The sequence below is a fragment of the Pleurodeles waltl genome, chromosome 2_1 (assembly GCF_031143425.1).
Source record: "Pleurodeles waltl isolate 20211129_DDA chromosome 2_1, aPleWal1.hap1.20221129, whole genome shotgun sequence".
Classification (NCBI taxonomy): domain Eukaryota; kingdom Metazoa; phylum Chordata; class Amphibia; order Caudata; family Salamandridae; genus Pleurodeles; species Pleurodeles waltl.
The window spans coordinates 96,717,584-96,861,762 of record NC_090438.1 but is presented as its reverse complement, the minus strand read 5'-3'; the positions used below and the strand labels follow the sequence as shown (position 1 = coordinate 96,861,762).

The 144,179-nt window shown below is 46.2% G+C and overlaps 1 long non-coding RNA gene across 1 annotated transcript; it reads right to left on the bottom strand.

Moving 5' to 3' along the window:
* Positions 1-38,540: 38,540 nt before the first annotated feature.
* On the bottom strand, positions 38,541-119,423 carry LOC138258414 (uncharacterized). Its single transcript, XR_011198414.1, has 4 exons — positions 119,199-119,423; positions 68,816-68,896; positions 68,428-68,532; positions 38,541-38,637 (listed from the first exon to the last, which is right to left on the bottom strand). It is a non-coding gene; the product is annotated as an uncharacterized lncRNA (long non-coding RNA).
* Between the last annotated feature and the right edge of the window lie 24,756 nt (positions 119,424-144,179).

Below are 144,179 nucleotides of genomic sequence, written 5' to 3'. Positions count from 1 at the left end.
TGTGCCTTCCCTGCTGTCTTCAATGAGAGAGGGTGATTACGCTCTATGCGACCTTCAGTCTGGAATACCTGGGATGAAACTCCTCAGCATCTGGCAATGTTCTGTTCTATCTTATGTGTTTTGTCTAAACATTGTTGAACATTTGCAAAATCAATACTCACTAATAAAGCCCTTCTAACATTTTGCTTACTCACAGTCTGTGGAACAGTGTCTATTGTTTATAAACAATATACAAGAAGTTGTGTTATCTATTTCTATGAAACCCTATTCAATGTTAAAAAACACTTATAGGAACAACCATTCAAAATCACATTGAATGATAATTCAGCTTGCTTGAATATGTATTCAAGCAAGCTGAATTTTCACAATGCAATGAATAACACCTTTTTTTTCAATAACCTTTTTGTTGAAGAATTACTCGTTTGTAACAGCAAGCGGCTTATTGTACAAAACATTGCTTATCATACGGCATGGATAACAGTTGTGGTTCAACACTATAGACAATAAGACAGAATACAATCTGTTCCCCTTCACAAAGGGTATTTTCCATGGAACTTATACGCACTTGTAGACCAGTTTCGAACACCCGCTGTTCCCCCAATGTCTACAAGTCTCGGTAGCTGTTCCGTTCCCCCCAGACCTTTTCCATTTGTTCGGGCGGCCCCTGCTGAGGTACACCACATGTTCAGCCCTTTGGCACCAATCGAGGTCCGTTTCCCAATCAACCTCCAGCGGTGGAAGGGAGCATCCCCAAGCCCTCCCCACATTGCGCTTTGCCACAGCCAACACTAGTGTAAGCCAAACCCTCTGGTACTTGGACCATGGTACCTCACCAGTGACGTTAGGGAGGATCCATTTAGCACCCAAAGGGACTTCCAGGCCTGTGACCCTGTTCATGATACATACCACTTGTTCCCAATAGTCTTGGTTTTTACGAGACCCCCATAATATGTGGAGAAAATCCCTTCCTGCTCGCACTCTGTGAGACACAGTGGGTTAGGCGTTCTCCCTGCGTGATGTAGCAGTGTCAAGGAGAAGTATACTCTGTGTAGGATTTTTAACTGAACTAGTCTGACAACCTCTCTAATCTCTAGGACTCTGCATAGTTTCTCTCCAGTCCTCATCTTCGAGCAATCCTATATCATGATCCCATGCTGCCCTCAGGTTCCCTAGTGGATCTGGAGAGTTGCACGTTAATTTCCTACACAGAAGGGACATGTCTTTTTCGGTCGAGGGTCCGACAGCAAGCAATCCTTCAGCGGAGCTGATGGAGTCTACTGCTCCCGCCTCCACTATGTGGCACCTCAGTACGTGTCCCAATTACATATATCTGTACCTTTCAGTGTAATTCATTTCAAATTCTGTTTGTAGGGACTCAAATGTGATATATGTCTTGTCTCTTCATACATCACCCAGGTTCTCAATTTTAATCAGGGCCCACCTGGTGAAGCCTGGAAGGCCTCCACCTCCCTCAGCATGTCACTGTCCCATAACAGGGTGAGTTCCGTGAGTTTGCCCTCCCAGCCCAAATATCTGGTGGCTTCTCTCCACGCCCTCACTACCGATTGAGTGTGAGGGGGCAATGTCCATTCCTGCATCTTCCGGTGTAGGACAGGCAGTCAGCCACCAAGACCCATTGCCATTCTATCGACTCGGTAGGCAGGTTCCGCACTAACAACAAAGACCCAGTCATTAACTGTGACAAGCGGGGTGGCCCAGTAGTACTGTAGCATATTTGGGACCACCAGACCTCCCTCATATGCTCCCCTCTGCAATTTACGGAGTGCTATAGGCAAGGTACCGCCGCCCCAGAGTAGTTGATGTAGTGCCTGGTCAAGTTTGTGGAACAAATCTGAGGGCATCTGTAAGGAAATGCCTCCTTGGCATGGTTACCTCCTGACTTTTTGCCTTTTGTTGATTCCAGTTATGATTGAAAGTGTGCTGGGACCCTGCTAACCAGGCCCCAGCACCAGTGTTCTTTCCCTAAAATGTACCTTTGTTCCCACAATTGGCACAGCCCTGGCACCCGGATAAGTCCCTTGTAAACGGGACCCCTGATACCAAGGGCCCTGATGCCAGGTCTCTAAGGGCTGCAGCATGTCTTATGCCACCCTGGGGACCCCTCACTCAGCACACACACACTGCCTCACAGCTTGTGTGTGCTGGTGGGGAGAAAATGACTAAGTCGACATGGCACTCCCCTCGGAGTGCCATGCCCACCTCACACTGCCTGTGGCATAGGTAAGTCACCCCTCTAGCAGGCCTTACAGCCCTAAGGCAGGGTGCACTATACCACAGGTGAGGGCATATGTGCATGAGCACTATGTACGTACAGTGCCTAAGCAAAACCTTAGACATTGTAAGTGCAGGGTAGCCATAAAGAGTATATGGTCTGGGAGCTTGTCAAACACGAAGCCCACAGTTCCATAATGGCTACACTGAAATCTGGGAAGTCCTTCTCACCTCCTCCTGCAGGAACTGTAACACCTGGCGGTGAGCCTCAAAGGCTCATGCCTTTTGTTACAGCACCCCAGGGCATCCCAGCTAGGGGATATGCCCGCCCTTCCGGCCACTGCCCCCACTTTTGGCAGCAAGGCTAGAGGAGATAATTAGAAAAACAAGGAGGAGTCACCCACCAGTCAGGACATCCCCTAAGGTGCCCGGAGCTGAGGTGACCCCTGCCTTTAGAAATCCTCCATCTTGAGATTGGAGGATTCCCCCAATAGGATTAGGAATGTGCCCCCCCTCCCCTCAGGAAGGAGGCACAAAGAAGGTGTAGCCACCCTCCAGGACAGTAGCCATTGGCTACTGCCCTCCTGACCTAAACACACCCCTAAATCTAGTATTTAGGGGAACCCCAGAACCCAGGAGATCAGATTCCTGCAACCTGAAACAAGAAGAAGGACTGCTGACCTGAAAGCCCTGCAGAGACGATGGAGACGACAACTGACTTGGGCCCAGCTCTACCGGCCTGTCTCCAGACTCAAAGAACCTGCACAGCGACGCATCCAACGGGGACCAGTGACCTCTGAAGCCTCAGAGGACTGCCCTGAACCAAACGACCATGAAACTCCTGTGAACAGCTGTTCAAAAACAGCAACAACTTTGCAACTTTCTTGCAACTTTTAAAGACCTCACTCTTCCCGCCGGAAGCGTGAGACTTCACCCTCTGCACCCGACGCCCCCAGCTCGAGCTTCAGAGAACCAACACTACAGGGAGGACTCCCAGGCGGCTGTGACCTCGTGAGTAACCCGAGACGACCCCCCTGGACCTCCACAGCAACGCATGAAGAGAGAATCCAGAGGCTCCACCTGACCGCGACTGAAACAAGGAACCTGACGCCTGGACCAAGCACTGCACCCGCAGCCCCCAGGACCAGAAGGAACCAAACTCCAGTGCAGGAGTGACCCTCAGGTGACCCTCTGGCTAGCCCAGTCGGTGGCTGGCCCGAGAAGCCCCCCTGTGCCCTGCCTGCACCGCTAGAGTGACACCCGGGTCCCTCCATTGATTCCTATTCAAAACGTGACGCCTGCTTTGCACACTGCACCCGGCCGCCCCTGTGCCGCTGAGGGTGTGTTTTGTGTGCCTACTTGTGTCCTCCCCAGTGCTCTACAAAACCCCCTGGTCTGCCCTCCGAAGATGCAGGTACTTGCCTGTTGGAAGACTGGAACCGGAGAACCCCTGTTCTCCATAGGCACCTATGTGTTTTGGGCCCTCCTTTGACCTCTGCACCTGACCGGCTCTGTGTTGCTGGTGCGGTAACTTTGGGGTTGCCTTGAACCCCAACGGAGGGCTGCCTATGCCCAGGAACTTGAACTTGTAAGTGCTTTACTTACGTGAGAAACGAACCAATACTTACCTCCCCCAGGAACTGTTGATTTTTGCAGTGTCCACTTTTAAAATAGCTTATTGCCATTTTAACTAAAACTGTGTATGCTACTGCTATAATTCAAAGTTCCTTACTTACCTGTGTGGAGTACCTTGCTTTTTATGTATTTACTTCCAATCTTGAATCTTGTGGTTCTAAAATAAATTAAGAAAATATATTTTTCTATATAAAAACTATTGGCCTGGAGTTAAGTCTTTGAGTGTGTGTTCCTCATTTGTTGCCTGTGTGTGTACAACAAATGCTTAACACTACCCTCTGATAAGCCTACTGCTCGACAACACTACCACAAAACAGAGCATTAGAATTATCTAATTTTGCCACTATCTTACCTTTAAGGGGAACCCTTGGACTCTTTGCACACTATCTCTTACTTTGAGATAGTATATACAGAGCCAACTTCCTACAGGATCCTGTACCGCGTGTTTTGGAGCACGGAGAGCAGACGCAGGAGGGTCCTTATTTTAAAAAGGGCTGCACACCCCATTAGGGTGAGTGAGAGCGCACGCCAGTGTGGTGTGTCTCGGCGTAATTGCTGTAATTGCGGAAGCACATTCCTGTCCAAGAAGTCGTCTGGTTCTCTAGTAATATAGATGCCCTGGTATTTAAAGTTGTGGGTCACCATTGCTGCGTAAATCATGTCTGCAGACAAAGGCCCCCATCAGTGGAATGATTAAAGATTTTGCCCAATTGATCCAGAGTGTGGCATGGTCTCCAAAAATTCTAAAAAAATGTTTAATCCGGTCAATGGAGAGCTCCGGTTTTGTCACATACAACAGTACATCAACTGCATAGAGATATAGTCTCTCATTCCATTCATGCCCCACCGGAATGCCCCACTCAAAGCGACCAAGGGTTCAAGAGCCAGAGCAAAAATCATGGGGGATAGTGGGCACCCATGTCTCATCCCCTTGTGAAGGTCAAATGCCCATGACACTATTATGAACTCGTACCTGAACCAGAGGATCTTTGTATAGGACTTAGACTTAACTGAGAAATTGGGGGCTGAAGCCCATCCTCTCCAGCATAGCAAATAGGTAGGGTCATTCAAGGCTGTTGAACGCCATCTTGGCATCTAGCGACAAAAAGGTGGCTTGTCCATGGTAGGAATCTTTAGTGACATGGAAGATACCATAGAGACAACGGAGATTCAACGGTGTCCCTCTGTGCAGCATGAATCCAGACTGGTCTTGGTTAATTAACCTGGAGATAACCACTCGCAGTGTAGTCCCCAAGGCCTTTGCCAGGACCTTTGCTTCGAAACTAAGCAGAGAGATAGGTGTGTAAGATCTGCACTCAGCAGGTGTTTTGCCCTGTTTGGGGACAACAACTACCGTGGCCATTCTTTGGTCTTCCGAGAGGGCCCCTTCCTTTCTAGCTGATTGGAACATCAGCAAAAGGTGCTCTCCAATGTTGTCCACCAGGCATTTACATAATTCTACTGGCAGTCCATTCAGCCCTGCTGCCTTTCCGTCCTGGACTGTATGGCTCGAGTTGCCCTGGTTAGTTCTTCCACCATGAGAGCGTGTTCTAATGCCAAGCGATCCTCTGCTGAAAGTGTCTGAAGAGTGATATCTCTCAGAAAGTCACCACAGTCATCACTCTTCATGGCAGAGGAGGAGGTATATAGTCTGTCATTGTATGTCGCAAGGGTGTCAACTATAGCGGCACCTGTGGTCTGCGGTGTCCCCCATGATCCCGGATCTGAAAGAACCAGTTGCGGGCTTAATCCCACCTTTCCAGCCACGCAAGTAATCTAGTGGCTGTGTCTCCAATGTTGTACGGATGGAGCTGGGCACCCAGTCCATGAGTGCGCGCCTTATCTTCTGCTCATTTCCTAAGTTCATGCTGCTTCAGGAACATTCTGTGTTGCAGCAGGGCTGAGTCCAACCCTCAGGTCACGGGCAGGGCTTTCAAATAGGATAGCTCTCACTCCAAGGCCTCACATTTCAGCCTCTTCTTCTTCTGTAAGCCCCCAAATAAAGATTGGACTTGACCCCGTAGAACCGCCTTAAATGCCTCCCATAATACACAGACTGAATAATTCCCAACTGTTGTTGAAGCCTACACCTGAATAATTCAGAAAGAGGGGAACCTAAAAGAGAAAACATACAACGATTATAACAAGAACTTCCAAAAAGCAGTTTTGGCACATAAAATGACTATAAATAAACTGTCTGCAGACTTGAAAAGCAATTTGGTAGTGACCTGAATTTAGTACATGAACATTCAATTTCTTCTCACACAAACAAGGAAGTCAGAAAACTTGAAAAATACTTGGCCAACTTATGGATTTTAAAAGCTGCATGCAACTTTCAAGGTACTGTGGACTCCTATTTGTGGGATCAGTTAGTTTTAGGATGGTTTTCAAGGAAAATACAGGAAACGGCCAAAGGGTAGGAGAGGTCAGTGCTGTTCTCTATAGCCTCGATTAGTGGTGAGTATGGGTACAACACATGTTGTAGTGGTTCATGACACAGAGAGCAAAGGTGATAAAGATAAGTGGCTGATGAGACCAACGACTGTGTCTTGTTACTCCTCAAACGCACACCTGACAGCCTCACAGCCCACAAGGACGCCACCCGCAGACACCACCAACTCATCAGACAAGCCAAACGATCCCACTTCAAAGACCTCCTGGACAGCAACGCACATGACAGCAAAGAGCTCTTCAGCATCGTAAAAGAACTCTCCAACCCCAGAGCCAACATCAACGACATCCCCCCATCCCAAGAACTCTGCAACGCACTGTCCACCTTCTTCCACCGAAAGATCACCGACATCCACGACAGCTTCAACGCCACTCCCATGCCAGACCCCACCCCCGAAAGCTCCACCTGTGCAAACCACCTGACCTCCTGGACCAACGTCAACGACACAGAGACACACAAGATCATGAACTCCATCCACTCAGGATCTCTGTCAGACCCCTCCCCCACCACGTATACAACAAGGCATACTCTACCATCTCCCCCCAACTACGGAAGGTCATCAACATCTCCTTCTAAACATCGACTTTCCCGGAAAGTTGGAAGCACGCCGAAATCTGTGCCCTCCTCAAGAAGCCCAAAGCAGACCCCAACGACCTCAAGAATTTCCGACCGATCTCCCTACTCCCCTTCCCAGCAAAGGTGATTGAAAAAATAGTCAACACACAACTAACCAGCCACCACGAAGACAACAACATCCTGGATCCCTCCCAATCTGGCTTCAGACGAAACCACAGCACTGAGACCGCCCTTCTCGCCACCACAGACGACATCAGACGTCAAATGGACGACGGCGAAACATCAGCCCTCATCCTCCTAGACCTATCTGCCGCCTTTGACACGGTCTGCAACCGCACCCTGAAAACTCTCCTCCACAAAATCGGAATCCAAGGAAAAGCCCTCGACTGGATCATCTCATTTCTCTCCGGCAGAACCCAGAGAATCCGCCTCCCCCTTCCGCTCCGAAGCCATCGACATCATCTGCGGCATCCCCCAAGGCTCAGCCCGATGCTGTTCAACATCTACATGGCCCCCCTCGCACAAGTAGCCCAACAACACAACCTCAACATTCTCACCTACGCCGACGACACCCAGCTCATCCTCTCGCTCACCAAAGACCTGCGCACAGCCAAAAACCAACCTCCACGAGGGAATGGAATCCATTGCCGAATGGATAAAAAACAGCTGTCTGAAACTCAACTCGGACAAGACGGAGGTCCTCATCCTAGGACCCACCCCCTCCGCCTGGGACGACTCCTGGTGGCCTACCGCACTAGGAACCCCACCGACACCAACCAACCACGCACGCAACCTGGGCTTCGTCCTCAACTCCTCCCTCACCATGTGTAAACAGGTCAACGCAGCCTCCTCTTCCTGCTACAACACATTCCGCATGCTCCGTAGGATCTTCAAGTGGATCCCGATAAAAACAAGAAGAACGGTGACACAGGCCCTCGTCAGCAGCAGGCTAGACTACGGCAATGCACTCTACACAGGCATCCAAGCAAAAGACCTACTACGCCTCCAACGCATCCAAAAGGCCTCCGCCCGGCTGATCCTCAACGTACCCCGCCGCAGCCACATCTCCCACCACCTGAGAAACCTTCCTTGGCTCCCCGTGGACAAGAGGATCACTTTCAAGCTTCTTACCCACACTCACAAAGCACTCCACGACACCGGACCAACCTACCTGAACAACAGACTCACCTTCTACACCCCCACTCCGCAAACCTCGCCCTCGCCGTCGTCCCCCGCATCCAACGAAAAACCTCTGGCGGCAGATCCTTCTCTTACCTCGCCGCCAAAACCTGGAACACGCTCCCGACCAACCTGCAACAGACCCAAGACCTACTCACCTTCAGAAAACTCCTCAAGACCTGGCTCTTCGATCAGTAACTTCAACTCACGCCACCCCCAGCGCCTTGAAACCCTCACGGGTACGTAGAGCGAACTACAAATTCAATGATTGATTGATTGATTGATTACTGGTGTGGCTCAAAGATACTTGTGGATATAAATTCCAACTGTTCAGCTCAGGTCAGGAAGTGTGATAAATGCAAGAAACACAGACATTTTGCACAATGATTTAAGGCAGATGAGCAGTTTTTCTAACATTATTTTAGAGGAAAATGTTAATTATGATGATGGCAGATCTAGACTATCTAATATGGTAATGGCCTTAGCAACTGGTAACTACACACAGTCATGCAAACAACTGTTATGCATTTTAAAGAAACAAAGATGGACATCAAGGTAGATTCTAAGCCATGTATTACCCTTTTGGCAGATGGTACCTTTGAAAAGTATTGGAAACATAACAAAATATATATATATCCCATTGATGTGAACCCTTAAGGTATTTCACAATGTTGATAGGTGAGAACAAAAAATGTATTCAAGAATAGGGTAATTTCCCCTAAAATATAACAGTGTAAATCGATGGGAACATGTTGTAGGAAGGAAAGAAAGTAAACTTGAACTGCTATTGAAACCTGGACCTCCAACTGCAATTGGTTTAAATGAACATTGGCAACAGCAATTCTGCTTAGTAAAATGGAATAACACCAAAGAATTGTGAGGGTGGGAGACATTTTATCATAGCATAAAGAGGTTTTTGAGGGAAAGGTGGGATGTGTAAAAGATTTTTCTCACACACTTTTTCTGCAGAATTGTTCTGCAGTATGATTGATCTCAAAGCGGCATATCACCAAGTAGAGCTTACAGAAGATTCCCAGGCATATACACTTTTATCACTCCGTTTGCAGCCTTTAAATATCTGAGACGATTTGGACTTGCATTGGCTGCAAGTACCTTCCAGAGACTGATTGAGACTGACTTTGGTTTTCAGGGAGGTGTGTGGTGTGCAGGCTTTTCAATATTACATTTTAATCTTTGTGGAGTCACAGAAGGAGCACGATGAAACTCTGAGTAAGGTCTTTTGATTTTAAGGGATAATGGGATGATCATCAGAAAATTCAAACCTAAATTTAGTGTTGACAAATCTACCTTTGCCATAGCATCACTGCAGGAGGCATCAAACCTTGTAGGTCCTCCTCTCCCTAGAATCACTTTCAGGTTCCACCTGGACAATCCATGAGAAGAACAAAACTCCATACAATGGAAATTGTGGTTAGCCTAGAGAGCTACTGAACTGTTACTGTGATATCACGCACACTACCTACCCTAAGCAAACATTGGTAGCCTAGCACTTAGCTTCCCTCCCTTCCCACTTAATTGCTATGAAGCTGTGCCTATCTGAGATTCACACTTTGCTCAAACTAGAGCTACATTAATAAACAGCCCATCAAGGAGCATAAGGGCTTGGGGCGGACAGGTTACTCCGTCACAACATTGATGGATATCCTGTCTATCGAAATCCCATAGGAAATAATGGGATTTAGATTTTGGCGGATGGGATATCCACCACATTTGCGGCGGAGTAATATCTAAATCAGGCCCTAAGTGGAAGAGTTGCTTGAAAGGGTGCATTTTCCTCTGTGAACTCAATGAAGCTAGCTTCAAAACTTTTCAGGAAACAGCTACCGTAAAATCCCACTTCTATCAGGAAAGGTTTATTTCTGAAAATGATTTCGAAACGACTTTGAACCTTCTTGATTTTGATAAGTTGATCATCTTCTAAAACAAATACTGGCAAAAAGTAGAATTGTACACATACCTACCTGCAGAATTTCCCTTCTCTCTAGGACATTCTAAGAAAACTGAGCTTCCCACTCACCCTCACTGGCATTCTGGAGAGGCACTACATAGGCACACTAGTGCATACCCAGTCCAGTACCAGGAGCAAAAATAAGATATGGGTTCTTGGTTAGATGGGTTTTGAGCACAGGGGTTGTTCTGTGTCCTGCATCCAGTGACCAGAGCCCCCTTACCTGCAAATCCCCATAAAATGTAAGTTGCAGACAGCCTCGGCTATGTGGTACTAATACTGACAGGTTTGACTTTAAAGTGTTTTACCCTCATAGTTGTGATAATCATCAAAGATGTCCTGTCCAGATAGCCATGTGAGATACAGCTAGGGAATGTAAGGAGGCTGGGAACACTGAATTAAATGCGTGTTCACTCCTATGGTTCTGATGCATGAATGGTAGCAAGCTTATGTGAAGACTAAGGGAGGAAGAGTTTCTTTGCACTGATGAGATGATAGAGGACATAGTAGCAGGGACTGCAATTTGAGAAGCTTCAGGACAACTGGAGTGGCCTCTCCTTGTCTGTTAACTTAGAAGGGCATGGCAGAAGGTCACTGAGGGTGTGTGGATTACTTCATTGGAGCAGCTGATGTCTTTCAAGAGTTTCCTGATGATCTTATTTGAAAAATAGTAGTCTGATAGCTGCAAGAATGTTAAAGAATTAAGAGTTGAAAACGTGTATGCAACTACTCAATAAAGTTCTGTGACTACTGCACAAATAGCAGAAGAAGACAAAAGCAAATGTATTTTAGTCTCCAAGGCATATGTGCTAACTGATACTATGTTCAGCCATTTGGTCATAAAGATTAGCTCTACTCTTGATACTTGGACACCAGAAGCGGTGGTTTTATTAAGAGTGGAGTAGAGTGAAGGAAAACCCTACATCAGTCCATCCAATGGGCAATCTAAAAACACTGCATTAGTAAGAAACATGTATCTTGGAGGAAAGCTTAATCTCACATTTGAGTCAGATGGAAAGGTAAGTAAAAAAGTATTTTGATAATTGAGGTGACGGAAGAGCTTCACATAACCAGAGATGTTTTTCTTTCTTCAGGAGGATTAAATGACAAAATAAGTGGGTATTAAGTCTCTCTGAAAGACTGGTGATCCTGATACACCTGCCAGCTCAGTGGTTTACACTTCTAAATGTTGACCTCACACAATCTCGCTTGTCACTCTATTCAGTTCCTGATTCACAGGACCATGTGATGCCTTTAAAAAACCTCTTCCAAAGGAGTAGTCACTCTGTATCATGATTCCTCTTACTTTGAGCATGAGCTACACCTGTGGAGACCCAAACCAACTAAGCTGACAAATGATTGTGATTTTTGTCACTTTCATTAGAGGGGGAGGGAGGGCTTGGCTTAACCTGTTTGCAGATGGTTCTCACAGTTATGTATGTGTTATATTTCTGAAGGGATAGAATGTACAAGTCTCCGTTGCACCATTATTACGAGGAATTGCACTAAGCACATAACTTTGCTAGTAAGCCCAGCCCCTCCCTCCACCCTCCCATGCCTAATTTACAACACCATTTCTTTGTGTAGATCTAATTTAAAGCATAGGGCGTACATTTACAAAGTGCAAAGTATTAACGAAAGGTGACCCTAGACTCCTAAATTATTTAACTCCAGCATAACATTACCCCATGATGGTATAATATTACATGTGAGTAAATTCCACTGAATGAGTACAGGTGAGTTTTTGGGTATTCCCAAACTCCTCTACAGCCACTTCCAGCTCCTGACACTGGCAGAAATAAATTCCTTCCTAATGTGGAAAGACAATGGTATTGCCCCCAAATTGTTTGGGGCGCAGCGAGAGGGTTTTCTGCACAGGAAAAAGTAGTTTCTCTATGGAGAAAGAAACAAAAGAAATGACTTTTCAGCAGTTGTACCTGTACAGCTACGCCAGCAGAATTACCAGAAATCTTACTTAGGCGCACATTACAGATGCTGACCACTTGTAGTGTGAAAAAGGCTGCTTTAATGAAGCAGGTGAGCAACACAAGATTAACCTTTCCTAAGCAATTTTCTTTACAAAACTAACAACTTCACTATACATAAATAAATGTCGAGCTAACATTACCTACCCACATGCCTAATTGTCCCTCTTATCAACAATTCATCCACAACTTGACTACCTGTTACTATATCTGTAGTCTACAACCTGCTCCATCCTTATTTGGGACAACTATAAACCTTAACTTCTTGCCTTCTGCAAGTATACACTTACCTCCCCCGTCCCCCACAAATGGCTTCACACACCCCAGCAGCAATACAACCAATTCAACCCCAAAGACCTATGCCAAACCACCAACAAGAAAAATTCCTCCAGAGTTTTTTTGCTCCACCGCCCCCTGCTTCTTCCCACAAACAGTGTCCTTTATGCCTTTTTCATAACTCATCTCCATGCACGTCTGCCAAAGCCTCACACAACTGCAACAAATTAAGGTCCATTTCCATCATTGATAAATACACTCTACCACTTCTGAAAATTTGCTCCACATCACACTGCAAATTTAGATACACAATGCTCCCTACTTCTTTTCCCCTGCAACACCCTCTCAGCTGCTTGTTCAATTTCCTCCTCGCTTTGTCAATGGCTCCTAGGGGAACCGTGCCCCTTCACACTCTCTTACTCTGGCCACATGACAAATGTACCAGCCCAAAAAGACTTGATTTTCTGAAGGTCTGCTTCATTCTTTTCAACAATGTCAAGCCTTTTTCATGCTCCAAATCATTTTTACCTAAGTGAATGGCTAACGCATCCGGACACCATGCGCTCCCTCAAATACCAATGCTTTGCCGTGCCATGCAGCCTGCACCCCATGCTCCCCAACACCCAAGTGTTCCCCGAAACTTCTCCTCACCTCTTGTATCTTTGCCCATTTCACAAACGATTGTCCAACTTTCCATCTGGTCAAACCAGGGTGTTAAGGACTGGGAACAGACCCTTCAAAGGAAGATAAAAACAGGTATGGTCCACCTCATCAATCTGTCTCCTCTACCCGCACAGACCTTCTCTAAGAAATCAATGGCCACCATCTCAACTGCATTATGTTCTCCCTAGGTCATCCCCTTCTGCCAGCCTCAGGTGCTGCCCCTATTTGAAATTAATGTGTCCCGCGCTCTGCGGCCAGAAGCCCCAGTGTCCCCAACTCCTTCCACAGTACTGCCAGTACCTGGTACTCTTATCACCGCTTCCTTGTCCATGTGCACAAACACCTGACCTGACCCACTTCCCGTCTGCTGTCTCAGGCTGTGACACCAAAAAAATGGACAAAAACATTGCTCTGAAAAAATCACTAAAGTGACCTTTGACCCTTTGTCCTTTGATCTGTCTTAGACTTCTTTAATGAAATTACTAATGACCCGCCAGTCGTTTCCACATCACTCCATTCAATCCCAGCACCCCTCTGCCCCCCCCCCCCCCAACAATTCCGACATCTAAAAGGCCCCAACAATATGACGGATATCAAAGTTGAAAAAGCACCTCTTCATGTTCTGAATGACAAACCACCTTCAGCCTCAACCAACACTCCCTGTATTGCAGCCCACACAGGTGGCCTCCTTCTCTATCCCTCATGCCTTGTTACCGTGCCCAGCCTTCCAAGATCCTCATACCCAGTTCTCCTGCTGATGGGGGGTAACCCTACAACAACTTACTCATGAAGGAAATACCTGTCAGCTTTCCTGTAATTGTCACCTGCGACCAAACTCTCACAATCACGTCCACCATAAAGTTAACCACATCCTCACATCGCATCTAGGCCACTGTCTCTGCTGCGCTCCTCTTTGCCTCGGATTGCAAAAACTGCTTGTATGCCTGCTTTGTCAACTGTGCTAAGGAGGTCACTACCAACTGCAGCATCCTCTGTCTCCTATCCACCACAGCTCTGGTGGCATTAGTGATCTGCAGTGTCCAAAGCTAAACCACAGAATCTCTGCCAGTGAAAATGAGACAAAGCATCTGCAATGCTGTTATCCACTCCTGGGACAAGTTGCACCTTAAAGACAATATTTATTTTCAAGCATCCAAGTACAAATGCTGGCAACAATTTCAACATGTATGTATTCTTGCGGACTGACTGTTCACTATGTATGACCACTGACATTTTATCCACATTAAAGAGCACTTTTTGTAGTCAAATGGTCCCCCTATAATGCCAGTGCCACCACTAATGTAAAGAATTCCAAAAAGGCTATCCTGCGTTTTCAGTTCAGTCTTTCTTCCTGCCACCGCTCTGCACATCAATGCCCCCGCCAATAAGGACCAAATCCAAGGCCTCCCACGGCATCTAAAAACATTTTTACATCTTCCATTCAGCCTCATACCCCTGCCCTGCCAGAAAACTTCTCTTGAACTGCTGCAAAAATGCCAGCCACATTCTTAAATCCTTCTTCACCCCTGCGTTCAGTCTCAGTCTGTGATGCTAGGGACAATGCCAGCTTTCTACAAAACGCCCTGCCTGCTCGCACCACTCTGCACGCAAAATTAAAAAGTCCCAACAGCACTTGCACCTAGCTCACTTGCACTTTCTTCTTCTGCAACATTCCCTTAATCAGTGACATCATCGTCTTTCGCTTGTCATCTGTCAGTCTCCCCTCCATCCTCACCATATCATTCTCAATCCCCAGAAATGTCAATGCCATCTGTGGGCCTACCGTCTTGTCCTCTGCTAAGGGAACCCCAATATCATCCATTAGCTCATCAAAACTGTCCAACATCTGTTAATAGTCCCTGGTCACACAATAAAAAAATCATCCAGATAATGAGTCACTACAGTGTGTCCTGGAGCAAGTGTGAACAGCCATGTAAGAAAGATTTTAGGTCATATTTACAAGTCCCTTGTGCCTTCTTGCGTCACACTAGCAAAAACAATTGTATGCTAATGTGGTGTTCCGAAGTAATTTCCCCGTGTCATATTTACAAAGTGGCGCAATGCATGCATTGCACCACTTTGTAAACCCTTGTGCCACATTATTCCGGCGCCAGGCATAATGTATGCAAGGGGAAGTTCCCATGCAGGAAGGCCCAAAACAAATGGGGCAGTTAAATCTACTAGATTTCACTGTGCCATGTTTGGCATCATTTTTAACGCCTGCTCAGTGCAGGTGTTAAAATGATGCACCCATAATCTTCTATGGGCCTCCCTGTGCTTTGCTGGACTAGCGTTAACATTTTTGGTGCTAGTGCAGCAAAGCGCCACCATAGCGCTGAAAATGTTAACGTATTCTGCGCAATGGTGCAACGAACTGTAAATACGGTGCCCCCATGGTGCCGTTAAGGGGGTGCAGGGGTGGGGGGGTGCAAGAAAGTGGCCCATCAATGCTTGGCAGTCCTTGCACCACATTCTTGGCAGTCCTTGCATTCCTCTGGCATAACCTGTGAAATGAATGAATGGGTGCCATGCCATGCAATTATAGCATGCATGTCAAAATGTACTCTCTGTTACATATTCAACATCCTTGTTGAATGCCCAACACCCTCTCCCTTGCCCTGTCTGCCATTGTACTGCTATCCTCACCCCTCCTTGAAAGGGCTGGTACACCACTGGCAAACCACTGGTCGTAATGACCATCGGTGTTGGCCTCACTGATCCCATTGTGTGCAACCACAGGTCATTGTTCAACTTTTCCCAGTTCCCTTCTGTGACCTCCACCAGCCTGGCCTGAAGCTCCTCATCATAATTGGCCCAGGCATACCCTCAAAACGTTATGTGCACCTTTCATATGACTTCCATGTATTTAAACAAGGCAACACATCTCTCTGGACAGTTTTCGCAATATATGCTGGCATAACTTAAAAATGCTGGCTTCCAATTTTCAGTAGTTACCGGGACTCTCGGTCTCTTTATCAACACATACTCTTCTTCCTTGGACCCCTCCTTTACCCTCACATCTCTATACAGAAGTTTAAAAGCTCCCATGTACTCACCTTTCTAAATTCTCTCTTTGGTAGATCCTATCAAATGGGCCCCGAAAGGCTTTGTTATGCCCATGTACAGCAACCTCTTGACCTCCTTTTGACTGTCACATATGTCCCTTTCTGTAACCCCACCTGCTCCTCTACACCCAGAACGTCACCTTCAGGAAGCCCTGCTGTCGCCTTCTCTTACGTGGTTTTAATGCTGGCACTTGCACTGAAGCTTGTTGCCCAGCCAGTCCTCTGTCGTCTGCAGCCTTCCTTCTCGCCTTCTCCACAGATGGGTCTTGTACCAGCTCCTGCAACACACTAGTAACAGCCTGTTCTTTTTCACATGCCTCTCCTCCAGCATCTCAGCCAGCTACCTTTTCTCCAACTCATCCTCATCATAATCAAACACCAATTCATTGTTCCCGTCCACACAACCCATCTGCACACCACTTATGCCAGGCAACTCATCATCAAAGATGCATGTCTCCCACCAATTCTGCTGCCTCTGCTGCTCTCTGCTTCCTTGGGAAGCCAATCTAGACCTTCCCAGTGCCAATGTCAAAGATGCCCCACCAGACCTCCCTTGCGTTGCCACACCACGGACCACCAGTGGCATCTGATTGGCTGCCCGGGACCATACCTTCTCTTTGGCCCAGAGTACGTGAGCCAAACCATACTCTCCCATGTCCATGTGGCGGATACGCTCTGAAACCGAATCACCATCTTTTAGGCCCATTTTACTGGAGCTCCCGGCTACTCATTGTCACTTTGCACCCATCTCCTCCACACACACGCTGCCTGCCGTCCCCGGCCCCTGAGTGTCCTGTATCTTCTACACTGTGAGTCATGGCCCCACCCTCTCTCCCCCCTTCTGCCTCAGCCCCACCCCCAATCACCTCTTTTACCACCATTGTGACTCCTCTCTCCCTCGACTTCCTCGCATATATATCTTAATGGCCCTCACCAGGCTCTTCTTGAACTCAAAGGGATCCCCCAAATCAACTGCCTCATCCCCTTCCCCAGCATCACCTACACTGTCATCCTCCTCTTCACTCCAGACCAACCTTGCCTGCTCCAACGCAGAAACCTGCTATCCCCCAGGGGCCTTCCTATACCCCTTCCCACCACTCCTACCTCCCTATCCCACTCCCATGCAAAGCTTCTTCCTCCTGCCCCCCTGCCTCCGCTACCGCCCCCACACGCTGTGCCCTCTCCTCCCTCAAAGCTGTGAACTGCAAAATGCCAGGACTAACCCTTCTCTGCTCGCCCCGACAGCCTCACCGCAAAGTCCTCCCACGGACCACTTCCCCACACCCATTCCCTCTCCTGCTCCCTCCCCCCATTTCACCTGTCAATGCTAAGCTCCTGGAGCAGGCAGTGCCTGCATCCTGAGGCTGTAACCCCCCCAACCCCTGCTCCTCCTCACCAGGGCCCTTGCTCCCCACCACCCCCAGTCACCCCCACTCACCCAATTTGCACGTTTTAGCCGTGGTGGCGAGCACCATTGCCGCCACGCCATCGTGCCAGCTGCCAGGAGGTCTGACAGGCTGTTTCACACAGATGCTGCATCACCTCTGCGACTCTTGGGTCCATTGCCAATCTAAAGACTCAATCCTTGTCCTTAGAGGGGGCCTAAGACCCAAATGTGCCACCTGCCAAATCAAATTCGTAATACCCTCGTTTTAGGGCTGCTAGTCACTGTGTCACCTAATGACAAAATAGTGGCCAGCAGCCTCAAAAATGCCTTTTACCTTACCCAGAACGGCCCCTCCCCACCAAAAGCCAGCCCAAGGTGAGTACATTCCTCTTTGGACTGTACCACCTCGCCCAAACCGCCGGCGGTGGGATACCTCCCTCGTCGGATGCCCCCAAGCTCCAATCTGCACCCTCTGCAAGGTGTATGTGTACTCTCAGCTGCCTGCATGTCCCATTCTTTCATTCTTGAGTGGAGTATGTAAAAACGTCCTCCCTTCCTCATTTTCCTAATGCACACAGTGGGAAAGACCTGCAGCTTGTGAGCTTGTAAACTTGAATTTTGCTAATGTCTGTAGTTTTTTGCACGCCAATGAGCAACATATAGAATTATAGATGAGTAACAATGAATTACAGGGATATTTTTCACTGAGGGTTTCTGAGTGACATTGAGAACGAAGCTAACGTTGTTTATGAAGCCACTCAGAACGTCATTATCCACTTTTTACCCATCTATTATTTTTTGTTATGTATGGCCCCAAAATCATCTGCCCCTGCTTCTAACTGCTAGGCAGTGACACAATACATCACAACAGTGTTTTGTAATCAACTGTTACTATGGCATAGCACCGGGTTATGAGATTCAAAAACTGAAATAAATGATAGAGGCTTTCTATGGGAAGTGGAGTTTGAAAAACTGAGAGACACGTTTTACTGCCACATCAGCCTTGATAGTTCAAGGTATCCTGGATTTCGTCACACCTCGGGCCAACGAGCTCTGACTGCTGCAAACGGCCTGTTTCATTACACAGCGATGGATGCACAGATACTTCGATGTGCAATGAAGCTCTGTGCAGTGGGGTGCACCAGGCCTGTCTCACTGATGTTTGGGGTGAGGGATTCGAACTTGATACCCATTGCTGACATATGCGAAGGCAGGAATGGGCCTCTCAAGTCGCACCATACTGATGTGTCTGCTTCAATTTTCCACTGCATCGCCATAATGAGTGGTACTCTGTGACATGGACAATAAGCTGGGTTAAGCAGTGATCCCAGAGCTCACCTGTCTACTCCTCCTGGTGCACACAGAGAGGCAGGTATCTGCAATGGACAGCATGTACTTTGTGAACTGGTGACCGATTGCACAGAGCATGTGTAAAATATATTTTCTTATGGTTCAGGGCCATTACGTGGCTCTGTTCCCTATCCGGTGATGGTACTGTTGTTTATAGTTGTCTCATGGCCACAATACTAAAGTACCTTAAATTGAGTAAGCAAATTACTCCTTTTGAGCACTTGCGTCTCAAGATAGCAAGGGGATCAGTCAAGGCTTACTCACGAAGGTGGAGAGAGTTAGAGACCCTTACACAGTATGACATAGTAAATAAAACGCAATAATCTTCAGTGACCTATCAATACTCAACCTAAGGATGCAAAGAGCTCTCTGTTTCAGTTTGTTTGAAAGGATTGGTTAAAACTAAGGCAAAGAAGCACTGCCACCTTCTGGAACTGATCTAGGATTCCAGAGTTATTACAGTGTCCAGGTGTTCACTACATCCCTGACAACATTGGCCTTATGAGCTCTGCTAACCTCTCACAAAGCGATCCGGAAAATGGACATAGAATGCAGATACTGGAACTCTCAACCCTACTCTGAGCCTCGGCAAATCTAGGGGACCACACCGGTAATAAGGCCAGAATAAATGGTGCTGACCTTATAATAAAGGTCGGAACAAAATCCACTACTCTGTGAGTGAGCCCCCCTGCAAACTCTCTGGTGCTCCATCAGAGACTTTGTGATAAAACTCTGATGTCTTCATGTTCAGTCGTTGTTATTCTCAACGTCACAAGTCGCAGGAGTCCAACAAATAGTTTAGGACAAAACTGGTGTTCCTGGTTTTTCAGATGACCAGATGGACAAGTGAGCCAAGAGTCCTATGGTGCCTTATTGCTTTAGGCACATGTATCTTGAAGACCACTGATTGAGTTCATATTTTGTGGATGATGGGGGCATTAATGGGACTAGTGCACCCCCAGGAGCCACTACCCAAGCAGGACTAATTTCAGGGTAATTTGTTAAAGGGGCCACGCTTCAGATAATGTCAAAATATATCTCTAAACCGCTAAACCCTAGCTGATATCATAAAACACCATCAAACAAACATTCTACAATGCCCATTTCTGGTGATTGTTAAAGATGCAAGTCTGGGCAAAGGGATCATTTTTTTCTATACACAGAATGGCTCCTTTAAGGTTAAGTCCTGACTGTGACTAAAGTTAATATCTTTGAAATCCCAAGAGCTAGTAAGATAATACTAGCGCTTCAGAAATCAAGGTGTCCTCTTGCAGCCAGCAGAACTGGACTCCACATCAGTAGTGGGAATACAGACTGCCTTCGAGCATTAGGGCTTCAAGATATGGGGATACCAGCATTCTAAGGCCATGAGACAAGTCATGGGCAGTGCAAGCTCATCCTTGATGACACATAGCTTTGCAGCTCTTCAATCTGGATGAAACTTTTCCTTAACTCTTGGTGTCTCTTAAACAAATAGCCTCTCAAAACCTCATAGTTCCAGGACTTTTTTAGTCAAGCAAGTTGTGTTCAACCAGGTCTTCCAATCTTGTCTTATTGTGGGTCAAGCCAGCAACTCGTGGCAGCTCATGCAGTCCAATTCCATTTCTCCACAGTCCAGTGCTCAGGATAACCCTACTTGCTTCCCAGATTTGTGCCCGGTTTGGCGTGAGAATGCCAAACACACAAAGATTCTGCCCCTGGTTCAATAGTCTCTGCCCTATACTGGTGTACAAGCCTCTTCAGTGTCCAAATGATGAAAAATAAACGCAGTACTGCTCAAGATGTTCAATACTTCTACTAGTCAATCTCTATATCAATCACGTTTTTCTTTGATTGCATAACACCAAGTTTTCCAAAGTGGACTCATGAGGCCAGATCCAACAAGAGGGTCTGCAATGTTTAAATATCCTTGGACGCTGGTGCATGCTGTTGCTGCTGGCCAGATTTTCTGGACTTATGAGCCTGCAGTCCCAGCAAGAGCAGTTCTGATTCGTTTCAGATGTTTTTTTGGACCTCATTATGAGTGGCCTGTTAAATTATATACTCTTGCTTGTGCAGGGTTTAGAATTATGAGTAAGGCTTCCTGTTTTCCATTTTTACAGATAAATACAGACAGAAAATAATCTACTTCCTGTCTGTATTTATTTTGTGATTCTTGTGAGTGACGCCTTGTTGTCCTTCAAGAACTCTAGACCAACTGCTAAGCAGATAGACAACAGGATGACATCCCCTTAAATACAGGCATTTGTTAACATATATTTGTAAGTAATGGTAATATTTACTTGACAGTGGACTCTTTTGGTATATTTGGCTGCTTAATTTGCTAAAACACAACAGGCATAAAAGTATGAGTGCATGTTTATCAATTAAATAAATGCGGAAATATACAATTTAACCATTCCATTTATTTGCAAAACGTGGATAAATACCAATAAAATGGTTAAACATAAATATGGATAAATATAGATAGAAATGTTAAAAAAATAAATACCAGAAAAGTGGAGCTATAATTATAAATAATGCAGGCTTTATTACACTTGAGAATTACCGGATTCAATAAATTGCAACCCGAGTACTTATATTATAGCAGGTGAAAATGCTGATGTTTAACTCTGGAAAAGGAGACTGTAATTACTGAGAAATTTGGCTTTTGATAAAGTAAGCACCATAATCTTGGTGTTATTCCCTAAAACCTTGACCTAGTTGATAATAATTACCCCTAACAACTCCTGACCCCCACAGAGTCCAATTTTATTGGTACAGTACTTATCACTTCTGGTTCTGAACCACCCGTCAGCAGTGCCAAATTCTTTATTTTCTTGGTTTGTCTCCTTTAAAGCATATATTGCTGAAAGCTGTAAGATCATTTTTGTACTGGGCCGTAAGTATAGACAGACTAACACGTCTTGAATTAGGAGTTTTCTCACCACCTTCACAGAAAGTGACACTGTAGATGAAAGTACCCTAACAGGGTGTCTATGAGAAGCCCATAATACCATAACAGGATGTCTATGAGAAGAATACAATACCACTGATAGGAAACTTTTCCTCCATGTTGAGTCCTTGTAGCGTGAGAGTAAAGCATGTTTTATTTGGACCCTTCCAGATGACTGTATTGGTATTTCAATAGTGCCTTCCGTATTCCTTTTGATACCTAAAATGCTTTGTTGGTGGTGCAATTCCATCGCCCCTCTGGGTAGGTCATGAAAACCTCTGAATTGTATGGGGCTCTTGAACTCTCTTTGGAGTGCAAGGTTGTACGGGTGTTTTGCTTGTAGTTTGGTCTGCGATGGACATGTTGGTTCAAGTGCATGAGGTTTGAATTATGTGTTGGAAGCATGGGCCACTTAGTGTCGATGGGTATAGGTATAGATAGTGATGTGAAGAGGGTGAGGAATAGATGCTGTTGCACATTTAGCTTCTTCGTCACTCACGAGTGCACTGATATAGCACTCATGGGATTTATTTCACATGCAGATTTCACTAGATAGTGCCTGGCGAACTCTTTACTGGGAGAAGTTGCAAAGAGGGAAAATCTGTGGTAAATGGGTGCACCAATTCATCTCAACCTCTGAAACACGTAAGTGCCCAGGGTAACATTTCAGAGTACGGGGCAAGATCACTGGCCGGAGGATCTGGCCACCTTTCACCGACGACAGAGCCTGACCGGCCTGTCTGCCTTTCTGGCATTTTCTGAGTGGGCTGTAGGCTATGGGGCTGCCTTTATAGCAGGATGTGCTACCATGCCTCAACAGTGAAAGACTTCATGGGCCAATCCTAGCTGTGGATTCCTGAGGTCTGGGGCAGGTTTAATCATGGCTGTCAGGGCTTATTTTGGTTTCTACTCCAGTCCTGAATAAGGGTACTGGCGGTGGAGAGTTCAAAAGCATCCTGAACCCCACTAGTTACTGGGAATGTCACGTCTTGTTATTCCCACGATAAGGACCCTTTCCCACTCTCCTGCCACAGAATTACTCAACCATCATTGCAAAAGAACAGAATGCCTTTGACCAAAATACCTCCTTATAATTGGTAGACGTAAGAATTTGGTTTATTATTTAGCTTTTTTTTTTTTTCAAAATGAAATTAGTCCATCATTTGCAACGTGCAGCTGGTCCTTAAGTGCTTGCACGTGTGTTAGTGGCCGTGGATTATCCATGATTGTGTTCTGGGGAGGTGCTGGGTGTTTGCTGGTGGCTCCGAGCAGGCCAGCAATGGAATACAGCTGCTCTCCAGGATGTGGGCCAGTTGTTTGTCTATTTTTGGCTTATGTTGTTTCCCGACAATAACATGAAAAAGCGCGCCCTGGGTGTGGGCGGCAATTCAGTAGTAAATTGTTTGTTTCCTTTCTGGCCGATACGCACATCCTGTTTCCGCTCTGGGCTGTGGAAGAGCCCGGATGAGATGTGATACCTGCGCTGACTTCGCTAATCCAGTCCAGAGACCACTGTGAACTCCAAAGGTGCCTTTGTGTATTCTTTACATTCAGGTGTTGTGTTTTCTTACTACATCCGGTGCTCTGTTTGTCACAGCTTCTATCCAGACGCATCCTTGCAGCAACCGTCATGACTGCTCGTACCTATACGTGATCATTCGCCCTCACAACCCCCTTAAGGTACTAAGTTAGACTTTTAAGACATCTTTTTGATTGGGAAATCCAATCACCCTATAGTAGTTTCGCTCTTTCTATGACTCACCTACAGGCACATTGAGTCGACCTACCCTTGTGGGCCTCCATCTGTGCTCCATTTCAGCCTTCTGCTGGGCCAGAGCTCCCACCCCACCCGCAGCTCGCTTTCTATGTCTCTGTGTCTGCATGTGGTATTTGTAGCACAAATCTAGCTGAAATGCAGCAGAGCACCATGCATGGTCAAATGCAAAGGATTCAAGGCGTAAGTGGTTTCTGGTAATCAGACTTTGGGCTGCGGTGTTCCTGAGGACAGACACTTCAGTGCCTAATCAATTAGTGCTGCAGTTGCAGGTAGAGAAATGCTTGCCAGAAGATAAAAAACAAAACAAAAACCCAACAATCATTGCGGGGCAAACACAGGCATCAGGAGTGAGTGTTTGCCACGATATTAAATGTTTCTCACAGAAAAAGTGGACTGTTACTATATTATGATGTATTGATCTTTAAACAAGTGAGTTGTCAGCTGATTCCTAAACTGAAGCACATAGGGACAGTCTGATACTGGGTACATAGACAGACAAAGCCTGTGTCCTTGTTATTAATTTTTTGCTCTATTTTACCTCCATTAAGATGGTGTCCTGGTTGCAAAAGGAGATATGCTCAAGTGCAATGGGCACATGGGCCACGATCAGCGGTAGGGAGCCCGCAGCTGCTGTTTCTGCCCTCACTGCTGACCAGGAGCTGCTGATGCACCTACAGCCCTGAAGGTCGCACAATGCGCCACTGGATAGTACAGTAGGGTGCGAAGCGATCCTTGAGTGGCAAGCCCTGCTAGCCGAGACCTGCGGGGCACCACTCCAAGGCTTAGAGGTGACCCCCTAAGATTGTCTCACACTGCAGCACCCAGCGGAGGATGACCCCCATCTGCCACTTTGTACTACCTTTTGCCACTGTGCCCTGGTGAAGTGGGCCCACGAGCCAAGATCTGTGGTCGGGGTTCCCCACCGGCAGGAATGGGCAAGCATAATAATGCTAGTGGCCATCATATGATGAATACACTGGATGCACTTGCGTGGCTATAAGAGTGGCGCAGCCTGACGCTCCCTGGGGGGGGCACTTTCCATTTCTTTGACACTGCATGTTCTGCGCCGCTGCAACAACTTGGCCCAACTTGGCCCTTTGCCCAATTGTTGCAGCTCCCAACTCGCCGCCAAGTCGTGGAACACCCTTCCTATCCAACTGCGACAGACACAGGACCTGCTAACCTTCAGGAGACACCTCAAGACCTCGCTGTATGAGCAGTAGCAGCAGCCCACCCCCAGCGCCTTGAGACCCTCACGGGTGAGTAGTGCGCTTTACAAATGCTATGATTGATTGATTGATTGATTGATTGATTGTGCGACAGCAGCTGGGCATGTGAGGACTTCCCTAAGTAGCAGCACCAATGCTTCTTGACAGATTTGGGGAAGACACACTGCGACTGACTATGGAGGCACTTTTACCTTAATACAATTGCTCAAAATCCCACTCCTCAGTACCTGTGACGAGCACCGCCTTCCGCCACGCTCCAGGGCCAATGTGACGCATCCACTGCACTGCATAAACTTTGGTGGGCTCTTGCAACTCCTCACCTGAACAACACTTCTGGGCCCCAAGAGACCCAACGCACCTTGTTCATTGTCACCAAACAAAGTCACCTGATAATTGTCCACTGGATAGACACAGGAATCTCCCAGGATCTGGGGGGCCCCTTTAACCACTTCTGACATTGGAAACTGACTCTCGCCCCCCCCCCCGAACTACAAAGCTCCTTGGCTGCTTTCTGTAATTCTGGAGCTCCATCTGCCTGTCCACCATGTGAAAGAACACTTGCAAGCGAGACCCAGACCCCTGGGTGGAGAATGCTCTGACTGGAGATGATGTCCACCCCAGTCCTAGGAGTGTCACCTTGACACCCACATTTCAGTACATATTGCTAGCCATCACAGCATTGCCTGAGACCCTCAAAAATAAAATAGACACTCTTGGCACTGACTTGGGTCTCTTGCGGGACGATCATAGACACCTCACCAAATGAGTTACAGCCACCAAGTGGGACTTCGCCGATGTACCCTCGCACTGAATACCCTCAACTCACCACCATGGAATCATGCTTGAAAATCCTAGAAGCCTGGGCAGAAGACTCAGAAAGCAGATTACGCCGCAATAACATCCGAATTGTGGGACTCCCTGATAAGATCGAGGGTAATGACATGGTGGCATACTTGGATGGATGGCTTTGTACCACAGTGGCATAGGAGGGCCTAATAAAGTTTTTGCTCTGGAAGACGCCCATAGAGTACCGACGAGGCCCCTGCCTCCGGGGACCTCTCCAAGACCAGTAGTGGCACATTTGATCTCCTACAAGGACCATGACCACATCCTGAGGCAAGCTCAGTGGGGAATCTTTACTGTAGAGGACAGTAGAGTGATGATCTTCCCAGGTTTCTCCCACAAAGTACAGCATCAGTGCACAGCATGTGTAGAAGCAAACCAAAAGCTATGAGAACTTGGGATCCCATCCTCAATGCAGTTTCCTGCTCATCTGAGAGCGGTAAGCCCTGGGAGCATTACGTACCATCACTCACCACAAGAAACATGGTCATGGTTGGATCAAGCCTCGGTCTGGGCCTAGTGGGGAACCCTGGGCGAGACTAAGGGGGGCACCGTCCGCGCTCCCGCTGATGAAGAACCTTGAGCAAACCAAAAGTTCTGACAATAGTGGAGGCACTGCAAAAAAGACAGAGTGGTAAAAGCAGTGGCATCTCTGAGCAGCTCATGACCATCCTCTCCACCACTGGAATTACACGTGGGTTGGACTCTAATCAGGAGTCCTCCATTTCAGAGATATCAAGTGTCATATTACCAGATGTCACCCCCTTAAACCGCAGACAAACTGATTTAGGATAATGAGGCTTCTGTTTAAGACCTGATGATGGGGGATCTCGTCGCATCCTTCAAGATTCATTTGTGGTTATTACTATACTACCCTGGTGCTCTTCCACACCTCGATATTTGTCTTGAGATCATCTGTCGGATGGGTGCCTGGGCGACCGGCCTTGGGCTTGGCTGTACTGCACTTCTCAGAAACTAGCCCTTGTGTTCAGATTTGACCTAAAGTTTGTATGGGAGGGATTCTACTTCTTGTCCTTTGGTGTGGGAGTTTGGTGTTGTTTTCTTTGACTGTTATAACTTACGTGCTAGACGATCTAGTTTGTCTGAGTAGGAATCTGTAATTGAACCTGTTACCCCTGCGAGTACATGTAGACCATAGTGAGAACTGGCCACTTCCATCGGGGGTTACCAAGTAGGGCTTCATATCATGCAACCATGGCAAACACTGCAGTTTACAAGCAAATATCCTGGAATGTCCAGGGAATTCATACCATGCCTAAACGCTACAATGTATTCTCCTACTTAAATAGACGGGGTCCATCTTGCCCTTCTTCAGGAGATGCACTTAACAGACAAAGAAGGGGTGGCTCTCCAGCACCAGTGGAGGGGGCAAGTCTTCTATACTTCATTTTCTGCCTCTGCTTGAGGAGTCCTAATTTAGATTTTTCCAACATGTCAAATCCTTTTTCAACATGGAGAGGCAGATATGCAGCAGTTGCTTGTAGGCTCTACGAGAGTGACATTAACATAGTGAATATCAATGGACCCAATGTAGATCAAAGTGCATGCCTGGCAAGTCTGTCTGCACAGCTAGCCCGTTTCTTATCTCAAACCACTATAGTTGGTGGAGATTTCAACTGCATTGCTGACCCCACACTTGACTGCTCCCATCCCACACTGCACAACTCCCCTGTCTATCGTTCAGCCTGAGCATTTGCAGACTGGCAAGAGGAATGCAACCTTGTGGACTCCTGGCACTGCCGAATCACCCAAGCCCGTGACTATTCCTTTTTTCCCCCTTTATACGATCTGCACATCTGCATCAACACTTTTCTGTGCTCGACTGATGTGCATTCTCTAGTCCAAGAGGTGGAATACCTCACTCGTACCATCTCAGATCATAACCCAGTCCTAGTATACTTGCACTGGCTTAGACCGCCTTCCCAGATTCCCACTCGGAGGTTAAAGCCCAAATCATTAGAAGATCCATTGTTCAAGGAAGTTATTAGGGAGAAGATAGGGGACTTCTTCGCTGATAACACTGGGACTGCTTCCACCACTCCCCCCCCCTCACCGGTGGAGTCGGATGCATTCAAATTTGTGCTCCACAGTTTATGTCTGGCTGAGCCGATGGGCATCCGGAACATGCTGCTCCGAGAGCTCTCTGAAGCTGAGAAACCACTCAGGGACAAAGAAATGCATCGCTCAGGTCTCCCGGACTTACAACAAGTGCTGTTAGAAGCCAAAGAACAAGTTGCGGCTCGTTCTGCGCACCTTCGATCCTTTGGCCACGGGGCCTATACGGCGAGATCACATGCAGAACGTGACTGCACTGGCCGATTATTGGTGTGGTTAGCTAGGCCCACTAGATGAGGGACGACAATAGTAGAGCTAACTTCTCCCACAGGAGATGCCCTCTACTCCCAAACTGACATCAATAACTGCTTCACGCAATATTACCAGGGTCTCTACACGAGTAAAACTCTACATGATAAAGCGGGCTTGCAGAATTTCCTTGTGACAGTTTACCTTCCCATGCCTTACAGTCGAGGAGGCTGATGGCTTGGGTGCTGACAACTTCCTGCCGGAAACCCCAGGTGCGCTTAAGGGACTTGCGCGAGGTAAAACTCCAGGATCTGAGGACTACCAGCTGAGTTCTACGCCACTTATTCTGCGGAGCTTGCTTCTCAATTGGCTGACCTTTATAAGGCCGCTAGAGATTCCAGAGGCCTACCACAAACCACCAAGGAGGCACCTGTTGTGCCCCTACTGAAACCTGGGAGGCCAGTGATGGATTTCAAGGCCTATTGGCTGCTCTCAATGCTGAATATCGATTATATTGGCCAATAGATTGCTTCTATTCATGACAAAATTAATTCACTCAGATCAAGAAGGCTTTAGTCCAGGACGAAATACCACACTTAATGTGAGGGGGCTGTTGACACACTTGGAGGCCTCCACATATGACAGGGAGAGAGCAGCTGTGCTAGCCATAGACATTGAGAAGGCCTTTGATAGCCTAGAGTGGGATTACCTATGTGGATTTATGACACACATGGAGCTGGGTTGAGCATTTATATACTGGACACTTCTCCTCTATACTAACCCCACTGCCTGAGTCCAGATAGGACACACCATCTCAGAGAGTTACACTGCCAACAGGGATGCCCTTTCTTGTCCCTACTTTTTGCAATAGCAATTGAACCCCTTGCAGGCTTGGCTTGGTCGGGGACCAGCTACAGAGGGTTCCAAGTGGGTACCACCACTCAGAGAATAGCATTATATGCTGACAATCTCTTGCTCTTTCTCAATGATACTGGGGATGCCCTTATTGGGGCCAGAGGTCTATTGGAGAGCTTCGGTACTAGGGCGGGTCTGAAAGTAAATTGCAGAAAAACAGACTATTCCTTACTAAGGAGGATGCCAGAGCCCCCGAACATTCGGGTAACCTCCTTTGGGAACCTCAATGCCTCTTCTACCTGAGAGTGGCATCAGACATAAGACATATTTGATGGGAAGCTTGGTCTCGGAATTCGAAGCCTGAAGTCACACTTAGATTTTTGGAGGTTCGCCCATTGTCAGTGGCAGCCAGATATCCATATTAAAGAAAGTGGTATTGCTCCAATTTTAGTACCTCTTCGGAACACTCCCACTCGGGGCACCCAGATCATTCTTTATGGAAGTCAATTTTATCTTAACGCCCTTCATTTGGAGTCAGAGTCACTGACGAGAGGCACTTGCCACACTACAAATCCCTACCTCAAAGGGAGGGCTGGCAGTCCCAGATTTTGAATCATACTATTAGGCGGCCCAACTCCAGTGGTTCACCCAGTGGATAGCAGGAAGACATACACCAGGTAGGGAAGTGGGCCCCTTTGTCCTGCCCTTAGAGGACATTGTAAAAACATTACTGAGAGTGGGTCGTGTCCCAGCAAATGGCCTGAGAGAGCTCACGGTAATTCGGAAGTGTTGGGCATGCTGCTTGCGGAAAACACATACCAGGGTTCCTTACTCTACAGACTTGCCACTTAAAATGCTGACCGCTGCCACATGGGGGAAATTGGGGGAGGCTACATGAATGGATGACAGCAGGGGTTGACAAGACTGGAGATCTGTTCAGTGAGTTGACCCTTTTTCCTTTTGAAGACTTTCAGGGAAACTTTGACCTACTTCAGGACCATTTTCTTCTCCATGGTGTCGGTGACAGTGGCCCTTCCCTGACATTAGAGACCAGGCGGTACTGAACCCAAGGCTTACCTCTGTTGCAGATATGTGGCACTGTCAGCTGGCACTTATAAGGCTGTCATGTTTATGTAGATCACTACAAACAGACACAGTTCGCCCACTTGAGGCTCTGAGATCCCACTGGGAAGAAGACTTGGGAATTCTATGTCAGGACCGGAGGCTCAGATTATGCTTTCTCTTTCTTTTACTGTTCCAAACAGCCACCAATCAAATAACAGTAAAACAAAAACTTCAATACCCATGAAGCTCATGGTAAAGTCACATGGTCCAATAGAATCCCAGGACCTATACACATAAAAGCCACGACCTCAACAGTCACTTCCTCTTTCTTTGCTGCTACGCAGCAGATAAGTACCTTCTTATATTTTTCCACATATTTCTTGCACTTGTATTGATTTGTTAAGCGCTTTCAGCACGCGCGTAGTTTTTCTCTTTATTCGTGCCGTACTCGGCTGAGTTCATTGTTTTCTCTGTGGAGCGGGAGCGGACTACACTTTCCTCGTGTAGTCCTTTGTCCATTTCTAATATTGTGTTGTGTCACGCACGCAAGCCGGCTTTTTCCCTTTCACTTTCAGGGAAAAGCCAGCTCGTGTTTGCCTGCGACACAACGGTGATGTTACCCTCCTGCCTTGCATTTCCCATTGTGCTCCCTGGACGCCCTATAGCTCTGCTTAGAGTTGTACAAATTGAAGAGGCTCAGCCTAGAGTGCTTGTCTTATCCAGGCTGCTCCCTCCACTTCAGATATTAACGTTTTCAGTTTTGCCTGGCAGGGGTTTTTGCACTCCCCCTTTGACCTCCTGAATACCTTTATTATTAATTATTTTTCAGAGAGAATTTTCTCTTACTTCAGGAGAATGGCTCAATGGCAGGGCGAGGAAGCAGGATATTATCCTGAAGATAACTTTGACCAGTTGGAAATGAACCTGGTCGAGGCCCTTGACACCAGGATACAGCAATCTGTAAATGATGCTCTTGATAAGGCGTTAGGTCTCTTTTCCGGTCAGTTACTTGATTACGTGCATAATCAAGGTTGGATGCTGGGTTTTCCTGCCCATTTGGAGCTCCCTAATTCCAGAGACAAGGGGAAACAGGGTGATTCTACAACTTTTAATGAGCAGGCTGATGCCTTTGAGAAATTACGCCGCAAAAGAACCGGCGAACATAATTATAGCACCAAAACAGATGCTGGTACCTCTTCATCCTCTCATACCAACGCCTCTTCTGATTAAGATGATCCAGATGTGCCAGGACCCAGTAAAAAAGCTAAAAAACATTCGTCTCCGCCCAAGGTTTTAGATTTTGAACCCACCAAAATTATTCACCCAAGGGCGTCTAACTGGGTTCCTCCACCAGAAGTGGCCATTTATGTACAGTCACATTTGCGCAAAAGCTTTGACAAAGAGGTTCGAGCTCGCCTCCGAGCCGAATGTCCCAGACCTGATTTAGATGGCAAGGTGGCTGACACACTGGAGGTAGATCCCACTATGGTGATGTTTACGAAGACATTTTCTAAGGATTCTAAGAAGGGTTTAGACAGGCCTTGGCGTAATTGCCAAGATAAGCTTTTGGATATGTCTGGCCCACTCACTAAGATTCTGGGGTTAGCCTTCCACTCTAAGGCTTCTGGCCTGGCGGTGGATACTGATATCCTTATTGGATGGGCACAGAGAGCTATTTGCCAACTTGGAAATACTAACTGTGCGATCTCTACCGAGCGGAGACGTACCTTTTTGATGCAGATTGATCTGAAACTCAATGATCTAGCTACTTCAGAAGCAGGCCCCGCAGCCGATGGCATGTTATTTGGTTCACCTTTCGTTAAGGAACTTTCAAAGTTTTGCTCTACCTACTCTTCCCTCGACAAAGCCCATATGTCCCTCAAAAAGGTTTTTAAACGCAGCCTTTTTCTCAGGGCCGGTCGTTATGGAGGGCAAATGCCTGGCCGAGGAGCCTTCACTAGCCCTCCAGTTTACTATCCCAGAAGCAGAGGAGGCTGGTATGGAGAACCTTCAGAGGCCACCTTCTACCCCACCCTGTCTCAGGGCGGGCGCGCCAGATTCCGCAGAGGTCCCAGGTGGGGACAACAAGGAGCAATCCAGGACACAGGATATTCTGGTGAGTGTTATTCCCTCTTCTCGAGTAACTTTGGGGGGCAGGGTCAGTTCTTTCCTTCACAATTGGAAACTGATTTCCGGAGATCCTTGGGTTCTCCAAACGGTGAATGGTTTCAGGCTGGAGTTTTTCATGACTCCAAAACAAATTCAGCCTCCCGCTCAAATGTATTTTTCCCTAGCAGATCTGTCCATTATAGATCAAGAAGTCCAATCTCTGCTGGACAAAGGTGCTGTGGAAATTTCTTCCCCTCATCCAAGGGGTTTTATCTATTTTTCTTGTGGACAAGAAGGGAGGAGGTCACCGCCTTGTTCTAAATCTCAAAGAGTTTAGTGGCTGGATTTTATACCTACACTTCAAAATGGAAAGGGATTCACATGTTGAGGGACATTTTGTTGGAAGGAGATTGGATGGTGCGCCTGGATCTGAAGGACGCTTACCTTTCAATTCCAATTTTCGCCTCTCACAGGCGGTCCCTACAGTTTCTGTGGAGGGGTCATTGTCTAGAATTCAAAGCTCTCCCATTCGGTCTGTCGTCCGCCCCTTGTTGCTTCACGAAGTTATTGAGACCAGTTGAGGAGTCTCTTCATGCCAAAGGGATACGTTTGACCATTTATCTCGACAACATTTTGCTGATGGGTCAGGGCCCTCAGACTCTCCAGAGTCATTTGTCGTGGACTATTCAGCTGTTGCAGGATCTGGGATTTATCATCAATGTGCAGAAGTCATTGTTGAATCCTTCTCAGTTGATAGATTTCCTGGGTTTTCAAATAGACTGTGCGAGCCCAACTCATTCGTCCTTCTCCCAAGATTCGCAATATCAGACGGGAGTTGAGATCAGCGTTGGCAAATCAGACAGTGTCATTGAGGTCCATTGCCAGGTTAGTGGGACTTCTGTCCTCAATTCAAGCCATTTTTCCAGCTCCCCTGCATTACTGGGCTCTTCAAAGGTTGAAAATTGAACATCTTCGCAAGGGTCTTTCCTACTCGGAGCAGGTTCCCTTAACCAAGGAGGTTCTTTCAGAAATCTTCTGGTGGTTGAACCATATGGAGGCCTGGAACAGCAGAGCCATATTCGGTTCTCTCCCGGATGTAGTTATAGAATCGGATGCCAGTCAGTGGGGCTGGGGAGCTCGTTGTGGTCCGATTACGACGGGAGGTAGTTGGTCTCAGACAGAGACGAGTCTTCGTATCAATTGTCTGGAACTGTTAGCGGGTTCCTTTGCCATAAAGAGTCTCTCTCCCCTAAAAGGGGATTGTTGCATCCTGTTGAGAATGGACAATATATCGGCAGTGAGATATGTCAACAAGCTGGGGGGAACTCAGTCCAAAATGTTGGCAGAGATAGCAAAAGAATTTTGGTATTATTGCCTTCTTCAGTGCCTGAGTGTCACGCAGTGTATCTCCCGGGGGCTCAGAACACAATTGCGGACTGGAACTCTAGATATTTGAGGGACACCAGCGATTGGAGATTGAATCAGGCTCTCTTTCACCAGATCATTCTGGAACGGGGTCCTTGCGACATAGACCTTTTTGCCTCGCGTCTCAATTTCCAGTTTCCGAGATTCTTCATCTGGCAGGTTCTGGCGACAGATGCCTTTCTTCAGGATTGAAGACAATTTCGGGAATATGCCGTCCTGCCACTTCAGCACAAGTGAGAAGACAGAAGGTAGAGATTGTGCTTCAAACCCCACTTTGGAGGACTCAGCCTTGGTTCCTGGTAGCCCAGCAATTAGCTTGCTCTCTCCCTCTTCTCATTCTGCCTCGTCGGAATCTGCTGATGAGTCTGGAGGGCCTTCAACATCCCTTGGTTCTGTCGAACCAACTTTGGCTGATGGTCTGGACGGTTTCAGGGCAAGATGGAATTCTCCAGGCATTTTGCAACAAGCTGCAGATTTCATTAAACAAGCCTGGTCTACAAACACGCATAAACGGTATGCTTCAGCCTGGTGTAGATGGGCCAGTTGGTGTGATAGACGGAGTATCAATCCCATGGGGTCGGATGTTGACATGGTTGTGAACTTTCTAGCAGGGCTTGCCAGTTCAGGTCTTGCCTATCGTACCTTGAATAATTTTAGGTCAGCTATTGCTGCGGCTCACTCCCAGGTAGAAGGCAAATCAGTAGGGGAACACCCTCTTGTCTGTAAGGTCATGAAAGGGATTCGTATGACATCTCCTCTGCAATCTAGATATACTTCCCTGCGGGATGTAGATGTAATTTTAAAATTTCTGGATCAATGGCCTTCCAACCATTATCTTTCTAGGGAACACATTTCAGCAAAATTAACCATGTTACTGTGCCTTATTTCTTGTAAGTGTGTTTCAGATGTTAGAGCCTTAGAAATAGCGGGCAGAACTTATTCGCAGGATGGAGTTACTTTTAATATCACTAGAAGAACAAAGACCAATTGCAGGTTGGTAACATACCCTAGATTTCCTGATAATCAACAATTATGTGTTGTTCAATGTTTGAAAGATTATGAGGTTGCTACTGTTGACATTAGACAAGATGTTAAAGGCAAATTGTTAATTGCTTTGCAAAAACCTTTTAAACCAGTTTCCCCTGCCACTCTGGCTAGATGGATGAGGTGGTTGATGAACGAGGCTGGGATAGACACCTCTAAGTATGGTGCTCACTCGGCTAGAGGGGCTATGGCGTCCAAGACGTTTGCTCTAGGTTCTTGTCTGGAGGACATTATGAAAGCAGCGGATTGGTCTACAGAATCTACGTTTAGAAAATTCTATCACAAAACAGTAGTTGATGTGGGGACTGTGGTGGTTAATCAGCTTCAAACTAGTCTAATTTGAGCCTCCGGTCCTGACATAGAATAAAAAAATGTCTAGCTTACGCGTCAAGAATTTTCAATTCTATTAAGTACACGGAGGCGAGGATTATCCCACCCTTATTACAACATGCATATTGGAAGTATTTATTTATTTAATATATTTGATGTCATTCAACAGCTATGTTGCTGTGTATGTTATTTTTTCCCACCCTGGACTATAATGATAATTAGATTAGTTTTTGTGGAAGTTTTATCCAGCAAAGATATTATTGGCAAAATTCTTTGTCTTCATTAGGAACGGATCAGAAGACTCCATGATTTTTGGATTCGCTTCAGTGGTACCGATGGAAGACTGCTGTTCGAGTTTCCTGTCCGGAGAATGCAGTTGAAGTTGTAGTTGCTCCTGGTCGCCTTTGGAGCTGAGATCTGTTATTGGACTCCAGGAAAGTTTTCCTTCATCTTTTACTCTGTAAGGAGTTTTTTTTCCTTTCATATTGGTTATGATCTGACTGTTTCAAAGAAAGAGGAAGTGACTGGCTTTTATGTGTATAGGTCCTGGGATTCTATTGGACCATGTGACTTTACCATGAGCTTCATGGGTATTGAAGTTTTTGTTTTACTGTTATTTGATTGGCTGCTGTTTGGAACAGTAAAAGAAAGAGAAAGCATAATCCTCACCTCTGTGTCCTTAATAGAATTGAAAATTCTTGACGCGCTAGCTAGAATTTTTTTTATCCCCATCTCAGAAAAGCTTGGGAGACTATCTTAGAATGAATCCCTAAGGTGTGCAGAAATGCATGATTCAAATTGGTTTGCTTTTACATACTGCACAGGGCATACTTTACCCCAGATAGAAGTAATAGGTATTTCAGAATGGCTGATGCTTTCTGCCTTTGATGCGGTGAGGTGGGTGCTAACCGTTTACATGTGACATGGGCTTGCTTTCACTTAAATACATATTGGGAGGGAGTCACACAAACACTAGAGGGACGTCCCCACCACCCCGGGCCATTGTCTACTTCACTGGTTCCCCCACACCTCCAAAACCAAAGTGACCAGCAAATTTCAAGACTTAGGCCCTCATTCTGACCTTGGCGGTCTTTTCGCAAGACCGCCGAGTTACCGCCGCGGTGAAGACCGCCGACCGCGGCGGTATGCCGCTGTGCGCATTCTGACCGCTGGGAGCGTTCCGCCGGAAAACCGCCAGCAGCCACACTGGCGGTCGGCGGGAAAGTGGAGACTGGTCAACCTCCACCGCCACGCCAGCAGAACACCGCCCACAGAATTACGACCCACATTTCTGTGTGGCGGTCTTCTGTTGGCGGTCTTCTGTTGGCGGTCACCTCCCCATGGCTCCTGTCACCTCCCGGAGGACCAACGCACAAGGTAAGTTGATCGTCCGTGAGGGGAGGGGGTGGGGGGGTGTTGTGTGATGTGTGCGTGCATGGGGGTGTGCGTGTGAGTGTGTAGAGGGGGTGTGTGAGTGCGTGCATGCGGGCGGGGAGTGCTGCTGTGCCTATGGGCAATGTGTGTAGTTCGGCGGGTGCGCATGTCGGCATGTATGTGTGCGGGTATGTGTCCCCGTTGTGTATGTGTGTGTGTAGGGGGTGTGTATATGTGCATGTTGGGGGTGTGTGCATGTCGGGGTGGGGGTGGGGAGGGGGTTCGTACCACCTCTGGGGGGGTGGCAGGGGGGTGGAGGGTGTGGGGGGAGGACTCGAGGGGCAGTGGGGGGTGGGGGAGACCCCTATCAGTGCCAGGGAAGGAATTCCCTGGCCCCGATAGTGCCTACCGCCATGGCTCGCATGGCGGTTCCTGACCGCCAGAAACCGCGGCGGTAAGCAGGGTCATGATACCGTTGGCGGTCTTGGGTCGACCGCCGGACCGGAGTGCGCAGACTCCAGCCCGTCGGTCATGACCGCCGTGGCTGTCGGAGTGGGGAAGTGGCGGTCGGTCGCGGCGGTGACCGCCGCGGTCAGAATGCCATTTTTAATACCGCCGGTCTGTTCGCGGTCCGACCGCCGCCTCTCCGCCGACCGCCAAGGTCAGAATGAGGGCCTTAGGCTTAATTTTAGCCAAATGCGAGCTCACCTGCCACTGGAAGGACCCAATAGGCCAGCACCTTTTGACGTGGCACAAGGAGCTGGAGAAGTGGATGGACTGTGAGGGGATTCTGCTGTTGCTTGTGGTGGTTTCCGCAGGACCTTACCACAATAGGGTCTTCACTAAACAACTGATGCTATCCATGCGTTGTTCTGGCTTTTCGACTCAGGCGGAGGGATGGGTGGGCAGGAGGGAGCAAGGTAAAGGGATTCCATGATGATATGTGCTATTACACTGAGGTACTGTGACATGCTTTTCTCTAGCCTTGCTATGTTTAACTGTACTTGTTCACCTTTAACCAATAAAATATGTTTACAAAAGAAATGAGCGAATGGACTTCCACCATGGGTGTGGATATATTGTCAAATTTCTTCAGGTCCATGTTGAGGCATGCTGTAGTATATAGGATACCCAGTGGTGCAGTCCATTCGCAGAGCATTACCACCATCCATATCCAGGAGTACAAGGGCTTGGACAAAAGTTCTGAAGAGGATTTCTAAGAGACGCAGTTTCACTTTCTTAAGCATAGTGAGCTGATACCAGCCTGTCTTAGTTTTTCTTGGTAATAGATTGCTTGTTGGTGACATCAGTGTACAAGGCACATCTGAGTGACTTGGCATTCAGCCAGGTGTGCCTGTTGCCTACTGGAGCTGAGCCACATGTGCGTGGCCTTACCTCCACCCCTATGCCTGCCCCAGGCGTTGGAGTCGCTCTTGTTCTGTTTCGATTGATGTTGCAGGGTGGAGGATGCAAAAGTGCAGAAGGACTGTGAGTGAAATAACAAGGGAAAGAGACAGACAGGGAATGAAGGAGGGTAGAAAGTCAGATAGACTAAGAATGTGAGAGGGTTAAACAGAGCAAAGAGCTATAGAGGAAGAGAAAGGGATTGGGAGTGAGACACAGAGATACAGATAAAGAGAAAGGGGTCGAGAGATAAAGACAGAGCAAGAGACATACCAAATGTGAAAAAGATAGAGGGCCTGATTTAGAACTTGGTGGACGGGTTGCTCCGTCACAACAGTGACAGATATTCTGTCCATCAAAATCTAAATCCCATAGAAGATAATGGGATTTAGATTTCAGCGGACGGGCTATCTGTCACCGTTGTGACCGAGTAACCTGTCTGACAAGTTCTAAGTCAGGCCCAGAGTGAGAGTGGTTTGCTGTGTATTTGTTCACATACAATTTTTTTGTCTTGCCTTAGCAATGTGTTCACATTTTCCTAACTGAATTGCTAGCCATACGTCTGCTTTCTTTGCCTAGGCTAGTAATGGATGCAAACAATTTTCTTCCTGTACCTTAAATTGTCATTTTGCAACATTTCATCACAATCAGTGCAATTGCTTTCTGTTTTTTTGTTTTTTGCTTTGCTACTACAGAATCAAAATTTAGTAAATTAAATGTATTTTCTTTCTTTGATATTCTTGGACTTTATTCAACATTATTTGTACTATTGCTCGCATAATTGGCAGTCGTATGTCTATTTAAGAAATGGTTTCTATTCCACGTATAAAAATTTCCTAAGGGAACAATTCCTCTTACAGACACAAGGAACATCATCTGCTTCTGCCACAAAATATGGTAGTCCTGCCAAAGAATATGGTAGTCAAATAGATATTGAACCTAGTTAGCCACCTGTAAAGATTAATTAGACAAATTCATGTGATTTCTCCAAGTAAATTTATTCCATTTCAGAAAAGCACCAGCGCCTCAGGACAGCAACAACTATTGCAACTCCACTGCATTCTCCAGGCTCCTCTGCAACTGCCTCTAAAAGGTTCTAAACCTCAGGTAACGACTCCAGACCCCTGAACGCTGAGTAAAGCTCATGTGCAGCCTATTGAAACATAACAAGAACAAATATAAACATATACAACATATCTTCCCCTTTTTACAAATCAAAAGAACTCTAGTACTACTGATATACAAAGAAACTATATAAATATACAATAAATACAGAGCAATACTAAACCATATAAGTAAGGAGCTGACTGTGTGATGACGCAGAGTAAAAACTGCTTCACATGTGTGAGCCACCATACTTATGAATCTCCCTTTTCCTCACACACAAAGTCCCATATTTATGGAAAGTTGGTTCCACCTTAGAATCATTTTTTTACGTTAAATCGGTGCTAACTTAACTCCATTTATATTTTGACGCTAGACCCGTCTAGCATCAAAATATCTGCTTTAGCGCAATTTTTAGGAAGCGCCGCCCCACCCTGCATCGAATAGCGACAATGATATGCAAGGCAGGGGTTCCCTTCCTAAAAATGATGCTAGCCCCCCAGAGCCATATTTACCTCCCGACACTAAATCGACACACACTAAGGAGGCAGACCTAAAAAATGAGCGTAAGGCCGATTAGCATCAAATTTTAACGCCTGGTCAGACCTGGCGTTAAAGTGCTGTTAGGCATATTTCCTTGGGGAAACACCATGGACTCCATCATGGTGTCACTGTTTTGGGTACATAGAGGCCCACCCCAAACCCGAGCATCAGCACCACCAACATCACAGGGACACTACAGGAGAAGGGAGCCCATCCAAGGTACATATACATGCTTGTGTTTTGTGTGCCACTGGGGGCCACTTACATGGGGCCCCCTGGCTGGCACTGGTTCTGCTGGGGTTGTCCTGGGGACACTGGTCCCCTGTGGTGGACATTGGGGTTGTGGTAATGTCACCTGTCTATACTCAGACAAGCATACATTTTTGGCTGCTTATGCAACCAAAAATGAAGCTAGACTGACTAGCAGGATAATTTTTGCCGCTAATCAGTCTAGCGTCACTTTTGGCTCACTAGTGCCATTTGCCCTAAAGCCGGCTAGCATCTTTTTTGAGATGCCAACCATTCCTTAGCACCATCGCGTGTCTTTTTAAAAAAAAATATGGTGCATGGATGGAACAAGGGAATGGCATTAGCTCGCTGTAAAAGTTTTTGACACACAACTGCACTATTGCAGTTGTGCATAATTTTTCATAAATATGGGCCATAATCCTTTAACCATCCTAGGCCCATATTTATACTTTTTGACGCAAACCAGCGCCGGCACTGGTTTGCGGCAAATATTTTACCGACGGCTAACGCCATTCCTACAGACCATGCGGGCACCTTATTTAAGGAATGACGTTAGCCGGCGCTGCAGGCTGGTCAGAGTAAAAAAAAATTACTCAAACCAGGCAGCACCGGCGTAGGGGAAAATGGGGGTTGTGCGTCAAAAAATGATGCAAGTCAGGTTTGAGGCAAAAATCATGCCTCAAACCGGACTTGCGCCATTTTTTGCTGCACAACCCCCATTGAAATGACTCCTGTCTTAGCAAAGACAGGAGTCATGCCCCCTTGCCCCCTTGCCCAATGCCCCTTGCCCAATGTCCCCTGGGCATGGCCATTGAGCATAGTGGCGTGTAGGGGGGCCCAAATTAGCCCCCCATGCCACTTTAAAAAAAATAAGAAACAATACTTACCTCATCTTACCTGTACTTACCTGGGATGGGTTCCCACATCCATGGGTGTCATCCACAGGCCTTAAAGTCATTTTTGGTGCGGGAACGCCTACCTTGCATGTCATTAACGCAAGGCAGTTTCCTGCATTCAAAAAATGACTCACATGGAGGAATTTTGACGTCAGCCGTCAAAGTTTAAATATGGGGCAAGGTTTGCGCTGAATGTGCGTCAAACGTTTTGAAGCACATTCGGTGCAATCAGAGTATAAATATGCCCTCTAGTTTCTTCCTTAATCTTTTGTTCATAATATCCTGCTTTTCCAAGTTCTGAGGTTCTTCAACTTCAACATCACCCCTTACATCATTCATAGCGCCATGTTCTTGTAAGACATGTTTCTTCAATCCTTGAGGGCTGTCTACATCCTCAACACCTCCTTCAAACTTTTCCATGAAACCATGCTTCCTTTCTACTCTCTGTGCTTCTGAAATACTGAGTTCCACCAAATCATCCCAAGCAGGACGTTAGCATTTAAAATTGCTATTCTTTCCAACTTCCATACACTTCCATCATCCAATTTTACTGCATTGCGGAGCATCTTGATAATCTTCAGAGGCTGCGAATACTGACTGTACCCTTCCCATACATTCCAAGGCTTCTTAACCTTGACCGATATACCAATTTCCACTATAGATATCACAGACCCCCTTTTGCAATCATAGCACTCACAGTTCTTTTCCTTACTTCATCAGCTGGCATAACTTCATTGGTAGAAGTCACCAACCAATCAGGATTCATCTTGGTTCTCACATTCCTTCCTCACATAAGCTCAAATAAAACACCAAGCACACCATTAGGCCTAATATGTCCACACAGTTTACAGGACACGTAGTTCCCAATCCTCATTGCTGTTACATGCTAATTGAATGGCAACCTTAAGTAACCTATTAAATCTCAAAATCATTCTGTTTTTACTAGGATTCTACAAAGATGTAGTGCGGTGTTTAATTCCAACTCTATCAAAAATACTTTTTTGCTTTACAGGAAATAAACTGTACCCCATTGTCACTTAAGATTTGTGCCGGGAACCTTTCATCCACAAGTACTTTATCAATAAAATGCAACCAGATTCCGTGTCAGGTTTGTTTACCACCTTTGCCACCGGTCATCTCGAAAACAGATCAATAAGCACAATGATATATTTAGATTGAGTACCTAGAGGGCTCATGATATCAATTGCTACCACTTGTGGCCAGGCTTGTAATGGAGGCGGACGCATAGTCGGGAGCTTCCTGGCAAGATATCCTGTCTTGGGTCGACCTGGAGCTCTCCACACCGGCGCACCTACACCGGAGTGCTAACTGGTGCTGGGAAACCCCGGGTTCGCCTGGTTCCAGGGGTCTTCAACAGACAAATTGGCCTGCAGCAGTAACAAAGACAAGCGGACAAAATGGCGCTGGCTCAGAGCTTCTCTCAGCTGCCACAATTGAGACTGCAGCAGCAAGCTGAGTGGCGACTCTTCCCAGATGCGACCACAGCGCTGGGCCCCGTCGGTGTGAGGAGACAGCAGGCAGCGGAGGGAGAGGCTTGTTTGGTCCCAGGGCTCCCTGGTGGCAACTCTGCCCACAGTGGAGGTGAGGTCTTGTGCTTAAAAGTTGGGCCTGCCTGGGGATCACATTGTCACAGCTGCAGTCAGTGTAGCAGCAGTGGACTGGGCGGGGAGCATCCCCAATGCAAATGTGACTTTTTGGAGCCTGTTTAAGTGAGAAGACGGTGGGAACTGTTGCCTGTTGAGGGCAGGGCAGCTGCATTTTGAAGGAGAGAAGAGTGCAGGGTAGTGCTGCCGGGGGCAGAGGGGGGCTAGAGATGCACTGAGGAGCTCAGGCCCCCCTTACCCAGGTATCACCCTGGGAGCAGTGCGACTCAGCAGAGTTAAATGCAGGACTGGACACAGAAGGTACTTGGGAAACACCCCCCTTCATTTCTCTAGTTATCCTGTGCTCTGGCTACAGGGGCCCTGTTTTGTTGTCTATTTCTCACCCCCCCCCACTTCCATCCACATCTGATATAGTTGGCATGGAAGATTTTTAAAGACATTGTGCCATATTTTGAAGGGGGTCAACAGTAGAGGACTAAAAGGGCGATATCAGCAAGGAAAGTGTTTATTGCTCTGACACAGTAAAAGGGACAGAATCACTGACATTTTGGGATTGAGGCCTGGCAGATCCTGTCACACAGAACGTTTCTTCTTCCTTAAACCCATGGAGAGACAACTGGGGAGACAGCAGTTGGAGACCCCGGCAGTCGTGCTGTTCTCTGCCTCCTCCCCCTACTTGTACATGAACTGTGTTATCAGGTCAACGCACTGAGGGGGAAGGAGGGACTCTTGGTCAAAGTGGGAGTCTGGAGAAGCTCTTTCTCCTTCTTCCCTCCCCCCTGTTATGTTGGATACTTGTGCTCTGTGCTGTTACCCCAGGGGCAGCCATGGTTAAGCCGCAAGCGGTCAAGGGAGGACCCACTGACGTGCCGATTGGGGAAAGCCCCAGGACAAAGAGGAGGAATCGGCAACATTGTCCGCACATACAGCCACATTCTGGAAGCTATAAAAGATACAAAAAATCCCTGGAAACACAGATTACGGCAGTCACAGGTAAGGTGGGGCTTTTGCTAGAGGACCAAGCGAGGCTTGCTGATCGCGTCAAGGAGAATGAGGACACTTCAGAAACAACGCTACCACAAGTGAAAGACCTTAATCAGATGGTTTTGGCTTTGGAAAAACAGATGAGAGTTGGCAACTATCCTTGAATATGCTAGAGTAGATACTGTCGCTATAATGTGCGCTTGGAGGGGATGCCAGAAAGAGTAGAGGGTCCGTCACTGGAACTGTATGTGGAAGAATGTCTGGCGGGCACAGTTTTACGATGTTTCTCTGTGGAGCATGTACACACGATCCTGGCGAGCCCCCCTCCACCAGGGGTGAACCTGCGCCCAGTTATCGTTCATTTGATGAACTTGCAGGACAGAGATGTGATTCTCCAATAAGCAAGGAAGCATGGACCGTGGACAATTGAGGTGCATGAGGTTAATCTTTACCCGGACTATACTACTCTAGGCCGTCACTGAAACTCTATGCAGAAGAATGTCTGGCGGGCACATTTTTACGAGGAGCGCCCTCTAAATGTTTCTCTGTGGAGCGTGTACATAGGATCCCAGTGAGCCCCCTCCACCAGGGATGAACCCGGACCCAGTTATCATTCGTTTGATGAACTTCCAAGAAGGAGATGTGATTCTCCAATCAGCGAGGAAGCATGGACCATGGACAATTGATGGGCAAGAGGTTAAACTCTACCCGGACTATACTACTCTGGTTTAAAAGCAAAGAGGGGTGTATGTTCTGGTAAAGAGGGGACTGAGTCAACTGAATTTGAAAAATATGGTGCGCTGGACATTTAAAGAAGACACTGTGCAGCAACAAAATGGACCTGATTTGTCTTTTCAACATAGGATACAATGTACCAAGGTGTGTGTGGGGGGAGAGGGGGTGCTTGTAACATGTTATGTGTGTTTTGTTGATCTTGCATATAGAACTAAAAAAAAAAAAAAATCCACTTCCCGTGGCCCTTTCGGAACCCACAGTTCACACGTGTTTAGTTTCAGAGTACTCAACATCTTGTTGGCATTTGCACATGCAACACAATCCCTTGCCAATCTCTCCGTACAGATGTCCATTCCGGGCCACCAAAACCATTTCTTAACATCCTGTTAAGTTTTAACAATGTTATAATGACCCTCATGACATAACTTGATGACCTTCATTCTCAGTGTTTAAGGTGGAATCATTTTATCTCCTCTTTTTAACCATTCACCATCTAGGGTTAATTAATTTATGACTTCCCACGTATGACTCAAAGAAATGCCAATATCACACTTATTAGGGCAACCATTCATCACCTATATTTTACCCTTGTAAAACTAAATCTTTCATACATTCCTAATTTTTTTTTTTCATTGACAGCAGATAATCCTTGATCATGTACTAAAGAGATTTGAAAATCATCCCAGTGGTTACTCATATTTTCTGTAATATCCAGAGGTAATCTGAACAAATGCCAGCAGTGACAATCTTTTTCCCCGGAACATATTCAACTACATGGCCAAAAGTTTGCAGTCTCATAGGCATCTTCGCTATTCTCATCAAAGTTTATTCATGCATTCAGCAGTTTGTGATCTGTGCGCACCACATGCTGATTACCCCAAATAAATGACCTACAATGTTTCATTGCCCACACACAAGCTCTCTTTCTCAATAACCGAGTAATTCTCTTCAGCTGGGGTCAAAGCATGGAAAAAAGCAAGTGACTTGTTTATCAACCCTCTTCTTCTGTGTTAAAACAACATCAAGGTCCTTGTTAGTGGCATCTGTTGTCACAAGCTCAACAAATCAAGGTGAAAGCGCTATAATATAGGTGCATTAGCAATGACTCATTCAGTAAAGTAATTCTGGCACTTTCTACTCCAGACAAATTTGCATTTGTACCTTTAACAGTTGCCTGATATGAAACATTTTGTGTGCAAGACTCCACACATACGTGGCATACTATTCAGATAACTCCTGAAGGGATCTCACCTCATCCTTATTTAAAGGTGCAGGTGTGTCAACTGTGGCCTCCACCATGGATGAATTAGGTTTAATACCTTTTTCAATGTATGTTACAGACTGCACAGGAAACTTGCATTTCAAATATTCTACAGTTAAGCCTTTTCTCTCTAGTATACTCAATATATTATGTAAGACTTCATCATGTTCTTCCTTATCCTTTCCATAATTTGAAATGTCATATTGAAAACATTTCACTTTTATGACCTTGACAAAAAATTGGTACATTAACCTTTTGAAGACTGTTGCCACTTAAGCCAAACCAAACGACATGCGTTTATACTGGTAGCCTCCAAAGGTGTAATAAAAGCTGTGTACTGTTTAACTGTTGTCATGTAATGAAGTTTGGTGGTAAGCAGCTGATAGATAAAGGGTTGAGAACCCTTTAGCACCATCAACTAAGGGTACCATTTCTGATATTTTGGGAAGAGGAAACGTATCAATTAAAATGTTGTTGTTGAAGTAACGTAAATCTATGCATAGCCTTAGCTTACCATTGTTACATCATGCTACAACCACAGGTGAAACCAAATCAAAAGATTCCACAACCTCTATGATATCTGCCTGATACCAATTTGTTAATTCATTTTCAATACCCTTCCTTACGAGGATCAGAATATGTCTAGCCTTGTGGACTTTTGGAATTGCCTCATCCTTTAATATAATTTTGCGTTGGAAATCCTGCAGGTTACCAATGTTTCTATTAAACATGTTAGGAAAAAACTTAAGCATGAAATTGCCCATACATTCATCTTCAACTACAATCATAATAGGATTCTGGCTACTGAGATTTAAAGATCATATGTAAATTTCCTTGATTATGCCATCCTAAAACCGACGGACCCTTTTTTGCTATGTGTAATTTCCTTATGGTTTTACAATTTTTAAACCTGAATATTATTGTCTTGCATGCCAACATTTCTATTCTTTCCCTTGAGAATCCTTCAGGACTAATATAAGTTTCATTCAGCCTTTTACCCAATTTGTTTCTAAACAAATTATACCTACCATTTCATTAACAATAGTGCACGGGGAACCCGAATCTACGTAGATACTCACTTCACCCCCTCCAACTCTCTTAGCACACAAGGGTTTTTTCTTCTTCATATCATGCTCATTTATATTCAATAAAAATGACTCCTTCCTTCCTTGATATGATTAATTTGATCATATTTGTCTTCCCCATCAGAACTGCCTTCTTCAATACATTTCACCCTCTGTTATTTTGTCCCATAAACAATTTCATAAAGTGTCCTACCACACCTCAAGACAAACATTTCTGTTTTATTGCTGGGCATGCCCAATGCTAAATGTGACTTCCTGTCACCACGATAATACCTACGATTATCCTCCTCTCTGTTTGTTTTTTTAACCTTGTAATTGGTTTGTGGAAATCTACCATGTTTAGAATTATTCATATCCTTTTCTTTTACCTTTCCCATTATTTCTTCACGATGGTGCAAGGATGCCTGCGTTGGTGCTGGCAGCTAAATTTAGCGCTAGCGCAGGGTACAACACAGGGGTGCGCTGTATTCACTTAAATACGGTGCATCCCTTCATTGTGAAAATGACAGAGCGCGGCATTGCCAATTTTGGCGCAGCGTCGCGCTCCTTCGTTATCCCATAAATATGGGCCTAAATGTTTTCTGTGTATTCATTTGGATAGGTTGCACCCATTTTCCACAAGCCTCTACATCTAAGAATGCTGAAGCATTAATAGCCTGGTTAAAATGGCGGGCGTTCCTTGACATATTTTGCCTGCAAAATCGGACAACCTATGTTTACTCACACTACTCAGTCCCTCATGACCTGCTTGCACAACTGTATACTGAACAAATTCCATTTGTCTAAATGCCACACATACTGACTTTCTCTGATGAGTGATATTGGTTACAATCTCCTGTTAGTTGATTTCTAGTGGGGCAGACAGATCTCACCAGTACCAATGTGGCATCTCCAACCTCCAGCACTGTAGGATCAGGCATTCCGAGACACGTTATCCAAACACATCACCAATTATTTTAATGTAAATCAACCCACAGCCACGTAGGTAGGTGTACAGTGGGAATGATTCAAATTGGTCACAAGAGGCCTTTGTATCCAGGCGGTGGTAGGAGTCAGTCAGGAACTTGACCATTGTCTACAGCGGGCCGAAAAAACGCTAACCCACATGGAGCAGGAATCAGTTCTAGATCCAACAATGAGACAATTCCTTCTGAAGCAGAGGAGCATGCAGCGTTGCTAGAGCATCTACACTGCCTGGACTATGTATCCTGGAGTGCACACACACAGTCTGAGGTGAATAAAGAGAGGAAACTTCTAGGCTGGCTAGTTAAGCAAGAACCTACTGCCTCCCCCATTACGTTAATCTGCCTTCTAACAGGGGACATCACCTACCTGCAACATAGAATACTGCCTGCTTTTTTTACCACTATTCATCCCTGCACAAGGATCTGCCACAGGATCACACTGATGCTATCAAAGGCTTCTTGCCTGCAGTTACGTTACCTAGTAACTGGATGCTCCGATCATGGTGCAAGTGATTAGAGGGAACATTTCATGATTTTGCATTTGTCAAACTCCTGGGTCTTGATGGACTCCTTATTAAGTTTTATCAGATGTTTGCTGACCAGTTGATTCTCCGACTTGAGACACCGTATGCATCGACTGCTGACTGTAGGCTCTTACCGCCCTCCCTCAGGGAAGCCCTTTGGGTCTCTGTCCCTAAACCTGGTAGGGATCCATCCTGCCTTTCGTCCCACAGGCCATTGACAATAATGGGTATGGATTACAAAATATCAAGTAAAATATTAGCTGATAGATACCGACAGATCCTCCCTGTTCTAGTACATTCAGATCAGAATGGGTTTGTATGACAGAAATGCATTTCTCTTAATGTTCACAGACTTTATCAGGTGCTGGAAAGTGCGCCTCCATTGTTCCTGAGCTCGGCCTGCCTAATACTTGAAATGGAAAAGACACTGCACCCTTAGTTGGTGATACCTCTTTGTGGTCCTCACTAAAATGGAAGTCTGCAAGTGTCTTCTTGCATTTACCCAACCCTACTTTTCACACCTGCAATAAAACCTTTAGTGATATGGTTAAAACGGGAGGGACTTAAATGGGGAATCCCACTGGACAGCAGGCTGCAAGCAGTTTCCCTTTATGCTGATGACATGCTCCTTTTCCCTAAAAAAAGTATGCATAGACCACAACAGCATAGTTGGTGTTCTTGATAGGTTTAAGACAGTGGCTGGGCTCTGGGTCAACTGGGCTAAATCCTGCATCTTTCCACTTAATTTGACTATGGTCCTAGGTGGTGACCCGTATCCCCAGGGAGGGATCGTTGTTTTGGTATTATGGGGTTCAGATATACCACTCATGATCAATATGGAGGTGATCTGATTCACATAAAGTCTGCAATTTGATCTATGGCCTCATTCTGGAAGGAGCTCCCACTGACCTATACTGGTTGTATATCCCTCTCCAAAATTATTACGTTACCCCAACTATTACATCAGTTTGGTAATGTTCCAGTTTTTACCCCCCAGAAAATTATTTTGAGAACTAGATAACCTGCTCAGAAAACTGATTTGGGCTAGAGGGCTACTTTAGGAAATTGGGTTACTGGTTGAGGGCGTGAAACCCTACTCAAGCTACAACCACAATCTCTGTCTGGATGAAACAAAAGCAAACCCCAAATTAACCTGTGCTTAACCTTCTGGTAGCTTGGCAAAAAGCAGTCAGGGTTAACCTAGACGATACGTGGAAAGTATTTATGCAGCATTTCAAACAGTAATAGAGTGAACACACAGCACAAGAAAAATCCTACATCACTTTAGAAAAATAGAGTAAAATGTAATAAATTATTTGAGAACAAAATCACAAAAATCCAATTAGTAGAATCAGAGATATGCAATTTAAGTTTTAAGTTGAAATAATGCCTAAAATCAAAAAGCACCAACTGTGGTTATCTGGTCGAGCTGGATGAGACAAAGTTCAGGCTGACCACGATGGAGCATGGGCTGGATACAAGGACCAAGTTAGGCCCCCTAAACAAAGGCCCTTAAATCCTCATTGGGGAGTGTTGCCAGGTCCCATGCTGATGATCATCTTGCACCGGCGGTTCAGATGAAGCTTCAGGACTGCAAAGGGGAGTCCTGTGTCATCACAGAGGATGCCATCATGATGTGAAGTCCTGCGTCAAGAATGCGTCATGCAGCAGCAGTTCTGAGAAAACTGTAGAGCGGCGATGCAGAGTCCTGCGTTGTTGTAGAGGATGCCATCAACGAGCGGTGTGCGATGCGAAGGACTCAGATGTGGGTGCATTGCACAGCAGTGTTTCAAGCTGCATGTGTGATACGAGGTCCTGCATTGGGGATGAGCTGGCAGCAGCGGTTCTGCTGCAGCTGGGAAAAGATGCGGCGTGTTGCACAGATTCTGTTCACAGGACCACAGCGGGCTGGCTGACCCCCTCCAGGCCCCTTCCAAGCATCCAAGACTGGGGTGACACCACTTGGAGGTAAAACTCACAGAAGACGGCCGTCCGCCAAGGTACCGCCGTCAGAACACCGCACCGCGGTCAAAAGACCGCGGCTGTGATTCTGAGATTTGCCCTGGGCTGGCGGGCGGCCGCCAAAAGACCGCCCGCCAGCCCAGGGCAAATCAACCTTCCCACTAGGATGCCGGCTCAGAATTGAGCCGGCGGAGTGGGAAGGTGCGACGGGTGCAGTTGCACCCGTCGCGTATTTCAGTTTCTGCTAGGCAGACACTGAAATACTTTGTGGGGCCCTCTTACGGGGGCCCCTGCCGTGCCCATGCCATTGGCATGGGCACGGCAGGGGCCCCCAGGGGCCCCGCGGCACCCCCTACCGCCATCCTGTTCCTGGCGGGAGAACCGCCATGAACAGGATGGCGGTAGGGGGTGTCAGAATCCCCATGGCGGCGGAGCGTGCTCCGCCGCCATGGAGGATTCTGACGGGCAGCGGAAAGTCGGCGGTACACCGCCGGCTTTTCGCTTCTGGCCGCGGCTGTACCGCCGCGGTCAGAATGCCCGGCGGAGCACCGCCGGCCTGTTGGCGGTGCTACCGCCAACCTCCGCCATGGCGGTAATTACCGCCGGGGTCAGAATGACCCCCAGAGTCTAGGTGCTAGGTTCAAGGTGGTTGGAGCCTTTTCTGTCTCAGAAGCTTTGATCAGGAGACGAGTCAGCTAGCTCTAGGAATCACTCTGGTGGTCCTGGGTTCAAGATGCAGGTCCATTTCTTTTAACTCAGGCAGCCGGACAACAGAGTAGCAGTCCTTTTGCACAACAGCACAGCAGTCTTTCTGAATCTTTCACAGGTTCAGGGATATACTGAAGAGTTGGGTCTGGGGATCCAATATTTATACCTGGTGCCAGCTTTGAAATAGGAGAAGGTTATGGAGGTTTCCACTCCCAGAGGTGATCCAGTTTCCTTGCCCTGGCCATAGCTTGTCTTAGGACGCAACACACTAGCATCAAACCCTTTGTGAGTGTGCTCAGGCACAGGTTTTGTGATTTACACGTGCGGGAGGTTACAGCTCCTCCCCCCATCAACTCAGAGATGGCCCATCCTGCCAACACCTATTCCCCATGTGTCTTACTGCGTGGAAGCAATACACAAACCCCCAACTGCCAGCTACTCTTAGTCATTTGACCCAGGACACAGGCTTCTGGCACCAAATGGTTAGGAAAGGAAAATGTCAACCTTCTAAAAATGTAATTTTCAGAATTTTGACTTTACCATTAAAGAGGGTTTAAAATTACTATTCTTTAGACACCAAACTCAACATTCCTTCCTGCTCCTAATTAAAAGTTAGCACTTATTAAATGTAATACGGTAATCCAATATTATCCTATGGGAGAGGTAGGCCATACAGTAGTGAAAAATTAATTTAGGAGTTTTTCCCTACCAGGACATGTAAAGTAAGTTCATGCCCAACGTTTTAAATAAACTGCACCCTGCCCTCAACCAATGCTAAAGTGGTTGTGCTCTCTTCTTAACACATGGCAGAATTGGCTTATATTGAATTGGTATGTTTGATTTACTTGTATGACACTAGTAAAGTGGCACTACCTGTGCCCGGGCCTGTAAATTCAATACTACTAGTGAGCCTGCAGCACTGAATGTGCCACCCACTTGAGTAGCCTTTTAAACATGTCTCAGGCCTGCCACAGCAGCCCGTGTGTGCAGTTTTAAACTGCTATTTTGACCTGCAAGAATAACCTTTTGCTACGCCCAAACCTTTCTTTTTAATACATATTGCTCACCCATAGGGTATGCCCTGGAAAGCCCAGAGGGCAGGGTCTAATGTATTTATAAAACAGAACATGAAGCGTTTAGTATTACCTGTCCTGGTAGTAAAGAACTCTTACATTAGTTTTTCACTACTGCGTGGCCTACCTCTGCCAAAAGATACCACTGGAGTTACCTTATTACATTTAATAAGCTGTCATTTCCAAATGGGAACAGGCAACCAGTTCATAGTTGGTGTCTTTGGAATTGTAATGAGATTTCTCTCTTATGGAACAGTCAGCTTCATTTCATTTACAATTTTGAAAATGCCACTCTTGAAAGTTGACATATTCCTGCCTTAGTCATTTAGTGCCTACAGCCAGCCTGTCTCTAGGCAACATGCCTGGGTGTAGTTGACAGTTGGGCTTTGTGTATTCCTCGGTCAGAGGGACTGGACCTGCGCCTAAACCCAGGACTCCCAGAGGGACACCAAAGGCTGGTCTGCTGGCCTCCTGCCCAGAACCACAGGTACATAACAGGCTTCCAACTACCTGAACCATCACCCAGATCCAGCCGGAGTAAGCCCATGACCCCCAAGCGGTGGCCCTCAGGTCCTGGATTACAGTGTGGGCTCAGTGGAGCTGACCTGAGGGTTTTGGGCGCTTTGCAACTGCGAACAGGCTTGTTGGTGGCAAAACCTTGTCACGTTTGCCATCATAAATTTCTGTCAACCTAACCCTTTGAGCTATAGCTCCACTGTGAAGGACCAGCCCAACCGTTAGTGATATCAATAGGATGTTCATACTACAGTGACACCCGCCTGTGACACAAGGCCACTCTTTGTGTTACAACAACGATCGTCCGCGATGCTTTCCTGCTCTTCGCGGCCCCCTTCACCGCAAATGGGGCTGTTTGCACTGGACTGAGAAGGTAACTTTTCTGTGCGACTAACCTGGTCCCTGTATCTGACCTGCAATTCATTGCAGCCGACCTGAACTTGTGACTTTCTTCCGGTCTCCCACGACCAGATAGCCGCGTATGGTGGTTGGGGCTTTTATGGCACCCAGATCTTTGAAATTGCATATCTGCGGTTCTACTGATTGGATTTTTGACATTTTGGTATTGATTTATTTATTAAAGTTTACTCTGTTGTTCCAAAATTATTGTGGGGTTTTTCTTGCATTGTGTTATCGCTGTATTTTGTTGGAAGTGCTGCAGAAATACTTTACACACTGCATCTAAGTTAAGCCTGACTGCTCTGTGCCAAGCTCAGGTTACTTTTAAGTTTGCTTGTGCCCCAACCTGACAAGGTCTCTGGTTGCTGCTTGAGTAGGGTTTTACCCCAACCAGTAATCAAATTTCCTACATAGCTTCACTATGTTAACAGATATGTTAGCTTCAGGGCAACTCATCCAGTGAGGCTCTTTGATGGGATGTTTAATAATGTAGTTCTAGTCTGAGCCAGGTGTGAATCTCAGATAGGAGCAGCTTCAAAGCAATTACCTGGGTAGGAGAGAAGCTAGGCGATAGGCTACCAATCTTTGCTTAGGCCAGGTGGTGTGAGTGATATCACAGTGACAGTTCAGCGGCATGGTTGGGCTCTCTGAGCTAACCATAATTTCCATTGCATGGAGTTCTGTTCCCCTCATAGATTGTCTAGGTGGAACCTAAAAGTGATTCCAGGGCAGGGACTTACAAGCCCCGACTGGGTCTCCACATGTAGACACTTACCATGAAAATACAGTTTTGTGAATATGGAAAAGCAGCTGATTACACAAATGTGTACGTTTACCTTTGTGAATCAGGCTCCATGTATCCATTTTTGGTCTTAAACAAAGCAGTGCTGAGCAGTGCAAGACTGAAGTGTACATGTATAATTTGACAAGAATATTGTCGGTTCCTATAATGCACAATTCAATTACGTATTGGTGTGATGGTTGGTAACTATAATCTTCTTCTATCAGCATGCTGTCTGGGGGCAATCTTTATTCTAGAGTGCAAACACCCATAAATGTCCATGCAAAATGTCAAAAGACATATAGGGCCTGATGTAGGTAGCATTTTGCGCCATGCAAAATGTGCATCGCGATACGCGGTACCGACTCGCAAAATGTGAATGCGACTCGCAAATAGGAAGGAGTCTCCCATTCCTATTTGCGACTCGCACTGTGATGCTAAATTGCTTTTTGACCGCGAACGCGGTCTCAAAGCAATTCGCAGTTACCACCAGTGTCACACTGGTGGTAACCCATTCACAAAAGGGAAGGGGTCCCCATGGGACCCCTTACCCTTTGTGAATGTTGCCAAAAATGTTTTTTCAGAGCAGGCAGTGGTTCAATGGACCACTGCCTACACTGAAGAAACGAAACCAAATGGTTTTGTTATTTTTTTTTGTATTGCAACTCGTTTTCCTTTAAGGAAAACCGTCTGCAATACAAAAAAAAAAAAAACTGCTTTATTTAAAAAGCAGTCACAGACATGGAGCTCTGCTGTCTCCAGCAGGCCACCATCCCTGTGAGTGCAGGGAATCGCTATGGGGTCACAAAATGATTAATATTAATGAGGTGGGTCTTTGCGACCCCATAGCGATTCGCAGACGGTGTCTGAGACACCGTTCTGCATCCGAGTTTGCGATTCGCAAATTGCGAGTCGCACCGACTCGCAATTTCCGAATCGCAAGTTCGGAAATTGCTACATCTGGCCCTTAGTCCTGCAGACACAATTACTGTACTATTGCGTCATCATTTCATTGATAATCACAGCATGGTGTATATTCCATTTGGTTGTTGCAAATTTCATGGCAAAATGTATTTCATCATGAAGAGTTTTCAATATGTCCACTCATATGGTCATTTGTCTTATTGTCTCCAATATATTTTTTACTGATGTTGTTAATCAGAGGGTTAATGAGTCTTCATTTTAGTTCCAAAATAAAATGTCTCAAAACCCCTCAGGGAATATGTAAGGACATATTTAATCAAAAGAAGCAGAAACAAGACATCCATATACTTATTATTAAAAGGCCCTGCGCTCTTCATTCATGCATCACACCAGTAAATTGTGTTAATCACTTTGGTGCTTAATTAATATTGACCTCTTAGTTGATAAAGCCGCACATTCAATATGCTGTCATTCTTACTTGTGAACACTTACACTGTAGTGTCCGTAGTTAAGGTAAGATCAGTGAACGTCCATAATCAAACTGATTGGCATAACTGGGAGCCCAGGAAAAATCATGGACGTATTTATGTATGTATATATGTATGTAGGTAGGGATGCATATACAGTATGTATATGGTATTTCTAAGGTGCAAACCCAGTCAAAAGACTGCAGAGCGCTGTTCATATTCAAAGACAGACATAAAGTCAATGACCAAGAGAAGTAGCTGGGTTGTGGATATTTGATGCATTGTGAAGCAGTGTTCTTTGAAGAGATGAGTCTTCATCACTTTCCTAAATAGAAGCAGCATTGGGGAAGTCCTGATTGATACGATGATTTTGTTCCATCGATGGAAAAGGCCTGCTGTCTTGTTTTTTTTACTTTTTACACTTCTTTAGTCTGCAGTTTTATGATTTCCTGGCTGTGGTGTGCCAGTATCCACTAGAGATTGTGAACTTTTCTGCAAGATAAGCAGGGATTCTGGTCGTGATCGCTGGTTTTGAAAATGGTGCAGGCCAGCAAGTGGAGCCTATGGAGTTTCATCAGGATGGGGGTGATGAGATCATTCTTTTTCAGACCCTGGATGAGATGTGGTGCAGCATGTAGGATGCCCCTAAGGGGTGTTGGTTTGGAGTCTTGGATGCCATGGCAGGGTTACCACCATCCAGATGTCAGAGTATGATGGCTTGAGGAGCAGTTCTGAAATTGCTTTCGTTAGAAGAGAGCTGTCACCAGCTCTCTTCTAAAGTTCTTGGGCTGTGCTCCAAAGTATAAAACTCCATTCTGAGTTCCATTTGTACAATCCCACCTTCACCAGCCTTCAAAAAGAGCTGAACCTGTTGTTCAGCTCTTCCATATTTTTCACAAATTTATCTTTTCTTCTACCAAGGGTACTATAACTAATGTGTTGTTTACCCTCTTCTAGGCTTTACCTCACAGTGTGCACTGAATATGTTTTCACAACTGCATGATCACTACATTTGAACAGCACTACCTTAGAAACATTAACCATGCATATGCTGTACATATGTCATGTCTTTTGTTGTTGGTTTTCAGTACTGTTGATTTTACCAACTTGTATTATTTTATTTGCTCTAATTCATCTTAATTTTCATCTGTTGCTCCACTGATGCTATTGTTCCTGTATGGCCTGTAAGTCTTCCGTGTAACGTGCTCTGAAGCTCTCCAAATAAAACTACTGTATAAACAAATAAACGAAAGGAAGGTATGCTAAAGGTAAAAAATATTTGTAAGAAGTGTAGGAGAGATCATTCGAAATTAGTTCACAGGTAGGTACAGTAAAGATAAAAGGTAAAGGTAAAAAAGAGAAGGTGTGATTGATTAAATGTCGTTTATAAGTATGTCCAACATCAATGCATGGGGTTTGTGGCCACATACGTCAGTGGGTACATTTTTTGCAGTGGATTTTCTTTTTAAAAGTTCTTTATTGAGCATTACCTGTCACAATAGTAATACTTGTAATAAACCCCATGTCAGGGGACTACCATGGATTCTCTGTGATTGCCTTAATACTGAAATGAAAACTTCTTAAAAGCAGTCGCTCCAACATGCCATAAAGTTTTAACATTAGTAAAGAATTACCAAGCAATCAGTTGCCGTGCGATAAACAGGTCAGAATTATTCTAACCACATTTAGTTGTTGGATGAACCAACAGAATTATTTTGTTAGTAGTTGGGAAACTTCTCAATGAGTGGAATCTAATTTTGCCCTGAAGAAGTTAAAAGTTTAGGTTGCGAAATGTGTTGGCAGTACAGTGAAATTAATATTTTGCCACACTGGAGAAAAAAACACACAGTAATATTCCATGTAATGAGGAATAAAAAGGTATGAGCAAATTCATAGTTGATTGATAATCAATAGTCATAATAAAGAACCTTTTCTATTCGATCAATGCGATGAACTACATTTGCAGCTTATAAATACTCGGTGCCTCTGTTTCATTTTTCTTTTTGAATAATAGTTATTTAAAGTTTTAACCAGAGCAGTACCTAATGTCTCACTACAGTAGTGGCCAGATGGCCCGAGGGTAAAGTGCTTAGTCCATTTCGTGTGCTTGCCATGTCTTTGTGCTGCTTGGTGCTGCTCAGGAGTAGGTGGGGTCTTAAAGAGTCTCCTGGTGGAAGGGACATGGAAGGCTGAAGGAAGAATCACAGGGATGTACCACATCTCTCAAAATTGTGACTTTTCCAATTTTCAATGGATGGCTGGGCTAAAGAAAGACAGTGCCTACCTCAGGGCTTTCCTGCAGACATCTGTGGCAATGTATTTCTAATCATGATGATTCTTGGACCAGTACATCCACATTGTGGAAAAGACATGTGAAGCTGGGTGCTTCCACCCCTTGACATTGAGATTCTTGCTCTCGGAGTGTGTTGCTATTTAGTGTGTAGCCCCTTAAAGCTTTTGTTAGTAGACAAAATGTTGAGTTAATGTAATTCTTCTGGGACAGGAATGTTTGCTACGTATAAGTAGGCAGACTGCCAGAGTGCCTGGTTTCACAGGGGTTGTGTTAAAGAAGCAGGAAGCATTCCTAGATAAAGACTACACCAGTTTGTTGCATTTGAGATAGTGAGGTTGTTCCACACAACCCTCTGGAGAGAAAAAGAAAACAGCCAAGTATCTCAGAACCTTCTCTGTCAGCTATACACTTTTCTGGGAGAGATATTTGGAGAACAACAGATTTGCTAGAGGACTCTCAGGGTTTGTGAAGGGTTTTTTCCAGCTCAAGACTCTTCCCAAATCAGTATGCATATATGATAAATTGTATCAGTGAGTTTGTGTTATATCCTAACCTATTATAGCACATGCAGAATAGAATGTCATGACCATATGTTAATAATTAAAATACTGACAAATGAATACAAAATCAGCAAACAAAATATAAAGATATCAAGCATTATGGGGGTCATTACGACCCCAGCGGTCGGCGATAATGTGGCGGTAAGTACCGCCAACAGGCTGGCGGTACTTACTGCCACATTATGACATTGGCGGGTTGGCTGGAGCCAACCCGCCAATGTACCACTCTGACCGCCACAGCGGTAACATCCGCAGGGCTGGCGATATCCATCACCAGTTCGGCGGTCGCCATTGTGCCGCTTGCGGGATTATGACCCCGCCTACGGCCATTGTTTTTGTGGCGTTTGTAACGCCATGAAAACAATGGCGGTAGGCCATATCAGTGACAGGGAATTCATTCCCTGTCACTGATAGGGGTCTCCTCTCTACCTTTCCAGATGCCCCCTCACCCCCTCTCCAAACCCCCCAACCCCCTACATCCACGCCCCCTTCACACACACACACACACACGCATACACACACTCATTCCCACATACATACACGCATGCATACATCCAATCGCAGACACATCCACACACACTTCCAAACATATATGCAGACACGCATTCACATTTCACAACATACACGCACTCACACGTCTGTACATGCACACACGCATTCAACACTAAACACACACCCGCATACACACACACACATACATGCACATACCCCCACACACAACACCCCCCCTCCCCTGTCGGAGACCCAACTTACCTGGATCCAGGGGGTCTTCCGGCAGGAGATGGGATGCCAGCAGCGCCCGTCAGCAGAACACCGCCAGGCCGTATTATTTCTCATATTTTGGCCGGGGGCGTCTACTGGCATGGTGCTGCTGATGGTAGCAGCACCTCCTTACCGCCATAAACCAGTATGACCACAGCCGTATTGCTGCCATTCTTGTGGCTAAAATCCGGCTGTTGTCATAATATGGCAGACAGCTGGTAGCCACGGTGACGGTCTTTTTGCAGTTGTTGCCGCAGCGGTAGGCGTTTTTTACCGCTGTTCTTATAATGAGGGCCCTTGTATAGCTGGCAAATCCTATTAGAACAATGAAATCATGAAAAATCTTCCTGCATAGCTTAGAATAGCTTAAGAGATGGGCCACTGACTTAGTGGCAAACGTCCTGGGTACGAGCACAGCTTCCAGAGACATAGCAAATGGCCCACCCTCACCATAGATGAGACAAGGTTAATTAGCTTTGTGTCTGGATTCTTTAGTTGCTTAGTATCAATGGCATGACCACCTGTTTCGGTGTACTGGTGCCTGCCAATCAGTTGCTGGGTGAGTGAACCTGGTAACCTGTTAATGGGCTCACTGACCTAAAGGCCTATTGCTGAGCAGGATGGCAGGACAACCATCTACTGCTAGGCCTTCTGAGCAGAAGCACAGCGTAGAAGCAGTTAATAATATATAATGTAGCTGTAATCCCTATTGTTTTTAGGTTAATGAACAATGTGTGTGAACTTTTCTTCATAAGAACAACCTAGGTTAGCCATATCATATAGTTATGATGAGATGCAAACAACAAATATTAGTGAGCCATATGAGTTTATCTGTGATAAGACTAATAGTAAAGGTTATTGGTGAGGTCCTATCCCATACTTTAAAGATCATCATGCATACTGTGATGTAATGAATAACAGAATATATAAGATTCCTCCCACAAGAAGTGGAGTGGAGACAGCACAACATATTGTCTGCAGACAAACATCCGTTAACTGCAGTTCACGAGGGAGAATTTGTACAAAGAATGATATTTTAGTAGATGTATTATATTTCATAGTGAATGCTTACTCTTAAGACCACAACTGAAGTGCTATTAAGAAGGAAGGAATTGGTACAGTAGCTGAAGAAGAGTCCGGGGTGCCGAAACAAAGTACCCCCGCCTCGGGGCCCACGCGGTAAGGAACCTGAGACACTACTTACCGGGGAGAACCCGTGACCCGCGGGACCTCCTACCTGACTCACCGCTCTGATTCAGAACCTCGTGCTGGCCTCACCGAGAAACACACGCACCGACGAGAGGTGAGGCACCGCAGTGTGTCCCGGACGCGGCCCTCGGATCCCTCTCTGAGGGTTGGAGCCGACCCCCCTGGAGGCACACTAGATAACCGACGCGTCAAAGCCAAGGGAGTAATCATTAACAGCAGAGGGTCTACACTGAAGGATCTCAATGGTAAACAGCTATAAAACACCCAGTACACCCCAATCTTCACCGCGCAACCTGGCCCCGTATGAACACCCCAAGCAGAACGCGCAAGAGGGCGCAGAGTGAGGGGTGGGGAAGACCTGAGCACCCCCCCTGTCAATAATAGAAACTTGTGGACAGTGGTAACTGGATGAGGAAAAAGACAGGCAACCTGAGCAGAAACCGCTAAGTTAGGCCCCTGCACTGGTAAAATTTGCACAACTCACCCTCTTTATCTATAGCACAGTTCCAGCCATGGGGAAACCCAAGAAGCGAGACGATCAGGCCCAAACGGAATGTACAAATGTGAATCAATCCACCCAGTCCTCCAGCAAGAACTCCTCACTCTGCCCTACCACTCAAGAAGCAACGTTAGACACGGTACTCCTGGCTATCAAATAATCCCATGAAGCACTCGAGGGGAAAATCGACCACCTCTCATCTGAACTCTCACTACTCAGAGACGACCACCGCAAATTGAAAGAAAGAGTGGAACTGGTGAACACCCCCACCCACATCGCCGGATACACGCTCTACCCCATCTTCTCCGCCAGCAACCACGTATCCTTCAGCCACTCCTCCGAGATACACTGGACTGACCACAGATGTGTCCACTTCACCTTTAGACGCAAGACCCACCACCTTCGCACACAACCTATCCCCCGCAGACCCTGGAACAAAATCTCCACAGAACAGCTACTCTCCACTCTCAACCATAACCGACCTGCCATCACCTCTGACGCCAACAACGCAGCCCTCAAACTCACACAATGGATCACCAACTGCGCTGACAACCTCGCCCTCCCCCAGACGTCTCCCAAGACAGACCAACATCAGGAAACCTCCTCGGTTCACAGACGCCCTCAAAGAATCCAAGAAAATCTGCCGTACCCTCGAAAAAACCTGGCGCAAAGAACACACCGCAGAAAATATGTCAGCCCTCAAAACCGCCACCCGCGAACACCACCAGCTGATCCGCTCCACCAAAAGAGCATCCTTCAAAGAAAGACTGGACAAGAACACTCACAACAGCAAAGAACTCTTCAACATCGTCAAAGAGCTCTCCAATCCCAACGCCAGCTCCAACTCCATCACGCCCTCTCAAGAACTCTGCAACTCCCTCGCTACCTTCTTCCATAGAAAGATCACCGACCTGCACGATAGCTTTCGGACCACAGATCCCACTGAATACCACAGAACTCGTAGCCCCACCCATCACCCTCAACACCTGGACACCCATCAGCGCCGAAGAGACTCGAACAACCATGAACACCATCCACTCCAGCGCCCCCTCGGACCTGTGCCCACATTACATCTTCAACAAAGCCGACGCCAGCATCGCCCCCTATCTCCAGAGCATCATCAACAGCTCGTTTGCATCTGCCACCTTCCCCGAGAGCTGGAAACATGCGGAAGTCAACGCTCTCCTAAAGAAACCTACGGCGGACCCCAACGCCCTGAAGAACTTCCGCCCCATCTCGCTCCTCCCCTTCCCGGCCAAGGTCATCGAGAAGGCCGTCAACAAGCAACTGACCAACTTCTTCGAAGACAACAACCTGCTCGACCCCTCCCAGTCCGGCTTTAGGGCCAACCACAGCACGGAAACCGCTCTCATCGCAGTCACCGACGACATCCGAACACTACTAGACAACGGAGAAACAACCGCCCTCATCCTTCTCGACCTCTCGGCTGTCTTCGACATCGTCTGCCACTGCACCCTAATAACCTGCCTCCACTCCACCGGTATCCAAGGACAGGCCCTGGACTGGATCATCTCTTTTCTCTCGGACCGATCCCAAAGAGTCTACCTCCCGCCCTTCCGCTCGGAACCCACCGAGATCATCTGCGGCGTCCCACAAGTCTCCTCGCTCATCCCTACTCTCTTCAATGTCTACATGAGCCCCCTCGCCGACATCGCTCGCAAACACAACATCAACATCATCTCCTACGCCGACGACACCCAGCTGATACTCTCCCTCACTAAAGACCCAGCCACCGCCAAAGCCAACCTGCAGGATGGAATGAAAGACGTTGCAGAATGGATGAAGCTCAGCCGCCTGAAACTGAACTCAGACAAGACGGAAGTCCTCATCCTCGGAAACTCCCCGTCCCCCTGGGACGACTCCTGGTGGCCCACGGCCCTGGGCACCGCACCAACCCCTTCAGACCACGCATGCAACCTCGGATTCATCCTGGACCCCCTTCTCACCATGACCAAGCAAGTCAACACTGTCTCGTCCTCTTGCTTCCACACACTTCGCATGCTCCGTAAGATATTCCGCTGGATCCCCACCGACACCAGAAAAACTGTAACCCACGCCCTTGTCACAAGTCGCCTGGACTACGGAAACACCCTATACGCAGGAACCACCGCAAAACTTCAGAAACGTCTTCAGCGCATACAAAACGCCTCTGCATGCCTCATCCTCAATGTACCCCGCCACAGCCACATCTCCGCCCACCTGAAGCACCTGCACTGGCTACCCGTCAACAAAAGGATCACCTTCAGGCTCCTCACCCACGCACACAAAGCCCTACACAACAAGGGCCCCGAATACCTCAAAAGTCGCCTCACCTTCTACACGCCCACCCGTCATCTTTGCTCTACCAGCCTCGCTCTTGCCACCGTCCCTCGCATCCGCCGAACCAACGCTGGAGGGAAATCCTTCTCCTACCTGGCAGCTAAGACGTGGAATTCCCTCCCAACCCACCTCAGGACTACCCAGGATCACCTCGCCTTCCGGAAGCATCTCAAGACCTGGCTGTTCAAGCAGCAGTGACCCCCCCCCCCCCCTAGCGCCTTGAGACCCTCACGGGTGAGTAGCGCCCTCTATAAATACCATGATTGATTGGTTGACACGAGTGAAAATCTTTAACCAATATCAACCTCAAGCAACAAACTGCATCCAAAGAAATGGTACATTTGACTTCCCGAATTAAGGCATTAGAAACCAGAGCGGAAGATGCCGAAAACCGAGCACTTAGGAATAACCTTAGACTTATTGTAATACCGAAAGGCATGGAGTCCTCAGCAACCAGCACTGAAGCCTTTCTGGAGGAGTGGATTAGAACCAGTATGGCACCAGAGGGCCTGTCAGTTTACTTTGCAATAGAAAGAGCACATAGGATCCCCAACAAAGCACCGCCCCCGGGAGCTAGACCACGCACAATCATAGCTAAACTGTTGCGCTACAAAGACCGAGACCACATCATCGCCCAGTCAAGACAACTAGGCGAAATATTATGCAACAACCAACTGGTCATGATCTTCCCAGACTTTACGAGAGAGACCCAGATGCAGAGGGCTCCCTTCCACGGGCACAAGCGCATTCTAAGAGACAATGGGATTAAATATGCAATGCTCTTCCCTGCCAAGCTCAGAATAGAACACGAAGGCAAAACACATTTTTTCTCTTCGCCACAGTTGGTGGAGGAATGGCTGGAGTCACTGAACCTAGCCTCGTCGACGATGCCCTCCGGCCCCCTCAACGAACCGAAGAAGAAGTGCAGCCGCTAATCTAAACAGATCACGGAGGCGGCCCCCCTAAGCACCAATCCTTATGGGAGATGTGAGATGCTGTAGAAGCGGCAGCGGCCCTCAGCAAGGGAACTAACCCTAGACACCGAACTTCAAGCAATTTGTCAGATCCTGACTCCAGCTGCGGGGGCTCATCCATATCCTCTCGAGACACGGCCACTAGCCTACCTAGAATAACTCCAGGAACATCTGAAGAAATCATCTGACGCTAACAAGAGTGGGTCCTCTGATCCGTGAGTACTTAAGAGAAAAACTTATAAACCCGGCTAGGATCCTTACCCAGCAGTTGGGCCGGGACAATAATTGTTAATTCTTGGGATAAAAGAGTGCATAACTTTGATCCTACCATTTTGAGGCTGGGCCCCAGGAAAAGCCCGGGACACGCACTCTCGGTCCCTACCACGCCACCCTCCTATAGGATTATAGAACTGGAATGCTATCAGTTTGGACAGGAAGAGTTTTTGTAACCGGTCCTGGGGAGTGGGAGTTGGGATTTCTGTTTTTTCAATTAGTTATAAGGGAACTGAGGCCTAGAATGGAAGATATATCTAGTCCCAAGCATTTACTAGAAAGTTGTAGCGAAAAAGCACCCCTGAACCACACCTACATTATCCATCAACAACCAGTGAACCAAGTCCATGACTTCAAACTACAAGCTAATAACCTGGAATGTTAGGGGGTTAAGTAATATAGCCAAGCGATATAAGGTACACAGCTACATCAAACGCAGAGGGGCACATATTGCTATTTTCCAGGAAACACATTTGCTAGAGCAGGAAGTCACGGCACTGCGAAAAAGGTGGAGAGGCCAAATGTTTCCCTCTAACTACTTGGCATTCGCGATAGGAGTACTAGTTTGGATACGCCCTGGCATCCCTTTTCAAGCATTACATACATACATAGATAAAGATGGTAGATATGTAGTCATCACGGGCAGACTAGATGGGAGAGAAATAACCATCCGAGGCCTCTATGTCCCGAACCAAGACCAGAAGAAATTCTTTGACAAAATGTCTGGGGAGTTGAGGCCGATTCTGGCGAATCGAAAATAATAGGAGGTGACTTTAATTGCATCTCTGATATTACGATGGACAGATCACCCCCCCCCCCACAGACTCAATCTATAAAAGCAGCTAAGGCCCTTTCAGAATGGCAACAAGGCTGGCAAATCAGAGACTGCTGGAGACACCTCTACCCACATAATAGAGAATATTCCTTTTATTCCGCGGTTCATGACCTACACGTAAGATTAGATACAATACTAGTCTCTCTGGAGCTACAACCCGTTGTAACCTCAGCTGAATACCTGAGCCGTACCATCTCAGATCACAACCCCTTATTAATCTCAATTAATTGGCATAAAGAAAAACCAGTAATACCCACTTGGAGACTCAGTACTGAGATATTAGAGGACGAGGCCTTTAAACATCACCTCCTCAATAGTATCAAAGAATACTTCAAACTAAATGCAGGAACTGCATCCTCTAGAGCACTAGAGTGGGAAACCTTTAAAATAGTAACTAGGGGTAACTGTATTGGGAAAAGTATTGGAGTGCGCAGATCTATCGAAACAGAGCTTAATAAATTAGAAGACTCCCTAAGAGATACTGAGTGCAAGCTCCCCTCTAACCCTGAACTGTCCTCTCTTTTGAGGGAAACTAAAACAAAAATAATAGAGGAGAACATTAGACTCTCTTGCTTCAACTATAAGCAATACTTAAGTAGACAGCATGCGGAAGGGGATAAAGCAAGCACTCTTCTGGCTTGGCTAGCTAAACCTCCCAAACATCAAACTATTATCCTTGAAATAGAGATAGATCCAGAGATTAGAGTACTTAGCCAAAAATAAATTAATAATTGCTTCTTGGAATACTACTCCTCTCTATATGCTCCACCCTCCGAAACAATTAATTGTACCCAGATCGCGGAACTGGAGTCACTGAGATTCCCTAGATTGGAAGCTAAAGAAAGCACAACCCTAGCAGCCCCTATCTCGATTGCAGAAATCAAAACCGCAATGCAAAGCATGGCAAAGGGTAAAGTACCGGGAGCAGACAGCCTCCCGTCAGAGTTCTATCAGCTATATCAGGACACTTTAGCACCCAGACTTTGCACACTATATAGGGAAGCTCGGCAAAATAACAAATTACCGCATTCCACTAATGAAGCCATAATGATTCCCTTATTAAAACCAGACAAACCTGCTACCGATGTCCGCTCATACCGACCGCTTTCAATGCTGAATTTAGACTATAAAATATTAAGAAGAGTACTAGCTAACAGACTTTTACCACACATGACCTCTTTGATTCACCAGAATCAATCGGGATTTATCCCACTACACAGCACAGCGCTAAACATCAGGCGATTAATATCACTTCTTCATTCCCTACCTGACACCTTATCGCAAGCTGCTATAATCTCAATAGACATTGAAAAAGCACTCGACAGCCTGAGATGGGATTACCTAGAGCAAGTCATGTTAAAACTTGGACTGGGAGAGGGCTTCGTCAGCTGGACGAAATTACTATACACAAACCCCACAGCAAGAGTACGTACGGGCAACACCTTCTCTGAGCCCTTCACGGTAGGAAGAGGGACTATATAAGGCTGCCCACTCTCCCCTCTTTTATTTGCAATCGCAGTAGAACCCCTTGCACAAACTGCAAGATCCAAAGGTCACTTTGAAGGCATCCCAATTAACAATTGGACACACCACATCGCGCTATATGCCGATGACATGCTATTATTCCTTAAAAACTTGGTGGCGGATCTCCCCGGAGTGATAGAAATGCTAGATAATTTCGGCTCGGCCTCGGGACTCAGGATTAATTGGAGAAAATCCTCCATTTTCCCAACCTCCAAAGACATCCCGAAACCCCCTGACACTAAGGGCTTACCCTGGGCCTCATCCACCTTCAAATATCTTGGAGTCAATATCTATCATTCAGTAGAAGATTTACTAGAAGGGAACATACAAAGCGCAATCAGGGGAATTAAAGCTAGCATGCAATTCTGGAGCACCTTACCCCTTACAGTCGCTGGAAGAATTGCACAGATTAAAATCATAGTACTGCCCAGGATTTTATACTTCTTCTCCACGCTACCCCTAATAATTCCCTGCTCGATATTTAAAAGTGCTGAGTCATTAATTGCAAGCTTCATCTGGGGTCCCAGTAGACACAGAATAGCACTTCAGACCCTGCAAAGACCTACCTTGGAGGGAGGATTAGCTGCGCCTAACTTAGAAATCGACTATTGGGCGGGACAAATGCAATGGTTAGCAAGACTGATTAACAAACCCCGAGTTGCAGCTGACTTACAAATACCATTAACCTGCCCATTAAGCAAAATCCTGCACATAATACTGATCCCCAGGAAACAGAAAGAGCCGCTTCCTATAGAATGGGAATCCATCAGACACTGCTGGGAACAGTACCTCAAACGCTCCCGTTTAAAAACACCTTATGCTCCTGAAATCCCCTTTGAAGCTCTGAATTGCTTCCCAAATAAACAAATCTTCAAACATATTAACAAACTGACCCCGTTCAACATCATGAAAATAGGTGAGCTATATGGTAATGGGAAACTTCGCTCCTTTGTGGAGCTGCAAGACCAGTTTGATCTCCCTCCTGGATTGTTTCTCGCACATACTGCCATTGTAAGAATCATTCAAAAAATGTGGGGTAAGGGCACCTGTGAACCCCCAGCCCATAAGGGATGTGAACTCCTATGCTCAATGAGCAAGCAGAGGAGGTTAATCTCTGGTATATATAAACTCATGCAAGGCGACACCTGCACTCCGCTACATAAACTCAAGACAAAATGGCAAAATGACCTTGACATGATATTAGAAGACAAGCAATGGGACAGAATTACATCCCACGTCTACACTATCTCTAGAAATGCAAGATTTAAATTGATAAATTTATATATTTTCCACAGAGCTTACCTAACTCCTAAAAGGATAGCCAAAATTTATAATACAAATAAATCTGATTGCCCACGTTGCTCTGATCCGGCAGCAGACATAATACATATGTTTTGGAAATGCCCCCTAATTAGCGCATACTGGTCGGAAGTATTCAGGAAGCTAGCTGGCTGCACTGAAATAACGCTATCACCTACCCCGATAGCAGCAATCCTGGGGGACTTTGCACGCCCATCGACACATAAGATGACAAACAAATTCATAGACTTAGCTTTGATCTTAGCGAGGAGAGAAATAACATTAAATTGGAAGGACCCAGGTGGCCCACTAATAATTAGATGGCTAGGAGCACTAGAAAAATGGCCCAAAATAGAGACCACAGTACTAATGAAAGAAGCACCCCGAGGCCAAAGACCCAGAGAGAGTGTTACGCAATGGGACTTACTGCTTGAAAACTTAAAACTGGCTGATGCCCCCTCCTCGGACGAAGACAACTCTTTATCGAACTCAGACTCTGAACACACTGCTACAACTACTTAATAACAACGCCGGAGCGTTGACCTACCTCGAGACTTTTGAGACTTTTCATCATAAGAAATACATTGAAGGACTTAGTGCACGATGGGGAGCGGGAGGGTTTAAGTTGCCGGGGATTATCACAACGTGTTTTGATTCATGTTAGCACCCTTATAAAAGTAATAAAAGATATATTAAAAAAAAAAAAAAAAGAAGGAAGGAATTGGTGTAAAATCCTCTGTCAAAAATACAAGTTTAACTGCTTTAAATGATGTTTTCCAGCAAGATGTATTGCAGTTCAGAAAACAGTTCATTGCAGTAATTTGCTTGTGAAAGGAAAGAAGGATTTACAACATATATGAAATCTATGATTTTGACTAGTTGTTTGACTTTCATTCAATAAATAGCTGGTTTTGCCAACATTTTGCTGTGATCATTACCAGTTTCATTAATGTTTCAATGTTAGTGAGTTCAAAGTTCATAGTGTATATTAACCACAAGAATGCATTGGAAAGCATTTAAACACAAACCTAAATATAGGTTCAAGATAGATTTCACCACAGAACTATTGGGAAATTATTATGCAGTGGTACACATGTGGCACATTAGGTCAGAAGGCCCGGACAAATTGCATATTTGAACAACTTTCAAACAGATTCAAGGATAATCCCATGGTAGTTGTGTCAAATGTAGTAGCAAGTAGCAGTTAAATACACACCTTTCACAAAGAACAGAAGTGAACAGTGGATAATAGTTAAACACTACTGTACAGAAAAAATGGGGATACTTCTCTAACTACTTTTTTTTAGACAATTAGTGGCAAATGGCGAATACCATTAGTGAAAAGTGCATGACATTTAAATGAAACTTTAGTTTCCAAATCCAGCAGTTGTGGTTTATGTGCTCCTGCACTGACTCCAATAGTTGTGACTGTTTACAACCAAACCATAAGGGCAAGAACACTTCAGAAAGGCAAAGAGTGTAAATGATCCAATCTTGATTTCAATTCAAAGTATTACGTGGTTCCAATCTCCCCAATATATAAAATGAGTCATGCAATCAAAAAAGTCTCCTACACTTTATTTCTTTTTTCTGTGTCTTTTGTTCAGAAACCATTTTCTTTATTCCCATCATGACCCAGCCAACATGTTTCGTTCTCCACAGAGGAACTTCATCAGGGCCTGAAAAACGCATATAAATACCCATCACCATACTATAAAACATACACACTGAATGCACATTATGTCACAATATTCTATGGATTTTGCAAAACTTTGATTACAATAGATTCAATCTACATTCATTGCCCAATATGTATAACTGACAAATCAAAACCTGTACTGTTTTGTAGTTATAATCCTTTCAAACATCCCCATTATATTCCCTGGACAATTGTTTTATATCTATTCACTTAACTACATACTACATATCTTACATTGTATTGACATCGACAAGATCACTTACATTGTATGATGTTTGTATACAATTCAGATGTCAAACATAATTTCTTTTCCATTCCTTTCGTTGTTCAATGAAAAAAATATTCTGTTGAAAGAAACATATGTGATTTTACTGTATATGTTCTCACTAGTTGCCCCCGTACTAAATAGTTTCTTGTTGACTGCATGATTTCACAATTTGTAGAAGACTGCCATTAAGAAGCCTTTATTTTTCTCATAAAGCATGTTGCTACACAATTCAAAGTCAAGAACCTTCTCAAACTAAAAGGTGACTGGCAAACAACCATGTTATAATTCCCATGAAATGAAGTTTAACTGAAGACATGTATCATTCAGCGTATCTAAAGGACAAGGTTACAGAAATCATCACTTGTATTATTTATAAAAAATTGTATCAAAACAACCACTCTGCTCACAATTAGTGCTTCACATATGAGAAAGGATTCAACATGGTAGAAACTATTTCTCAGTATATTTCACGAGCAACTATCACAACCAGTTATCTACCCTCAGTATAACATGCTGTATGCAGTGGATGTAAATCTCCCTGGCAAAATGCTGCTTTATTATCTTTTCCAGTGACAAGTCAGCTTGCTACACAGATAATCCTTCTGCTCTCGCTAAACACATTATAAACAAAACAGAATTCAACATATTAAGACTCAAGCCCAACATATCCCAAAGACAAGTGCAACGAGCATTTATGCAACGACCAATTCACACAATGCGTTGTATGTGAGAATCAACGTCTTTAGCAAAATACTACTTGGATTCCCCTTCTTTCAGCAAGTACACTGGTTACGCTTACCTTCAATTAGGACAGCACTAAACATTGGGCAAGATGATAATCACTTCTGCCATTTTGGCGGCTCTCTGAGAGCAAAATGGAACACTTAGTCCCGGCCCTTAATATACTACAACCATCATGCATCAAATGCATTCATCTGAACTTGCCATGCCTCATCAACAATGTCGTGTTTTCGTGGGTGCCATTTGACTTGCAATGTTTTTATCAGTTAACCCAAACTTGTTGCATTTTCATGGGTGACATCTTAGACTATCCATAAGGCTATAACCCTTTGCCTCACAAAGTTTTTATTAATTAACCCAAGATTGTTGAATTTTCATGGGCTCCATCTTAGATTACCTTAAGGCTATAATCCTTTGCCTTGCAATGTTTTTATCAGTTAACCAAATTTATATTCATCAGGGATATAAAGACTATTCGAACTGGTATCATTATAACTATTGATTTGAGCTTCTCTCTACCAATTACAGTCTCACGAGCTCCTGTATTGGTTAAATATATGTGTCCTGTTTTATTCACATTCTTAAAAGTGCTAAATCTGCCCGTGTTGTTACTAATAATGTTGCCTGTTAACACAAATATGCACATCGGGGATTAGAGACAATTGCAATAGGTATTGTTGCAGCTATTATTTCAAACTTGTCTCAACCAATTACAGTCTTGCAAACACATATGATGGTGAATCTAATTTCCAGTTTTGGATGCCATTTTGAAGATTGCTGACAGCCCCATATTAGTAACAACTGTGATATATCTAATCTTGTAGCCATCAATGGCAAAATTAAATCAAATATTTCAAAATATCCCTTCACTTGAATGTTCTCATCTTTACAAATGTACTACTGTTTATACAAATGGCAAATAATGTAACTGAAATTTGATCCTATGCAGACCATAATCATAAGACCACTACAACTAGTCATGTGCCCGTGTGTCAAGTAACACACCTGTCCGAACACAAGTACGTGTCTACTCTCTGCTCTAATCCATCAGATGCAAAACATCAGGACAAGTCACATATTATCTGGAGCAGAGCATGAAAGTGTGGCCAATGAAATATCCATACAGCCCCAATACTAGCAATCCTATTATTCTTCACCTCGCTCCATTATCTCATGTCACTTTAGCAATCTGCAATCATTCTTATCAAAGGTGCGTATGCCCAAGAATACAGACAAATTGACCTCATACTTGTGATGTTGTCTCAATTATAGAAAGTAATTAAGCTCTTATTCTGTATTGAGACCTCTTCCAACAGTCCTTAGTCTCGCTCTCCATCTAACTTCATTTTGTCTAAGAAGCAACTCTTAGTCACCCCGCCTTTCCAGTGGTTGTGGTAGCCAATCAACTATAGGTGTGTTCTTGACTCTGTGGTTTTTGGTGACTAAATTGCCTATTGTAGGGCCTCTCCGATATGTAGTTCCCAGTGATGTTGCAGAATTTAATAAATGTCATTATGTTGTATACGGTATGTAGACACGAAGGCCATCCTTCTTCCTTCTCTTACACAACTTTGTTTTTTTTTGTAATGTAGTATTACTACTGACTCTCCCAATTCTTTGTTTTGTTTAATGTAAAATTGTTTGATTGTATTCCTAGGTTTTAAGTCTATTCTTCAAACCCTGAATCTCTTTGGTAAAGTAAGTATCTTCACAGCAAATACTCATCATTTCACCGTAGGGAATACTCTTGAAACTTTAGAGCAAGGTATTGGGATTCTGGTTAAAGGATTGGGATTCTGGTTAAAGGAGAGTTTAGATAAGTAGGTACAAGATATTTTCAAAGCAAATTCGACCTGTAAAAATTGGAAAAAAACGGACTTTGAATCAAGTTTAAGACTGCAGTTTATATGTCCCTTTGTCCTATGGGTATTACTTACGTCCTTGTCATTTGGAAGGGTTCCCCACAGAAATATCATGCATATTTAAATAACAAAAACTTCAATGTGCAATTACCATTAGTGTTCATCTCCTAAATAATTTATTTTTGGATGCTGGATTTGTCTTACTAATAAAACTTCCAACTCCAAACTATTCAGTAATACTGCAGCAGTAAATACCATATTTCATGCCTGTTCAGCTCCCACACATTATATCCCTTGTATAGAATTCTTCAGAAACAGAAGAAAATGTTGAGATACATATTATTGAACTAGATATTAAAAAGGGTAAACGAAGAGGTTTCAAAATGGGAACAAGAAAACAAAGCCTTCAAAATTCAGAGAGAGGTTTTTCTTAATGATGAAGATAAAAATAAATGTCTGGAAAGGGTAAGATTTATCACATATTATTGTGCTGATAGCAATCAAATATATTTCTTACAATTTAATTTTGATTTGAAGTATGTCCTTCCCAAGCTAATCATTATTTTAAAAAAGACAACGCACTAATACACTAGTCAGCCTGAGTGATATGGTGTATCATATGAAAGAAGGGCAGCTAACATAGTTAGTTACCATCAAAACCTATTGGTTTCCAAATGAGGACAGCACAACTGTTGCAAATACACCAAAGTAAGCATATGATCGTTCCATAACCAACCTTTCACTAATAAGTGATGTAGGACCTTTAATGAAGTGTAATGGAAAGAGCATGCGTTTATTAAAGCAATATGTAGGATCAAGTAATAAATCCCAAAAACAATGGTGGATAGGACTAATTTGGACATTTGGAAAATGAGACACTAGGGCCCAGAGTCACAAAACTGTCAGGCAACAAAGTGCAGCAACAAAAATGCTGTGCTGCGTTGCGTGACAGAGAGAGGAGGAGAGTGCCAGAACTACAGAGATATGGCACTCTGCTCCCCTATCCCTAGCACTGAGTTTAGCTGCCGAGCACCACACACACACTTTTGCACCATAGTGCAAGGGTGTGTGCGTGAGTCTAGCATAGGTTTTGTACTGGAAGGATACCCTTCCAGTACAAAGGACTATGCTTAGACTTAATTTAACATTTTTCCTACTTTGTATGTGTGCTGTACAGTGCAGCACACATGGAAAGTCGGAAATGAAAGGAGAAATGGAAACATTTCTCCTTTCAAAGCCTGGTTTCAATTAGCCGCAACCCCCTTCTACTAATGTTAGTAGGCAGGATTTTGCATCAAAATGGGTGGGTGGTTGCACAGGAACGCTCATGTACCACCCATGTAATACCCCTTTGATGCAAAGTAATGAAGAGCAGTGCTTCGCGCTCGTTTGCATTACTTTTCCTTACAAACCAACACAAACACCAATTCACGTTGTCTGCAAATCCCATCAAAGGTTTTACGTCGAGTTTGCGTTACAAATTAATACAAACCGGATGCAAAAGCTTTGTGAATCTTGGTCTAAATATCCTATGGCGGTGCATTCTAATGTGTGATCTAAAGGACATCAAATTGGTGTGGAAAGACAAAGATGAGAGATAGAATTAAAATTAAGAAAACATGAATCAGTTTGGATTCAAAATTGAAAGCAATCCAACACAGACGTAATGTGGACAGTGTGCTATTGGTCTTTTTTATGGTTTAAAATAATTCCTGTGTGAGTTAAAGGATGTCTGACGAACAAATTAATGGAAAACATTGAGTACTATTATCTTCACATTATTCACTAACATCCCCTGTAGCTCAAATAATGCTCCGAATAATCATCATTCTACAGCCATTGGGATTTGACTTTGAATCAACATATTTTTATTCAATACATTTTCTCCTTGTGTTCATCTATTGTATGTCTGATCTCAGCATGCTTGAGGTATCACAGAAGCAGTTGCTCTCTCCACCTGGAGGTACAGTAAAGGTACAAAGCAGAATGCAGATAACTGGTATAATGTACAAAACCTGTATTTATGAATTTATTGAAAGCTGACTTTATTGAAAGCTGAGTTCAGAAAAATTCAGAAAAATGTGGTCAGTGATACATACCACCAAAAGGTATAGGAGTTCATTGCTGAATCATTCATCTATCTGCTCATGTTTCACATTTGTGTGAAACACAAGAAGCAGAGGGGAGGTTGATGCTCTGTTCACCCGGCAGGTCGCTCCCCTCACCGCCACGCAGCCCCTGTGTGACCGCTGACCGCTGCTCCTTACCTGTGTCCTGTTGCCGCCTTTTTCGCCATCCTCACCTTCTTTTGCCCAGTCTGGTCCTGTTTCTGGGTCCCTGCGCCCAGCGTCTCCCCCTGTTTCCCGCCGCCGTTTCCCGCCGCCGCGTCCCGTAGCTCCGCCCCCCTCGCTCCCCATTGGCCGCCCCGCTCCCACCTCCCAGCTGCCCCTCCCTCCCTCTCCCACTCTTATGGAGGCCGCTCAGCGGTGGAGAGAGCGACCTCTGACCCTGTTCACCAGGCAGGTCGCTCCCCTCACCGCCACGCAGCCCCTGTGTGACCGCTGACCGCTGCTCCTTACCTGTGTCCTGTTGCCGCCTTTTTCGCCATCCTCACCTTCTTTTGCCCAGTCTGGTCCTGTTTCTGGGTCCCTGCGCCCAGCGTCTCCCCCTGTTTCCCGCCGCCGTTTCCCGCCGCCGCGTCCCGTAGCTCCGCCCCCCTCGCTCCCCATTGGCCGCCCCGCTCCCACCTCCCAGCTGCCCCTCCCTCCCTCTCCCACTCTTATGGAGGCCGCGCAGCGGTAGAGAGAGCGACCTCTGACCCTGTTCCCCAGGCAGGTCGCTCCCCTCAACGCCACGCAGCCCCTGTGTGACCGCTGACCGCTGCTCCTTACCTGTGTCCTGTTGCCACCTTTTTCGCCATCCTCACCTTCTTTTGCCCAGTCTGGTCCTGTTTCTGGGTCCCTGCGCCCAGCGTCTCCCCCTGTTTCCCGCCGCCGTTTCCCGCCGCCGCGTCCCGTAGCTCCGCCCCCTCGCTCCCCATTGGCTGCCCCGCTCCCACCTCCCAGCTGCCCCTCCCTCCCTCTCCCACTCTTATGGAGGCCGCGCAGCGGTAGAGAGAGCGACCTCTGACCCTGTTCCCCAGGCAGGTCGCTCCCCTCAACGCCACGCAGCCCCTGTGTGACCGCTGCTCCTTACCTGTGTCCTGTTGCCGCCTTTTTCGCCATCCTCACCTTCTTTTGCCCAGTCTGGTCCTGTTTCTGGGTCCCTGCGCCCAGCGTCTCCCCCTGTTTCCCGCCGCCGTTTCCTGCCGCCGCGTCCCATAGCTCCGCCCCCCTCGCTCCCCATTGGCCGCCCCGCTCCCACCTCCCAGCTGCCCCTCCCTCCCTCTCCCACTCTTATGGAGGCCGCGCAGCGGTAGAGAGAGCGACCTCTGACCCTGTTCACCAGGCAGGTCGCTCCCCTCACCGCCACGCAGCCCCTGTGTGACTGCTGACCGCTGCTCCTTACCTGTGTCCTGTTGCCGCCTTTTTCGCCATCCTCACCTTCTTTTGCCCAGTCTGGTCCTGTTTCTGGGTCCCTGCGCCCAGCGTCTCCCCCCGTTTCCCGCCGCCGCCGCATCCTGCTCAACACCCGCTCCATCCACAGACACGCCGTGGAACTCTGGAACCTGCTCGACACCACATCTCCAGACGTCGCCTTCCTCACAGAAACCTGGATGAACGCCTCCTCAGCGCCCGACATCGCCATCGCCATCCCGGACGGATACAAGATCACCCGGAGAGACCGCGTCAACCAGACAGGAGGAGGCATCGCCATTGTCCACAAGAACACCATCTGCATCACGACCAACTCCGACGACACCCTCACAGCTGCCGAACATCTCCACTTCCAGATTCACACCGACCCCAAGACCACACTCAGAGGCACCCTCATCTACAGACCCCCAGGACCTCGCACACAATTCAGCGAAGACATCGCAGACTTCATCAGCCCACACGCCCTCCCCTCTGCTGACTACATCCTCCTAGGGGACCTCAACTTCCACCTGGATAACAACAACGACAACAACACCACCACCCTGCTGGACAACCTCGCCAACCTCGGACTCAAGCAACTGGTGAACACCCCCACCCACTACGCCGGACACACGCTTGACCCAGTCTTCTCCTCCAGCAAGTACATCTCCTTCAGCCACTCCACCGGACTCCACTGGACAGACCACAGCTGCGTCCACTTCATCTTCAGAAAAACCACGACTCACCACCACCCACAACAGGCTCCCCGCAGGAGCTGGAACAAGATCACCACCGACCAGCTCTCCACATCACTGAGCCAGAACCCTCCCGCCAGCTCAGCGGACCCCAACCAAGCAGCCAACAACCTCACACAGTGGATCACCAACTGCGCTGACAACCTTGCACCTCTGAAAACCCATCCCATCAGGCCCAACAGCAAGAAAGCCTCCGGGTTCAACAACGACCTCAAGAACTCCAAGAAGAACTGCCGCACCCTCGAAAAAGCCTGGCGAAAAAACCCGACTACAGACAACATGACCGCCCTCAAGTACGCCTCCCGTAAACACCACCAGCTGATCCACACCACCAAGAAGACAGCATTCAAAGAACGACTAGACAACAACGCACACAACAGCAAGGAACTCTTCAGCATCGTCTAAGAGCTCTCCAACCCCAGCGCCGGAAACAACGACATCACCCCCTCACAAGACCTCTGCGACTCACTCGCCTCGTTCTTTCACCGCAAGATCGCCGACATACACAACAGCTTCGGCGCACAGACCACGCACCCAACCACCAAACCGACGCCCCCCAACACCACCCTCCGCGCCTGGACCCCGGTCAGCACCGAAGACACCATCCATACGATGAACACCATCCATTCCGGATCACCAACCGACCCATGCCCCCACCATGTCTTCAACAAGGCCGACTCCGTCATCGCACCCCATCTCCGGGACATCATCAATTGCTCCTTCAACACCGCCACCTACCCGGAGAGCTGGAAGCATGCCGAACTCAGCGCCCTCCTGAAGAAACCATCAGCAGACCCCACCGACCTCAAGAACTACCGCCCCATCTCGCTCCTCCCGTTTCCTGCCAAAGTCATCGAGAAGACCGTCAACAGACAGCTTGCCGCCTTCCTCGAGACTAATGGATCCCTCGACCACTCACAGTCCGGCTTCCGAGCCAACCACAGCACCGAGACCGCCCTCATCGCAGCCACTGATGACATCCGAGCCCTGCTTGACAACGGGGAAACAGCGGCCCTCATCCTCCTGGACCTCTCCGCAGCGTTCAACACTGTCTGCCACCGCACCCTAGTGCAGCGCCTCAGCAACATCGAATTCAAGAGAAGGCACTAGAGTGGATCATCTCGTTCCTCGCCGGAAGAACCCAGAGAGTCCGCCTCCCCCCGTTCAGATCCGTGGCCACCGAAGTCATCTGCGGCGTACCACAAGGATCATCACTCAGCCCCACCCTCTTCAACGTCTACATGAGCCCCCTCGCAGCCATCGCACGCCATCACAACCTCAACATCATCTCCTACGCCGACGACACCCAGCTGATCCTCTCCCTCACCAACGACCCAGCCACCGCCAGAACCAACCTGCACGAAGGGATGAAAGACGTAGCCGAGTGGATGATGAACAGCCGCCTGAAACTGAACTCAGACAAGACGGAAGTCCTCATCCTTGGATCATCACCCTCTGCCTGGGACGACTCCTGGTGGCCCCCTGCCCTGGGCAGCGCACCCAAACCAACGGACCACGCACGCAACCTGGGCTTCATCCTGGACTCCTCCCTCTCAATGACCAGACAAGTCAACGCCGTCTCATCATCATGCTTCAACATCCTACGCATGCTCCGAAAGATCTTCCGATGGATCCCCACCGAAACCAGGAAGACGGTCACCCAGGCACTCGTCACCAGCCGACTGGACTACGGTAACACCCTCTACACCGGAACCACGGCCAAACTACAGAAAAGACTCCAACGCATCCAGAACGCCACCGCACGCCTCATCCTTGACATCCCCCGACACAGCCACATCTCCGGACACCTGAGAGACTTGCACTGGCTCCCCGTCAGCAAGAGAATCACGTTCCGCCTCCTCACCCACGCACACAAGGCCCTCCACGACCTGGGCCCCAGGTACCTCAACAACCGCCTGACCTTCTACTCTCCCACCCGCCAGCTACGATCGACCAGCCACGCCCTCGCCGCCGTGCCACGCATTAGAAAAGCCACCATGGGAGGAAGATCCTTCTCCTACCTGGCAGCCAAGACTTGGAACTCCCTCCCCATCCACCTCCGTCTGACCCTAGACCACCTCTCCTTCAGGAAGCAACTCAAGACCTGGCTGTTCGAGCAGTAGCGGTCTCCCCTCCCCCAGCGCCTTGAGACCCTCCGGGTGAGTAGCGCGCTATACAAATTTCTTGATTGATTGATTGATGCTGTACGAAAACAGGCATGGTTGTTGGGCCCAGTAGGCGAATGTTTATGTTTTCAATAAACAAAACTCTGAAGCTGGGGCGAGCGGGCCACCAGCTCAAGGATTTTCACTGGCAGAGGCGGCTGAGGTTCCATCAATGGTAACACTGTTTCCACCATTCCTGAGCCCTTCAACCATCTAATCACTTATCTGCCTCGAAAATTATCTATACTAAAGGCTGAATAGTAGGATTCTACCAAATCACAAATGTAAATTAAAGACCACAAGGTGTACTTCTAGAGTTCAGTGACCTAAAATCACTTAATTGCCCTGTATGGTCTATCACTCTATAATGTCGAGGGGCACCTCAGTGCTTGCCGTTGGGTAACACCTTGAGTTGGATAGCATTCATCCAGCTCCTAATTTAAGTTTTTTAATTGAGTACCTATTTTTTATTTTTATGGTGGTGTTTTGTTGAACGCCACCATGGCACTTTGCTTTGACTTCAAAACACTAGATCGTTGGTTTAAGTTACCATGTCTGAAGACACATGGAGACATGCTCGAAGTAGGACGATTGTCCAGTTACTAGTTCGTCTTTTGAAACTTTGCCTAGAGACTAACCTTGGTTAAAGCAGAGTATGTTCACCTGGATCCTTTATGTCAAATGTAGATCAGGGCTGTGGAGCCAGTACCTTAAGGATGGCAGTCAGATGTTTGGAATGTGCACCTGGCTTGGCAGATTGAAGTTTGGCTAAACAAGTAGACTTTGGACAGAAGTTAGCATTGGTGCAACTTAAGCAGCTAAGTTTGAAATTTGCATTAATAAATAGTGTAAATCATAAATAAAGCCATAGCACTAAATTCATGTGCAATTGGTAGGAGTAATTAGGATGGTTTTTTTTTGGATGGGACACAGCCTTGGTTGGGTTTGAATCCTTTGTAGTTTTTAGAAGTGAATTTAGCAGTTGGTGAGCCATGCTTTACACCCTCCTTAATCTAAATATAAATGTGATTTGGTCCCTCAAAGACGATGGAGATGTTGTCCATTTCACCCTTTGAGATACAAACGACCCTTTGTAAATAAGAGTGGGGACTAGGCTTGTTGTCAGCTTCATTAGAAGAAAAGTGTTCAGTTCAGTCAAAGGCCTATGGTTAAGAGTGTCAAGCCTCTTGGGCGGCACAGTAAACCCCCAGGGTCGACTATGACCCATTTTGAAGATAGATCAAGCAGGGATGTTGCTACACTGTATTACCGGTCTATGCAGCCACTCTATTTTGATCCATATTTCTCCATTGATAAATTAATTCCTAAGGCTGATCTCAATCCTGATTGGTAAATAAGGAGGAGGTTATTTGACTTAATATTCTACAAAGAATTAGTTTTAACATTACTTTCCAAAATGCCACCATTTTGGTAGGTTAAGGGGGGGAAAGGTAGCGGACCGATTTTAGGGTTTGAATATATTTCTTCAAATAGAGAGTAAGGCCCATATTCATACTTTTTGACGCAAAACTGCACCAGTGCAGTTTTGCATCAAAAATATTACCGCCGGCTAACGCCATTTTGGTGCGCCGTGCAGGCGTCAAAATTATACTTTGAACCCCGGCGGCGCAAACCACAGGTGTAAGTCATTTTTTGTGACGCACACCGCAGCGTCAAATCGTAAAGCAAAACGACGTTAACGCGGCGGAAATTACTGTGGTTCGATTTACGACACTGCACACCGAATATGCTGCGTTTTTTGATGCAATAGCGTCAAAATTCCCCGCGAACACAGCCATTTCATCAGAGGAGAGCCAAAATGGATCCCAGATGCCTGTACAGACCCCAGGAAGATGAAAACAGACCAGGAACCAGCCAGGAGGACCCACACAAGAACCAGGACACTTTTAGGAAGAAAAGAAAGTGTCGCTTCAGCGCAGAGGAACAGGAAATTCTGGTTAAAGAGGTGACTGAACACCAGCACCAACTGTTTGTCACCTCAAAGTTGCCAATCAGTAGGCGAGAGGCAATATGGCAACAAATTGTTGACAAGATCAACAGTGTGGCAGAAGTACGCAGAACAGTCATCGAGTGCAAGAAACGCTGGCATGACTGCAAGCGCAGGACCAAGGAAAAGATGGCCAGGAACAGGAAGGCAGCACTGCAGACTGGAGGTGGGAGTCCAGCACACCGGGAGGCTCTAGAGCAGTGGTTCCCAACCTTTTGATTTCTGTGTACCCCCACTTTAACATTAATGGAACCCAGGGACCCCCACTGAATCATCATTGGAATTCGGGGACCCCCACCCGAGTCATTACTGGAAGCTGGGGACCTAATTTGTCAATATTTGTTAATATGTTTTAATTTTCTTAGCAGTCGCGGACCCCCTGAGAAGGCTTCGCGGACCCCCAGGGGTCCCCGGACCACAGGTTGGGAACTACTGCTCTAGAGCACATGGAGGAGATGGTCGCAGCCGTCATCCCTGAGGAGATCGTCACAGGGATTCAAGGACAGGACAGCGCAGATTACCAGGAGACAACACACATGCAGGGTAAGTCGCATGGGGAATTATAATGCACTAATGTCAACTGTAAGCGGGGGGGATACGGACCACAAAATGCATGGAAGTCATAATATACATGGAGTGGCATGGGTGAAGGGGTATGGCATGGAGGCATGGCCTGCACAGAGAAGCTGGGGCACACCATAACACTACACCAACAACAGTCCCATGGGGGCCTGCTGCCATGCCAACAATGGAGCAAAGGTAAACCCACGCCAGGAGGGAAAGGCACAACGTCAAACTGACATCCTGGCACACGTCAGCCACTATACCCCCTACATTAACTAGGGCCCAATTATCAACCTCTAGCCATACCGACAACTGGAATGTAACAGTGACAACAGTTGCCACTACCACCTCCGCTCTGTGTGCAGCTCAAGTAGCCAACGGCAGTAACTTCCCCATGGATCATACACCCCTAAATTAGGGGGTTGAGGATGACAACTCCAATAATCCCCTGAAACAAGACAAAGGCTCCAGTCCTGTCAAATGTCAATGCCCATGGTTGTCGCAAACATCAGCCAATGTCATCAACATTAGGAGCTACACAGCACTAAGCTCACACCCATGCTGCATATGTCAGGGTCCATCCTGTGCCTGGGTCACAATGTAACATCCCAAATGTCATACTGCTAGGACAAAAGCATTGAGGGGGAGGACACATGTAACTGGTCACTGAAATACACCTGCACAGTCAGAGGAGGAAATAGGACACTGCTTCGACTATCAGGGCAATCCAATGTACCACACATTCCCTAACATTAGCTGTACACATTACCAATGCCAACATCCATATCGTGCCATAACAATGCTATGCATAGGATACGCTATATGTCAACTACATATAAGTGGATGTGAAAGATCAGAGACTGGGGCAGGTCCAGATTGTTAAGTGTGCTGCTAGTGCCATCAGAACACCCACAGTCAGTGAAAGGTCTCACCATGAGAATGGATTCGGCCTAAAACAAGACTAGAAGAGATGATGCTGAGAAGTCCAATAACTTAATACCATACATGTGACATGCAGGTGGGCCGTAGGCCTGGGAGAATGCCCATCTAAAAGACTGGAGCAATGAACAGGAAACAAGATCACAATGTGAAATCATCACAAGGCGGGCATGTCACATCACAAATGCCACAACACACACACACTAATTGTACCCCATTTCATTTCAGAGGACAATGGATCTCCTGCGGATATGCCTGTCCCAGAATACCCTGATGACATGGATGATGAGCTGACAAACATTCCTCAGCAGACCATCCAAGATGTCCTTGGAACCCTCCAGACCCCACCTTCAGTCACAAAGAGGAGAACATAACAAGCAGCCATCGCAGAGGATCCACCCACCACCCCAATTGTAAGACCTGCCAGCTCCAATACAGCTGAGGACTCAGACGACACTGGCACCAGCTTTGAGAGAACTGTAGTTGGGGTACAGCGGGAGCTGACCAAGGAGGTGCGGGTGGGGATGCAAACTGTGGCAGCTAGCCTAGAGGGGGTGCGTTCGTGCATGATGTCAACTGAAGAACAGGCAGCTGCTATGCAAGGGCGAACAACTATCTTGCAGGAAGTAGAAAAAAGGCTGAAGGAAATCAGCACAGCTGTCATACAGTTGACCCAACACCTGCAACAGCAACCCTGTCAACTCGTGCCCGAATGCAACATTGAACCCCTCAGGGCCGACCTGGCTGCCTACCATCGTGATGTGGCTGCTATTCTTAAGAATCAGCAGATCCTCCTTGCAGCAGTACTGCCCTTAAGACCTTCACAGCAGGTGACTGGGATGTCTGACTCCACATCTTCTAACACTGAGGTGTGTGTTGCCCCTTCACAACCACCACCACCAAGGACAGAGGAGGCAACACACACATCAGAAGAAGAAGACATGGAACAGATCACATTCACATGGAAAAGTACCCGGAAGCACTAGTCCCTGCCACATGGCCAACTATTACCAAGGTCCTGCGTTTTGTAACATGCCAGTCGTACAGCAACTCTACTCACAGACTGTTCTGCTAACCACTGTATATCTTGTCAGCCTGCCCAGTGCTTGTCTCTCTCTTACTCATTGGCAAATCCTGTCCCTCTGCACTGTCTGAAACATCACCCCAGCATGTCAAAAGCATTTTCCTTTACCCCTTGTGTAGGATCACAATGGAAGATGTCACTATAATGGACTCACAATCATGGACAATGTACATATAGCACTACAGCACTTTTCAATAAATAGCACTTACACAACAAATCTGTCTCTGTGTAATGTGACACATCAACTGTGCAGTAGATAACTGAAATGTGCCTCCTGTCAAATTACGTAGCTTGTCAATACAACTGTCCTGAAATTATGTAGTCAGATAAATCTGCACAGTGGCCATGATTGCGTCATACTCTGCCCTTCCTGAGGGTAATATCTGATGAAGTGAGAAACCATACACCATCATGCTGTGCTGGACAGAATAATGCTTCCTCAAGGGATATCTAAGTCATCAAATAGTGGCAGCAAAATGTTGTCACCATGCAATACTAACACATATAACAGTGCACACAAATCTAAGCAATCACTCCAAAAACTACATGAATGAAGGTGTCTTAGTTTACATCCAAATAGGTAATCATGCTGAACAGTGTCACAAATGATCTATGTGAGTCATGACGACGATACTGCAAGAGTGCTTACGACAACTCATCTTATAAGGGTGTCCTTGAACATCACACTGCAGTCAGACCTAAAACTGTTCCCCCAATACCAAGTCTGGAGGCACTGTTTGTGACTTAGAAAACATACTTATCGACAAAAACACGTTGGGATCCATATTAACTGTGATTGGTGGTTGCAACAAATGGTGGAATCTTTGCAAGGTAGCTCTGGGCGGCTGTGGGTGGTGCCACCTGGGTGGAACTGGTGGTTGTGCTGGTGGTGGCTGTGGTGGGCAAAGTAGGGCCACCCTGTGGGAAAGCCCTCCATGCTCCGGAGGCCCGTTCATTGCAGTATCTACGGGCCATCCTGCTGAACCCCGACTCTACCAGCAGTTGATATCTCATGGCCCCCCTCTGGAACTCACGGACCTGGATGGGTGTCATGTTCGCAGCTGTGAAGACAAAGGCAAACAATTTATATTAGGAACTGCATTGTGTGAAATGGCACAAGAAGTCAATCAGACAATACATCTACTGTACTTATAACAGCTCATATCACCATACAGATCATTGAATGTCCCTGAGGAAGTTCATGGCAGGCCAGCCTACAAAGGTCATATCACACATGGCACATCCAAAACCTACAAGATGGGTAACAACTGGCATTAACTTGCCATCTGCCAGTTGTCAGCTAACAATCATGCTGCACATCCTCCGCCAATGCTGAGCTACAGATGTCAGTGTACGGGATGAAAAACTAAAGCCACATGGTCTGCAAGTTGTAATTGGACTTGCTAGTATAGTACTCATGTGCCATGCCTGAGTGTGTATACTAGGTTCCGATCAAACATTCACTTATTCACATGTATGTGTAACATACTGGTAGCATCAGTCCTAGGTACCATATTCACAAACCCATGCCTGTGTTTGAGGGGGGGTGGGGGCGGGGGTGGAGAAACAACAAACAATTCCAAACAACATGGACACCCCGGAGTGTATAGAAAGCTCAACACGTGTTTGGCTCTACACACACACCACGGTAAGGTCTATCAACAATTAGGGCCCATATTTATACTTTTTGACGCTAAACTGCGCTAACGCAGTTTAGCGTCAAAAAGTTTAGCGCCGGCTAACGCCATTCTGAAGCGCCATGCGGGCGCCGTATTTATTGAATGGCGTTAGCCGGCGCTAGCAGACCGGCGCTGCCTGGTGTGCGCGAAAAAAAAACACGTACACCAGGCAGCGCTGGCGTTGGGGAAAATGGCGTTAGGGCGTCTTAAAATGGGGCAAGTCAGGTTGAGGCAAAAAAATCGCCTCAACCCGATTTGCGCCATTTTTTACGATGCCCAGACGCCATTTACATGACTCCTGTCTTAGTAAAGACAGGAGTCATGCCCCCTTGCCCAATGGCCATGCCCAGGGGACTTATGTCCCCTGGGCATGGTCATTGGGCATTGTGGCATGTAGGGGGGCACAATTCAGGCCCCCCTATGCCACAAAAAAATATTAAAAAAAATATATATATAAACTTACCTGAACTTACCTGAATGTCCCTGGGATGGGTCCCTCCATCCTTGGGGGTCCTCCTGGGGTGGGCAAGGGTGGCAGGGGGGGTCCCTGGGGGCAGGGGAGGGCACCTGTGGGCTCATTTTGAGCCCACAGGTCCCTTAACACCTGCCCTGACCCAGACGTTAAAAAGAGGCGCAATTGCGGGGTTTTTAGCCCCGCCCACTCCCGAGCGTGATTTTTGCCCGGGAGTATAAATACGACGCATTTGCGTCGCAGTCATTTTTTTAGACGGGAACGCCTACCTTGCATCTCATTAACGCAAGGAAGGCGTTCACGCAAAAAAATGACGCTCATTCCTCATACTTTGGCGCTAGACGCGTCTAACGCCAAAGTATAAATATGGCGTTAGTTTTGCGCCGATTTTGCGTCGAAAAAAACCACGCAAATTCGGCGCAAACGGAGTATAAATATGCCCCTAGGAGTCTGCAAACCCTTGACCAATCCTAGCGCCACACATGTCACGAAATGCAGAGCTTGGTCCACATCATATACTTCCAGTAAGGCATGACTTACAACAGACATAGAGTTGCAAGAACACCCATGATCATGATTTGCATGCACACCTAGGCCATTGCACTCAAGTTCCACATACTTGTAGCACTACATGTGGAAGTACATGCTGCTAGGAAGTTCAACCTACAGTTTAATAAGTACTTTGGTGAATAGGGAAGCAGAAGTCTGTTGGAAAGCGATTTGCAGTACCAATCTGGGAGAATGTGGGTCTGACAGGCAGACTAAATCTGAGATGAGTTCCAGTGCGACTCTTGTTGATACAAGTGTTATCCACATGACTCACCCCAGTTCTCATTGCGGGGCCTACAGGAATGACCTAAAATCCCTAGATAATACAATAATCCTATTGTATTATCCAAGCATTGGCCAACTCAAAAATCTTGAGAAACTGAAATCCCACTCATGGAACAAGACAAATGATTGGCCAGCGCATCACACCTTGCTATGTGTTAAACACAATTGAGTCCATCACACATCACCAGCAAACACAACACATAACAGACATATCAACACTTACTGGAGTGGTCGGGGTCCTCAAATGTAGCCACCTCTCCCACAGTGTAGGGTGCCGGTCCACCTGTAAGGCATGGAAGGAAGAAATGTGCTCAGAATCTGTGCACTGACCAACAATTTCAAAGACAAAAACAATGTGTAAGCTGACTAAAGTAATGAAAGCCATTCAGACATGATGATACTGCATCTGATATATCACGGCCAACATGTACATAGCATGGGTCTCCTGTGACAGTTACACACATATCTAAACACATGCAGTGGCCCTAACTATCATGTGGTGGCAAGCATGCCCCTTTATTAGTGAGCAGAAATAATATTAGTGTGTAATCGTCTCATCATGTGCATCCAAGAGAGACATCCAAAGCCTGGTTACTTGAGGACTGCATTACCAGTCAAACAGCCTATGTGGCCATGACACGTTTATTACACATAGGTACAATGTACAGAGGGCCAGGGACTTTTGGAAGCCCTCATGTTGTTACAGTTTCTTCATTTGATATGGCCCAGCAGTGGTGATTTGCACCAAACATAGAGATATGAACCCATGTGCAAACCTTTGGACTGCCATCCCTAATTGGAATGTGGCACAACAAACTCCAATAACCAGTCTAAGATGTTAGCTGAGGGCACCTTACACCTTTTCCCGATGTTTTCAAATCCAGATCTGACATGTATCCAAAAAGATGAAGGACCACAATAATCCCTAACATTCATAGAACCTCCGTGAATGCTTTCCTTACACACTCACCAGACTCACATGAGACATATGTCTGGGCCACATTGCTATCATCAATTGACGTGAAGCCAGCACTCATTTTCTGCATCATGTAGTGTTTGTAAAGTCAGTCTAGGTATTGCGTCAACAAAGTTTGCCAATATTTAGTACATCTACACTTCACTGGCAAAAGTGACGTATATAGACATGATTGGCTCCTATTTTGTTTTGTTGTCTGACACAAAGGCGGCACCAAATTACATTAAGCAAAAGTATACTGTAAGTTTGCAGAGCACCTGCTTCCTGACAGCTAGCAATTGTGATCCTTCACATAGTGCATCAATTACCCTGTATGTTTCCGCAGCATTACACACAGTCAGCAACTTAGCTGGCAGATATTGTACAAATCATCCGATGTCACTACAGAGCATTTAATCATGCACATTTACATGATTTGTACTCACCAACAGGGCCACCAATCACTATTCCCAGGTGGTCCAGCAGATCTTGCTCCCTGGTGATGAGGTCAGCCCAGCGGTGCTTCAGCTGGTGGTCATTACTCTGGCTCCCATACACACGCTGCAAGTGATGCAGCACCTTTCCCCACCGGATTCTTCGTGCCTCAGTGTGATACCACTGTATCACCCTACCTCGATCATGAGTGGGAGGAAATTGCACACCAGCCATATAAACCCCCCCAACTCCTCCTCACCCATCCTGCCAAGACGTGGCCTACCCAACATCTCGGCACTGAAAAGGGGAATAGGGGAGAAAGAAGAAGAAATGAGAAAAGGGGGAAAGTAGAAGTACGAAAAAAGAAGTAAACTTAACAACTAAAACCCAAACTAGCACTACCCACAACAGACTTCCACAAACAACAAATACACTACAATACTGGACAATTGTAAACAAAACACACTCAGACAGTATACAACAACAATATTTATTTCACAAAGTAACAAGTAAGATAGCACACAGGATACCAAAGCACAAAATCACTGGACAACACTCTGAACACAGCCACACAGTCTAGAAGATCCACAGACTGCAAAAGTGAAAGTGAAAGTACACCCACTGTACATAATCTGTAAACAGGATATCCTATTACATCACATCCTGCATAAAATGGCCAACGTTTTTATCGCTATACGTCATATTTGTTCACGCATACAGAATGTGCATCATATTTTTTGACGCACAGGAGTGAAAATTAGGCCGCATCCAAATAATAGTAAATAGTCTGTACAATTATTTAGATGCAGCCTAATTTTCACTCCTGTGCGTCGAAAAATATGACGCACAATCTGTATTGGTGGGGAAAAAATTACACATAACGCTAGCAACGTCAAAATTTCAGTGCATGAACTGGTTTTGGGGATTTTTTCAATTTTTATGTTATGTTACATTTGGGACACAACTGAGATAGGCTGATTGGACCCACAATGGTGTTGATGGTGTATGTTCACATGTGAGACACCATACTGCAGCGGACCATGACCCGCTACTTCCTTAACAGGATTTTGACGGTTGGCTGACGCACTAGATGGCCATATGTGTGACCTACATATATGTATTGCACAATTTGGGCATGTTTGGCATCAGGAGAGGATAGCAAGGTGACATACATAAGTACAATACCTCAATGCCTATGGCTCAATGTGTGTGCAGTGGCACCTAATGTAGTTGTTGACCCAGTGTGTGTGCATCATAATTGAAAATATGCTTGTAAGAATGTGAAGTCAATGTGTCCATTCCTTAGATACAAGTCATTGTGGAAATGAGAGAGGACATGTGTTAGTCATACATGTAGCAACATCCGTTGTGTGCACTTCCAAGAATTTGGGTAACGTAGACACCACAAATGACAAAGCATGCACCAGATAGATGGCAGACGCTTGTTCATGTCAGTGGTCCACAATTTCACCATCCTATGTCCTAGATTTTTGGTAACTGCTTCCTAGGCAGTTGTTGGTGAATCCCACAGTGAGTCAGGCACATGCATTGACGAAGTGGGTACCATGTAATTGGCCCAGACAGCCAAAGGTGAACCACAAATGTATTATGACGCCACAGTTGAGGTCATATAACTGAGCTACAACTCTCCAGTGGCTGTGGTGGACCAGCATACGAGGCAGCACGTGTTCACATATTTCCAGTGATCAATTGCACAGAGGTGTCTTGTTCATGTGTGTGGTCCAATGTTGATCCTGTATATTTTTAGGGGTGTATGGTGTCACAGTTACGTCCAGGTCTCATCATGAGTCAGTGGCAGCTATTCCTGTATCTACTGAGTATCCTTCGGAGATCAATGTGCATAAAGTCAATGAGGACATGAGAACCTACATGGGGATGGTCCCACCCTGTCACTGAAGACGTGTAATGAGACTGTCAACAGGGCAACCTTGGTGTGCTGAGTGAGATCATGTCTCAGGTGTCATGTTCCGGCAGGTGTCATTACAACATTTGTACACAGGTTGGCCCCTGAAATTCCCACTGCATCTGGGAACATTATAGCCTCTGTGCTGATTATTTTCGCAGCTATTCACCACACACGGGCCATCAATATGTTGTGAGCAATGTAATTCAGCGTGTGAACTGTCAGGGTCCTAAAATGTGTGGACTTTTCATGGACATTATCAGAGGTTGCTGGTTCTGCTGAAGGCCCCGTACCCAATTCCTTCATATGGCCCTGGGACACTGTCACACTTTGTCGTTCATGCATAAATGAGACCCAGACAAGGGATGGGCCATGATTTTGGTATTAAAAGACAATTTAACAAATATGGTACAATTAAAAGGCAGATGATGCTATACAATGTATTTGGGTATGCATTGATGAAGCACATGACAAAATACACTCTGAGGAAAGAGAAATTTGGTAAAGCAAGTGTGGTACATATGTAGCCACAGGGAATCTTTAGGGTGACGCACAGACAGATGCCAGTCAGGCTGACAGGATGCAGGGTCAATCAGGATCCAGCAATTTCACAAGTTACATAATCAGTGGGCTGACTAAGACTGTTTGGAGGACGAACTAGACAGTTTACATGTAAAACTGTGTATGTCCTGTGTTTTTGAAGGTGACACGTGAACCCAAGGGCTGTGTTACATGTCTTCATTACTAGCAATGCTTAACGGTGTATTTGACAAAATGGCAACTTCTATGCTGTTTCAGGCATCAGCAGGGGCAGTGCATGTTGAAATGGGTGGTGTGCATGGAGGTGATCACAGGTGTGGGCTACATCAGTTTTCTCACAAGTCCTGTAGGTGAGATTTGCATTCAAATGGCCAACAGTACCTTTCACACGGGAAGCAATCTACAGGTGCTAACAGGGCTTAGAAACTACAAGCCAGTGTATTAATTGACCTGACGTCCATGCAGTCAGATATACTATGACAATGGTATACCATAGGAAAGGGTGTAGCACACTGGATTACTATTGTTAGTCTGTGTGTGTAGAGGAGGTAATATCGGGGTACACATATTACTATTCCTGGGGCCTCTTCAGACAGGTGGGTTGTGACCAGGAGCATGGGTGTATCAGGAGTTAGGAAATGGGCTGACATGTACATGGAATGTCTTGTGCGCAATGCTTGTCATATGTGTGGCACTTGTGCTGTCTATGTTCTGCTTATATGGAACTCTAGTCACAGATAGTCCTTGCAAAGATTGGATGCAGTTGAACTTACTGCTGTCAAGGGTCTGGTCATACATTCCTGTTACTGATGCAAAAGCACATCAACTGCCTCATGTATGAGGCTTGTTTTCCCCTTATTGAGTGATGGTGTCTTAGTTGTGTGCCATATGCTGCGATGAACCATGTTTCCTACATGTATGTGTGAAATAGGTGTGGTCCTCTGCTATTGGCCTTCAAAGGTGAAATGTACAGGATCTGTCATTTACAGTGTGTGTGTATGTGACCGTTGTATGATACGCATCACAATTGCTCTGGGATTTTCTGTGTCCTGATCGGTATATCAGCAATGCTTCATGAGGCAACACTCTTATTCTGATAGTTAGAGATAAAGGTGAGCAAAAATGATTAGCCAGACCATGATATGGTGATTATTATCGGTGTTTATTTACATTAGTTCATAAAGTGGTGATGGTGATTATATTTAAAAGAAATTGTTCACGATATGTTGGCGCCTACGCAATCCAGTGGCCGTGTTTTGTTGTTCCCCTTCATGTTGTAGGCCAACACACTCCAAACTTTGTGATCATTGATGTCTTAACATTAGGCTGTACAGTTATTTCAGATGTGTGACAGGTTCAATGGTGACCTATCAAACATGGCTAGCGGTGTCACAACCTCAGTGTGTTCCTGTCAACATGTTGCTGTTGTGGTGTATGTGTTGTGTGTCCTAGAGGGTTGCTGTGCAGTGTGCATATAAGTAGGTTTCTGTACTTACCAACAAGTAGTCCATTGCCATACCGTCCATCCTGGAAGTGTTGATTGATGGTGCTGTGACGGAAGATGAATGAGTCATGGACACTCCCAGGATAGTTGGCCACAATGTTGGTGATCAATCCTTGGTGATCGACAATGGCCTGCACATTGTTGGAATGTGTGTGCTTCCTGTTGCGGTAGAGGTGTTCAGTTGCAGCAGGTGGCACAAGGCGTATATGTGTGCAGTTGATTGCACCAAGGACATGTGGGAAGCCACTAATGAGGTAGAACCCCTGTTTTGTTTCCTGCTGCTTCTGCAGTGTGTTAGGGAAGCAGATGTGGCAGGGTGTGAGTCCAATGATGGCATCCAGTACTTTGGGCAAAAAGGCAGAGAATGATGGCTGTGATATTCCGGCAACCAGGGCACCAGTTGTTTGAAAAGAGCCACTTGCCAGCATGTGAAGTACGGCAAGCAGCTTGGTTTCTGTTGGGATGGTGCGGGGTGTCAGCAAGGTGGGTGGCAACTGTGGCTCTATGTTTTGCAGCAGCTGCTGAATGGCCTGCCAGTTCAACCTGTACCTCTGGATGATGTCATGTTCCCTGAGGCCATGAAAGGTTGTTCTGGTGCGGAATATCCTCTATTGCCTTCTGCGCTGCCTTTGGGGTCCCTGCTGGTGTTGTGGTAGCTGCTGTTGTTGTTGCTGGGCTCTGCGTCTGCGTCTGCGTGCACGCTGGATGAGAAGCACCTCCATGTCTCCCTTTTGCTGCTCTGCTGTTGCTTCTGTGTGGTTCTGAATACATACTGGTGTGTTTGCCCCATTTTAACGCCTGCCCTGACCCAGGCGTTAGATTTTGACGCAAATCGGGCTGTGCGTCATTTTCCGTCTCCGCCTCCTGGCCGTGCGTCATTTTTGCCCGAAAGCATAAATACGATGCATGCCGTTTAAGTCATTTTTTGGACGGGAACGCCTACCTTGCATATGATTAACGCAAGGCGGGTTGCTGCATCCAAAAAATGGCACACACAGGGGAATTTTTACGTCTGTTTGCTCGGGCGTCAAAGTTTAAATATGGGGCAAGGTTTGAGCTGAATGTGCGTCAAAATTTTTGACGCACATTCGGCGCAGACGGAGTATAAATATGCCCCTGAGTATGGCGTATTTATATGGTCCTATAATTACATTCTCTAGATGAGGTCAGCGACGTCTGGAGTTCCTCTGGTATGATGTAAGGCAGGGTTTTGTTAACAGGTCTAGGGCTTTATTGTGGGTAGTATAAAGAGATTCTCCACTCTCATATAGTGTCTTCGATATTTTAGTTCTTAGCCAGTTCACTTCAGGATGGGAAATTTAAAGTAGACATCTGGTTGCCTTTTTTGAGTTCAGATTTCACTCTTTCTATCTGAATTGGGACCATGAGTATGAAGACTCTGACATCTGCTGCAGAGTAGTGTGGGGCTGTTGAATGGTTCAGAATGAATTGAGAATGTTGTCCAATGGTTCATTCAATTATGTGTGAATGTTATCCAGTTTTTAGATGTTCTTGGGCTTTGGGCAAGAACATCCCTTCCAGTAGAGATATTGGAACATCACCTTGTATAGTTTTGAATTATAGTTCCTTGTTGAGGACTATACCTGTTTTTAAAGGCCCTGAACCCAAACCAGTGAAACTGCCTGAAGCAGAAAGGCTATAACACTGTAGCCAACCTCTGAGTGTATAATGTTCTAAATTAAAAATGGACAAACAGAAAGACAAACTGTAGGAGGCTGGCCCTCTATGTAGTGTGCACAACTAGGCACACTGTGCAGGGGGTCCAGGCAACTAAATGCTGGTTTACAGAGGTAAAAACTAGACCACCTAATGCTCTAATTTTTATGGTAGCTTGGTCGGGCAGTTAGGCTAATCTTGAAGCAGTGCAAAGCAGTTGTTGTACACACAGTATCAATAATTGAGACCACACACTCAAGAAAATAACTCAAGACCAATTTATAAAAATACTTCAGCTTTTTCTATACATTTTAAGACCAAGATCATCAAGATCGGGTAAGTACTTTTAAAGTTATGACTTTTTCAAATTTTAATAAAAATAGTCTTTTGTGCATAATTCCACACCTTAGAAATCAATGGAAAAATACTTTGAAAATTCACAGTAAATTAGGCAGTGCGTTTACCGATGTCTCCTCTTGCAGGTACCTTGATGTCCTTGATGGGTACCCTGGACCAGTTAGAGACGTTTGAGCGACTCCCGTTATAGGAGGGAGTAGCTGCAGAAAGTTTATGGAGCTGGTGCCAGGCCCCTGCAGGGGACCACTTGGAAAAGCACTCCACTGGTGGACTTAGAGGTAAGTCCGGTGGGTCCCCTTGGAGTGACGAGGTCGCAAGGGGTGGGGGACTCTTAGGGCACAGCTGGTTCTTCGGTGCAGGGCACAGGACAGCCGGGTACAGAGCTAATCGGTGAGCCAGGAGCTGTACGTAAAGATGACCTTGGTAGCAGGAGGTAGGTACCTTGGAGGGTCAGTTTTAGGTCAGCAGGGGCACTCTGGTGGGAGGTCCAGGTGGTTTCCGAAGTCCCTTGACTAGGGCTTACTCCTGGTCTTTTTTTGGTCCAGTGTGGACAATTCCTCTGGGTGTCCAACGTGAGGTGACCAGTATCTGGGCTATTGCACAGTCTCCCCACTGGAGGGCGTAGTGCCACCAAACTTGGCGCACTGACAGGGTTTGTTGTCATGGTCCAACTGGTGAAGTTTGGTCCAACTGCAGTGTCCAGTTCCTTGGTCAACAGCCAGTCAGTGAAGTGGCATTCACTGAGTCTTTGTTTTCTTGGTGTTGCAGAGTGATGCCTTCACTCTGGAGGGAGATCTTAGTCAATTTTTGAGGATTGGAGGTCCCCTGGGGGTTTGTAGAGTCCGATGGCTAAGCAACCCCTCAGCAGTGATTGTCGGGTCCTGGGTGCAGCAGGCCGGGTTTGGTGCCTTCCCTTGGTGCAGCAGGACTTATGTTCTCAAGCCTCCTTTTTTGTCAATGGAATCTGATTTCTTGGTCTAGGGAGGCCCACTAAATACTGCATTTAGTGGGCGTTTTAGCGGGTATCAGGTACCCAATGGGTCACCTACCTCAGGGTGGCTACACCCACTAAGTGACCACTTCCTGTGGGCAGAGGTTACTTCCATACACCTGTTTGGTTATTTTCCTTCCATGCAAGATCAAGGAAAATGAAATGGAGGGCTCACCTAGCATGCAACGTCTTAGGGTGGTGCAAGCTGGGGGTGACCGCTCCTCCTACACTTTGTCTGCTTTCCCTCCATTGCTCCCGCCAAAAGTGGGGATTTGCAACCGGGGCGACCATCTGCCGCTAGCAGCAGGCCTGGGGGTTGAGTTTCAAGGGTGATATGCCCTTTGAAGCTCGCCAACAGGGAAGGGGCGTTAGCAACTTCACCCAGGAAAGGCTTTGTTCTGAATCACAGAGAGCTGGATCTCTCACCCCAGGGATTCAGAATCTTGTCTGGTGGTGGCAGGCTGGTTGTGACCAGCCAGCAACCATGCCAGGGTAGTTAGCTTTTTCAGGGGTCACCTCAAAGGTGACCCCTAGGTACATTTTGTAATAAATCCAATGCTGGTACCAGTTTGGGCTTGGATTTATCATTCTAAGTTGTTTGATACCAAACAACCCTGGGTTCAGGGTATCCATCATGTAGCTGTGAAACTCATACTGACCAGTGTCCAGCACATGTATTAAAATGGCTGCCTTGTTCACTTACTATGTCCCAGGTTTGGCAATGACACAGGAGGGGCATATTGCTCATGTAGTTATGTCCTCACATACCATATAGTGCACCCTGCCTTAGGAGTGGCAGGCCTGCCAGAGGGGTGACTTATCTATAGGGCATGCAGTGTGTAGTGGACGAGACACACAGGCTGTGTGCCATGTTGAGTTTGTCTTTTAAGATTGCCCCAGAACACTCAGCCTACAGTGGCAGTGCTGGATGGTTCTGGGTGCATGGCCCATGAGGGTGGCACAGTCTGGGCCCTCAAGATCCTTCCCTTAGTACCAAATGCCCTGAGTACATGAGTACCATTTACTAGGGAGTTATAGCGGCAACTAAAAGTGTTGCCAGTTGTGCCAATGCATCACAACAGTTTTAGGGAATGAGATCAGGCCCAGGGAACCTGGTGAACAGGGGTCCTGGGCACTAACAATTCTGGGGCTACATCACATACCAGGCAAAAAGTGTGGGGCTAACTGTTCAAAGAAGGCCTTTTCATACACACAAACATTGGAATGATGATCTTTAAAAGCCATTAGAGCACACTGCCAAATGTTATTCTGGTCCATTTTGCGAGAATATATACATCTGCCTTTTACAGGTAAATAAGTACCTTTAAATACTAGGTACATTGACCTCCTGTTTCAGCCGAAACTAAGCATTTTGAGCCACAAATGTGATTACAGTGTTTTTCAAAGTTCGCCCACAAGTATGCTGGGAGTCGTATTTTCCATTTTCTCATTACAAGTATGGGTCTGCTATTCCCTGCACAGTTAATGTTGCTGGCTTAAAAAGCAACATTTATGATAAGGATCCAGTTAAAAGGTGTGTCCTTGACAGTTAAGCACCTGCACAAAAACATATGCCAGATGCAATTTCAGTTTTGTCTTGTCATGACAAATGGACTAACTAAAGTTAGATCTGACATAAGGGGTTTGTATCTCACGTTATCTCATATGTGTGCCCATACACTCCCTGGTCTCATTTTGCTTGGTTTAATGAAGATTTATCCAGCAGTGGCCGCCGCAAATGTCAGGAGGGCGGGGGGGGGAACAACAGGGGATGGTGGGATGACGGGGGAAACAATGTTTTAAAAAACCCGCACTGTTTTTATTGCGCTGCCTATCTCCCGCCGCCTCCAGCCGCCTCGCTCCTCTGGGACACCAACACGGGCTCTCCAGCAATCCTGGCGCTGCTTTCATGCTAAACCTAGGAGGAAAGCAGCATCAGGATTGGTCTGAACAGCAGTGACTGCCACTCACACACAGCCCTGGGGTCTGTGCAGTTCCTCCAGCCCAGCTGTTAAACACAGCCTGTTGAAGAAACCTAAGTGCGTATGTGTGTTTGGCCGGCCTGAGACGGCCAGCCAAACACACTTGCACACTTAGGTGCATTTTCACCTTCTCCCCCTCCCACCTCATGTGACCCTGCCCCACCCCTCCCTGTATTGCTGGCCGAGCCAGCAGATGAAAAATAAACCGATATAACTACTCTCATTTTATTTTTCATCTGGTGGCTCAACCAGGGGGATGATGCTCTTCCGCCATTGCGAAGGAGCCGCCCCTGGATTTATTTGTCCAATAAACTGTTTATTTCAGTTGACCCGGGTGAATGGTTGTGCATTGCCTGGCCAGTGGTCATTGTTATCTTGGAGAGCATCATGTGCTAATAATATGGCTTCGCTGCAATGGTCGAGACAGTGTGTGGTTTGTGTATGCTAACTTGTTCAGAAGGGATCTCTATCAATGTTGCTGCGACCATAAGGATGTGCTGTTGATGTCATAGCATTTTGCCTAGAGTGATTTGCCTACTATTTTGGGGCTGTGTTGTGCTCATGAGATTGTCAGTAGCTCTATCTAATGTGCTCTCTTAGAGTGAATTATTATATATATATATATATATATATATATACATATATATATATATATATATACATATACATATATGTATGAACATGATGCATTGTTGGGTAGAAAGGGATGAATGCTGTTTGCAGTCTACTGACAACTGACGTCAGGGACTCTCTGACCAGTTTTGGATGAACGTGTTCATGGGTGTACAACTGAGACTGTGCACTTTTAATACTGACCAGACAGAGAAGCTAGAGAACAGGCAAAGTTCAGAAACAAGTCATGTTGGCATAAAAGGGGCATTTTGTACGATGGGAAAATAATTGCATTTGTTATGTGCACATAGCATGGTTATGAAATGTGGCCAAGGAAAATAACAGTAATTTAACTTTCTTTGTAGTTCATTTTGTTTGTTAACACAAATAAATAAACAAGATCATGGAAAATACGTTTCGAATTAGAAACTGTTCTGATCTAATTGGTAACATTTGAAGGCTTAAATTACTTAAATAAATTCCTTCAACAGTCCATGGCTTGATTCCTAGAGCCTTTGCATTGCTGAGCTCCATGCAAGAAGTGTGCATTCTCTAAGGCTGATTCACAAAAGCACTTCTGATTATGGATGTGAGTACTACAGGGGTACTCTTTTGAGTTCCCTTATGTACCGGCCTTGAAATGTCCAGCTCCCTATCGCTAAACGAGCAAGAATGGCACAGACTATTCTATTTGTACTAATTCTGCGTGAATGTTCCCTGAAGATTGCCATTTGATTCTCATTTTCTGGTCTTCGGGGACCAATACACAAAGGCATGTTAGAGTACATAAAAGGGAGCTAATGGGACTAGTTTTGTTACACCAAAATACCTTGGAAAATTGACTCTCATGAGCTGGGAAAGAACATGACATAGTCCATGGCTGTCCCTTTGAACGCTGGAGGAAGGGCTGCGGATGGACTTGTCATTTCCAAGCCATCAGCGGCCAGGAGGACATTTCCTGGCAGATATCGATGAACAGGTGGAGACAGAAAAGACAGTGAGATGAACTGCAGGGCCTCCCAGGCCATCGCTAACTCACTTTGGAACCGTGCACCGGAACCTTAATTGCCTTAATTGCTGCAAAGATGCAGCAACTTAATTTTTGCATCATGTTTGAAGCTTGCATCATACACACATTTTTCCAGCAGGGTGAAAACCAAAGCCATTGTGAGATATACAACACATGGTTTGCCCATAAAACATTTTTCTCATGTGACACAGTTTTTAAGAGAGAATTAAATTCCTATTATGAATCCAAGTGATTTTACACGGTTTGTGTTGCATTCGCAAATGGTACAATAAAAAGAACAAATAGGCCCTCCTTATGACATTGGCGGTATTACCGCCGCTTTATCACCGACCGCCAGGGTTGTAATGAGGGCCATAGTCCTTATAATATTTATTGGATGCTTAGGGTTGAAGAGTTTTACACTTCCAGAGTTAGCAAGCCTCTGAAAGTTCATTAAGGGCCACATGTACGTAGCCTTTTGCACGTCGCAAACTGTGAAGCGGGCCATTTGCGACGTGCAAAATGCACTTTCCCATGTACCAAACTATTTTTGCGATTCGGTAAACTATTTACCGAATCGCAAAAAGGTATTGCGACTCGCAATTAGGAAGGGGTGTGCCCTTCCTAATTGCGACTCGCAGTCCCGTGTATGATTGTTTTGTGACCGCGAATGCGGTCGCAAAACAATCGCAGTTAGCACCAGTGCCACACTGGTGATAACCCATTCGCAAACAGGATGGGGTCCCCATGGGACCCCTTTCCCTTTGTGAATGTCAGTACAAAAAAAATTATTCAGAGCAGGTAGTGGTCCTATGGACCGGCTCTGAAAAAAATGAAACAAAAACGTTTCATATTTTGTTTTTGAAATGCATCTCATTTTCCTTTAAGGAAAACGGGCTGCATTTAAAAAAATAAAAAAAAACTTATTTAAAAGCAGTCACACATGGTGGCCACCATCCCTGTGAGGGACGCCATTCCCAAGGGGGTCGCAAATTGCGACCTCCCTCATGAATAATCATGAGGTGGGCATTTGCGACCCCCTTGCGAATTGCAAATAGTGTCATTGACACTATGCAACATATGGTTTTGCGACTCACAATTTGCGAGTCACAAAACCAAACGTTGGTACATGTAGCCCTAAATGCTAATTGTGGTGCTCAATCCCAGTCCCAATATGCCTGACTTGGCTGGTTGGTACTATGGTTATTTTTTAAAGTATTTTTTTGACAGCATATACCACAAAAATTCTAAGAAGAAGGAAATAAAACATGCTATCACCTAAACATGAAAAACATATGCTTACAATGAGAGATGTATATTTTATTTTTAACATTGAATCGTTGCATATAGAGTGCTTACTAGCAGGTAGGTGTACTTAGAACAGGTGTAGAAACCCTTTTTAGTTGTAATGCACATGAAACTATTAGTCATCCTGAAATAATGAAAAAGGAATATTGATTATGAATTACTGCAGCCTGAAGACATTGAATTGTATTTCTAGTATGGGGCATGCACGCCTGCTGTATTAAAAGTGCATTGATGGCTGTGGCACTCTAATTACAGTGGATGGGACAGCCATCGTCTGTTAGTGGATCTCCCACGTGCGCAAACTCTAAATAAGGCCCTTCGTTTAAACACAGAACGGTGATAAAGTAGAAAAGATCAGAAGGAAAAAAGCATTAACAAAGTAACGTTTTTGCCCACCATCCTTGGCACTCAAGTGCACTTCCTTTTAGGGGACTTTGCATATGTGATCAGATAAAATGCTGTTGGTCACAGGGTAAGAGATCCAATCACTGAGGTGGATCCGACCAATTGCCAATCGCTGTATGATGTCAAGGTTATGAAGAAAATATGAATAAGAGTTGAATAGACAAATGGATGAAGAGGGCAAATCCAAAGCTCCTCACCATATATACACATACATCTATAGCTACTCACCCAAACATACATATTTTTGTAAATATGTATTTTTTTATTTAGGTTTTTGATTACTTGAGGCAAGACCAATAAAGCTGTGTGCAAGCCACATCTAAAAATATCTCTGGTGCATTAGTGAAAATTTTCTTCAAGGAGTAAAATTGGAAATATAAAAATAAGTTACTTTTTATGAATGCACAACGTTTTTGATACAAATGTATCAGCTGTATTATTGGCAGAAGCTCATTTCACAAGGTAAGAATCTGCTGTCTCAAGTTTACCTATGACCTTTACCTGGTACTAGTGCACTCATGGGAGCAACAAATGCAGAGGTCTAGCATCTGAAACCTCCTTATCATTCAGGCCAGACACCTACAGGCAATACAATTAGCTTTTGCTCTGTGCTTCTGATTCCAGATCCTGAAGTTTTTATGCAATGTTTCTTTAAAATATTGTGAGAAATTGGGTTGTTGGGTGACTGAGGTGTGTGCCCCGGTCAAGCAACAACCACAGTAATTTGGAGGGTGAACCACGAAAAGTCACTAAATTAACCTGTGCTTAACTCTGGGTAGCCTGGCACAAAAAGCTGTCAGGCTTAACTTAGAGGCAATGTGTAAAGTATTTTTATGCAGCACACAAACAGTAATAAAGTGAAAATACAATACAAGAAAACACTCAAGCCAATTTAGAAACATAGGGCCTGATTACGAGTCCGGCAGTCACAGGACAGCCACACACGTGGTGGCGGTCGGACTGTCGCGGCTATGGCGGTCCGACCACCACTTTACAAGTTTGGCCGGCGGATCGCCAACAGACTGCCGTCTCTGCCAGGATCCAAGATCCCAACGGGGTGATGGTGGTCTTGGTTGTAATCAGCCAGGGTGGTGCTGAACTCAGCACTGCCTTGCTGATTACAACCTTGTTCTCCGCCAGCCTTTCCATGGCAGTTTCTCCACCATGAAAAGGCTGGCATGGGCAGTGCACCCCCCCCCCGTCCAACACCAACACAATGCGCACTGTCTACTTTGCAGACAGTGCACATTCCGAGGGTGCTGGTCGGCCTTCTTCTGAGCTAAGAGAGCACCTGGCTCCTTTAATGGAGCCTAGTGCTATCTCGTAGCAGTGTTTCTGCCAGTCAGACCAGCGGGAGAGCTCTATTTCAAGGTTTCCCACGGTCAGCCAGGTCAGACTGACTGAAAACTTGTAATAGGGTTGGGATGCCAACGCCATGGCGGTGACGTCCCCCGGCGAGTTTGGAGGTCCCGCATTGGGACCGCCAAACTGGTAATCATACTCATAGAGTACATTTTACTAAATTAATTGACAATAAAACAACAACAATCCAATCAGTAGAACCAGAGTTATGATTTCTTAAAGTTTAAGGTTCAAAACAGCACATAAAAGATAAAATAGCCAACCGCTGACATCTGGTCACCTTTAGCACCACAACCAAGGGCCCAGGAGTCTATGGAGGCCTCTTGGGGGGTACAGGACTCCCTCAGGCTGGGTCCAGGTGCAGGTTTTACGATGATGGGACCTTGTTATGTCCCTGTGACTCTGAATAGGAGGCCAGCAAACCAGTCCTTAGAATCACCTCTGATAGCCTGACTCCAAGATGCAGTGTAGATATGGACGCAGGGCTCAACAGCATGGCTGGATTCTAAAGGTTCAAGGCAGCAAAGCAGGCAGCAAAGCAGTCCTTCCAGGTACAGCAGCAGTCTGGCAGAGTGCATAGCAGATCACAGCAGCAGGCAGTCTTCTGAGAGTCCTTCTGCAGGCCTTGTAGTTAAGTGTGGGACAGACAGTCGTATTTTTTATAACCTCGTGCCCTCCTCCTAAAAAGTGGCAGAGGTTTCTGGAAAGGTTCTTTGAATTTCCTGACTCCGCAGTCCTGGTTCAAAGCTGGATGCAGTAACAATACAGGGTCTTTAGGCCTATTGGGAGGAGACAGGACACAGCCTATTCAGGTGCAAGTGGGGCAGTGCTCAGCTCCGCCCCCCTTCAAGCCAGTTAATACCTATTGAGACACACCCAATCCCACTAGTGTGTGACTGTCTGGGAGGAATTCACAAAGTTTAACTGTCAGCCGCGGAGTGTGGTTTCCACGCCGAACAAGATTACGATGGATTTGTGGGCTCCAACATGACGCAGCGCTCCTTTCAGCTAAATGAGCCATTTCTAGCTCGTGTATCGCTACATGGGGCATGCTTAAGGATTCCTCTAGCCTCAGACTACTGGAAGTTTGCTGAGGGTGCCTCACGTGAACCGTCAATTCAGAAGCATTGCCATCAGACTATTTGTTTTATCAAAATCTAGGATCAAAATTTAAAATCAAATTTAAAATTTGTATCCAAATTTTGGATCTGCTAAAAAGGCTACACTGAACTTGTAGAATTTCCCAAACGGACTCCTTTTTAAACAGAACATGGTGATGCTTTATAGACATTATAGAAAATAGGTCATCATCTGCCAGAACTCCTAAACATAAACAAAGAGTCACAGGTTTTGACTGTGATCTGCCTTGCAGGAATGCTACACAAAGTTTATTTGACTGGGCTTTAAGATGCATGTGCAACATGCGGAAATGGACAAATAGCAGGTGCAAAAGTGATGCAAACATATTTGTCAATCTAAACATCAGATGGAAAAAGACTGCAATCTCACAGCAGTGATATAATTTGCAACAGTGTGGTTTTTTGCTCATCATCATGTTTGAATGAACCTGAGAGTCTGAAACATCAGAAAAGTAGAGAATTTTAGTGAAGATCAAATCATGCAAACAGGGCTCAAGGTCGTGGGAATTACATAGTGACCACAACCACATTTCCATGAGTAGACCCACTCAAGCAGATTATGAGAGACTGAAGAATGTTTAAATATCCAGATCACACACATGCATAGAAGTGCAAGCATGCACACATGCTAGAAAACACACAAACACACACACACAATTATGCAGAAGTCAAATCTGTGTCACAACAAAAACATCATAACCAACCCAGCCACAGACACCCAAAAAACAATTCTTTATTGAGTTGTTTTTTGATGAAATCTACTGCAACCAAAAATGGTTTTGTGGTGCTAACTGAAAAGAAAGGAACAGAAAGAGTGAAATGGTCATAGGTAAGAATTGCTTAACAGAGAAACATGTTTAGTGCTGGAATGGAACAAGGGGTTCACAGGGCCTGCAAGTTAAGTGTCCCTTGTGGACAGAAGCACATATTGTGCCAGCACGATTGTGACAAGGCAAAGCATGACTCCCAGTCTGCCATTGCCGACCAGCAGAGTGCTTTTTAAACTGCTAACTCAACTTTTCAATTTAAACCAATTGCAGAGCTCAAACCTTTTTTTTTAATACATATTGGTCACCCCTAAGGCAGGCCTAAGGAGCTCTAAAGGCAGTGTGCAATATATAGAGAAGAAGTACATGTGTTTTACATCACTTGACAGTAAAAACACTGCATTGTTGTTTTTATGGTAGTAAGGATAGTAGCCCCATTGGGAAGTATAGAGTTAAATGCTGACAACTCATCAGGGCTAATTTTCAAATGGGACTACTAAAACTGATCCTTTGAGGTATCAAACGAATCATTGAATTAAAACCAACTTGATGCTCAAGTCGAATTTAATGCAACTACTTTGCAAATGGCAACTTTCGAAAATTGCCATTTGCCAAAGTTGTCCAGTAGCTGTTTTCATTTGCACACAGCTACCGTCCTCAAGACAGCCTGCTGCCTTCCTGGGGAGATGTGAGAATGACTCATGATGAGGAACAAAGGACTTGTGTGCTCCTCCTGGGAGGATGGCCAGAGTGGGTGTGCGCCTAAAAAGTGAGCTTCAAAGGGAAGCTGAGATTGAAGGCCAAATGGTAGAAACACTAAGAAGGGGCTGCTATTTTGTGTTATCACAGAGGCTGGCAACTCAAGAAGAGAGGGAAAAGCAGTTGCCAAACCGTTTTTTTCAGGGGAAGTATATTCCCCAGGTAGTCACACCTGTGGGTTGGGCTAAGCAGCTCCACACACCAAGAGAAGAGTCTCATCATGTTGGGACTGGGCAGAATAATGCACCTTGGCATAGCCAGATGATACACTTCTCAAGAAGTCATCAGTCATCATCAGGCGGGAGGAGACCTGTTAGCCCATCTGCTAGTTAGTCACCACATTCCCCTGGACTGGTAGCGAGCATAAAAGTGGCACCCCCGGAACCCAGTCCTTAGATCTCATCTGTACTGGAGAGAGGACCAAAAAAAGGACTACACTGCTGCTCCCTGGATCCAGCAAAATGAGGCTGCACCAAAGACAGAACTGCAACTGGGGAACCTGTGGACTAGCAAAGAGAGGACTGTGCCTGCAGTGCTCCACTCATGGGAAAGTTGTCCTTGTTGCCAGAGGAAATAACTCCAAGACTCCAAAAGTGAGAAGCCTGCACCCTTGAGAACCCAGCACTAAGAAGCCCGATGGCTTAACCCCTCTAAAGTCCAACACTTCTCAATCACTCTGCCTGGATAGGGGAGCAGGGAGATGGGTTGGACGTTGCTCAGTTGATTTTGGATGGCTGTGGGCTTCTTGAAGCGTGTGCTGATTTCTGCAAGTTTCTATTCATCCAGGAAAGTGGCAGATGTGATGGAGCTGCTAATGATGTGGGTCAGGTTGGTGCTAATCAGTGACCTTCCCAGATTGTAGATGTGGTAGGGGCATGGGTAATTGGGGCCCCTGATTGGATGGTCTCCATGATTCTGCTGTGCTGTTTCTGGTGAGGGTTGTATATTTGATCAGGTGACTGTCTTGGTTGGTGGTTGGTAGGTTAGCAATGAGTTCTTTGGGTTTGGGTTGGTGTGCGAAGTTGCTGTAGATGTTTTCGATTTTGCTTTGGAAGAAGTTGAATAGGTTGTCACAGATTTGTTGGGAGGCAGCAATGTTGTTGACAGTGGCGGAGGTGAAATCCTGATGATCAAGAAGATCTCCTTGCAGCTTTTGCAACTTCCTTCAATGCTGTCCACTAGTGTTGTTTTCTTGATGTCTCTAACTTGCTGGTGATAGCGTCTGAATGTAGCCTTGTATTTTTTTTTAAATATATTTTTGTTAACATTTCACTGTCTTACATATACAATTCAACTTGTAACATCAACAGGCTCCCGTTCAGTTCACAGTCTTCATTGTTAATAGCACAGCGAGCTACTGCATGTTCTAGGTCTTACAACATATTGTTCTTTTTCTGTGTGTAACTTCGGGGTTAAAGTTCCGAGGTACCTAGTTCGTTGAAGTCTCTTGGATACTCACTCTTTCTGTGTGCTTGCCGTGAACCCAGTTTGTTTGTGTGTCTACATAACAGTCTTAACTAATATTAACTATTATTTTTACGTGATGGCGCTATTGTGATTAGGTGGCTTCAATCGCTGGGATGGACCCTTTTCCTTCTCCACCGGGGTTGCGTTGGTACCACTACCAATTTATCGTCTCCGCCCGCTCAGTAGTGGGTATGTGGGCCTCTGGGTCGAGTCTATCTATGTCCTATCACGCTCAGTTCGGTCCCGCTGCCTCCTCTGCTCTTCCATCCCGTGTGGCACCCGGCCTCATTCGCCGTCCCCTCCACTACTGGTGTTGTGTCTACCCCGTCCTGCTACCACATTCCCCGGACCACTGTTCATTCTGCCTCTTCCGTTAATGCTCCCCTCCCCTTGCCATGCTGTCCCATCCCGTCAGTATTTCTTCCCACGCCGGGGCAATAGGGGTTTGACGTAGGCCCCGTGCTTCCTCACTCTTTAGTACTTGAAGTTCGGCTCTGGCCCACTTCGTCACATCACGCCGCCACTCACTCGTTGAAGGGCACCTGGGGGACCTCCAGCCCATCGTGATCCGTCTCCTATAGAGAACCAGAGCTAGGTCCAGAAAGCGCCCCTTCACCCTTCCAAGTGGGAGATCCGTTTTTAGACCCAGTAAACATGTAGTTGAGAACAGGGACAGTTCTACCTCCAACACTCGTGCCAAGTCAGCTAGTACCGCGACCCAGCCTTGCTGGAGTTCTGGGCAGCTCCACACCATGTGATCAAAGTCAGCGCTCACGTCCTCGCACCTGGGGCATGTCTTGGGGGTTCCACCGTAAATTAGCGACAGTCGGTGTGGGGTAAGGTACGTCCTATGTATATAATTGTACTGAATATATCTCAGCCGAGTGTTTCGGGAAACTGTCCGGGGATATGCTAGTGCCCTGCCCCACTCCGCGTCCGTTAACTCCCTTCTCACTGTCCTTTCCCATCTCTTTCTCTGGGGCTGCAGTGAGTCCAGTGCTTCCTCATTTTGGGCCCTGTAGATTTTAGCAATTAAGTGGGTGTCCTCCCCAGATGTCAATAGGAGGTGTAATACCCTGTGGGTGGCAGGTTCTGCCTTAATCGTTTCCCAGTGTTCTCTTAGGGTGTGTATTAGCTTCCGATATAAGAGGAACTGTCCCCTTGGTACTCCCCCGTCTGTTAGGTCAGAGAAGGACCTCAACACACCCTCCGGGAACAGCTCCCCTACTGTCTCCACGCCAGCTTTCTTCCAAGGTCCCAGCCCCATGCCCTCCGGACTCATCACATCTGCGCCCTTCCCCAGCACCGAAAGCGGTAACGCTGGGGAGTATGGTGGTCCTACCCCCACTCTTCTCGTGCATCTCTTCCAGCACGCTGCAGCTACTCTTGTCATCAGACTGTCTGTCTGAGGGGTCACCTTTCTGTTTATCAAGCGTGCAATAATCCGCTCTATTCCCACCTCTCCATGGGCTGTGCTCCTGTCCAGTTGTCCTTTTCCAACTAGCCACCCGGATACCCATTGCAGTTGGGATGCCAAGTAATAGAACTCAAAGTCTGGGGCTCCCAGGCCCCCCGAGTGGGTCGGCCTGCAGAGGGTCGAGAATGCTGTGCGTCTGCGGCCATCGTCCCATATAAGTTCCCTGAGCAGAGTGTTTAATTTGCGGAACCAAGCCGATGGGATCAGCAGCGGTAGGTTCGCGAAGTAATAAAGTAGGCGGGTAGTATTATCATTTTAGACAATGATACTCTGGCCATTATGGTTAGCCTCAAGGAGCGCCAGAACCTCACAGAAGTGCGCAGGGAGCGAAGTGCCCTACTAAGGTTACCGTCACGTAGGTCCCCCACCTCGTGAAACACTTGTATACCCAGGTACTTAAAAGTCCTCGGGGCCCAGCCCACGTCCCTTAGGCACGAGGCGGGGCATTCGCAGCTCGGTAGTATGGGGAAGACAAATGTTTTACCTCTGTTTAGGTGCAGTCCCGACAGAGTCCCGAAACGCTCCAAGCCACCCAGGGCCCAAGGGAGTCCAGTCTCTCCGTCCTTAAGGTAGATAAGTATATCGTCTGCGTATAGGGAAATGACATGCTCTAATTGTCCCCACTGTACCCCTTTACCCATGCTGTCCTCTCGCAACTGGGCCGCCAGTGGCTCGATGGCCAGGGCGAATAGTAGTGGCGACAGAGGGCATCCCTGTCTGGTGCCCCTATATATTGGGTAGGTGTCAGATACCGTCCTGCCCGTCCTCACCCTAGCCAGAGGGGACGCATATAACAAGTCCACCCATTTTATCCAACCCTCACCCAGCTCCATTCGTCTCATCACTGCTCTCAGATAGTCCCACCTGACCGAGTCGAAGGCTTTTTCGAAGTCTACTGCAAGTAATACTCCCGCTGTGGGTTTCTCTTCCCTGGGCATATGCAGGACAGCGAAAAGGCGCCTTAAATTGAGGGAGGTACTTCGATTCGGGACAAACCTGTTCTGGTCCTCATGCACCAGCGTGGGTATGTGGCTAAGCAACCGGTTGGCCATGATCTTACTGAGTATTTTAAAATTGCTGTTCAGCATTGACAGAGGGCGAAAGTCAGCAACCAAAGCCTCCTTAGATTTCGACTTGGGCAGAGGGACCACCAATGCCTCCCTCAGTGTGCCCGGTAGCTCACCTCGGTTCAATGCCTCTGTGTACATTTCCACCAATCGGGGGGCCAATAGAGTTCCGAACCTTTTGTAAAAGTCCATGGGTAGGCCGTCTGTCCCTGGGGTCTTCCCAGGAGCTAGTTGTGAGTTAGCTTCACGCACCTCCTCCATCGTCGCGTCTGAATGTAGCCTTGTAAGTAGTTCTGTCAATGGTGTTGTGGCTGGAGCTCCATTTCCTTTCTAGCTGTTTACAGCTTTCTTCGGTGTATTGGAGGTCTTCTATGTCCCAGCTGGCCTGCTTGTTTGATCTACTAGGCTTGTTGGGTTTGATGGGTGTGAGGGAGTCCGTGCAGTACTTGCTCCAGTTTTGAAGATGGTGATGTCCTTGTCAAGGTTGTCTTTGGGGGTACGATGATCAGTGCTTAGGGTGCTGAGTCAGTCTGCTTCTCTGATTTTGCCCCGGCTGTGGCTTGGAGTAATGAACCTGGTGGGGTGTGCTGAGGGACTTGAGGTGTGTTCTTTGGAAGTGGATGATTTAGGGGTCGGCTCATGTGAGCTGGTGGTGGAGTTGTATTTGGTGCTGTCACTTATGGTGAAGATGGGTTCTGGTGTGTGTCCTGCAGTGTGTGTTGATTCTGTGATGTGATGGGTGAGTCAAGCTTTCGAGGAGTGCTGTGGAGCAGGCTTCGTTTCAGTCTTCCAAGTGAAAGCTGAAGTCACACGAGGAGAATGTAGGCTCTGGAATCGATGATGAGCGAAGTGACAAAGTCATGATGAGGTTGGTAAAGGTGGCTCATGGCCTGGTTGGTCAGTAGGCGAGGTTCCGTTGAGGCTGAATTTTTCAGAGATTTGCAGCTTTAAGTGCAGGTGTTCCATGAATGGGGTGGAATGGGGTGGAGTTCTCTGTGGATGTTCTGCACTTGATGAATTCCTTGTATGTGATAGTGAGTCCTCTTCCTGGCTTGTGAAGGCAATCCTGTTGAGCGATCCTGGAGCCTGCTGGAATTGTGGTAGTGATGTCGGGAGCCAATGACGGGTTGAACCAGGCCTCTGTGATGAATAGGATGTCAGGTGCATCACTGCTCTGAAGGTCCCATATTTTGGTTCTATGTTTGCTGAGTGACTGTGTGTTGAGAAGCGTGCATGTGAGTGGTTGCCGGAATTGTGGGTTTGCTGTGGCATGTGGTGTAGGGTGGGATTTTAGGCATTGTTGGTGCTTGTGTGGTGTGTGTGTTGGAGGGGTTGTTTAGAGCGTGAACTTGCAGTGGGTACAGGTTAAAGCTAATACTGTGGTGCGAGGTGTGGTGTAGCAGCAGTAGGGGTAATGTCATCCGGGACTAGCAACCCAAGGAGTGCTGCAGAGTATCGGTGGATGGTGTTTGGACCAGGGTTCCTGGCGCTGTCCAAGTGCAGATGGGTGCAAACAGGCTTGCCTTTGGTACAAGCTCTGCACCCTCTCCACCGGCCTGCTGCGTGCGCCCTCTGTGCATCTGTGTTACAGCTGCCATTAACTAGGTCCTGGAATGTGCCATTATGTCATTTCCTGTGCTTGTCGGGTTAAGGGGCATGAGGTCCTTTCGCTTGGCTTCTTCTTTTAAAAACAGTTTGGTAGTTTTGGGTGGGAAAACCAGTAATGTCACTTCCCGCCCAGACGGATGATGGGAAATTCAGTGATGTGAATTCCTGTACACTTGGATATTGGGCAATCCAGTGATGTCACTTCCTGTGCTGGTGGGTGCTGGGGAATAAAGTCCTCTTGCTTGGCTTCTTCTTTTAAAGATGGTTTTGGCAGGAAAACCAGTAACCATACCTAAATTAACTCACTGGGACGCTGTGGTTCACTGTCACATCAATAGACACACTCACACTGCAATCTTCATCAGGATTGAAGCTAAGCTAGGGGCAGGCAGAGTGGTCACCAGACTGTGGACATTATCAAGAAGAGCCAGTACACAAGCTAGTGGGGTGGTGGGAAGGTGTGAGTTGGTACCACCTGCACAGATAGGGGGACTGTCTTATGTGGGAAACCTCATATGAAGGCATCAGTTCTCCTACAACATTTTACCATATCACTCACAGGATTCTCTATCTCTTCTCCCCCTGGTGCATCACTTTCTAATGCATTCATATTCTGTATCAAGATGCCAATGTTTGAATAATCTGTGTTGGGCCATGGTGCAGAGCTGTGCTGTCCTGGTCAAACATTTTTCTGAGTAACACCATGTTTTACCCTCTGTGACTCAACCCTTGCTAGGGTTTGATTATATTCTGGGGTACAGATGGTGCACTAGGTTACTACCCACTATACCAGTAACCCATTAAAGAGATATGTTGCAAAGAAACATAAATACACATCAGCGGGGAGCCATTATCAACTAGCTACATACATCACTAGAGTGATGATCCTCACTCATTTTTGATTGGATAACAATTTTCTTTTAAAATTCACTTTCAAAAAACCTTTTTATTTTTAATACCAGTATATTACATCCAAAATGTCTTTATAGTGATAACTTTTTTATCATATTTAAAAACTGGCACGAGACACCAGAGCTGGGCTCCAAGGTCATGGGGGCACAACATGTGCACCTATTTTAACTGCTTCATCTATCTGAACCACAAGAGACTAACATCGCTGACAGCATCATTATATTAAGGAGACAGGTCTTTTTCCTGTACTCACATGGGGCAATGGCTTGTGTGCTTCCTTAGATTAAGTCCCATAACGTTTCCCCCAACCAGAGTCGTATGTCTCCACCATGTCTGTGACATGTATGAAGGGCAATTCTGTGTGTATTGCATTGTGGTCGAGTGTGGGGCTTGTGAGTATGTCTGGTGGAGTGAATAGTTGGACTATACATATTCACCCTGATCTCCACGGTTATGGAACCTTGCAAGACAGCAGATGGCTTTGGACAGAATGCCCAGGATCCATGCTTGCACCTGGGAGCCAGGGTGTTTACACCATCTTGTGCCCCTCCGTCAAACAACTTTTCTCTATGTTTGGGGGAGGTAACCCCTTTGAAGAAGCCACAGCTCTTCTGGCAGAGAGATAAAAGTCGCTCTCTCTCTTTCTACACACCATAAGGATCTGGCCTCCTATTTAAGGCCAGTAACTGTGTCAATGGGGCCAGCTACAACCAGCCCTGGTGAATTTATGGTGAGAAATAACCCCTGCATCAAGTGATCATTCAGTGCTAAACTCCCTTCCAGCATTGGAGGCCCCCACCCACAAGACTCAAAAACAGAGTTAGAAATGGGGTCTTTGGTTGGCAGTCAGGTTACGTCCTGTCCAAGCAAGGAGCCTCACTCTAGTAAGGGCATTGGAGCTACACACTCAGGATAACCCCTGCTCACCCCCTTGGTAGCTTGGCACAAGCAGTCAGGCTTATCTCAGAGGCAATGTGTAAAGTATTTGTACCAACACATACAGTAATACAGTGAAAACACTACAAAATGAGCACCACACCAGTTTAGACAAATAGGTCATATTTATCTAAATCAAACAAGACCCAAACGACAAAAATCCAACATCCACAAGTCAAGATATGAATTTTCAAAAGAATAAGAGTATTACTCCATAGAAAGCAATAGAAACGTTGATTTTACACAAAGTACCTGGTTTGCGTAAAAAATAAAGACGCACAGGCGAGCGTGCATCGGAAAAGTCAGCGATGCGTCGATTCCTTACTCACAACTGAGGACGTGCTTTGTTTCTTCTCCGGTCGGGTAAGTGATGTGTCATTTTTCATCCACACAAGAGAGCGATATGTTGATTTCTGGACAAAGTACCTCAGATCAGCGCAGGTTCACAATGACTTTGACGGCCAGCAACGATGCGTGAGAAATCCGGTCGCACAGTGTTAGAAAACCGTGCTGCGTGGGGTTTGCGTCGTTATCAGCAGGCACAAGCGGGTGTTGCGTTGTTTCTCCAGCCACAATACGTCGATCTCCCAGCCGCGATGCAGGTGTAGTGTCGATTCTAGCCGTGAAGCGGGTGGCACATCGTTTTTCAGCCGCTTTGCAGGTGGTGCTTCGAAACGTTCCCGGCACGGTGTTCTGTGCGTGGATTTCAGTCCTTGTTCTGTCAACTTCACCTTTCAAGGGCCCAGGGACTGGATGGGGCACCACTTGGCAGGGCAGGAGTCTCAGCAGGGAGTCCAGGTGCTGGCAGAGGAAGTCTTTGATGGCCCTGAGATTTCAAAACAGGAGGCAAGCTCAGTCCAAGCCCTTGGAGATTCTTCTCAAGCGGGAATGCACAACAAAGTCCATTCTTTGTCCCCTTCCACAGGCAGAAGCAGCAACTGCCGGATAGCCCAACAAAGCACAGTCACAGGCAGGGGCAGTACTTCTCTTCAGCACTTCTCATTGGCAGAGGTTCCTCTTGAATCCAGAAGTGATCTAAAAGTCTAGTGTTTTGGGTCCACTACCTATACTCCTTCATGCCTTTGAAGTAGGCAAACTTCAAAGGAAAGTCTCTGTTGTTTACAGGATCCTGCCTTGCCCAGGCCTTGCCCCAGACACACACCAGGTGGTTGGAGACTGCATTGTGTGAGGGCAGGCACAGCCCATTCACGTGTAAGTGACCACCCCTCCCTCCACTCTAGACCAGATGGCTTATCAGGATATGCAGGCTACGCCCCAGCTCCCTTTGTGTCACTGTCTAGAGGAGATTAACAAACAGCCCAACTGTCAGTCTGAGCCAGGCAGGGAATCCACAAACAGGCATAGTCACAGAATGGTTTAAGCAGGAAAATGCCCACTTTCTAAAAGTGGCAATTTCAAACTAACAATCTAAAAACCAACTTCACTAAAATATGTATTTTTAAATTGTGAGTTCAGAGACCCCAAACTCCATATTTCTATCTGTTCTCAAAGGGAAACTGCACTTTAAGGATATTTAAAAGGCAGCCCCCATGTTAACCTATGGGAGAGATAGCCCTTTGCAACAGTGGAAAACGAATTTGGCAGTTTTTTCGCTGTTAGGACATGTAAAGCACATCAGTATATGTCCCACCTTTACCATACACTGCCCCCTGCCCATGGGGCTACCTAGGGCCTACCTTAGGGGTGCCTTACAAGTATGATAAGGGAAGGTTTAGGCCTGGGTACACTTGCCAGGTCGAACTGGCAGTTTGAAACTACACACACAGACCCTGCAGTGACAGGTCTGAGCCATGTTTACAGGGCTACTCATGTGGGTGGCACAACCAGTGCTGCAGGCCCACCAGTAGCATTTGATTTACAGGCCCTGGGCACCTTTAGTGCACTTTACTAGGGTCTTAGTAGTAAATCAAATATGCCAATCATGGAAAAGCCAATTACACATAAAATGTCACATAGGGAGTACGTGCACTTTAGCACTGGTCATAAGTGGTAAAGTGCCCAGAGTAACAACAACAGCAAAAACAGAGTCCAGCACACAGCAACGACCTGGGAAGCAGAGGCAAAAAGTTAGTGGAGACCACACCATGGATACCAGGTCTAACAAACAGCAAGTGATCTTATTGGCCAAAACTGGCCATAAGTATTGGGCGCATTGACTGGTGCAGTGTTGCGTGTTTTCCTGCATCCGAGAAAGGGCTAAACACCAGTGTAGCTGAGAAGAACTGTGTTCCAGAAAATGAACTTTCCCTCCAGACTGGGCAGACGTCTAGGTCAAGCCTGAAGACATCACTGTAGTATCTGAACTGTGCATGAAGGAATGCCTTCCTAGTGCTAAAATTCATTCAGCTCCCTATAGCTTGGGTCCTTCACCATGGCCTGAGTGAGCAATGTACTGTGCATGTATGAACGAATGGTGTCCTCACACAATGAGTGAAGTGCAAGATGGAGGTTCCCCTTCAGGTTACACTTGTCATAATGGACTTGGCAGCCTACATTTTACAGTAACAACAGGATATTTGCTATGAATTCTTTTTTTTTAAAGTATCAACAGTAGTACAAGTCTGTATAGCAGTGGAGTGAAATGAAATCTCCACAAATTATTACTTCTAAAGAGTAGACTAAGGAAACAAGGCTCGAACTGCTGTATCAATGTGGATGGTTGTTAGTGCGCTGTGTAAACAAGCACATTTGTTTACAATATGCTGAAATGGTGGTATCTATATAAGCCTGGTTGGCGAGGATGTAGCTAAGCAGGTGCCAGTGGCTTTTATACATTTACATTTATGTACAGTAAACCAACCAATACTACAGGTTCAAGTTGAAGTTTCAGTCCTTAAAACAGATCAATGAAGAGGAACACTATTATCAGATGCCTTGGGGGTGGGAGTGGGAGAGGGTGATAAAGTAGACAAGAGCTCCTGGGCCCTAACTGTGATGATTGAGGTCATTTGCCGCTTGTGTTCTGGAGTCTGTTCTACTTTGGATCTTCAAACAGTTCTTAGTACAACACTTTCCACACTTCAGTCTAAGGGTAATGAGGGTGAGCAGTCATAGGCTTCTCAGAGAGGTACTATGGGGGGGGGGCAGGACCTCAGACCTCATCAATCAACAAACAGACACAAAAACTTAATGCCCAAACCAGTGCTCATGTGTTTGACAAATGAAAGTGATTTTCATGACACAGCATAATACTACATAACCCAATTCATGAATGAAGGGTCCTCCTGATTACTATCCCATCCCCACCCAGTGGACACTATTCGCCTTCCTCTACATGTTCTGTTACCCTCGCAATGGCTGTGGGCATAACAGTCTCAAGTCCTTTGCACTCAGCGTGTTGCAGTTGTCTGTTCTGTTATCACTTCCACTGGTGGGGACGTGCTCTACTTGTTTATTGTCCCCTTCATGGTCAAGAAGGAGGTGAAATGCTGTCTGTGTTTTCATTGTTCATGGCCTCCTGGTGGTCCAGATGAAATGCAGGTCCGGTGACACTGGTGTAGCGACCGCAGTGCCTTCTGCAGTTGTGCCCTTGTCTCACCCAATGGAGACAGATCTATGGCAAGGCAGTCCAGACACTCCTTTGTATTGCTGGAAATGAATCCCACAGCGAGATAGTTGCAACCCTTTTCCGTATGTTTGTGTGCTCCAGGCAGTTGAGGCCTATGTAGGCTGAGCAGCACTTTCCAAACAGCGGCGTGGCTTGTTACACCCTCAGCCCCAGCCGTGCTGAATTGCCACCCAGAGTTGTTGTCAGGGGGCTCTGAAATGGTTAATTGTGGACAGTCTTTCCGGTTCAGTCCTCGAAAAGAAACGCTGAGGGGACCCATCTGCAGCACAGGTCATTCTTGGGGCCCTTTCTCAGACAGTCCACTTTATCTGTGTGCTCCCCATGCTAAGAACACACTGTGCTTCTCCTCCTGGACAGGCTGTCCTCCTGCAGGCCTTGGAAGATATTTTCCCTCTCTCAGCAAGCAGTCAGGCTTCTAAACACTAAGCAGCCCTGTAGCTCCTCCAAAGTTAAGATCAAGCTACATTGTATTATGGCTTGTACTTTTATGAGTGAGTAATATTTTCTGTGGAAATGTAACAATTAATAAATAAAGAATACAGACTTCAGATGTGGTGCCATCACCTCTGGGAGACTGAGGCCCATATTTATGGATTTTGATGCAAAACTGCGCTAACGCCAGTCAGGCACCATATTTATGGAATGGTGCATGGTGGCGCAAAGGACAGGCTAGTGTCTAAAGAAAAGATGCTAGCCGGAGGGATGGGGAGAGGGGAAAAGGCTTTGGTGGGTCAGAAATTACGCTAGGCTGGTTAGCGGCAAAAAATATGCCAGGCAGAGGATCCCATGTAAGGGGCCACAAATGGCACAGAAAAAAAAAGAAATTTATACTTACCTATACTTACCCAGGATGGGGTCCCCATCCTATGGTGTCCCCCTGGTTTGGGTGGGGGTGTTCCTGGGGCTTGGTATGGGCATCTGTGTGCCAATTCCATGATGGTTAGCCATGGAAATGGGTCCACAGGTCCCCTAACGCCTTGGCAGACCCACGTGTTAAATAATGGCGCCAAGAACCATTATTTGGGTCCGCCTACTCCATGTGCATCGTTTTTGCGCTGGAGTATAAAGGTAGGGGGTTAACGTGATATTGTGGATGGGAATGCCTACCTTGCAGCTAATTAGCGCAAGGTAGTTTGCTGCATCTACATTATGATGCTAACTCCTATATTTTGACGGTAGACAGGTCTTGTGTCAAAATATAAATATGGAGTACATTTGCCCTGGTTTAGCGTCAAAATAAATTATGCTAAAAAGGTGCAAACCAAGTATAAATATGCCCCTTACTGTCAGACAGGCACCAGCTCAGGACACATAGCAGTCCTTTTGACTACTCTGGAGCGCTCCTTTCCTCGAAACTGAAACCAAGTACAGTGGTTTGGGTCCTAGTTCTTATATACATTTGATAGACAGGGGATGCAAATCCACAGTCTCAAACTTCAGCACCGGTTTGGGGTGCTTCCTCACTCTACTCCGTTGGGAGTTTTGTAAAGTGATGCGTCACAAAGCAGGCAGCACTGCAGCTGTCTCTAAGCTCAAGCACCCACAACATGTGAACAATAAAGTGTGAGGTTTTTGCACCTGGCTGTCATCAACCTTCCTGAGAAATAATTAAAGTCCGATAAAAGTGGAGGCCTGACCTAGACCTGCAGTCCCATTCCTCACTCACTCTTTCCATCAGCCAAATGGCAGTGCTCAGGACTAATCAGCAGCACCTTCCTGTCAAGGGCTTCCTGGGTTTTCTAAAGGTAGCCCTGTATCTAGTCTCCTCACTTCAGTGACTTGATCTCTACGTTACACCCACAAGAATGTAGGCAATGCACTTCCAATGTCTGGGCACGATGTCAACATCTTCTATTGTGGTCCATGCTACAAAAAAGGGCATCTTGGTTGTTAGGCCTCACTTCTACTGACACAGATACAAAGGTTAGGCTACACTAAGGATTCCCAAAACATGTTATGCAGCTACCACTGCTTTATGTGCTTAACCCAAAACAGGGACAATAGTCTTCTGTCCACTATGAGGGCAAGCTTGATGTGCCCCTAAAGGTCACAGACAGGTTGTAGTCTAAGCCAGGAACAGGCCAAGTAAAAATTAAAATTCAGAATATCAGATTTTCAAGCAGCCTAGCACTCAGGGCAGAGGTAGATGATAGATCACCATTCAGTAACATTCCCATCCGAACAATCATCGAGACTGAATAATTTATATCTCCCACAGAACTGCAGCAATATATTAAAAACTTTAAATCGCAGCCAGCCAATATGAAATGTGTATTCTAAGCCAGAGAAATCATTCAACATCAATAGAGCTCACCAGTGCATGGCAGGAAATAAAAAAGGTAATCATTCAATGAAGGATGGTGGAGGCCAGTAAGCATGCACTTCAAAAGATTAAACAGAAGGAATTAAACTCATCCTTAAATCAAAAACATATGATGTAGCAATACATAAGAAGGTAATCTGATCACATGTAGTCAATAGAGAGAGACCAGGCAACCAAGTCAAAACACAGAAGCAGTTCTATTAGATCAGCTCATAGTGTTCCAGGAAAATCAAACATGCAACCATTATAGTTGTGGTCCACATGTGACCATAAGAAGATATATCAGCTCTCAGGAGCAAAGCTCCCTGTAATAACAAGCCAAACTACTAGTTTACTGAATGTGCACCGGAAATTGAATATACTGCATACACAGCGTAGTAGACAACACTGTCTTTAATCTTTAATTGACAATATTGGGAAAAAGTCACTCCCAGTTCACCAGTTGTAGGAGGGTGAAAATCAAAAAACTTGGAGGCAAGGTGCTAATTAGTGATCCAAAAGGGTAAAGTTAGTCAATTGAGATGCAAGAAAAAGGACAGTCAGGATGTCTCTGAAGAGCTTACATACAGCAATATTCTGCGATGCCTCTAAAGAAGTAAAATAATGCAAAAAGTGAACCCAATAATAAAGGCTAAATATTCAATTAATGCTTAAAAAGCAAAAGGGTCCTTACTAGTGCCTTTACACTGTGAACAGCGCAGTGGTAGCTCATGAGCAGCAATGAACTGCTGGGCACCCGAAGGCGTTTTCAAACTTTGGGCAAAAAGGAGCCAAGTCATGCTAAGAATGCCTAGACTAGTAATCTGTCAATACCACATCCAAGAGGAGCAACTTGCCATGGTTAGGCAGAAAGTAGAAATGCAACAGCGGAGATTATTTCCGGACCATGCAATACCATTCAATGTGTTTGTTAAGATCCCTCTTGCCTGTGTTAAAGGTGTGAATCCATTTATTCTCTTAGTAACTGAAAGATTTAGCAATTTTGGTGACACAATTGCTTTACAGTAAGTACAACATCAAGAAGCAACCATTGTGTTTGTGAGGCAACAGATGTGTATAATTGTAATGTTCAGCTGGAAGAGCATTGAGCACTGCATGATGAATACATGATTGATTTTGCAGTATCCCAATAGTCTTACCAAAGTAAGATAAGCTGCATGGGCAGCTTGTCCAGTATTTCAAGTTGATTGATTCCCAATTAGTGTTTTGTTATAAAAGCCCAGAAGCACAGTCTTAATCAGCGAACCTCCTTGCCTTTAAGCAAGCGAAAGGTCTTACAGACCATTTGGTGAACACCTTTTATGAACTTGAACAGCCTAAGACATTTACCCGTACCTGTGGCATTCAAGAGAGAAGCTCCATGTTACAACTAGCAATTTCTGTTTCTGGTCATATAAAATTGGGCCTCTCTGCTGGTTTGGAACCAACAAGAATCACAAAACTTTCAAATATAATTAATTCCAGTTGATATGTACCACAAACCTATTGGGGAGATACACAGCAACAGGTCAGTGGTATTTCTAACATGCTGCTAAAACAGAAAAATGTTGCAGTGAGGTTAAATGCCTTTTGCTTCCAGTTGTTGTGATCTGCAGGTCACAAGTTTAAATCCTAGCAAGGTCGGTCAGCTTATCCTTCCATTATTCCAAACTCAGGGCCTGATTCACAAATGTGAGCTTACACGTTTGTGTAAGTATATGTTTTTCAGTATTCAAAAAACTGCATTTCAGTAGTAAGTTTACAAGCACAAAGACTCCGCAGTTGGGATAGATAGCTCTACACATAAAAAGGTATGTTTACCTTTATGAATCAGGCCTTCCGTGAAAGATGACTGTTAAAGCAGGTGATATATTTTACTTACAGTGCTTAGAGATAGGCCATGATGTGTCAAACAGCACTATGTTAATTAGTTAACTACAAGTATATGTTTGATGAACCTACTAATTGAGTTAGATTCTGAATATATTTCTTGTCATACACTCACCTGGTTCCGACTGCGAACACAATGTTGGACCTCCTATTCCCCCCTGGAAGGCAGCCCACCCCAGGAATCAAGCAACTCTAAGCCCTTAAATCATACACTGCCCTTGAAGGGAAGGGGGTTAGCACAAAATAAGAAAATATAGACTAACAGCACTGGTCCTGCTCTGTTGCCTTGCAACACTGCGTAAGAGGCCCTGCACTCCCTGGCCCTTTTGTGTTGGTGTGGATGTGGTGCACTGGAAATTACAAAAATAGTTTACCTATAGTTCTCAGCATACAAAGATTATGTAGTTATTCACAATATTGTACACTTACAGGCTTCACCAGAAGTACTGCTTGAGAGCAGGAACAAATCAAGATTTAAAGCTGGAGTTTCTGGCACTCCCAATAATCATTTTACATTCAGTTCTCTGTACACATGCGTATACATATGTAGTGTGCTGTAATAAGTCCTCTCTCGTTCTTACTACACAATTTGTCAAGATTTACTGGTAGGCAGATTTCAGTTCTGATTTAATTCTAGTCCGGAACTCCCACTCTGTGAAGGAGTTGAGAGCGCTAAAGCTATTGAAACAAATGTAGTGTCCGATTTCCGGAAAGCAAGGTTTCTCTATTCAGAACTCAGTCTTATAGATAGTCTTAGGCTTAATCTAAGTATTGGTGCTCACTAACCTGTGATCAAGTACTTAGCCTGGCCTCTTCTACTCAAAACTGGAATCCAGGGGAAGTCTTAGTAGGTGTAGCGCAGGGAGTCGAAGAGGAATCGCCAAACTGGAAATGAAGACGACAGAAGCTTCAACGGCCTCAGGATCACAGGAGCTGCAAGGAGGCTTGGGCAGAGGACGATTAGAGCACTGGAGGAATCCGGTTAACTCAGATGAGTGCAGGGCTGATGCTTGCTCAGGACAAGAACGAGGCCAAGTATCGACTCACGTTTTGGGTGTGCTTTAAATACTCTATGGGTGTGGCTGACTTCTAAAAGGCACATGGCTCACATGGGAGGCAGGAAGGTTCCAACGGGTCCTGGGAGAGAACACCTGTCAGCCTAATGGTTTTGAGTTTTAATGCAAACAGATGCAATCAATTAACTTTAGCAGGTGGAGTCATTAGGTCATGGCAGTTGGACCCAATAAACAGAAGCAGATGCAATCAATTAACATAAGCAGGTGGAGTCAATAGGCCATGGCATTTGGAACCAATAAACAGGAAACACATGTCTATTCCTTTCAAGTGTGCAAACCGAAAAACTAATTGAACAATGGTACCAGCGTGTCAGAATGGGTTCATGTGCTCTGGGAAGGGGTTTGCCAAGGGGTTCAGTGCAGTGGGACCATGGTGCCTGAAGGGTGTTTATCCTGGTGTCGCAGGAGGCCATGAACTAATAGAACATGAGCCCCGTGCGCCAGACCCACTGTATCAAGGGAGCAAGAGGGCATTTTAATATTTCTGCTGTGTAATGTCAATAAAAGAAAAGGGAATTTCAGTAAGGGAGTCTCAAATAACTGTAAATAAGTGGTGCGCATAAAACAAAATTAACCCCTTCGCTGCCAGGCCTTTTCCCCCTCCTGTGCCAGGCCTTTTTTTGCCTATTTGGGGCAGTTCGCGCTTAGGCCCTCATAACTTTTTGTCCACATAAGCTAACCAAGCCAAATTTGCGTCCTTTTTTTCCAACATCCTAGGGATTCTAGAGGTACCCAGACTTTGTGGATTCCCTTGAAGGAGGCCAAGAAATTGGCCAAAATACAGTGAAAATTTCGTTTTTTTCAAAAAAATTGGAAAAAGTGGCTGCAGAAGAAGGCTTGTGGATTTCCCCCTGAAAATGGCATCAACAAAGGGTTTGCAGTGCTAAACTCAGCAGCTTCCTAGCTTTCAGGAACAGGCAGACTTGAATCAGAAAACCCAATTTTTCAACACAATTTTGGCATTTTACTGGGGCATACCCCATTTTTGCATTTTTTTGTGCTTTCAGCCTCCTTCCAGTCAGTGACAGGAATGGGCATGAAACCAATGCTGGATCCCAGAAACCTAACCATTTCTGAAAAGTAGACAAAATTCTGAATTCAGCAAGGGGTAATTTGTGTAGATCCTACAAGGGTTTCCTACAGAAAATAACAGCTGAAAAAGAAAAATATTGAAATTGAGGTGAAAAAACCATGTAATTACTCTGTAATTTTCCCTGCAATGTCAGATAATGGAAAGCAATATACCGTTACGTCTGCTGGACTCCTCTGGTTGCGGGGATATATAGGGCTTGTAGGTTCATCAAGAACCCGAGGAACCCAGAGCCAATAAATGAGCTGCACCCTGCAGTGCGTTTTCATTCTATACCGGGTATACAGCAATTCATTTGCTGAAATATAAAGAGTAAAAAATTGCTATCAAGAAAACCTTTGCATTTCCAAAAAGGGCACAAGATGGGGTGCTGAGGAGCAGGGGTTATTTGCACATCTCTGAATTCCCGGGTGACCGTACTAGCATGTGAATTATAGGGAATTTCTCAAATAGATGTCTTTTTTACACACTCTCCTATATTTGGAAGGACAAAATGTAGAGAAAGACAAGGGGCAATTGCACTTGTTTTGCTAATCTATGTTCCCCCAAGTCTCCCGATAAAAATGATACCTCACTTGCGTGGATAGGCCTAGCGCCCGCGACAGGAAACACCCCAAAGCGCAACGTGGACACATCCAACATTTTGGAAGAAAACAGAGGTGTTTTTTGCGAAGTGCCTACCTGTAGATTTTGGCCTCTAGCTCAGCCGGCACCTAGGGAAACCTACCAAACCTGTGCATTTCTGAAAACTAGAGACCTAGGGGAATCCAAGATGGGGTGACTTGCGGGGCTCGGACCAGGTTCTGTTACCCAGAATCCTTTGCAAACCTCAAAATTTGGCTAAAAAAACACATGTTCTTCACATTTCTGTGGCAGAAAGTTCTGGAATCTGAGAGGAGCCACAAATGTCCTTCCACCCAGCGTTCCCCCAAGTCTCCCGATAAAAATGATACCTCACTTGCGTGGGTAGGCCTAGCGCCCGCGACAGGAAACACCCCAAAGCGCAACGTGGACACATCCTAAATTTTGGAAGAAAACAAAGGTGTTTTTTGCGAAGTGCCTACCTGTAGATTTTGGCCTCTAGCTCAGCCGGCACCTAGGGAAACCTACCAAACCTGTGCATTTCTGAAAACTAGAGACCTAGGGGAATCCAAGGAGGGGTGACTTGCGGGGCTCGGACCAGGTTCTGTTACCCAGAATCCTTTGCAAACCTCAAAATTTGGCTAAAAAAACACATGTTCCTCACATTTCTGTGGCAGAAAGTTCTGGAATCTGAGAGGAGCCACAAATTTCCTTCCACCCAGCGTTCCCCAAACTCTCCCGATAAAAATGATACCTCACTTGCGTGGGTAGGCCTAGCGCCCGCGACAGGAAACACCCCAAAGCGCAACGTGGACACATCCAAAATTTTGGAAGAAAACAGAGGTGTTTTTTGCGAAGTGCCTACCTGTAGATTTTGGCCTCTAGCTCAGCCGGCACCCAGGGAAACCTACCAAACCTGTGCATTTCTGAAAACTAGAGACCTAGGGGAATCCAAGGAGGGGTGACTTGCGGGGCTCGGACCAGGTTCTGTTACCCAGAATCCTTTGCAAACCTCAAAATTTGGCTAAAAAAACACATGTTCCTCACATTTCTGTGGCAGAAAGTTCTGGAATCTGAGAGGAGCCACAAATTTCCTTCCACCCTGCGTGCCCCCAAGTCTCCCGATAAAAATGATACCTCACTTGCGTGGGTAGGCATAGCGCCCGCGACAGGAAACACCCCAAAGCGCAACGTGGACACATCCTAAATTTTGGAAAAAAACAGAGGTGTTTTTTGCGAAGTGCCTACCTGTAGCTTTTGGCCTCTAGCTCAGCCGGCACCTAGGGAAACCTACCAAACCTGTGCATTTCTGAAAACTAGAGACCTAGGGGAATCCAAGGAGGGGTGACTTGCGGGGCTCGGACCAGGTTCTGTTACCCAGAATCCTTTGCAAACCTCAAAATTTGGCTAAAAAAACACATGTTCCTCACATTTCTGTGGCAGAAAGTTCTGGAATCTGAGAGGAGCCACAAATTTCCTTCCACCCAGCGTTCCCCCAACTCTCCCGATAAAAATGATACCTCACTTGCGTGGGTAGGCCTAGCGCCCGCGACAGGAAACACCCCAAAGCGCAACATGGACACATCCAAAATTTTGGAAGAAAACAGAGGTGTTTTTTGCGAAGTGCCTACCTGTAGATTTTGGCCTCTAGCTCAGCCGGCACCCAGGGAAACCTACCAAACCTGTGCATTTCTGAAAACTAGAGACCTAGGGGAATCCAAGGAGGGGTGACTTGCGGGGCTCGGACCAGGTTCTGTTACCCAGAATCCTTTGCAAACCTCAAAATTTGGCTAAAAAAACACATGTTCCTCACATTTCTGTGGCAGAAAGTTCTGGAATCTGAGAGGAGCCACAAATTTCCTTCCACCCAGCGTGCCCCCAAGTCTCCCGATAAAAATGATACCTCACTTGCGTGGGTAGGCCTAGCGCCCGCGACAGGAAACACCCCAAAGCGCAACGTGGACACATCCTAAATTTTGGAAAAAAACAAAGGTGTTTTTTGCGAAGTGCCTACCTGTAGATTTTGGCCTCTAGCTCAGCCGGCACCTAGGGAAACCTACCAAACCTGTGCATTTCTGAAAACTAGAGACCTAGGGGAATCCAAGGAGGGGTGACTTGCGGGGCTCGGACCGGGTTCTGTTACCCAGAATCCTTTGCAAACCTCAAAATTTGGCTAAAAAAACACATGTTCCTCACATTTCTGTGGCAGAAAGTTCTGGAATCTGAGAGGAGCCACAAATTTCCTTCTACCCAGCGTTCCCCCAACTCTCCCGATAAAAATGATACCTCACTTGCGTGGGTAGGCCTAGCGCCCGCGACAGGAAACACCCCAAAGCGCAACGTGGACACATCCAAAATTTTGGAAGAAAACAGAGGTGTTTTTTGCGAAGTGCCTACCTGTAGATTTTGGCCTCTAGCTCAGCCGGCACCCAGGGAAACCTACCAAACCTGTGCATTTCTGAAAACTAGAGACCTAGGGAATCCAAGGAGGGGTGACTTGCGGGGCTCGGACCAGGTTCTGTTACCCAGAATCCTTTGCAAACCTCAAAATTTGGCTAAAAAAACACATGTTCCTCACATTTCTGTGGCAGAAAGTTCTGGAATCTGAGAGGAGCCACAAATTTCCTTCCACCCAGCGTGCCCCCAAGTCTCCCGATAAAAATGATACCTCACTTGCGTGGGTAGGCCTAGCGCCCGCGACAGGAAACACTCCAAAGCGCAACGTGGACACATCCTAAATTTTGGAAAAAAACAGAGGTGTTTTTTGCGAAGTGCCTACCTGTAGATTTTCGCCTCTAGCTCAGCCGGCACCTAGGGAAACCTACCAAACCTGTGCATTTCTGAAAACTAGAGACCTAGGGGAATCCAAGGAGGGGTGACTTGCGGGGCTCGGACCAGGTTCTGTTACCCAGAATCCTTTGCAAACCTCAAAATTTGGCTAAAAAAACACATGTTCCTCACATTTCTGTGGCAGAAAGTTCTGGAATCTGAGAGGAGCAACAAATTGCCTTCCACCCAGCGTTCCCCCAAGTCTCTCGATAAAAATGATACCTCACTTGCGTGGGTAGGCCTAGCGCCCGCGACAGGAAACACCCCAAAGCGCAACGTGGACACATCCTAAATTTTTGAAGAAAACAGAGGGTTTTTTTGCGAAGTGCCTATCTGTAGATTTTGGCCTCTAGCTCAGCCGGCACCTAGGGAAACCTACCAAACCTGTGCATTTCTGAAAACTAGAGACCTAGGGGAATCCAAGGAGGGGTGACTTGCGGGGCTCGGACCAGGTTCTGTTACCCAGAATCCTTTGCAAACCTCAAAATTTGGCTAAAAAAACACATGTTCCTCACATCTCTGTGGCAGAAAGTTCTGGAATCTGAGAGGAGCCACAAATTTCCTTCCACCCTGCGTGCCCCCAAGTCTCCCGATAAAAATGATACCTCACTTGCGTGGGTAGGCATAGCGCCCGCGACAGGAAACACCCCAAAGCGCAACGTGGACACATCCTAAATTTTGGAAAAAAACAGAGGTGTTTTTTGCGAAGTGCCTACCTGTAGCTTTTGGCCTCTAGCTCAGCCGGCACCTAGGGAAACCTACCAAACCTGTGCATTTCTGAAAACTAGAGACCTAGGGGAATCCAAGGAGGGGTGACTTGCGGGGCTCGGACCAGGTTCTGTTACCCAGAATCCTTTGCAAACCTCAAAATTTGGCTAAAAAAACACATGTTCCTCACATTTCTGTGGCAGAAAGTTCTGGAATCTGAGAGGAGCCACAAATTTCCTTCCACCCAGCGTTCCCCCAACTCTCCCGATAAAAATGATACCTCACTTGCGTGGGTAGGCCTAGCGCCCGCGACAGGAAACACCCCAAAGCGCAACATGGACACATCCAAAATTTTGGAAGAAAACAGAGGTGTTTTTTGCGAAGTGCCTACCTGTAGATTTTGGCCTCTAGCTCAGCCGGCACCCAGGGAAACCTACCAAACCTGTGCATTTCTGAAAACTAGAGACCTAGGGGAATCCAAGGAGGGGTGACTTGCGGGGCTCGGACCAGGTTCTGTTACCCAGAATCCTTTGCAAACCTCAAAATTTGGCTAAAAAAACACATGTTCCTCACATTTCTGTGGCAGAAAGTTCTGGAATCTGAGAGGAGCCACAAATTTCCTTCCACCCAGCGTGCCCCCAAGTCTCCCGATAAAAATGATACCTCACTTGCGTGGGTAGGCCTAGCGCCCGCGACAGGAAACACCCCAAAGCGCAACGTGGACACATCCTAAATTTTGGAAAAAAACAAAGGTGTTTTTTGCGAAGTGCCTACCTGTAGATTTTGGCCTCTAGCTCAGCCGGCACCTAGGGAAACCTACCAAACCTGTGCATTTCTGAAAACTAGAGACCTAGGGGAATCCAAGGAGGGGTGACTTGCGGGGCTCGGACCGGGTTCTGTTACCCAGAATCCTTTGCAAACCTCAAAATTTGGCTAAAAAAACACATGTTCCTCACATTTCTGTGGCAGAAAGTTCTGGAATCTGAGAGGAGCCACAAATTTCCTTCTACCCAGCGTTCCCCCAACTCTCCCGATAAAAATGATACCTCACTTGCGTGGGTAGGCCTAGCGCCCGCGACAGGAAACACCCCAAAGCGCAACGTGGACACATCCAAAATTTTGGAAGAAAACAGAGGTGTTTTTTGCGAAGTGCCTACCTGTAGATTTTGGCCTCTAGCTCAGCCGGCACCCAGGGAAACCTACCAAACCTGTGCATTTCTGAAAACTAGAGACCTAGGGAATCCAAGGAGGGGTGACTTGCGGGGCTCGGACCAGGTTCTGTTACCCAGAATCCTTTGCAAACCTCAAAATTTGGCTAAAAAAACACATGTTCCTCACATTTCTGTGGCAGAAAGTTCTGGAATCTGAGAGGAGCCACAAATTTCCTTCCACCCAGCGTGCCCCCAAGTCTCCCGATAAAAATGATACCTCACTTGCGTGGGTAGGCCTAGCGCCCGCGACAGGAAACACTCCAAAGCGCAACGTGGACACATCCTAAATTTTGGAAAAAAACAGAGGTGTTTTTTGCGAAGTGCCTACCTGTAGATTTTGGCCTCTAGCTCAGCCGGCACCTAGGGAAACCTACCAAACCTGTGCATTTCTGAAAACTAGAGACCTAGGGGAATCCAAGGAGGGGTGACTTGCGGGGCTCGGACCAGGTTCTGTTACCCAGAATCCTTTGCAAACCTCAAAATTTGGCTAAAAAAACACATGTTCCTCACATTTCTGTGGCAGAAAGTTCTGGAATCTGAGAGGAGCAACAAATTGCCTTCCACCCAGCGTTCCCCCAAGTCTCTCGATAAAAATGATACCTCACTTGCGTGGGTAGGCCTAGCGCCCGCGACAGGAAACACCCCAAAGCGCAACGTGGACACATCCTAAATTTTTGAAGAAAACAGAGGGTTTTTTTGCGAAGTGCCTATCTGTAGATTTTGGCCTCTAGCTCAGCCGGCACCTAGGGAAACCTACCAAACCTGTGCATTTCTGAAAACTAGAGACCTAGGGGAATCCAAGGAGGGGTGACTTGCGGGGCTCGGACCAGGTTCTGTTACCCAGAATCCTTTGCAAACCTCAAAATTTGGCTAAAAAAACACATGTTCCTCACATCTCTGTGGCAGAAAGTTCTGGAATCTGAGAGGAGCCACAAATTTCCTTCCACCCAGCGTTCCCCCAAGTCTCGCGATAAAAATGATACCTCACTTGCGTGGGTAGGTCTAGCGCCCGCGTCAGGAAACACCCCAAAGCGCAACGTGGACACATCCCATTTTTTGAAAGAAAACAGTGCCTACCTGTGGATTTTGGCCTGTAGCTCAGCCGGCACCTAGGGAAACCTACCAAACCGGTGCATTTCTGAAAACTAGAGACCTAGGGGAATCCAAGGAGGGGTGACTTGTGGGGCTCGGACCAGGTTCTGTTACCCAGAATCCTTTGCAAACCTCAAAATTTGGCTAAAAAAACACATGTTCCTCACATTTCTGTGGCAGAAAGTTCTGGAATCTGAGAGGAGCCACAAATTTCCTTCCACCCAGCGTGCCCCCAAGTCTCCCGATAAAAATGATACCTCACTTGCATGGGTAGGCCTAGCGCCCGCGACAGGAAACACCCCAAAGCGCAACGTGGACACATCCTAAATTTTGGAAAAAAACAGAGGTGTTTTTTGCGAAGTGCCTACCTGTAGATTTTGGCCTCTAGCTCAGCCGGCACCTAGGGAAACCTACCAAACCTGTGCATTTCTGAAAACTAGAGACCTAGGGGAATCCAAGGAGGGGTGACTTGCGGGGCTCGGACCGGGTTCTGTTACCCAGAATCCTTTGCAAACCTCAAAATTTGGCTAAAAAAACACATGTTCCTCACATTTCTGTGGCAGAAAGTTCTGGAATCTGATAGGAGCCACAAATTTCCTTCTACCCAGCGTTCCCCCAACTCTCCCGATAAAAATGATACCTCACTTGCGTGGGTAGGCCTAGCGCCCGCGACAGGAAACACCCCAAAGCGCAACGTGGACACATCCAAAATTTTGGAAGAAAACAGAGGTGTTTTTTGCGAAGTGCCTACCTGTAGATTTTGGCCTCTAGCTCAGCCGGCACCCAGGGAAACCTACCAAACCTGTGCATTTCTGAAAACTAGAGACCTAGGGGAATCCAAGGAGGGGTGACTTGCGGGGCTCGGACCAGGTTCTGTTACCCAGAATCCTTTGCAAACCTCAAAATTTGGCTAAAAAAACACATGTTCCTCACATTTCTGTGGCAGAAAGTTCTGGAATCTGAGAGGAGCCACAAATTTCCTTCCACCCAGCGTGCCCCCAAGTCTCCCGATAAAAATGATACCTCACTTGCGTGGGTAGGCCTAGCGCCCGCGACAGGAAACACCCCAAAGCGCAACGTGGACACATCCTAAATTTTGGAAAAAAACAGAGGTGTTTTTTGCGAAGTGCCTACCTGTAGATTTTGGCCTCTAGCTCAGCCGGCACCTAGGGAAACCTACCAAACCTGTGCATTTCTGAAAACTAGAGACCTAGGGGAATCCAAGGAGGGGTGACTTGCGGGGCTCGGACCAGGTTCTGTTACCCAGAATCCTTTGCAAACCTCAAAATTTGGCTAAAAAAACACATGTTCCTCACATCTCTGTGGCAGAAAGTTCTGGAATCTGAGAGGAGCCACAAATTTCCTTCTACCCAGCGTTCCCCCAACTCTCCCGATAAAAATGATACCTCACTTGCGTGGGTAGGCCTAGCGCCCGCGACAGGAAACACCCCAAAGCGCAACGTGGACACATCCAAAATTTTGGAAGAAAACAGAGGTGTTTTTTGCGAAGTGCCTACCTGTAGATTTTGGCCTCTAGCTCAGCCGGCACCCAGGGAAACCTACCAAACCTGTGCATTTCTGAAAACTAGAGACCTAGGGAATCCAAGGAGGGGTGACTTGCGGGGCTCGGACCAGGTTCTGTTACCCAGAATCCTTTGCAAACCTCAAAATTTGGCTAAAAAAACACATGTTCCTCACATTTCTGTGGCAGAAAGTTCTGGAATCTGAGAGGAGCCACAAATTTCCTTCCACCCAGCGTGCCCCCAAGTCTCCCGATAAAAATGATACCTCACTTGCGTGGGTAGGCCTAGCGCCCGCGACAGGAAACACTCCAAAGCGCAACGTGGACACATCCTAAATTTTGGAAAAAAACAGAGGTGTTTTTTGCGAAGTGCCTACCTGTAGATTTTGGCCTCTAGCTCAGCCGGCACCTAGGGAAACCTACCAAACCTGTGCATTTCTGAAAACTAGAGACCTAGGGGAATCCAAGGAGGGGTGACTTGCGGGGCTCGGACCAGGTTCTGTTACCCAGAATCCTTTGCAAACCTCAAAATTTGGCTAAAAAAACACATGTTCCTCACATTTCTGTGGCAGAAAGTTCTGGAATCTGAGAGGAGCAACAAATTGCCTTCCACCCAGCGTTCCCCCAAGTCTCTCGATAAAAATGATACCTCACTTGCGTGGGTAGGCCTAGCGCCCGCGACAGGAAACACCCCAAAGCGCAACGTGGACACATCCTAAATTTTTGAAGAAAACAGAGGGTTTTTTTGCGAAGTGCCTATCTGTAGATTTTGGCCTCTAGCTCAGCCGGCACCTAGGGAAACCTACCAAACCTGTGCATTTCTGAAAACTAGAGACCTAGGGGAATCCAAGGAGGGGTGACTTGCGGGGCTCGGACCAGGTTCTGTTACCCAGAATCCTTTGCAAACCTCAAAATTTGGCTAAAAAAACACATGTTCCTCACATCTCTGTGGCAGAAAGTTCTGGAATCTGAGAGGAGCCACAAATTTCCTTCCACCCAGCGTTCCCCCAAGTCTCGCGATAAAAATGATACCTCAGTTGCGTGGGTAGGTCTAGCGCCCGCGTCAGGAAACACCCCAAAGCGCAACGTGGACACATCCCATTTTTTGAAAGAAAACAGTGCCTACCTGTGGATTTTGGCCTGTAGCTCAGCCGGCACCTAGGGAAACCTACCAAACCGGTGCATTTCTGAAAACTAGAGACCTAGGGGAATCCAAGGAGGGGTGACTTGCGGGGCTCCGACCAGGTTCTGTTACCCAGAATCCTTTGCAAACCTCAAAATTTGGCTAAAAAAACACATGTTCCTCACATTTCTGTGGCAGAAAGTTCTGGAATCTGATAGGAGCCACAAATTTCCTTCCACCCAGCGTTCCCCCAAGTCTCCCGATAAAAATGATACCTCACTTGTGTGGGTGGGCCAGGTGCCTGCAACAGAATAAGGCCCAAAACCTGAAGGGATAGAAGGATAGCACAGCAAGTTTATAAGGGCATATTCCTTTATACATCTTTAGACGGACTCTGCTTTGGGGACCCACATAAGTGAGGTGTCATTTTACTTGGGAGACTGAGGGGAAAACTGGGGAGTAGGAATTTTGTGCTGGAGCGGTGATCCTACTAAGAAAAATCAGGAAAATATGCTTTTTTATGCAAATTTTGAGGTTTACAGAGGAGTCTGGGTAAGAAAATGTTGGGGGAGCCACGCAAGCCACACCTCCCTAGACTCCTTGGGGTGCCTAGTTTTAAAAAGTTTCTGGGTTTTGTAGGTTTCCCTACATGACGGCCGCACCCAGGACCAAAAACATAGGTGGGCCCTCCCCCCCAAACACAGGTATTTTTGGAATATATCACTTTGATGTGTGCACATACGTCCGTGATGTGCCAAACACTAAAATTGTGAAAAGAAACACACTTAGGTTATGTGAAGAAGACCCCTCACCCACCAACCAAGTTGGTGGCATGCTTCATCATCGGGGTCCCACCCGAGGCACCTAGCGTGTCTCAAGTGTGCTGCGTCGCCTGATTACAGCGGAGCAGGTTTTGTCATTTGTACTACACATACTGGTTGGATTTGGCACGAGGGTGAGTGATGGTTCAGTAGATCAAATTTTATTAACAAGAGATTTCACAAAAGTGAAATGCACTGGTAATAACTGAAAGGCCAAAAAACTGAACCAATGACTCACAGCTCGTGAGCTGTAAAGCCACGACAAGGCACCAACCGCTTTACAGTCCATTCACACACCTTTCATACATGACATGCACTAGACCATTCACGCCGCCAGCCACGGGCCCAGCACATTACAAGACTCGCATCCACAGACAGCGCCAGTCAAGGGCCCATCACTTTCATACGCCCACATGCCTGATACAGCAATCACACCAGCTGATGAGTGTGTAAACTGGCGTTTGGCCGGCACTGCCAGCCAAGCGCCACCCCACACACACCGCCAGCCAAGCGCCACCCCACACACACCACCAGCCAAGCGCCACCCCACACACACCGCCAGCCAAGCGCCACCCCACACACACCGCCAGCCAAGCGCCACCCCACACACACCGCCAGCCCAGCGCCACCCCACACACACCGCCAGCCAAGCGCCACCCCACACACGCCGCCAGCCAAGCGCCACCCCACCCACGCCGCCAGCCAAGCGCCACTCTACACATGCCATCCCCTTTTTTTTGTTTTTAAACAACAAAGAAACCACTAATCATAAATTAGTACAAAACTACAAACACAAAAGCTCTAACTGAATACATGACTAATGCCAACCGTGAAACCGAACATATAAAAATATAAAACACCAGTTTACGCTCACGGAATTTCCCAATAATTCTTCTGTGTGTGGTAGCTCCTGAAACAGCCACCCACACACAGCCCAGGCTTTGAAGGACAATCAGGGCAGTACATCCTATTCTCCTTCCTGATACCTCTTCGAGCACAGACTCTACATCTCTTAGCAGGAAAGTTTTTTTTGGCCGTGGGAGGAATGTGCTCAGCAAAGTGACGATCTTTCAATCTAGCCACATCCTCCACCACTGCTTCTCTAGGAACTCTTGCCTGTTCCAGCACAACAAGGCTAGCTATGATAGACTCCTGAAATTTCACAAATGTCATCCTTGACTCTGGAGAACTATCCTTAAACACAACAAAAGCATTAAAAGTTGCCAAGTGGAACAAGTGAAGCGCTAATTTCTTATACCACACATAAGACTTACGAGCAGCAGTGTAAGGTTCTAACCTCTGATCTACTCTATCAACACCACCCATGTGCTTATTATAGTCTAAGATGCACACAGGTTTGCGCATTCGGCAACCTGACCCCAAACCGCCACAGGTGAAGTACTCTCATCATGGATGGTGCTTAGCATGTATACATCCCTCTTGTCTACAAATTTCAGAGCTAGCAGCTCATCATTCCGCAAGGCACTGCACTGTCCCTTCTCAAGTTTTTTACAGACAAGCTCTTTTGGATAGCCTTTCCGATTAGAGCGGATTGTGCCACAAGCAACAGTGTCCACTCTGAACAACTCCTTGAACATCCGAACTCCAGTGTAGAAGTTATCTACATATAAATGGTGACCTTTGTTAAACAGTCGTCTACCAAGTTCCCACACAATTTTCTCACTAACTCCAAAAGTGGGAGGACAACCAGGGGGGTCAATATTGGAATCCCTACCAGTGTAGACCCGGAAATTATAAACATATCCTGTACTATTTTCTGACAGCATATACAATTTAATTCCATACCGTGCCCTCTTGCTAGGAATGTACTGCCTAAAAACCAAACGACCCTTGAACAGGACCAAAGACTCATCTACAGATATTTCTTTCCCTGGAACATAGATCTCTGAAAACCGATCTACCAAATGATCAAGGACAGGTCTAATCTTAAAAAGACGGTCAGAATCAGGATGATCTTGTGGCAAGGCTAAAGCATTATCTACAAAATGCAACATCCGAAGAAGAAGCTCATACCGGTTACGACTCATGATGGTAGGAAATATAGCAGTTGCCATCAAGGGACTAGTAGACCAATATGAAGACAGCGACGGCTTCCTTATCAGCCCCATCAAAAAAGTTAAACCCAAGAACTTTTTCAACTCAACCAGATTTGTGGGAATCCACCGGCTAGCTCTAGAGTGTGGCCTAAGTCTGGCAGCGTTGTCCCTCAAAAACTGCTCTGCATACAAATTAGTCTGCTCAACAATCTCTTCCAAAAATATATCGTCCATAAACAACTCAAAAAAGTTGACGGGCAAAAAGTTTTCCGTATTAACTCGACACCCTGGAAAACCAGTAAACGCAGGCAACTGTGGCTGCTCCATGTTTGGTGCAACCCATGCGTCAGGTCTTCCAATGGGAAGCCTTTCAGCCGCTGGCTCCTGCACCATTGGCACATCACTGTCCTCCTCTAAAACAGGCCCTTCATCAGCACTGAGAGTGGCTTCATCATCAGATGATTCATCTCTGACAGAAAATTCACTTCCAGAATCCTGCACTTCCTCCTCTGCCTCAGATGCAGAGTCAGTCTCATATTCATGGTCAGAAGATGACTCAAAAAGCACACTAACAACCTGCTGAGCAGTCATCCTACGGCTGGCCATGATCCTTCCTACAAAAATTAACTGGACAAATACACCACCAACAACCAGCACTGTGTAAGATAAGTAACAAAGTATAGGTTTATCACTAAGAATTATAAACTCAAAAACTATACTGCTCACTTGCCTGAAAAAGCTTGACTCACCAGCAACTACTCTGCACAGCCACAGCAATCACCAACGATATCCCACTAAAAAGAGAAAAAAAAAAGCAAATTAGACATAAGACAACACAATAATCATTGTGCATAACTCTAAGGACAATTTCACACACAATCCTGCATTCAGTACACCACCTACAAACGTGTCATTCATGCATTGCAACAATACTCACTTGGAGTAAATTTATTTACTTACCTAAAACATGCAACTACGCAAACCGCAGGACAACTACTGCCAAAACTGCAACAAGCCACAGCAAAGTCAGCAAAAGCTTTGAACTAGAACAAAAAGGAGAAAAACTGTTATTATCATAAAAGCAAATACTTCGCCAGTTGACAAACACTCCGCCACTAACCATTTTTTCATTTTCCCTTGTGTCTAGTCTTCTCTGCTTGGGGGAAGATGGGCCTAAAAAAAAAAAGGCCAATCTACCCCCAAGGGGAGGGGGCAGAAATCGCCCAGATTACATTGCACCCTTTGGGGGGGGCGACCCTTGCCCAAGGGGCCACACCCCCACACAAAGCACACACACACACACATATAGTATCCCTGGCGCTATGGGGATTCTGCCCCCCTTGGGGACAGAAAGGCCTAAAAAATAGGCATATCTGCCCCCAAGGGGGGCAGAACTGCCCAAAAATACATGTGAGCCCCTGGGGGCGACCCTTGCCCAAGGGGCCGCCCCCCAACACAAAAAATAAAAACCAACAATAAAATCCCTGGTGTCTAGTGGCTTTCTGCCCGGCGTAAAAATAGGGCCAATCTGCCCCCAAGGGGGGCAGAAACGACGATAAATACATTGCGCCCCCGGGGGGAGCGACCCTTGCCCAAGGGGCCACCCCCCAACACAAAGCACACATACAAACATATCTTTCTGGCGCTATTGGGATTCTGCCCCCCTTGGGGGCAGAAAGGCCTAAAAAAAATAGGCCTCTCTGCCCCCAAGGGGGGCAGAACTGCCCAAAAATACATGAGGGCCCCTGGGGGCGACCCTTGCCCAAGGGGCCGCCCCCCAACACAAAAAATAAAAATCAACAATAAAATCCCTGGTGTCTAGTGGCTTTCTGCCCCCCTTGGGGGCAGATCGGCCTAAAAGTAGGGCCAATCTGCCCCCAGGGGGGGCAGAAACGACGTAAAATACATTTGCCCCCAAAGGGGAGCGACCCTTGCCCAAGGGGTCGCTCCCCCACACCAATAAACACATACACATAACGAAATCCCTGGTGTCTAGTGGCTTTCTGCCCCCCTTGGGGGCAGATCGGCCTAAAAATAGGGCCAATCTGCCCCCAGGGGGGGCAGAAACGACGTAAAAAACATTTGCCCCCAAAGGGGAGCGACCCTTGCCCAAGGGGTCGCTCCCCCACACCAATAAACAGACACACACACACACATAACGAGCAGGAATGCTCAAAGAGACATCGAGGGAAAGGAAAACCCTTTCCTTTCCCTCGATGCCTCTCTCAGAGCACCCCCACCCCGCAGGAAGGTGAAATACTCACCTTCTCCCTTGACGCGCTGGAAGCAAATGGCTTCCAGCGCGTCATTCCCCCTTTCCATGAAATCAGCGCTGACGTCATGGGGGGGGGGTGGGGTGGGGGTGGGCGTGAAAGGGGAAGGGATTCCCCTTTCAGCCCTGGCCTGGGGGTGTTGGGGGGCGGCCCTCGGGGGAAGCTAGCGCTTCCCCCGACTGCCAGTCCCAGGACGTAATGGTTACGTCCATGGCGCCACACGGGCGCTGCCATGGACGTAACCATTACGTCCCTGGCGGGGAAGGGGTTAAAGTGCAATTTCTAAATGCACATCTTGCTAAAAGTAACTGTTGGTTTCTGGTGGTCAGTCTGGTGAAAAGTGCGTGGCAAATGAGCAATGGTGGGGCAGGAAGTAAAAATCCGACGAAATAACAAAAGTTGGAGAGGGTGAGGGAGTGTTAGAGCCAAACTGCAAGGGTAGATTAGTTTAGGAGGTGGGGTGGGGGGGGAATGTAATATTATTCACTATTAGAGTAACAACAAAATTGACAGAAAACAAAGAGAGTCCCAACCGATGTCCACAAGGACAGTCTGCCACTGTGTTCTTGGCACTGATATTGCCACCTCTGAGGCCAGGGGCCGCAAAGGAAGTGCCAGGGGATGCAAAGCCACTTCCAGCACCAAAAAGATGAATGGAGTCAGTGATGGCACTGGAGGCAGGGGCACGGCTGGGAGCCTGTGGGTGGCACACAGCAATGTCACCGCCCCCTTAGACCTTTGTTCCTCTTCATCATCTAAAATGATCCTCGTTGCCTTAGGGAAAGCAAAAGGAGTTTTAATGACAGACTAATAAGAATGAAAACTGAGTGTAGGGGAACTACCTGCCAACAACATAAGGTAACAGCAAGAGATAGGCTTCCTTTTCTCGTGTCATAAAGCACACGCTTGCAATTCTGTGGAACTCTAAACACAATACTTACCATTACCTTTGCTTTTACCCTGCATATTCCCTTTGCTTCTTCTGCTTCCCTAACCGTAAATCTAATCATATTACTTGCTCTTACCCTTAGTGTAATCTTAACTCCGAACTTTTCCCTCACTCTGACCCTAGGTCATTCATTTTGCCTTGCTTCTCTTCGTTTATTTCAGTTGGGCAAATGCTAAGTTGAATGCTTGAGTTGAAGGTAAACCTATGTAAAGTACACAAGGTGATGGTAAATTACGCTGCACACAACGGGGTAGGGCTGACAAGCAAAGACATGGGAAACTATGAACATTTATAGGTTTATAATGAGAACATCCCTCAATATTTCAGAACCTAGATACTGAGGGGGTTGAGAAAGCTGAGCAAATGTAAATAGCATTGTCTGCAAAAATGCCAGTAGAAACATATTTACAAAAAATATGGTCTATATCAAACCTCGGACAAACTGATTGTACAAAATCAAGCAAATAAAGCAAATGAAATAATCTCGAGAAGCAACATGGGAGCTATCAACATTTAGAAAAATGTAGAGAATCTTAAATCTAAGACAGCATCGAAAGTGGACTTTGGCTTTTCAGATACATGTAATACAACGCCTTTATTGTGCGGCTGGTGGGCATAATTAATGCAGGGTACAGAGTTGAAATTCCACCTAGTCCACACTCCACCTATTGTTCATGAAATAACATTAAAACGAGCTTTGTCAATGGCCCAAAAGAATGAGCAAGGGGGTATTGAACGGCTCAGTTTGAAAGTAAGAGTTGTGATCCAATCAAAACAAGTACAAAGTACCTTCTAAAATGGAAACTTTCCATGTGCTTCAATGTAGGGTGGCCAGAAGCAGCATCTGCTGCTCCACTTGCTTGTAGGTGGCCATGGCACTAATCATGGCGTCAGGAGTCATGAAGGCAGCATGGTTGTTTTCTATTTTTTGCTATCACTGTTCTACACCTCATCCTTCTGCATCAACTAGGAGGCTGTCAAGCATGTCCTTTGCCCTTGGAGAAGGTCTCGACACGGTTCTACCCTATCTGGTTGAAGATCCTCCTGAGGCCTTAGACTTCAGTTGCCTTCACTTTGGAATGCAACAATTTGACTGTTCTCTTTAATAGTCTGTATGGCCCGCAGTGGGCAACTGACATGCTAGCGGGAGTGTCTCTGGGTGAAGTAGCATAGGGGAGACGCAAAACCTCTGTCTGTGTTGTGAGACAAGGGCTGCGGTGGTGCTCAGCCGGCTACCTTTTCAGTCTTCTCCCAGGGATGACCTTGCAGTCAAAGGAATGAAGAAACTTTATACTCTCCTCATCAGACACCTTCTCCAAGGACAAATGACACGCTTTTACACTCACACTCAAAGAGTTTTTTTCTGCTGAAGGGGAAGAATGCAAAACAAAACATGGCTCTTCCTACATTACACTCAGATTAGCATTCCTGGGTATAACATGCAGTAACCGGTTGGATGGTTCAACTCATTTGAGTAGAGTTTTTGTCTTTACCCATGCTTTGAAGAAATTTGGATCTGTCTCATTTTCATCATTCTTATGTTTTCTATGTCCTGATTTCACTGTGTCTATTTTTACATGTCTTTATTCACTGTTGACAGGATACATGCATACAACAGTACGGAAAACCATTTGTTTTTCTGTGTTTGAATGTAACATTGTATTCATTAATGCTTCCTTACGATGAGCAGCTGACTGGTCCTGCTTTTGGTCTGTTCATTTAACTAAGCATTAGTAATTCTCCACGTGGGGTCCCTTTTCCATGAGTTACCTAATTGTACTGTGGTTCATCCTCCTGTGTGTAAACAAAACACTCCCTTGTCGCCCCCACCCCCGAACCGCTCTGTGGGGTATTGGTTAGACTTCTGCAATCAATGACATTTTGAGGAATCGCTGCTCATGGTTTCCATAGAAAACAAAAAGGATGTGATTGAATAATGATGCATGGACTGACGTATGTTTCTGAAAAAAAGATATTTTTACGGCTGACTGCAAAGTTCATGTCCTCAAATGACATTGACATAGTTAGTGGCTACAGGGAATTTTTTGTCAGAGTACCTTTGACAAAACATTGTAGCCCTCTCACCTGCTTTTGATCTGGCCTGTGAGACTCATCAGGAGAGGGGCTTTTGTCCCATCCACATGCTGGGAGCCAGGAGTACGTTTGATTGGGCAGAAGTTGTGTGCTTCCACAAAAAAGTGCTTGCCCTCCACACAGCTGTCAACATTTGGTTTATTTATCCAGCAGACTGAGGTTTTTAACTTTCAGGAGACACACACCTGACATTGTAAAACTATTAAAGTGTCTTAGATAACTAGATGACTCATGGTGTTTTTTTTCTGGGAGCAGCACAGATAGGAGGACTATAGGCATTGAACTTCATGGATTTTTAAGTCTGGCTTGACAGTGCAACTGTCACCTGCCCTTTTGACCTACCTCGATATTATTCTACAGTTCTTTGCTTCCACACAAAAATATACCATTCGCATGCCTTCTACTTGTAATGCTTCACATTGCCGTGTAAGATTCCTTCAAAGCCAGACCTATTGGCATTGGCACTGCCATGCTTGCTATGGGTGATAATAGTGCCCTATCCTTAGGTTTGCAATTAGTTATGGCAAATCTCCTTTGGGAATTTAACGAGACACTGCGATGATCGTTAAAGGGGGAGAGGGATGATAATAATGTATGCAATTCAGTACTAAAGTTAATGGCTAATTAGGTTTGCCATTACAGGGATGTGGCCAATGAGATTAACTTGTCCTTTTAAATTATGTAAATGTTAGGCCGAGTGACTAATTGTTTTTTTGTGATATGATGCATTACACACGCTCTTCTGAGGGGCATTTTCCAGAAGTGGAGTAGGCTTGGAAAGGGACTATGTAACGTTCGTGAATACCAGCAACTGACAAACATTTGGACAACGTTTTGCTGGGCAAATCCTGACCCCGCCTATGGTCTGACATTTACTTGAGTGGGCAGTCCACTAAGGTGGCAGATGGACCACTAAAGGAAATCCAATCTGGATTAATGAACCTGCAGATCAGTTATTCCACATTTGTATTTATATAATCAAAAATCATTTGTGGGTCGGACCCAATTAAACTATTTAGCGATGAAGATGAAAGTGGTGGAACTTTCAGATCTCATTACTTTGAACTTTGCTAGGTTTCACGTGTTACTTTTGAAAACTAAAGTACTTGAAATGTATAACTCATTTTTTCCGAGTCCCAGGTAAAGCTCCTTTCGGTTTCTTTTTCTCATTAACATGGAGATGAGAACACCTCTTTGCAGTTCACAATTATGGTTAGGGGCATTTATGTGCTCAATCGCGAGCATCTGTTTCCATTTCTCTCTTTTATTGCCATCTTCTTAAGGATTTCTAATTGATAGGTTCATTGCCCTTCAGCACCACAGGATAGTCTGCCTGTAAATCATTCCGGATTAACTGGACCAGCCTGACTCTTCCTTTCAGCCTAGGTGAATACTTAAGGAAAGGTGAAATATTGCAAGAATTAAAATCAATAAATACAGCATAGAGGGGCATTTTTACAAGAAAGTAGCCCATCAGCTATGATGCGTCACTTTTCTTGCTCCCCCTGCGCCCCCCTAATGTCACCATGGTATCGCGCGTTAGCACAATAGAGTCAACATTTTTGACGCTCTTGTGGGGCATTGGTCAACTAGCACCAAAAATTGTGGCCTTAGCCAGCAATGCGTGGGACGGCCCATTGTAAACAATGGGAGCATCACTTTAACAGCTAAGAAATTGGAGCAGTGAAATCTCATAAATTTCACCGCAACATTTTTCTGGGCCTGCTAACGGGGGAACACCCCATTGCATACATTATGCCTGGCGCAGGCATAGTGTGGCGCAAGGGTTTGTAAAGTGGCACAATGTAAATCTGGCCTGGGGAAAAGGCCTCCTTGACGCTGCCTTAGCATAAAAAAATGACACTAGGGTGGCGCGAATAGGTGCTAGGCTTGTAGATATGCCCCAGAGTTCTATACCCACCAAAAACTATCAGGAACCGTCAGGCCTGTAGCCAGGGTTAAATGTGTTTTGGGAAACGGCACCAGAGAACAGCTACAACATAAAAAAGGCTCTCAGGATTGGACAGAGGAGTGGTTCCCAAACCAATCTAGCACAATAAGCTGACATGCAACATATTTTGCTGAGACTTCTGAAGTATTTATATTATTCTGCCTTTAGAACTATTTGTGATAATCAGCAGAAAATGGTGCATTTAAAGCACAGTGAACCAGGAACATGGACATTTATCATGAAATGTGTGGCAAACGGTAATTAGAAATCACTTCTGGCCAGTCAAGTTAATGAGAACTGAGTAGAACCTAAATGCAATTGTATATAGGGTGGTGTGTTTTCCCTCATTTACCTTTCTACTGTATTTCCAGGCACATTTTGCTAACATTCATCGAAAATAACTGAATGGCTTTTAAAGGCAGTTCTAAACACATTGGCATATAGTTATGAGTACGCAGACATTGGAAGCACAGAGACACATTTCCACTGTCTGTCAGGACTGCAATAAATTACCCGGCTCCTGCAGGACAGCCCTCGATGGAACAGTCATCAGGATAGCTGAACAAGGTCAGCCTAGAATAGGCGAAGCTCTGGAAGTGACCACTTCCATCTATGAAGTGACACAAGCCTCTGGCCCAGAACAAGGACTTAATTGATGAATTCTCAGATCTTCTTGCCACCTCATCCATCCAAAACACCCACACCATCCTCAATGTTGAATTCAACCTCCCAGACAACACAAGCCAACCAACACTATTCAAAGGCCATAACCTCAACCTCATCATTTCATCATCCCTAACAATCCAATGCAAACCACCCATACTCTTTGACTGGTCTGATCACCTTACCATCAGATCAGCTTCCTACCATCAAACCGAAGTTAACGCAGGCAAGAAGGCCAAACCTTTGAATTCCTCAATGACTTCTCCTTAAGCAACTTAGGCCCGTATTTATACTCCGTTTGCGCCGAATTTGCGTCGTTTTTTTCGACGCAAATTAGACGCAAAACTAACTCCATATTTATACTTTGGCGTTAGACGCGTCTAGCGCCAAAGTTCATGGAGTTAGCGTCATTTTTTTGCGTGGACGCCTTCCTTGCGTTAATGATATGCAAGGTAGGCGTTCCCGTCTAAACAAATGACTCCGACGCATATGCGTCGTATTTATACTCCCGGGCAAAAATCACGCCCGGGAGTGGGCGGGTCAAAAAAACCCGCATTTGCACCTCTTTTTAACGCCTGGGTCAGGGCAGGCGTTAAGGGACCTGTGGGCTCAGAATGAGCCCAGAGGTGCCCTCCCCTGCCCCCAGGGACTCCCCCTGCCCCCAGGGACCCCCCCTGCCACCCTTGCCCACCCCAGGAGGACACCCAAGGATGGAGGGACCCACCCCAGGGACATTCAGGTAAGTTCAGGTAAGTATTTTTTTTTTTTTTTTGGCATAGGGGGGCCTGATTTGTGCCCCCCTACATGCCACTATGCCCAATGACCATGCCCAGGGGACATAAGTCCCCTGGGCATGGCCATTGGGCAAGGGGGCATGACTCCTGTCTTTGCTAAGACAGGAGTCATGTTAATGGGGGATGGGCGTCGCAAAAAAATGGCGCAAATCGGGTTGAGGCGATTTTTTTGCCTCAACCTGACTTGCCCCATTTTTAGACGCCCATACGCCATTTTCCCCTACGCCGGCGCTGCCTGGTGTACGTGTTTTTTTTTCACGCACACCAGGCAGCGCCGGTCGGCTAACGCCGGCTAACGCCATTCTATAAATACGGCGTCCGCATGGCGCTTCAGAATGGCGTTAGCCGGCGCTAAATTTTTTGTCGCAAAACTGCGTTAGCGCAGTTTAGCGTCAAAAAGTATAAATACGGGCCTTAGTGCATGAACTCCACTCTCACCCTGCTGGCTCCAAGTCCAATGACAGAACCCGTCTAACTTACTTCAAAGCTTTATGGGAAAACTATGTGCACATCCACAATCCTACAAAAACATGCATGTGGAAGTCAAAACCTTCGGCACCCTGGTACTCTAAAGACATCACTGACAATAAACACTCCACTCAGACAGGGAACAAGATGGAAGAAAAACAGAAATCCTCATGCCCTCATAATAAATAAAATAAATAAATATTGAAGTCCACCTACACAACATGGAGAGAGCTTATCTCATCAGCCAAAGCAAGGTACTAGTATACTAACACAATTCATTAAGCCACAATAGAAGCAGAAGTCTTTTCAAGACAATCAAGCACTGCATCAACCCCTTGCCTGACTCACCTGTCACAAGGACCACAGACACGTAGTGCCATCAACTTCTTCTTTGGTGAACCAGCACAACAACAACACCAAGCCTAATTCTCCTCTTACACCCCTCAGTTCTTAAAGAATTCCACAATGGTCATCCATCAAAGCCCTGTCTTTCACAGATCTCACTGACATACTCAGCTCCATCCAAACCACTTCCTATAAAAATGCTATTTTACTCTTGTCCTTCATCAGTGGGCACTCTGGGGAAGCCATTGCCAATGCCTCCTTCACACCAAACATCTTCCCAGAAGCTATGAAGCTATTTTTTTACCCCATAAAGAAATCTACATTACACCTTGATGACCTTGCCAGCTATGGCCCATCCCGCACATACCCATGATGACAAGCTTGGTTCCAAGATCCCATCAATGCTAACTATTTTATGCCTAATTAATAATCTAGCTTAAGTACACCCTGCAACACGCAGACTGCTACCTTATCCATTATAATCCTTGCCCTCTTGTCCACAAATGAAGATGACCTCTGCTTCCTGATACTGTTTGAACTCAGTTGCTGTGACACCAGTGGAGTAGCAAAACCTTAGGACACCACTGCAAGGAATGGTGAGGCGGCCCCCATAATGCCCATACCCTCACAGTTGCTAACCACTTGATAGAAGTACTTCACCTTTGCCACTTGCATCCACATGACATCAGCAGGAGTTTCTGCTTTATGTTTAGTGTCAATGAGAAAAAGGTTATACCTGTGGGATGAGCATGCTCTACATACTTGCACACTGAGAACGGAGACACAGAGTTGTGTTCACATGTTTTATTATAATATTGTGATTATTTTCATTAACAAAATCAAGCTTTATGGGCTGAGTGTATGATCCCTTCACTGACGATTAATAAGGAAGTAGAGGAAGTCTATATGGCATGTGCAGAATAAGTGGGTCATTTATGTTTTAGCAGAGCACGGTAATCTACTACGAATGTTTTTGAGCTCTCATTCCACAAGGCTGGCGGTTCTCCATTTCCATTTCCATTTAATGCATGTTCAACTTGGCCCTCTTTGAAGGGGGACAAACTTGTTACCTTCCTGCTTTCTGAAACTGTTTTGTTGGCTTTTAGGACTCTTTGCACCTTACCACTGTTAACCAGTGCTAAAGTGCTTGTGCTCACTCCTTTAAGCATAGCAAAATTAGCTTACATCCAATTAGCGCATTTAATTTGAATACAAGTCATTAGTACAGTGATACTGCACTTGCCAGGGCCTATGACTTAAATGCTAGTAGTGAACTTGCAGCACTTATTGTGCCATCTACTTAAGTAGCCATTTAAAACATGTCTCAGGCCTGCCATTGCAGCCTGTGTGAAATTTTAAACTATCATTTGGAAATGGCAAAATAAACCTTATGCCAGGCCTAAACTTCCCTCTTCAATACATAAATGTCACCCGTACGGTAGGCCCAAAACAGCACTTAGAGTAGGGTGCACTGTATTTAGAAGGTTGGACATGTACGTTTGAGTTTTACATGTACTAGTAGTGAAAAATTCCCGAATTTGTTTTTCACAAATGTGAGGCTTACATTTCCCATAAGAGAACACTGGGTTACCTCATTACATTTAATAAGTACTAACTTTGGGAGCATGTAGAAATGCCCAGTTTGGACTCAAATTACTTGTAATATAAAATCCTCTTTAATTGTAAAGTTCGCTTCTAGATTACAACTTTGAATATGCCACTTTTAAAAAATTGCATTTTCCTGTCCTAAACTTTGAGGGCTTCTAAGAGTATATAGCTGCCTCTGCCTGTTGAATGTCCCCCTATTAGAAATAAGTATTGGGCCCATACATTGAACAATAGAACCTGGGTGTAGTTGGGGGAGGGCCATGTTACCAGCACCGAAAGGGCAGAGCTGTTCCCTGCCCCACTTACATCTGAAAGAAGCTGCCTCAGCACATTCACAAAGAACTTGACACCAGTTTTTTGCCACTCTAGACATCTTAGGACCTGGGCAGAGAGGAAGAAATGTCCAGAACCATCTGTAGAGGGAAAACTCCAGAGCCTTCTTCCACTTCACAGCTGGCACTAAGTACAAATAGAGGACCGTCAGACCACATTTTCAGTACACTCCTGGACA